General features: G+C 46.1%; 4 protein-coding genes across 8 annotated transcripts; all 4 read left to right on the top strand.

Annotated features, from left to right (window-relative positions):
- The first annotated feature begins 8717 nt into the window (after window positions 1–8717).
- Window positions 8718–16300, top strand: EIF3D (eukaryotic translation initiation factor 3 subunit D). Of its 3 annotated transcripts, none has more exons than XM_062012004.1 (15): window positions 8718–8833; window positions 9225–9358; window positions 9678–9723; window positions 10110–10246; window positions 10345–10430; window positions 10928–11000; window positions 11122–11237; window positions 11452–11584; window positions 12203–12350; window positions 12586–12716; window positions 13164–13249; window positions 13485–13614; window positions 14066–14208; window positions 14852–15132; window positions 15235–15909. In XM_062012004.1, the coding sequence occupies exons 2-15, from the start codon at window positions 9236–9238 to the stop codon at window positions 15240–15242; spliced, it is 1641 nt and encodes a 546-aa protein (XP_061867988.1). In that variant the 5' UTR covers window positions 8718–8833; window positions 9225–9235; the 3' UTR covers window positions 15243–15909. The 3 variants fall into 3 exon arrangements, with proteins under 3 accessions (XP_061867988.1, XP_061867987.1, XP_061867982.1); XM_062012003.1 differs by lacking the exon at window positions 15235–15909 and adding an exon at window positions 16115–16300 and having other exon boundaries at window positions 8719–8833; window positions 11125–11237; XM_062011998.1 differs by lacking the exon at window positions 15235–15909 and adding an exon at window positions 16115–16300 and having other exon boundaries at window positions 8719–8833.
- Window positions 16301–16494: 194 nt separating this feature from the next.
- Window positions 16495–25488, top strand: FOXRED2 (FAD dependent oxidoreductase domain containing 2). The gene is made up of 9 exons (XM_061988928.1): window positions 16495–16665; window positions 17133–17682; window positions 19373–19624; window positions 20026–20295; window positions 20915–21081; window positions 21735–21900; window positions 22409–22650; window positions 23484–23654; window positions 24442–25488. The coding sequence occupies exons 2-9, from the start codon at window positions 17159–17161 to the stop codon at window positions 24705–24707; spliced, it is 2058 nt and encodes a 685-aa protein (XP_061844912.1). The 5' UTR covers window positions 16495–16665; window positions 17133–17158; the 3' UTR covers window positions 24708–25488.
- A 2987-nt stretch (window positions 25489–28475) lies between these two features.
- On the top strand, window positions 28476–37268 carry TXN2 (thioredoxin 2). Of its 2 annotated transcripts, none has more exons than XM_061988927.1 (4): window positions 28476–28526; window positions 29225–29442; window positions 31039–31162; window positions 36512–37268. In XM_061988927.1, exons 2-4 carry the CDS (start codon window positions 29225–29227, stop codon window positions 36626–36628), a joined length of 459 nt encoding a protein of 152 aa, XP_061844911.1. In that variant the 5' UTR covers window positions 28476–28526; the 3' UTR covers window positions 36629–37268. The 2 variants fall into 2 exon arrangements, with proteins under 2 accessions (XP_061844911.1, XP_061844910.1); XM_061988926.1 differs by lacking the exon at window positions 28476–28526 and adding an exon at window positions 28540–28687.
- A 23598-nt stretch (window positions 37269–60866) lies between these two features.
- On the top strand, window positions 60867–134567 carry MYH9 (myosin heavy chain 9). 2 transcript variants are annotated; one of them, XM_062011982.1, is made up of 41 exons: window positions 60867–61039; window positions 76257–76609; window positions 83158–83314; window positions 93418–93445; window positions 94239–94332; window positions 99331–99423; window positions 100115–100178; window positions 100720–100818; window positions 101687–101830; window positions 104043–104138; window positions 105206–105324; window positions 106982–107134; window positions 109450–109623; window positions 110372–110545; window positions 111107–111221; window positions 113592–113785; window positions 114082–114203; window positions 114529–114598; window positions 115521–115681; window positions 116383–116491; window positions 117409–117540; window positions 118169–118375; window positions 118848–118985; window positions 119467–119590; window positions 120395–120566; window positions 121152–121364; window positions 123134–123278; window positions 123796–124002; window positions 124913–125017; window positions 126202–126354; window positions 126641–126889; window positions 127387–127599; window positions 128288–128500; window positions 128856–129017; window positions 129726–129854; window positions 130198–130286; window positions 130476–130599; window positions 131677–131885; window positions 132281–132389; window positions 132717–132889; window positions 133020–134567. In XM_062011982.1, exons 2-41 carry the CDS (start codon window positions 76277–76279, stop codon window positions 133135–133137), a joined length of 5883 nt encoding a protein of 1960 aa, XP_061867966.1. In that variant the 5' UTR covers window positions 60867–61039; window positions 76257–76276; the 3' UTR covers window positions 133138–134567. The 2 variants fall into 2 exon arrangements, with proteins under 2 accessions (XP_061867966.1, XP_061867959.1); XM_062011975.1 differs by having other exon boundaries at window positions 60868–61030.
- The last annotated feature ends 5502 nt before the right edge of the window (window positions 134568–140069 follow it).

Below are 140069 nucleotides of genomic sequence, written 5' to 3'. Positions count from 1 at the left end.
TAGTATGGAACACAGCCAGGGCTGGCTGGGCTTTGCTTCTGTGGGAGACACTTTGAGAGCTCCTCATGTAGGGAAACCCAGATACTTGGCTATTAAATTAACGCCGGGCATTTAACAGCATCGTTGAAATGGTTTAAACACCTAGGAGTGGTAATTAGTAATAATGGTTTGTTGAGAGAGGAAATTAACACCCAGGTATGGAGCCCAGTGTTTTTCTCTGCAGATAATTTTTAGTGCCAAATGACTACAGAGAGAGGCCAAATGTCGGACACACAAGCCTACTGTCTTGCTCACGTGTGAAGACTGACACAGAGAAGGAAGACAGCCACATATCTCACCTCTCAAAATCCAGGCACCAAGGCCAAGGATGGGCTCAAATAAGGAGAGCTGATGGAGAGAGGGAGTCTGTGAGGAGGTACACTCAACTTAATGAAAGCTGCTAGGTGAGCAAGGCTGGCAAAGGGCAGGCCAGCTGAACGTCCTGGAGGTCTGTCTGAGGGTAGAGATAGCTCCAGGTGACTTGGCACTCTCCCCCTGAGTGCCTTCCAGTTTCTGGGGGCTTCTCCCCTCTGGACCTTTTTCCCTGGAGAGACACAAAGAAGTGACAACAGTTTTGGTAGGGAAAGGAGAGGGAAGGTAAATTTTAAGACTAGCCAAGGACCTACATACATTAAGGGGATGCGAATGAAATGCCACCAGCCAGAGTTTTCCCTCCAAGAGTGGAGAACAAATCGTCTCTCTCACTAAGCTGAGGCATGAAGCTGGATCCCTCAGAGGCTGCTGCTCAACATGCTGCACCTCACCCAGAAGTCCTGACCAAAACAAGCACACTTGCACCACATTTTGGTGGCTCCACAGAGCTCCAGAGCAGTTGTGCAGTCCAAATGGCCCACGAAGAGGAAAAACTTCCATCCAGCCCAGCAGAGGAGACAGACACCTGGCCTCAGAACACAGGAAAGGTCCTAAAAAGACCTTTTCCTGGAGATCTATGCACACAAGGGTAGGGCAGACATCTGTGATGCCCCAGAGTCCATGTGAATACTTCAACCTAAAGCCATGGACTACTGGCTGGTAGAGGGGTTGATGAGGAGATTCCGAGCATGGAGTTGCAGTGAAGACCCCACCAGAGGAGTCAGGACCTCCTGACAGGCCATGCTGCTCCCCACAGGTGCAGCAGCAAAGGCAGGAGATTGGCAGCTGGGTGCTTGTCCAACCTTCGTCTTCCCTAGCTGCAAATGCCAGCTTTGACCTGGCTCCGGCGGAGCAAACGCAGACGTGAACCGTTCTGGCACAGCGTTGTCATCTGTGCCGGTTTTACACCACGGAGAGGAGTAACGTGCGAATGACGCCAAAGCCTGCTGGCCTCATTTCGCTTGCCCTTTATTGAAACCTCCAGGCCTTGCATCCCGGGCACAGGAGCGCAATGGCTCGTGTGTGTAACGAGGGCTCGGGTGAGGCATCCTTGGCATCCGCAGCAGCAGCAGCAGCGGCAGCAGCAGCAGGCTCTTGACATTGCAGAAAGTGTGCAGTGAAGGAGTCGGTTGGCCCAGCACAGGCAGCTTCTGCAAAGGGGTCAAGATACACGGGTCTGGGCTGAGTCCCAGAAACAGATCCGCAAGGGCAAAGCGCTGCGCTTGGGAAAGGGTTTTCTCTGCTGCTGCTCCTCCTGCTGCTCCTGATCCCCTCGGGGATGGAGAAAACAAGGGACTTTGCTCTCTCTAGGGACCTGTCAATCAGAATCTGTCACCACCGTTTAATTTGCCGAGTTTATTCCTGCCAGGAGCGCCGACCCGGCTGCCCGTTCCTGAGCAGGCAGTGCCATCCCGTGGGACGAGCTCGGCACAGCAGCCGAGTCTCACAGCCGCACTGTGCGGGAGCCGGAGCAACCGCACTGCTCTGCTCCCGCCGGAGCTCCCGCACCCCTGCCTGACGTCCTGCTGGTGCACAGGGGTGGACAAGGGACCATTTTCAGTCTGCCAGGGCTCTTTGCTATCTGCTTCCCTTCATTCCTACTGTTCCTCCAGCAAGAAAGCTTGGAGGGGTTGCAATGACATAATTCACCTGGACATGGGGGTTTGTCTCATTCTCACCTGGGACAGGCTCCAGCCAGCCCAGGGGCAAGCATGATTTTAGGAGGGGAGGCCAGACAACAAAGCTTGTACACTGAGCTTGATGTGGCTATGATGTTCGAGGCAGCAGGTCCCAGCAAGCTGCCTGCCAAGCTCCTCACCTCTCCTACCCTAAATTTTGCCGTTCCACTTCACGGTTGAAGGATCATCCAAGAGTGTTTAGGAGAGAGACACTTTACATGCAGAGAAAAGAGCAATTCCATGGAGCAGTTCCCAGGTCAGGGAGCCTCATGGCTGCCCCACATCTCCTTCTGCTCCTGCTACTCTCCTCCAAGGGCTTGGCACTGCTCAAGGGAGCATTTGGGGAGTGAGCGGTACAGGCAAGGTCCCTTCCCAGTCCCAATCCCAACCCTTTCCCATCCCTTCCTGCAGAAGCCACAGCAAAGCCTGGACCTGACCTTGGCAGTCAGCTGCGACCTTGGGAACTGCCTCATTCAGAGGGACAGACTGCAGACAGGAAGAGGAGAGAAAGAAAGAAAGACAGACCTTGGGTTGCTGCAGTGGGAGCTTTCTGGAGCAAGGCACATCCTTCCCAGCTGCCTGGGGGTGCCTGACACCCGATGGGGGTCACACGCAGCACGGCTTTGCCAGAAGGGACAAAAGCGCCCGGCTGTCTCCTCCAAAGACAGAAGAGAGCAGATGGCACTGAAATCTGCTCAAGAGGAGAGGAAGAAATAGCCCCGAGGCTCCGCACTCCCTGTACCCCGAGAGGCACATTTGTCCCTGGCCAAGCGTGTCGGCCAGCCCCATCTCTGACTTACAAAGTCAGGGGGCAGGGAAGAGAATGGCAACCATGGGCACACTGAGCTGCTACATTGTCCCTTGCCACTGTTCTCTTTTGTGGGGACTTTCTTGAGAGCCCGTGGGAGGGGAACAGCACGTTATAGATAGATAGCATCTGCATTCGACTCCTTACTGCCGTAATAACTAGGTGTTGTGCAAATGGGGTTCGAATCTGCTCCCTGGCAGAAATTGCTTGGACTCTCTTTCTGCCTCCTGATGTCCTGCTCAGAGCTCTTTGCCTGGCTGGCATAAACAGTAAGCTTTCCAGAGGAGGGACCATCCAGGCAGGAGAATTTGCAGAGCATGTTTTGCCTCAGAAGGTTTTGATTTTTCATGAAGGTTACTGTAAACACTGATGCTGTTGAAGGAAATACCTGTGGGTGCCTCTGTGCTGGGCAAGGGCCCTTGTAAAGAAAGCCCATGTTGCCTGCACTTCTGCTGAGGCAATCCAGGATCCTTTTCAGGGCAGTGCTGAATATAACTCAGGCACTGGAGAACCGCAGGGCACAGAGCAGGGCTCCCACAATGGAACAAGCAAATTGCTCAGTGGCAAGAAGGCACGGTGTTCCTTGCTCTCTCCATCTCCCAGGGCCCCATCCTCTTCCCTGCTGTAGGTCCGCCTGGATTTGCCCAGCATTTCCCAGATGCAGCAGCCATGACCTGCTTCTGCCTCTGCTGACACCGTTCCCCATCACCATGATAGCTTGAATCTCTAATGCATTTCTCCTCTGGCATAGCAGGGAAACGCTGTCCGTCCCTGCGCAGCACAGAGGTGCCAAGCTCCCACGGGCTAGGCTTACCAGGGTGACCTGGAGGACATCCACAGAGTGGGAATTTGCAGCTCAGCCTGTGGACTCCCAAGCTCATATCCCAGGCACTGCACTACCCTTCCTTTCCTTCCACAGGCTCAGAGCCAGCGGGGACACTGCTGGTGCCAGCTGCTCTAATTGAGCTTTGTAGAATAAACTTGTGGAATTAGCCTGTTGGCTGCTGGGATAAAATCCAGTGCTGAGCACAGATCAAAGGAGGCAAACTTGCTGACAGTTTGTGGGGAGACAGCTGGACCCAGGTTCCTTCTACAGATCTGGAAAGGGCAGCGTTCAGCAGCCAAGGACAAGGACAGAGAGTGATACACTCTGCCTCTTTGACAATGCGTGGTCCTGATGCTCAAACCTACAGAAGCCATGGGAGAGGTTCAATACTCTTGATAAAAAAAAGTCAAAGCCAGGTGAGAGATGGCACTAATTCAGAGAAAGATAATTTCTGGGTGCACCATAAATCTGTGGCTTTTCCTGGTAGCATGGAGGCAGAAGATAACACTAGGCCAAGCTCTGAGCCCAGCCTACAGAAGCAACATGGTCTAAGAAGGGGAAGCCTGCCCTTGACAGGCTTCTGTCTGAAGGTGAGATGGTCCAGCCCAGTAGCCACAGAGAGAGCTCAGCACAGCAGGAGGAGGATGAGGGGGAAAGCCTCGCAGTGAAAGCACTCTGTGCTACCAAGAATAACAAACTCAGCACATTCCCTGAGTGGACTTTACTGCGTGCACAATGGCTGGTCTGAACACACGTAGCAAATCTGCCAGGTGCCACCTGCTCCCAGCTCTGCTAGATCGCACAGGCAGCAAATTAAAAATCAGATTTGCAGCACGTGCACAGCAAAGTTGCTTTATGGCCATTTTTCCGGGGTTCCTGAAAATCCAGTCAAGCATTTCCCTCTGACAGCTACACGAGGAGGGCAGGTTTATAGTTCAGCCTTCAGGGCACGCAGGAGAGGGATAAGATGCTGGGAAGGAGGCCACACATCACAGCAAAGAACCTGGCGTGGGGGAACAGTAGACTGAGAAGGTGGATAAAAGCACAACAGGAAAGATGGGATGGAAACAAGAAGGCCAGGGGGTTTCCCAGCCTGTGAACGCTGGCCTCTGGCATAAGGCAGTTCATATACAGGCAAGGCTGGCTGCAACAAGTCCTCAGGAGTAAGCAGTGAGTTTTGCTGCTTTAAAGACCATGACAGTGACTTTGGGAGAAGAGTCTGACCTGAAGAGGTAGGTAAACATCAGACTTCTCCACAGAGGGAAGGCATAAAGGCTGAAGACTATTTCCCCTGGCTTCTGGGTTTGTCAAGAAGTGTAGGGCAGTGGAGAGCAAGCATATGGTACAGGCACGCAGTGTATTTGTTGTTCAGGGAGGAAAAAGATCCCAACTGGCTATTTTTGATGTACTTGTTATAAGAATGAGAACAGGAACTACTGGGAAATAGTGTTTTAATGTGAACATTAGTCTTCCAATCCTCAGCTGCCTCTTTGAGTGGAAGTACAGCCACGCAAGCTGAAAAGCAACGCCGTCTTGGCTTGCCAAAGCCTCTTCAGTCAAGGCAGAGGTCATCTTTTTTCTAGGAAAGGCCTCTAGCAGGTTGGGCCCTTGGACTTGCTTTCTTTCATTTAAACCTGACGAGCCTCTGGTAATGCTGCCTGAGCTGCATATTGTCCTCGCTCAGCAGGAGGAAGCTGCTGCACAATGCAGAGCCAGCTCACAGAACAACAGCTCTCCAACAAGCCCTAAACCGTGTCAGAAGCTGATGGTAGTGAAAGTTTTGGACTGGAACAGCCTCGGTGCTGGAATGAGCCCTTCTTTTATGGCTCTGCTAACACCAGCCCAGAACCCAAAAATGGAGAAGTAAGAGACAAGAACAGAAAACCAAATGGGAGCAATTAATCCTGGCTGATCTCATGAGCATCTTCCAGGGAAGAGTGATTAGCCCTATTAACTGATTAAGTGATTAATTAACTGATGAACTGAAATTATGGATCAAGGATTAAATGATTGCAAGCAAGTGTATTTTGAGTACTTTTCCAGGAAACTATGTCTCTCACGTGCCTTTAACGAAAGCAAGAGGCCAAGTGACAGGTCAGCAAGGCAGGTCAGGAGGCATAGGCAGCTGTGGGGCACAGGAGATGGGAGGTGCAGTGCCTGCTGTGAAACAGAGACAGACAGCATTCCCTCCCCTCTTCTAGTATATTGGACCCAAATGTGGCAGCAAACCTTACCCTCTTCAAGAGTGCATTTTTTTTTCCTTAGAACCCTTCTTCCTCTTGATAAGAAACTGGAAGGTTATATTTGTGCCCAAAGGAGCTTGTATTTTGTACCAGGCGCTGCCTACGCATCCTCTCTCCTCCAACCCACATCTACACACAGCTCTGTCCCTAGAAAAGGTAGTTTGATGGGCTAAGCCCAGGCTGCACATGGTCTGTCATCTCTGGGGCGTAGCAATAGCATTACATACCCTTGTAAACACCTCACACAGTCTCGGGAGCAGAGAGGAGGCTGTGAAAAGGAAGGGATTTTGGTCCATCAGTCTGTTTCTCACTGTTTCTCTTCATTCATCCCTTAGTCTGGTTTTCTCTTCACAACTTCTTGGTTTTTATATAACCACCTCCTAAGCAGCAATCCAGTCAGTCCCTCTGTGCCCGTTCAGTCCACTGCCCCAGCTCTGGAGGGCAAAGGAAGGGTGCTGTGGGAGCTACCTGGAGCTTGCATCGCACCGAGCCACCACCAGCAACCAGTGAGGCAGTTCCAGCACTAATGATGTTTGTCTCCAAAAAGGCTGTTTAGGTGAGACAGTTACAAATTGTATTTTATAAACTGTATAAGTGGATTTTTTTTTGCTAGCGGGGAAAAGTGCTTTAATAATCCCACTTCTGATTAATGGCTCAGTGTCTTGGCAAAGCAGAGGCTGCTGCGGCTTCGGCTCTTTCTCAAGGAGGAATTATAAGTGGTAAACAAAGCAGAAAATGCACACCTCTCTGCCTGAAGAATATTGATCTAGACTCTTCTTAGGTAAAAGACACCCAGTAAATTTCTCTAAAGAGTTGGATTTTAGTCTGTGAGCTGAAGAGATCTGTAAACTCGATCTTTCTCTTTTTAGGGGTACAGGAAATCACAGGCACTCTGGTATGTGAACAAATGTCTGAGATTTGATGATGATTTATTGCCCTCACCCCTAAGAAGGGAAGAAATGCTATCCTAATTACAGAGACAGGGATCTGAGGCTCATGCTTTATTAAAACACTGGTTCATGGCCTCCTCAAGAAGCTGTAGGGTTCAGTCCTAACTTCCAGCCCTAGGTCTCCCCTCCAGCATGTCAAGGAAGGCCATCGGGGACATTACAAAACCTTTACACACCTTTACCTCTCAAAGTCAAGTGTTTTGTAAAAACCTCTACAACACAGAGTCAGCTCAATGATCATACAATTACAACCTGAAAAGTATCTGCTTTTCTACAGAACTATTGTGTAGTTTGGAATATATTTTTATTTCAAGAGGCTGTTGTGTGTGTGAAAATTAAGAGGAGAGGCATTAAATCATGCTTCCTCTGCTCACACATGGACTTAGGGATATACTTCTTGTCTGGCATCCTGCAAGTCTGTTCTCTATCAAAGTCACAAATCTCTCAACTTCTGTCTTCATTTTCATCTGTGGAAACGGGTATTTACCTATCAGACTTCACAAGAACTCCACCCCATGACTGCAGAACAACCTGGCACAACCAGACATGCAATTGCATGCCAGTAACTGAAGCCTCCAGTTGACTAAGCTGAGGATCAGTATTTCTCCAACACGTGATTTTAGGCCAGATAATTTGAATTCAAGTTCTTCCAAAGGAAAAAAATACATTCTTGAGATTGAGCAGTCCCTCACGTGGTCAATGAATACCGGAGGTGTCTCTGTGAGGGCAGAGGATAAGCAAGAAGGAAGTTTGTTAGACAATCTACCACATCCCACCACTACCAAGCAGGTTGATTACATCAAAACCATTTCCAACAGACATTTCCCTACTGCAGGCTTAAATACTTCTGCTAAGAGAAGTTCCACATTTCTAGGAAGTTTATCATCATGACCACTGGAAACGTTTCCAACAGACCCTCTCTGTGATTAAGGGCACATGCCCAAGGGAGACGGACCCTGTGTAAATAATTTCTGAGGAAGTAAGGATTAGACACACACATTCTGAGAAAACAGATGCATGTGTATGTCAACGGGTAAGAGAAACATGGCCTGATGCCACGTGGGATGTACAACAGGAGGAACTGTCCCACGTGCATCCTGCACCACAAAAAACAAGGACTGCCTTCTAAAGCTCCAAAACTGAGTCTCGGAGTTTTCCTTGGCTGGCTTTTATGCTATCAACACAGTAATAGAGGGTGGAATGTCAGTAAATGACCATCTTTCATACAAGGAAAGGCTGCAGGAACTGGGGCTGTTTAGTCTGGAGGAGACTGAAGGGGGCTCTTATTTACAAGTATCTAAATGGTGGGTACCAGGAGTTTGGGGCATCTTTTTTCTGCGGTATCTAGCAACAGGACAAGGGACAACGGGATGATGCTGTAACACAAAAAGTTCCACTTAAACATAAAAAAAACCTATTTCACTGTGAGGCTAACAGAGCCCTGGCACAGGCTGCCCAGAGGGGTTGTGGAGGCTCCTTCCTTGGAGGTCTTCAAGACCCGCCTGGACATGTTCCTGTGTGACCTGATCTAGGTGAACCTGCTTCTGCAGGGGGGGTCGACTAGATGATCTCTAAAGGTCCCTTCCAACCCCTACCATTCTATGATTCTAAGGTAAAAGTTGAATCCACGGCCTTCGTGACTCCCCGCCCGCCCCGGTGGCACGGACCCTGGCTCCGCTGTGCCGCGGCCTCGTGACGCTTTACGGCAGCCACACTCAACCCCGTCGCGCTGTTGCGGTTTGGGGTGTTGCCTTTTACATTTTACGACAGCGGCGCTTGGCGGCGCGGGTGTCGCGCGGCGCTGACGCGCAAAGGGCGGGCCGGGGCTGTGCGCGGCCTCTTTCCTCGCCCGCCGCTGCCTCCGCCGCAGCTGCCGCCGCATCCGCCGCCATCGGGGCCGTGACGGGGCCGCCCAGGTGAGGGGGCCGCCCTCGGGCCGGCCTCTGGTCGGCTTCTGGTCCTGCCGGCCGGCCGGCCTCTGATCCTACTGGCAACCGCCCGCGGGCTGCGCGACCCCTGGCCCCGCCCCAGTGCTGCCGCCGGTTCCGGTGGGAGCCGCGTTCTTATCCCTCCCCCCACTCACACACGGTGGCAGCGGCGACCGAGATTCCCCGACCCACCACGGCCTCGCCGCTCCATGCGGGTCCGGCTGGCGGACAGGGCCTCCCCGCCCTCCCCTGCACCGTGACACCGTGTGCCCCGGGCAAGGCCGCAGTCCCTGGTGTGCCTCCCGCGGCGTGCGGCGAGGCTCGTCCTGCGGCTTCTGGGAGTTTCGGGCATTTCTTTGCATTTTTTTTTTTCCTCTAGAAGTTTAAAAAATGGCGAAGTTTGTGACGCCCGTGATCCAGGACAACCCCTCCGGCTGGGGCCCATGTGCTGTGCCGGAGCAGTTCAAGGACATGCCTTACCAGCCCTTCAGTAAAGGAGATCGCTTGGGCAAGGTACCTTCATCGTGCCACATCATGTGCTGCTGCTAAACGAGCCCTGTGTGCCATCTGGCATCCCACCTCTGCACACTGCCACCAGTTTTTGCTTCTTAGCACTGGGGCTGCTCTTTTGACACCCATCGTAAAACAAGTGCATCGTAAAACATAACACGGTTGTGGACAATTATCAGAGCTGTCCGGCAGAGGTGGGAGTTGAAAGGATTCATTCTGGAGCGTACAGCATTATTTGCTTCTGCTGCATATATAAAGTTAGAGGTGGTAGGGATTGTCATGTTAATAGTCACTTATTTTGACTGTTTATACTTATCTTTAGGTGGCTGATTGGACTGGAGCCACGTATCAGGATAAAAGATACACAAGTACGTGTTGTCCAGTGGCTACTTCTCTGGTTTGTTTCCTACAGAGACTTCTTCAAGCTCCATTCCTGCTTTCATGCCTCACACGGGCTCAAGTGGTTATTTGTGCACCTCACTGAGACTTCAAGGCTTCTGAAATGAGGAAGTGTGCCTCACCCTTGGGACTCTCCCTGCCCTTAGGGCTTACTCCTGATTTTTGCACTGGGTCTTCTCTGGGAGGCTTGGAGGGGGTAGAAAACATACTGGAGTAAAGCAGGAAGCCCAATTTCTGTATCAGACAGTAGGTGAAGGCAGTCGGAGGGAATTTTCAGGGAGAAAGGGGCATAGTGTCAGAGGTCTTTTTTAATTTCCTAGAAGCTTGGTGTCAAGGTGCTTTGTTCTCTTTCCAGATAAGTACTCGTCACAGTTTGGTGGCGGGAGTCAATATGCCTATTTCCATGAGGAGGATGAGACCAGCTTCCAGCTGGTGGATACGGCGCGGACGCAGAAAACCGCGTACCAGAGGAATCGCATGCGATTTGCACAGGTAATGCGTTCTCACAAACACACTCAGAGCAGAGCTTCGGCGGCAGCTGGAGATGTTCTTCTGTTTCATTTCGGCTTTTCTTTCCTTTGTTTCTGCAGAGGAATCTTCGGAGGGATAAGGACCGCCGGAACATGCTGCAGTTCAGCATGCAGACGCTGCCCAAGAGTGCCAAGCAGAAGGAGAGGTGAGGCTGCAGACACGAGCATGTACTCTGCTTGGGTTGGAGTGCATGAGCATGCTGTTCATAAGTGGATTAAGTTTCTGTAACAGATCCCACTAGAGTCAACAGTCAGCAAAGAAGAATTTCAGGGTGTTTCAAGATGTTCTGCTGGTGTCAGTGGTAGTTCCATGCATGGGTGTTAAACAGCCACCTTAAGACTTTGGGAGAATTTTTGAATGGTGTTTAGAAAGTAAACGTGGTGTTCTGAAGCAGAGTATACCCTTTCTGAAAACCGCATTGCAATCTTAAGAGGTGAAAACATTACAAGAGCTGCTCAGAGTAAAGAACAGAGCTTTTGATGTCTCAGGCATCTTGACGAACAGACAGCTCAGCAAATGTTTCCGTGGCTCAGTGCCTATGAGCATTGCTCCTCTGATGGTAATTTGGAAGCATTGGAATGGTTGTGGCACGTAGGAGTTGAGAACTTCTCTTCATGGCTTTTCTCATATTTGCTGGTTTAGAGATCGTTTGCGTCTACAAAAGAAGTTTCAGAAGCAGTTTGGAGTGAGGCAGAAATGGGACCAAAAATCACAGGTAAACTAACAAGCTTTCTGCCTGCTGAGCAGGTTTGGTTGCTCATGGAGCAGATCCTCTTGGACAAGTCCTGATGTACCGCGTCTCTGTTTCTCTGTCTGTCCTACATCTGACTGCACAGCAGAAGCCTCGTGACTCCTCTGTGGAAGTTCGCAGCGACTGGGAGGTGAAAGAGGAGATGGATTTCCCTCGGCTGATGAAGATGCGCTACCTCGAGGTGTCAGAGCCACAGGACATGTGAGTTTCCAAAGTAGCCATGCACTTGCTTCCTGAATTTTTGAAACGCAGAAAGGCAGGAGTTGGTCTCCTGACCTGAGCCCAGTGTTCTTGCTGAGGTACCCAGAGCAGGGAGGAGGTGATGGAACATCCGTCAAGCTCCTCAGTCCTGTGTGGTTTGTGGATGGCGTTATCCGTAGCGGGGGTGTCAAGGTGGTCCTCTCTACTTCTGCAGAGAGTGCTGTGGAGCCCTAGAATACTATGACAAAGCCTTCGACCGCATTACAACACGGAATGAGAAGCTCCTGAGGAGCATCAAGCGCATCTTCCATACCGTTACAACTACTGATGACCCAGTTATCCGAAAGGTATGGTTGCTGGTTCATAAACTCCAGTATTTAGGTAGATGCTCTTTTTAGAGACCACCTGTCACCATTCAGACCACAGTTAAAAGAAAGACGGAAAAATTCCAGATCTCTAAGCTTTCAAAGGAAAAGAAGCATTAGTTGGTATCGTTAGTCTTCTTATTCCCGAGGCAGAGCTAGATTAATGCACAACTGGAAATACTGGGCAAGGAAAAGCTGTGGTTCTGGAGAGACACACAGATGGGTACTTGAGCTGTGCTGGGAAAGAAACTACTGCGTCAGAGACTTGGTTCTTGAGGTTTCTGCTTCTGGACATGAGGAAGGCTTGGAGATTTCTCCCTGCAAGCCAATGGGCAGTAAGGAGCCATGCCTTTTCCCAACAGCATTAACATTTTGAAAACAGGTTTCTTACTTTTTCCTCGTTTGGGTGAGCATGGTCCTGGATTGCTGGGCAGTACCTCACTCTTTGTCTAGCAACTTGTGGTGTACCTTCCAGTCTAGCTTCCTCAGCATGAGAGAAGAAATTAGTGATCTGGTTTGCTGACACTTCTCTTCCTGGCTGGGGAAGAGATGTCTGTTCTTGTTGTTGAAGCTCGGTTTTCTTCTCTTCTGTATCCATAGCTGGCCAAAACCCAAGGGAATGTGTTTGCCACAGATGCCATCCTGGCCACACTGATGAGCTGTACTCGCTCCGTCTATTCCTGGGACATCATTGTCCAGAGGGTTGGATCCAAGCTTTTCTTTGACAAGAGGGACAACTCAGATTTTGGTGAGGACAAATCCTGAAGAAGTTTATGTGACAGTAGCTAAAGGATCTAATTTTCTTTATGCTTTTTTGGGTTTATTCTGTGTCTCAGTGTCCAGACTGTGACCCCTGGACCAACCTGATTGTTAGCTGTAGGGGTAACTTAGAATGGTACTGATCTGCTCCAGTGTGGAGCTAGAGACTCGCTGAAGCTGGCATAGTTACTCCCCCATCCACTTGTGCCTGGTTTTCTTCCCAGATCTTCTGACTGTCAGTGAAACAGCCAATGAGCCACCACAAGAGGAAGGCAACTCCTTCAATTCTCCACGCAACCTTGCCATGGAAGCTACCTACATCAATCATAACTTCTCCCAGCAGTGTCTGAGGATGGTAAGGTCAAGCAGTGCTGGGGGGTAGGGGGTGTGTTTCAGAGATGCTCAAGAAGAGACTTCACAAAGCTGCTTTAATACAATAAGAAATCGTTTTAATTGACAGTGGTGTGTTACACTGATGTTCTTTCCATTTAGTGAGCAGTGTGGCTTTCTTGTGGAAAGATTTTCACTTTTGTTCTCTAAAGAAGAAATCTTACTCTCCTTGGTGAGTCAGGCAGGGTTCCAAGTACACTTAGTGAAGCTGAAATGCCAGTACAAGTACTGCTGACAGCAAAGTGACTAATGTGAGGATGAGGCTTCTCATCAGCTGTCTTAATATTTTAGCCTTTTTCAGTGTAAGGGAAATCAGCTGCTGCTACTGTAAGAAAATATTTATCCACTAGAGGGGAGCTCCCTTGGGTTTTCTTTTTTTTCTTCTAACACTCCCTTCCGTTTTCTTCTGCAGGGAAAGGAGAAATACAAGTTTCCCAACCCAAACCCCTTTGTGGAGGATGACATGGATAAAAATGAAGTTGCCTCCGTTGCCTACAGGTATGTTGGCCTTTCTATGATGCCCAGGTTTGGCAAGGGGACTGGATGTCAGCATGATACAGGGGTGCAAAACAAGTTAAAGGCTATTATCAATAGAGGCTTGACTATGAGAGAGATTCTTGGACATCCTCACAGTGAACAGAGAGGGAGGGAGAAGGATTTTTCAGGGATCTGGAAGAGAACAAGAGTCAGAAGGTTCTTCTGTGAAGTAACCATCTGGATTCTTTATTGGCAGATACCGAAGGTGGAAGCTCGGGGATGATATAGATCTCATCGTCCGCTGTGAACATGATGGAGTGATGACAGGAGCTAATGGAGAAGTGTCATTCATCAACATCAAAACACTGAACGAGTGGGATTCCAGGGTGAGGAAGAACGAGGTCCCAAAGCTAGCTCTAACTGCTTCACTGCTGCCTGACATGCCAGGTACAGCAGGCAAGATGAGACAAACATCTGTCAGTGTCTCCCGGGTGGTTACTTTCCACCAGAGGAGTCCACCTTTGGTGGATAAACAGTGCTGATGAGATTCTCCCCTAGATGTGAGGTAGCTGGTTTGAAACCTCTTGTTCCCAGGTGTTTTCCCCCACGTCTCTCCTGAACTCTTCCCTCACAAACTTCCCTTCCTAACCAGGGTCATGATTAAATGCCATTGGTGTTTCTCCGTTTCTGGTGCAAAGCTTTCCCTGTAGGTTCATGTTCCCTTCTATGGTATCATTAAGATAGAAGAAGCCTCCCTACATGATGTCGAGGTGGCTGAAGAGATGGCTGCTGCTGGCTCATTAGGTTGACCCTCGTTTTGATTCATTCTCCTCTCAGTATTGCAATGGAGTAGACTGGCGCCAGAAGCTTGACTCTCAGAGAGGAGCCGTGATTGCCACAGAGCTGAAAAACAACAGCTACAAATTAGCCCGCTGGACATGTTGCGCGTTGCTGGCCGGGTCAGAGTATCTTAAACTCGGGTAAGATGGGCTTTGCACACACAGCACCTTTCAGGTGCTTCTTCCACGACTTAAGTTAGTATACGTCAAAGAGAACCACTTGTAGAATGAGTAACCACAAAATCTCCTCACGTTTTGAGCGGCCAAAAGGGACAATGAGGGAAAGAAGTGCCATAATGGTGCTACCTTTCGGGAGTCTGAGATCCTGAGGGTCCCATTGCTGAGAACTTGGATGGGGGGGAGGTGTCATCACAGCTCTTCTTAAACTGTTAGCTTAAAATCAATTGAGTCTGTGCTGTGGATAATGAACAAGAGGTATTTGCTAGTGCAATTCTGGTGGTTCAGCAATCGTAGGATCCATCCTTAGGTATTGGACCGATGTATTTGCATCTGTTTAATTCCAAACTCCCAGCTAATCGTGCTATAGCTTATCCGTGGGACTAATCCTTCTGTATCTTTTGTACCACTCTGGGGTGATGGAAGGATTCCAGGTACGTTACTGATCGACAGCTTGTAGCCAAGAGATCCTCTTAGCATTAGAACATTGAGATTTTTCAGCCCAGAAAACAAAACTGAAGATGATCACACTGCTTATCTTGGTGTAACTCTTCTGCTGATGGGTTTAATCTCCTGATCGTCCTCTGGTTTCTCCTTGCCCCCGCAGGTACGTATCCCGTTACCACGTGAAGGACTCTGCCCGCCACGTGATCCTGGGCACACAGCAGTTCAAGCCCAATGAGTTTGCCAGCCAGATTAACCTGAGCATAGAGAATGCTTGGGGCATCCTGCGGTGCGTCATCGACATCTGCATGAAGCTGGATGAGGGCAAGTACCTCATCCTCAAGGACCCCAACAAGCAGGTGATCCGCATCTACAGCTTGCCTGATGGTACCTTCAGTTCTGATGAAGATGAGGAGGATGAGGAGGAAGAAGAGGAAGAGGAAGGTTCGTAACATACTTGATTCATGCTTTTAAGTGATTTACCAGTCTGGATGAAAAGAAATTACTTTTGGTAAGGACCAGATCTGATGGGTGAGGTCTGACTAGGGCAATGACAGAGAGGAACGAGGCTGCCGAACGTGTGTCCCAGAGGATGGCACTTGGTGGTGAAAAAGGTTTGGGTGACATCGTGAGCGTTCATTGGGAAAGAAGAAGAGCTCTGAGAGTTGGAAGTGCAGATATTGTCCCTCTTAATGAATACTGAACGAGGTATGAATTTGGCAGAGGTGGAGGAGACAACCCAAGTCCGAAGTGCGGACTGGGAGAATGAAGCTGGCCAAAGAGTCCTTCATTCAGCAGCCCTGGGATCTGGGAGGGTGGCTGTGCGCTGATTTCTGTTTATCCTGGGGTTGTTTTTCACTGCAGTTTTAGAAAGGAGGGTGACTAAGGTGACACTAAAAGGCAGGGTGACCTAACTTGGTTTAAGTAACTCAGAGAAGGCTTTTACCAAGTTACTGTTGAAGTTGAGCAGTTGCTGGTTGGTCAGTCTGGGAGTTCAGGAGGAGTGGTGGACAACTGCCGTCTTCACTTTGCCACCTAAAACCATCTGCAGTCCCTGACGCATGATCTGCATCCACTCTGTTGACACTGGGTAACCGCCGACTTGGAGCTCTTGCCCTTCCATACAAAAAATATCTTCCAGCTCCTTATTTTTAGGCTGTGCATTTAGCCTGGCTGCTCTGGGTTTCCTCATGGAAATTTTAGGTCACTGCATAACTTGCTCATGAGTGTAAATTGTGTCATTCCAGATGATGTGTGTGCAGTTGTGGCTGAGGGACTGGTCTGTAGGGCGGGGGGGGGGGGGGGGGGGGAGGAGGCTTCTTTCTTCTTTATGGCATGTCCTTGATGGAAAGGGGTTTTCTTTTAGGTAGTTTTGGGTGTGTTTCTTTCCACAGCTGTAGTGGTTTCATTACCATTTCTCTTTCAGAGGAAGAAAGCTGAACACCACCCCCGTCACCTCGGGAAGCTACAGTGCCTGGACTCTCCTCCCTCTCCCCACCTCTGGATGGACGAGGCGGGGACAGATCATGGTGGCAGCACGTTCTCCCCGCATCTCTGGAAATAAATGATGGGGGTGGGAGGTGGAACGAATAAAGATACTTCTGTTCAGTGACTTGGTGTTCGCGTGCCTGGGGGTGGGGAGCAGCCGGGATGAGGGGGCGGGGGGCCGCTGCCGGAGCCGCGCCTTTTCCCGCCACGGTGCCTTTAAGCGCTCCTCCCCGCGCGCCAGGGACACGTGGTACGCGCGCGCGGCGGCGCCGTGGTGCCGGCGGCGGGAAGCGGCGGCGGCGTCACGTGACCCGGCACGGGCTGCGAGCATCTGCGCGGGGAGCGCGCGCCCCTCAACCCGCTCCCGCTCAGCCCTCGGCGGGAGCGCGCGCGGCCGCGCCGCCCGGTACTTCCCTCCCCTCCCCTCCTCTCCGGGCGCGGCGCGGCGCGGCGCGGGAGGAGGCCACCGGCGTGAGCTCGATGGTGCAGGTGCGGCCGGTGGCGGGAGCGGGTCCGTCCGTCTCGCGGCGGCCCCGCACGCGTGATGCGGGAAGCGGGGGAGGGAGACGGTCGGACACACGACTGCTCCCTATTGGCGGGGCAGTGAGGGCAGCGCGGGGCACCCCATCTCCCATGGGCTGATGGGTTTGCACCTCCCTTTCCCATTGGCTTTGAGGCACGGGGGCACGGTGCGGGGCTTGTGATCATCTGGCTTCACACCTGCTGGCCCCGTGCTGTCTGCTATTGGCTGGGGCAGGGAGCCTTGTGTGCCCACTGGCCGTTAGACCTGCGAGCCCTTTCGCTAATGGCCCCGCCCCAACACCCCCATCCCAGCATGTGGGGTTGTCATGGTGGCTGGGCCTGGCCCTAGGCAGCCTGAGGGTCTTTCGTGGGGAGGTCACCGCTCCCCGGAGCCGCTTCCACCGGGTGACACCTCTTTGTCATCCCCTCTGCAGGGGCAGCTGTCCCTGCCGGCCCTGCCATGGCCCCGGTGCTCTGCGGGATGCTCCTGGAGCTGCTCCTGTACGCCAGCAGCCTGTGTGCAGCGAGCGGCACCCCTTTCCTCTACCACGACTACTGTGTCATCGGGGCTGGCCCCTCAGGCCTGCAGGCGGCCTATTTCCTCCAGCAAGCTGGCCGCGACTACGTTGTCTTCGAGCGGAGCCACGCTCCCGGCAGCTTCTTCGCACTGTACCCTCGCCACCGCAAGCTCATCAGCATCAACAAGCGCTACACGGGCAAGTCCAACAGCGAGTTCAACCTCCGCCACGACTGGAACTCGCTGCTCAGCCACGACCGCCGGCTGCTCTTCCGACGCTACTCCCACGACTTCTTCCCCAATGCCGACACAATGGTGCGTTACCTGGAGGACTTTGCTTCCCTGCTGAAGCTGCGGGTTCAGTACAACACGGCCATCATCCACGTGACTCTGGAGAGGGATGAGCAGGCCTGGAACGGACACTACTTCCTCCTGACTGACCAGGACAGGCAGAACTACAAGTGCAGGTAAGGAGTGAACCTGGGGCTAGCTGCACTGCTCTCCACAGGCATCTTCACAGTCCCCAGATTGCAGAATAAATTGGATTGGAAGAGACTTGTAATTTCGGCCAAGACCCCTGTGCAAAGCACGGCCAGCAATAATGGGTTGCTCAGAGTTTTGGCCTTTTGAGGCATGAGTATCTCCAAGGGGGGAGATTCCACAGTCTCTTAGAGCCTTAACCGCCATCACAGGTGAAAAACACTTTGTAATGACTGGCGGGGTGGGTGGCTGGAGTAGCTAACTGCTCCTGGTAAGACATTGCCTTTTGCAAGCCATGTTATTCCTCGGACAGCTGAGGAGCTGGCAGTGGAAACACAAATTGGCTGCAGTTTCCAGTCACTGCAGGTTCCATCCTTGACAGACAAGCTAGAAATTGCTTTTCTTTTATCGCTAGGTAATTGCTCTTTGCGAAAAAAACTCCATCGTACTTGTTGTAGCCACTGCTGCCTTTATTACAAACTCAGTGGGTTGGTGTGATGACACCTCACTTACGTTATCCTACAGGTGCTTAGAAGCATGCTCCAGTCAACTAAAGCCCTGAGCTAGCACAGAGCTGGCAGGGGAGTACCAGAGAAAAGTGGGGCTGTGGCAGTAGAGGGAGACAACTGTGAGAAATAACCTTCAAAGCTGCTGACCTCTGAATTCTCCTTCCCCTTGTCATACTCCTGCATGTGTGAACTACTTTCCTAAAAACCCAGAAGTCACTCGTGTGAACATACGGAGTGTATTTCTCACTTCTCCCTGAGAACCTCAGCTCTACAACAGCAGGTCGTGCTGGCTGTCACTCGGAGGTGTGCTGGCTGGCAAGCTTGGAGGGGCAGAAGGCAATCCCAGACACCCACTCACCAGAAGCGAGTTGCTCTTGGGAGCTCCCTGAGCAAGGCTGGGACAGCAGGCAGTGCCACCAGCCTCAGCTGCCTGCTGGTCTTGTCGAAGTCATTAAAGATTTCCCTAAGATTGAAGTAAAAGTTCTTAGGGAGACGTATAAAAAGATTACTGTAATTAATTTTTGTGTTAACAATTACTGATGTTGCCAACATGTTTTTATTACTAGGAGTTAAAAATACCAAAACCGTTTTCTATCCCTCTTAAAAACTACTTTCTGTTTTGCTAAGGCAATTTTAGATCAAAGCAATTTTTATGCATCATATAATCAACTTGTAAACTTCAGTATTTTATATATTGTCAGTGAGTACATATGAGCAGTACTTGCACATTCATGAACAACGGAGGGAGACATAAATGTACAGCACTCACACTGACTTTTGCTACATATAACAATGTTGGCCTGAGGATAGGGAAGAGAGGAGCAGGTATTAGAACTGTAGAATGGTAGGGGTTGGAAGGGACCTCTAGAGATCATCCAGTCCCCTGATAAAGCAGTTTCCCCTCGATCAGATCACACAGGAACACATCCAGGTGGGTTTGGAAACCTCCAGAGCATGAGGCTCCACACCCTCCCTGGGCAGCCTGTGCCAGGTGAAGCTGGGGAGAAGTTTATTTTGAAACTGTGACCTGTGCAACTGATCTTGTGTGGCTGCAGGGGGCACATCACAGCCCTCTTCCACAGCAGGAGTAGGAAGGAGGGATAAGACAGAGCAATGGCCCCATTTCTGTATTTCCTGCCTTCCCTTAGTGCCATCCCTCTTTTTGCAGCTTGCTCTTGGTCGCCACTGGGACCTGGGTCCCCAACGTGGTAAATTTTCCTGGCTCGGAGTATGTTGAGGGTTACGAGACTGTGTCCATCAACCCGGAGGATTTTGCTGGCCAAACAGTGTTGATCTTGGGCAGAGGGAACTCGGCCTTCGAGACAGCAGAGAACATTCTGGGCGTCACGAATTTCATCCACATGGTGAGCCGGTCCCGCGTGCGCCTCTCATGGGCCACTCACTACGTCGGAGATCTGAGGTACGAAACCACTCCTCTTCCTAACACAGATGGAGGAGTACAAACAAGGAGAATCACGTCTTGCCTGTGCAACGAGCAAGGCATGCTGCGGTCCTGGAGGCCGCAGAGGAAGCGTGGGGCTCTCAGTCTTTAAGTCTTTAGTCTAAAGCAGGCCGGATTGTGGCTGCTGAACACAGGAGCCTGATGAGAGGTCTTTGGGGTCTGTGTGAAATAGGAAAATGTCCCCTTGGGAACTGAGTTTTTAAAAAATGCCGTCTCCCAAGCTTCTCTCTTGCTTGCTATCACAGAGGAGAGCTGAGAGGCTGACTACATCCTGCAAGGACAGCAAGAGACGGAATCATAGATCCCACCTCTCCCCCCTTTCTTGTAGCCCTTCTCACATTCTCGTGGTTTTGTCCCAGAGCAATTAACAACGGCCTGCTGGATACCTACCAGCTGAAATCTCTGGACGGGCTCCTGGAGGGCGATCTGGAAGACCTGGCTATCATCAAGGACAAGAAGGGGAAGCTGCACATCACGCTGCGGTTCTACCTGGAGGACAGAAACACCAGCGCAGGCATTGACTCCGTCACCCTCCCGCAGGACGAGCTGGACAACTTTGCCACCCGTGCACCTTACGACCGTGTCATCCGCTGCCTGGGCTGGAAGTTTGACTTCTCCATCTACAACAGGTGAGGGACAGCCAGGATCTCCAGGGAAGTAGGTATTTAGAGTGAAGGGCTTGAGTATGGAGGAAAGGGAAGGGCAGATCCTCTCCTGGCAGCATTGCCTGGACCTCTACGTGCTCTGAGTTACCTTGTGCTGCACAGTCCTTTGTTTACACTGCAGCTCCGGCCGTGTCCTGGGCTCTAGGGCTGAGCAAATGGCATTGTTGGGACCTGGGTGACACAGGAAAGCTTTTAGAACTTAACATCCTGACCTGCCAATTCACATGGAGAAGGTAGCAATGTTCTGTGTTTTGAAGTGTTTTTGGAATGAGGATAGTACAGGTTATAGATCTCTACAGAAAGGTTTTGTCTGCTTTTTTTTCCCTGAGGATACAACGTTCACTCCAGCTTGGTTTGCCTCCTTGAAAATTTTACTGCTGACTTCACTGTCTTTAAAAATCCACTGTAAGTGTCTCAGGCTGGAATTCGATCTTGTCCAGATGAGCACCCTTATCTTCTGGAAGATCCTCACTGTAGTAGTAAATCCCACTGAGTGCAGCAGGGGCGTGAAGGGGTGTCCTGCAACAGCTGTAATGTCATGTGTGCCTTGTCAGAAAGCCTGCTTTTCTCTTTTGCATGCCAGATCCCTTAAAATGATGCCAGGAAAAGGGAATATAAAGAAGTATCCTCAGATCAAACCCAACTATGAGTCCAGAAGCACTCCGGGGCTCTTTGTTCTCGGCACTGCTAGCCATTCTGTTGACTTCAGGAAATCTGCTGGGGGCTTTATCCATGGATTTCGGTACACAAGTGAGTGCTGGGGTGTACAGAAAGGGCAGAGGTGGGAATTGTTCCTCCATTTGAAGGAATAATTCATAGCTTGCTACTGGTGCATCCTTAGCCTTGTGTTGGTAGTAAAGAACGACAAAACATAGCCAAGCTGCAGCTGCATTATCTGAAGTGGAGGAGAAGTGACTTGGGGTCATAGCTGAAGTTTTAGTTGTCTGTCTTTGTTTTGTCTGGTGCCCTTCTTGACCGTTGTCTCTTATTTATGTAACACAACAGATTTCTTCCTGCCAGATGCTCTGCCTGGTGACAGGCTGTGGGTGAGAGGTCCGTGCTGTGGAGTTAAAACCCAGCATCTCTGGGCAGTGGAGAGAATTTCCATCTTGATCCATGTGTGCCCATGCTTCTCATTAAAGGGCTGCTCAGAAGGAATGAAATGTCCCCAAGGACCCCCAACCCCATCACCAACTCCTCAGCATCACATCAGCATTCAGAGGGCATCCCCATTACAGTTACCAGTGGCTCGGGGTGGGAGATCCTGGGCAGAGATGAGCTGTAAAGCCTATTTATTGTGTCCTTGCCAGTACCAGCACATGCTGCAGCAGAGCAGTCAGATTTCTTAAATGCATAAGCTTGGGTTTTTAGATAAGCTGTCTTTGTTTCTGTGAATGTCTTAGCTCGTGCAGTCCACCGCCTACTGGAAAACCGTCACCATGGTGTCCCCTGGCCATCCACAGTCTACCCTATTACACAGCTGACCAATTCCATCATCAAGCGGGTGAACGAGGCCTCGGGCCTCTACCAGATGTTCAGTGTCCTGGCTGACATCATACTGCTGAGAGAGTGAGTGAGTAATTATTCCCAGCACCACGCTCCTTTTGTTTCATCCCTCTTTCTTTACCGTTGCTTCCCCTGGTGCCACCTCACAAATTGCTCCGTTGCTGCCCAAGGACATGACTGTCACGGACGCAGCCACCTCTAAACCTGTACCACGCTGAAACTGGTGCCAGCCTGCCCAATCCTGACAATTACTTCTCTCTTTTAAATGGCCCAAATGGTCCAGGCCTTTGAGGTGCATAACCCTTTTACTGTCCCCAGGGAAAAGCTTTCCTTGAGCAGTGTTAGTGTAGAGGTGAATCTCATCATCCAGGAAAGTAATGGAGTCTACAAGACTCCATAATAGCTACAGCCTTCATAAACTCTTCAGCAAGTCCAGCTCACATCTCTAATGACAAAAAATAATTACTATCTGATAGTTCTTTGGCCTTAGCCTTGACCAGCTGAGGAGGTGTTGGATCCCAGCTGGCTTTTCTCTGGTGGAAAACCTGATGGTTGTGGTTGCAATTCACAGAAACGCCACAGCATTTGAATACCTGGAAGAGTACCCGGTTGGAATCCTGGCAGAGCTAGAAACACAGACAGGGAGAAAGGCTCCCAATGGGCTGTTTGTCATCATGATGGAGTACGGCAGGAACTTTTCTGGGGCTGACAAGGATGTCTTCTACTACAACCGAGCCGTGGGAGAGGCACAGCATGCCTGGCAGTCCAACTTTCTGCACCCTGTTATTTATTACTACAAACACCTCCCAACAGGTAAGCTTTCCCCACCTCTCCCTGCTAATTACCTGATAATGAGCACAATGGAGAGGGATGAAGATACTTTAGAGCCCAAGAGGCAGGAGGACCTGAAGGCTCCGCATACCCTTCTTCTTCACTTCCTTCATGTCCATCCTCTGGGGCACCTGCCACAGCTGTGCGAGCTGAAAAGAAAATGCTGGGAGTTGGCAAGAGGTTTCCATTGCTCAAACTGATGCTGGGTAGGGGAAGGGAGGTTCCAAGCATGCTGGAAATTTCCCCATTCCTAAAAAGAGGAACGTTCCTTCCCTTTGGCTGGCACCTTGCATGGATTCTGCAAATAAGGCTGGGGCTGTTGAGTGTTACCACCAAAAGACAGCTGCTCTCTGTGGCCAGCCCAGGTCTGGGAGGTCACACAGCGATAGAGGCAGCCAAAGGCAAGGATTTGCAGATGAGTGTTATATCCAGCAAACTAACACATTCAGAATAGATTTCCTTGGGAAATGAGTGTGCTGAATCTTCATCTCCAGAAACCTCGGGTCAGGGTCCGGCCTGCCTTGCACAGAAAGAAGCGTGGTGGGTGACAGCATCAGCTCAGCCTGTGTGGCAGTCCCTGCCTGGGAGAAGAGGAATGAAATGACAGGAAGTAGTGCAGGCAGGGACAAGGGGCAGCTATGCAGTGGCAGGGCTGTTGAGGACAGAGCTAGCAGAGGGGATTGCAAATGAAAGTAAAGTAGGGATTAGAAGGTCAGGACCAATGCTGAAACAGCTGCCAGAGCCGCTTTCCGCTCCCCAGCCTCTTTTTAATGCCATTTTGATGGCGAGACATTCCCTTAACGTTCTGTTGGCAGAGCGTGAGATGAAGCTTCGCCCCCCTGACTGGGCCCTCCCCCGGCCAGCTGCCGTCCACCACATTGTGGAGGATTTCCTGACAGACTGGACGGCCCCCAACGCCCACGTCCTGCCGCTGCGGCGCTTCCTGGAGAACTGCCTCAGCACTGACCTGCGACGCTTCTTTGCAGGTAAATGGAGCAGAGAGTCCAGGTGAAAAGGAGAAGGAGGGATGTGAGGGAGAAGCCATCAGGAGCCATCTCTTTTGCAAACAGTCAGGATCTCCCTGTGGGGAGCTGGTGGTCTCACCCTCAGTCACACCTCTTTGATGCGTCCCCCAGAGGGTGAAAAGTGATGGCGCTCTTGGTGTGCTCCCAAATAGCTTTTGCTCTTGCTCACCAGCAGAAAGAGGCTGCCCCAGGCACACACAGTTTTAGGGAAAGGTGTGTGAGGTTGGGTTCAGTCCCTTTCCTAGCTGCAGCTTTCATTCCTCCTCTGTTATCTAAATGATCCTTTGTGCCATCGGGCACCAGATCTCTTCTCATGTACTAGCAATGGGATTGTTTTCCTGTGGGAAATGGGAGTGCTGGGACATGAGAGCTGGAGGGAAAGCCTCTGCTTCCTCCCTTCCTGCTCTGAAGACTGGTTCAGGAAGCTCCCTCAGGAACCCCATGTGCTACAGAGAGGGAAGCAATCCTGTGGTATGGAGAGGATGCTAGAAGGCTGCAAGCTCAAATCCAGCTCCTTTCCCTCTCAGAGTGCAGGGTGGGATCTCCAGTCTGCGTCTGTCTCCTGGACTCTGCAGAATTTAGTTGACTACTCTGCTGTCACCTAGGGCAGAGTGCTGGGTGGGAACCTGTAGTCATCTTCCCTTATCCTCTGTTCCTTTTGTTTTGAATGAAACCCCAAGAGTTTCTGGGGATTTTTCTCCACAGGGTCTCTCTTCTGAGTCTTAATTTCTGACCCTTTTCCCCGCAGAGTCCTGTTTCCTCTTTGCCTTCACCCGTCAGAAGCTGCCTCCCTTCTGCCAGCAGGGCTATGTGAGGATGCAGGGGCTGCTGGGGACACAGGGGCTCCGGCGCCGTGCCACAGAAGCTGGCCTCATGGAAGATTACACTCTCACAGACTTTTTGGGAGACAGGCACCCCAGCAGCCACGAAGGGCCTCAAGAGCAGCTGCTGAGAGATCCCATGGTACCGGTTCCTCCACTGCAGCATCTTGTGAATGCCAAGGATGAGCTTTAACCTTTCTCGCTCCATGCTGAAACCCACAGGTGCTATTGTGACAATGCTGTAACAAGAGATCCACAGCAGGACCCTGCCCTTTCCATTGCACCTTTGCCATCCCCATGCCTTCCACTCATCATGAGTTTGCCAAAGACCTGCTCGGATCTTGTTGTTACAAAGAGGACCAACGTGCTATGAAGGAGAAGCCAGGGGCCAAAATCCAGCGGTGCTGAGGCTCAAACGTTGCTCTTGCAGAGCTCGGAGATGCCCGAAGATGGTGTTTGTGTTTTATCTCGCAGACCGGTAGCTGCAGCGGCCTCCAGGGGTCACAGAAGAGAGTGCAGGAACATCAGAGTGACTCAAAATGTCTGGTCCCTCTTGGAAGGGGACCTGCTCGCCCACAGCGGCAGCCGGGTGCCGGCTCTGTCGTCACGTAGACCTAAAGAACTATTTGTGTGCAGAATCTCGACGCGGTACTACTTCCAATCACACTTCTCTGTATTTTTTCTGCATTTGAGTTAGGGCAGTTGTGTAGCTTGAGTAGGTTTTTCGTTACTGGATCATTTGTAATTTCATGGAGATCACTACAAGGGACCCTTCCTCTCCCCCTCCAAAGGATGAGTTGCCTGGAGTACCTGGGACACAGAGACTAACGCTGGGTTCAGCTCCACTGGCCTCACATTTTCCTTCTCCTGCACCAGGCAGCCTGAAAGGTTAGCCCCTGTCTTTTATAAAGCATGACTAGTGTTTCTCCTATTTGCACTTGATGTTCCATCAAGAAAGTTTTGGGTGGACCTTGTTGTTAAAATGTTTGTTCTCTGTTTTATTCCCCTCTGGGCACCATGAGATCTTCCCAGCAGTGCCAGGCAGGCTGCCTGTACTTCACTGCTCCTTCTCTCAGTGTGGTGGTTTCACCCCAGACAGCAGCCAAGCCAGCAGCTGCTGGCTCATTCCTCTCCCATGGGGTGGGCGAGAGAATCAGAAGAGTAAAAGTGAGAAAAGTCATGGGTTGAAATGAAGACGGTCCGATAAAGACAGTAAAGCACAAGCCATGTGTGCAAGCAAAGCAAAGCAAGGAATGTATTCCCTGCTTCCCATGGGCAGGCAAGTGCTCAGACACCTCCAGGAAGGCAGGGCTCCATCACACGTAGTGGTGACTTGGGAAAACAAACACCATCACTCCAAATATCCCCTGTTTCCTCCTTCTTCTTCCCCCAGCTTTATATGCTGAGCACGACGCCACATGGTCTGGGATATCCCTCTGGTCAGTTGGGGTCAGCCATCCCAGCTGTATCCCCTCACAGCTTCTTGTGCACCCTCAGCCCACTCGTGGGTGGGGTGAGAGGCAGAAAAGGTCTTGATTTTGTGCAAGTGCTGCTCAGCAGTAACCAAATCATCCCAGTGCTATCAACGTTATTCTCATCCTAAATCCCAAACACAGCCCTACACCAGCTCTTAGGAAGACAGTTAATTTGATCCCAGCTGAAACCAGGACACTCAGCTGTGTAGGTCAACAGCTGGCTGAACATGAGCGAGCAGCGTACCCAAGGCCAGTGGCATCCTGGCTTGTGCCAAAAATAGTGTGGCCAGCAGGGAAGTGATTTTCCCCCTGTACTGGACACTAGCGAGGCCACATCTCAAGTACTGTGTTCAGTTTTGGGCCGCTCACTACAACAAAGACACAGAGCTGCTGAAGCATGTCCAGAGATGGGCAACAAAGGTAGTGAAGAGTCTAGATAACAAATCTGATGAGGAGCAGCTGGGGGTGTTTAGCCTGGAGAAGGGGAGGTCTTATGTGTTGGGTTTGTGTGGAACTATTTTTTGGTAATCGGAGAGGGGCTGCAGTAGTGGCTCCTGGAAGAAGTTGCTTGAAACTTTTTCCAGCTCTAAGTCAGACCCACTTCTGGGGCTGAGCCAGTTGGGCACCTCTGTGATCACTTTAGGAAGGCAGAAGAGTATGGTTTTTTTTTTTTTTCTGTGAGGTGGTGGAAGGAGTTGAATAAGAGGGAAATGATCATGCAGCCCCTAAGGTTGGTAAGGGAAAAGAGATGTGCTGGAGCAGAGACCCTCCTGCATCCCATGGTGAAATAGCTCTCTACAACTACCTGAAAGGAGGTTGTAGCGAGGTAGGGGTCAGTCTCTTCTCCCAATTAACAAGTCCTAGGATAAGAGGAGATAGCCTCAAGTTGCACCAGGGGAGGTTTAAATTAAAAATTAGGAAAATCTGTTAACCAAAAGTGAAGTGGTTGAGCCACCCACCATCCCTGGAGATACTCAAAACATGTGTAGATGTGCTGAGGGACATGGTTTAGTGGTGGATGTGGCAGTGCTGGGTTAATAGTTGGACTTTAAGACCTTAGAGGTGTTTTCCAAGCAGAACAATTTTTGTCATCTTTCATCTCCCTGTGGGCTCCTTCCACAGCCCTGGCACTGCAGAGCAAGAGCAGTTTTAGGCTTGCCCTTACAATGTCCCTATGATTCCTAGGAAGCAGAGGCAGGGTGAGAAGGAGCAGGCTTATTCCCCCCACACACAATTTCCAGCCCCTCAGCATCCAGAAATACACCCCTCTGCACTTGTGCTTCCCCATACCCCAGCCTAGGGTGGGGGGCTGCGCCTCCAAATACCTAAAAGTCCCCCAGTCCTCCTCCCAATTCACCCTTAAATTCCCAAAGGAGACACACAGACTGTGCCTTCACAGTATATGTGCTGCCTTAAGCTGTGATTCTGTAAAAGTCAGCCCAGGAAAACTCTCTGGCACTCAAGTTTTGGAGCTTTAGAAGGCAGCCATTGTTTGTTGTGGTGCAGGATGCACATGGGACAGTTCCTCCTGTTGTACATCCCACATGTGGCATCAGGCAACGTTTCTCTTACCCTGTGACATACACATGCATCTGTTTTCTCAGAATGTGTGTGTCTAATCCTTATTTTCTCAGAAATTATTTACATAGGATCCATCCCTCTTGGACATGTGCTCTTAACCACAGAGAGCGTTTCTGGGGGTCTTCAGGACCCTCTGATGGTTGTTGTCTTGATGTTCCCTCAGCCCAGAGTCTGTGCATTATCACTTAAACAACTCGTTTCTTCTTTCTCACAGTCAGTGGTCCTTGACCACAAAGTTCTGGTATCTTAGTTTGTGTCTTAGTCTGCATCTACATCTACATCTGTATCTACATCTACATCTACAGCTACATCTACAGCTACATCTACAGCTACATCTACATCTACATCCTGGATGTCTCAGGGTAGCTGACATCTGTATCATGGATGTCTCCAGATAGCCGAAGCTGAAGCAAGAACAAGTTAAGCCCGTGAAGTTATGGCAAGAACTACACTCTCCACTTTAAGCCCATCCGCATCAGCTGCGATTCCCTTTGAGAAACTGACAATCCCACCACAGCAGCGCCCGCTGACCCTTCCCGAGGCCCCGTGCCCCTCTCCCCGGACCGGGCCTGGCGCCTCCCCCCGCCCCGTTGTGTGGGAGGGCGCCACTGGCCGCCGCGCGCCGCGGGGCTCTCTGCGCTGCACACGGGCCGGGGCCGCGCACGTGCCGGAGCCGTGGCACGCCCCGCGCCCCGCTCCTCACGCCCATTGGAGGGCGCCGCCGCCAATCAGCAGCCGGGATTGGGCTCGCCTGATGCAGCCCGCGGGCCCTTTACGGGGCGGGGCTAGAGCGGAAGGACGGCGACGGCGGCCAATCACCGAGAGGGGGCGCCTAGGGCGGGGGCCAATCGGTTGGGAGGGGAGGGCGGCCGGTCCGCCAACCGCGGCTCTCCTGCGGCGGGCGGGGCAGTGACCGGAAGTGCGGTTGGGCACGGGTCACCTCCGGGCCCGGGAAGGTGCGGGTGGGGGCCGCGGCCGCGGCGCGGGGAGGAGGGGCGGGACCCTGACCGTGACCCCGACCGCGGCTCCAGGGCCGTGCAGGAGTGTCCCAGCTCGGGCGGCTCCCGCTCTGGGGCTGAAAGATGGGGATCGGGCCGCCGTGGCCGAGGAGGGGGAGGTGACCGCCCTCCGGGGCCGGCGGAGTAGTGGAGCCTCTTGTGGCCTGGGGGGGAGAAGTGTCCTTCACGAGGGGGTTGGGGGCTGAGGAGGGACCCCTGTGGCTAGGGAGACTTTGTCCTGTGGGGCCGCAGGAGACGTGCCCCAGGGTGTGCAGGGGTTGGGGATGTCGTGGCTGGGGACTGCGCTGTGGGGGGATAGGAGAGGCCGGGGTGAGGGGGGCTCTGCTCTAGGGGTGGGGGAAACGGGCACCATGTTCCTGGGGCCCTGCCCATGGAAATGGGGAGGGAGTTGGGGGCTGTAGCTGGGGCTCCGTGGCAGGTGAGCCCCAGGGCTGTGGGGCTGGAAATGCAGTGCAAGGTTCGGGCACAGGGGCAGGAAGCACTCCCACGTGATGTTTCTGTCTAGGGCAGTTGCTGGCTTGGGGGCTGCCTTGCCAGGCTGCCCTGCTCTCCAGGTGTGCAGGGGCCCTGCTGCAGTGAGACCCAACTGTGGGGTGCACCCGCATACACACAGACACACACTCCTCTCCCCACAGATGGCCCAGAGGCTGGCGCTCCGGCGGCTGCTGTCACTCCCCACCAGGACGCTGTGCCCCCAGGGCCCCCTGGCACCATGTGGCCCCACAGCCGCCCATGGCAGGGCCTTTGGCACCTCAGCACGCTGCAGGAGCACCTTCAACGTGCAGGACGGCAGTGACTTCCAGGACCGGGTGGTGAACAACCCCAAGCCCATTGTGGTGGACTTCCACGCACAGTAAGTTCCACCACCCCTGTAGCTCTCGCTCCCCCCTCTGCCACCCCACGGGCAGGTGTGTGCCAGCTGCTTTGCCAATGTGGTGGCACCCTGGGCACACCAGAGATGTGAGTACATCCGAGGGCTTCCTAAGCTGTGGAGCTGCTGCCTGCCCTGACAGGTCCCTGCTGCTCAAAGGTGCTCCTGCCCTCACGGCACAGCGTGTAGAGGTTTCACTCACCCGGTTGCAGCGCCAGAGGTGTAGCCACTCCCTGCAGGAACACAAAGCACAGGGGCCTGGAAAGCCTTCCCCAGGGCGGCATAGCTGCAGGTCCCCGGCGCTTGGGTGTCACCCTGGGCCAAGCATTGCATCATCCTGCAAAAGATACCTCAAGAACAAGCTCTGTTTTCTCCCTTTTCTATCTTTGGGGATTAAATGTCCTCTTAAAAACACAAAGTGAAGCTAACAGCTGTGGCAGAACACTGCACTTGCTGTACCCCCACATCATCATGCTGTGTCTTTCCAGTTTTCTTACATAGACAGTTCTTGAGATGTGGCTTTTGCCAGCAAATGCCTTTACAGAATCACAGAATCATTTTGTCTGGAAAAGACCTTTAAATCATCAAGTCCAACCACTCACCTTACACTGCCAAGCCCACCACGGAATCATGTCCCTCAGCACCTCATCCTTTAGATACCTCCAGGGATGGGGACTCCACCACCTTCCTGGGCAGCCTGAACCAGAGTCTGACAACTCTCTCAGTGGAAAAAGTCCTTCCTAATGTCCAACCTAAACCTCCCCTGGAGCAACTTAAGGTCATGTATTAATGGCAGCCACGTGATGCCAACAGCAGCATTGGTCATCAATAAAAACCTTGTCATCCTCCTGCCAGTACAAATACTCCTAGATGGTATCTGCTGGGTTAACGATGCTGATTATCTTTGTTTTCTCTCAGTCCTGCGGTGCTGTCACATGAGCCTGTTGTGGCTGCTTCTGAGCAAACAGTATGAAACAACCCAAAAATTTCTGTGCTGAACAGACCAAACTGACAAAGCAAAATGAATGTTAAGTGGGATAATCCAGGAGGGAGTGAACAAATAATTGACAAGCCTGAAACCTGATATGAGGGAAGGCTGAGGAGGAACAAAGTTTACCAGAGCTTCAGTTTTAAAAGAAAAGGGCAGATGGAGCTTTAACTCTTGTTTTCCTTGATCTGAATAAGTTTAAAACTGGTGCAGTTAGAGGTAGCAGGGGTTGAGTGTGCAGGCCCTCACAAGGTCTGCTCTTGCTGCAGGTGGTCTCTCTTTAAACAGACCGAAACCCTCTGTGAGCTTTTCAGTGAAAGGGGAGTTTCTCTAAACCCTGTGATGAGGGCAGAAGGGAAGCCTATGGTTGAAATGACATCAGAAGCACCACAAATGCTGAATATTGACCTCTCTGACAGCTCCTTTGTGAAACAAATGTTTTTCCAAGCCGTGGTTCAGGAATCTTGTTTTCCAGGCTGGCTCTCAAATGAACCAGTGATGGTGGTAAAGGCACTGGTGTAGCAGCAAGCCTTCTGCAGCCGTTGCTCCACTTATCTCCTCTAACGTCCCCTCTCCTCTTTCTCCATCAGGTGGTGTGGCCCTTGCAAGATCCTAGGCCCCAGGTTGGAGAAGATGGTGGCCAAGCAGGAGGGAAAGGTGCTGATGGCCAAAGTGGACATTGACGATCACACAGACCTTGCTATTGAGTATGAGGTAGGAGCTGGAAGGGCACAGACTTTCTTTTGCTGATGGTGCAAATAAAGTGTCTGCGCTGGGGAGAGGTGTGCCCACATGGCACACATTGGTGGGAAGGAGAAGCCTGGTGCCTGCAGGTTCCTGATCCCTCAGGTCACGTGTTAGTAGGTGACTACTAAGTAGGTACCTACTTGTTAGTAGGTGGATTTTGCTGCTTGACTTTCCTCCAGCTCTGCTGCTCGTGCTAAACATCCCCACCTCTAATTCTGCAGAAAGATGGCCTCTAAGCCTTGCAGGCAGCTGTCAACATAAGTGCTCGCCTGGCCTGGAGCAGCCTGCAGCAGATGCAGAGATTTACTCTGTATGTGGGGGCTGCTCAGGTGCAGGACAGGAGAGTGAAGTCGTGAGCCTCAGTCTGCTCTTAAACCTGCTTGTTTGTTCAGCCAGCCCATTCCCTCCTGCCATTCCTTGGTCAAGATTTCTTGCTGGGTAATAATGTCCTGTCCTTAAGCTGCAGCACTGTGAGTTTTGTTTGGACAGGTAGAAGCCAGGTCAGAGAACAAACATGAGCAACAGGAGCACGTGTCCTGCTCTAAGAACCATGGACCTTGGTGCTTTTTGGGTCTGTTCCATCGCCTGTGGGGGTGTTGACTGGAGAAGGCCATGGCTTCAATTTACATGATTTATTTCTTTATTTTCCCTGTGTCAGTGATTGGGTCGTTTAAGAAACACAAAAACTCCTCTTGACAACCGTGCTCAGTTCTGCTGTTTTCCTTGTAAGCAACACTCAGCCTACAGAGCCGGGGCATCCTGCTGCTGTGCTTCACAGGGAAGAAAGTGCTTAATTTTCACTCACATATTAGGCAGATGGGGCTGCTCCCCTTCTGCAAATGAAGTGCTGCTCCCAGGGCAGAGTCTACCACAGGAAACTCCTCAAGTAGCCCAGCAAAGTGTGAAACATCTCCCGAGCAAGCTGTCACTCTGTTGAGCCTGGAGAGAGTGCTCTGCATCATCCCCACACCCTGCTGAGCTGGAAGGAGAAGGCAGTGCAAACAGCTTGTTGCCTCCTACTCTTTCCCAAGGAGACCTTTCTGCCTGTGCTGTGGTGGTGTGTCCACCCAGCTGGCGCCTGCAAGCGTGACGTGCAGCTTCCACAGGCTGAGCACAACAGCCTCTGGGGCAGATATACCCCAGGGCAAGGCAGATGGATGGTTGTGGGCTCCTCAACAGGGCTGTGTGTCACAAGCCCAAAGGCTGTGTAGCTTGAGGATGCTGGTGAGAACTTGAAGAGAGTGAGGTGGTTTCGGTTGTGGTTAGTAAGTGTGTAAATCCTAACAGATGCAGACAAGGCTCTGATAAGAACCACTCTAAGAGGAAAAGAATAGAGATTATTAGCTTGACTCTTGTATTGTAGCTGGGATTATAGGAGGATAAATTCAGGTGACTGTAAAACAGCAGAGTGTGTGCAGGTGAAGAAAGATCTTTAAAAAGAGGCTGAAAGTTCCCAAGTCGTGCAGGGTCCATGACAGGCAGCGTGTGCTCTCCCACCGATGGTGAGTGAGCAGCTGTGCAGCCTGCTGTGTACACACACTTGTCTGCAGGGCCCGAGTGCCCTGCAACCCTGCTGGCATAGGTGCAAGCAGGACTGAGGCTGCAGGTGAGGGCCAGCTTTCAGCAATTCATTCTGGAGCCTTATAGACAAACATGACAACGTTTTTGTTCTGCAGGAGGGCCTGGGGATCTTCACTGTAACCTCTCCTCTCAGAATGATGTTTGTATCTGGCCTTAACCATTAGCCCCATGGTTAAAACCCCATCCCTGGGCAATGTCTGTGAGTAGGATAGCTGTAAACAGGTAGAATCATATTGTCAGTGAGTACATATGACTAGTATTTGCACATTCATGAACAAAAGAGGAAGATGTAAATGTACAGCACTTACACTGACTTTTGTTACATGTAACAATGTTCCAGGTAGTCTTTGTTGGCCTGAGGATAGGTGGAGCAGGTATTAGAATCATAGCATGGTAGGGGCTGGAAGGAACCTCTAGAGATCAGCCAGTCCATTACCTTGCTAAAGCAGGTTCCCCTCGATCAGGTCACACAGGAATGTGCCCAGGAGGGTTTGGAAACTTCCAGAGCAGGAGACTCCACACCCTTCCTGGGCAGCCTGAGCCAGGGCTCCCTCACCTGAACACCAAAGGAGTTTTTGTGTTTCAGTGGAACGTTTTGTGTTCCAGCTTATGTCCATTGCCCCTTATCCTGTCACTGGGCACCAAAGTAGTGTCACCCCATCCTCCTAACACCCACCCTTTAGGTACTTAAAAGTATTACTGAGGTCCTCTTTCAGTCTTCTCCAGGCTGAACAGCCCCAGGTCCTGGCAGCTTTTCCTCATAAGGGAGATGTTCCAGTCCCCTGATCATTTTGGTGGCCCTGCACTGGAGTCTCTCCAGCAGTTCCCTGTGTCTCTTGAGCTGGGGATAAAGGAGAAATTTTTGCTTTGATTTTGATAGTTTGGGGCATCCTTTTCAGGGTGGAAGTTTGGGTTGTGTGCTGAACACGTGCTTAGTTTTGCTTCATCTTGTGGGAAGTTGCCAATTCAGGCAATGTGAGCGTGAAGGCTGACAGGAAGACACCAAGTCACAATCAAACAGGGACCAAAGGTAGCGTTTGGGAGAGATCAGGAGAACCCAAGGTGGTATTTGCGAAGGATCAGGAAAGATTTCTTTGTTTTAAAGCCACTCCATTTGGGCTGAGACAGTTTCTGTTTCAGCCGTTTTCAGCATCTATGTCCCCCCCACCCCCAACTCCTCCACTAGCCGCCAGGAAGTCTCCTTCCAACCCTGTTTATTCCCTGCCCACGCACACAGCCCCCGGCTTGTCTCCTAGTTCATTGCACAATGTCCTCCTCTGCAGCCTCCTTGGCCAGAGGGAGGGGAGGGGGAGAGCTCCCCCACCCCACCCCCAGCAGAGCCGCAGAGGCTGGTGCGTTCCTGGTTGGTGCCCAGCCCTCCCGGCGTTTTCGCTGCCCCAGCCTGCTCCCAACCTCAGCCCCGAGGGCAGAAAGAGAGGAGGAATACTTTTGTTTAGTCGGCCATCTCTTAAAATTCCTGAGATTCATCTCTTGCTTTGGCCTGTTGCCTGTGGCCGCTGGGAAGGGGCAGCCCCTTCTCTGGCAGCTGCAGCTGGGCAGCTCAGGAGAGCTGCTGCATACAGAGGTGGTTATTCTTTATCTGAGCCTCAGCCCTGTTGTGTTACACCTCGATCTGAAATCTGAGTGAAATCCTTTCCCCCGTCCCATTGTGTAGCATCCAGGCTTGTATGAAATCCCTAGTTTCAGATGGGAGAACATTTTCCCCCGCACGGGTGCTGCCAGGAGCTGCCTGGAGGTCCACGTTTATTTATCTGTGTGGTCAGTGCTGATCAAAAGCAGCCTGACTTTTTCTCTAGAACTGCTCTTGAGGGAGGAGGAGGGTTTGTTTAGGTTCAGTGCAGATGGGACCTAAAAAACAAAAGAGGGGGAGCAGGAGTGGGAGGAAAAAAAGGCCTAACGTTGCATTCTAGAAACTGCCATGACATTTGCCTCTGGAGCAGCAAGACAAAGTATGTGCTGTGTTAAGGGGCTGCTGTTGTTCAGTGAGCAGGAAGGAAGCTGTAAAGAGTGTGGTGTTTCCTGGGCAGAGGCTGCTTCCCACCCACCTCCACAGGACCAGCCCCAAACTGCCCTCTGCCACCCGTGGGTTTGCTCCCCAGCACAAGAAGGGGGAGAGGTAGAGGGATGGAGGCTGTGTGATGCCTGTGGGCACTGCTCAGCGTGCAGAGCCCTGTACCTCGGTGTCAGCTGCCGCTCTGCAGCGCTCCAGAGTGGTCCATTCTCACCAGCCAGGCCCTAAGGGCCTGATGCTCGCCATTCCTGGGTGGACGTGCTGGGGTTTTGCATGGAGCTGGGGCAGCTCTGCTCATTATTAACCCGCTTTGCAAACCAGAGGGAGGCTCACTGGAGATTTGCCCATCTCAGGGAGGGAGAAGCCAGTGCTGCTACCGCCCTTTCTCTCCCCTAAAGCCAAGAGGGGAGCACATTGGCAGCACCACGGCCCGTGCTGGGCCCGAGCCGTCCGCGTGGGCTCCTGCCCGTCAGTCACTAGGAGGAGCCGAAGATCGCGCCTTGCCGCTCCCAGCGCTGAAGATGAGCCCGCAGGACTGCCCGCGGGGAGCCACGCCAGGCTGGCCGGCTGCAAGGGGAAGCACAGAATGTCCCTTTCATCTCGGGCTGCCGGTGGGAGAAGAGCCAGCTCTCTGGTGGGTTTCCCGAGGAAGGATTTGCAGGTCCCCGCTGGCAGCGGCGCTGGCAGCGCGCACAGGAAGGCCCCGCGGGCTGGCAGGGACGCCCCGGGCAAGATAAGGACAGGATGTGTTTTAGGGGGGAGGCTTTGCAGAGATAAGGGCACCAAAGCTGTGGGGTCAGGAACATGACCAGAGCTCTCTGCTGCCACGGCTCTCCAAGCTCCAGTCGCTCCTTCTCTCCATCGTCTCCCCAGGGTCTCCTCTGTCGCTGGCAAGGCCCTGGGGAGCATTGTCATTTCCACCACCGTCCTCTTGGATAATTCCCAGAAAACTTTGTTCTGGACTGAAAAAATAACAACAACAAAAAAACAGTGCCTGGAGCAGCACAGCTGCCTGCTGGCTGTGGTCAGAGGGACTTGTTCCGTTCCTACCTAATCGTCGGGCATCTGCAGTGGACAGCGCTGGTGTGTGACCAGCTACACCACTGAAAACAGGAGCAGAAAAGGAAAGATGAGTTGGAGGGGGCTGTTGTCACAGTGATAAGATGGAGTGGGAAAGCTGCTTTCCAGTGATGGGGGTGGGGCACACTCTCTTCCAGCTCCAGTCCTGTCTGGAAAAGAACATGGATCCAGTCTGATACCACCCTGACCATAAAATGTCCAAAGGTCAGCACGTCTGAGAGGCATCCCGGTAAAAGCCTGGGTTTATTTGCTTATGATGGGACAGAATGGAAGGAGCAGAGGAATTTGTACTGGAGAGGGAGGGAACAGCTTTGCCTTGTTGTGTTTATATTGGCTTTGGTTTTGTCTTTATAGTTTTGGGTCTCATTACATCTCAAAAAGCTGCTCAGCCTCGGACTCAGCAGCGCAATGTGAGTCGATGCAGAGATGAGGCCACAGGCAGAGAAGGAACACTGAGCTCAGCTGGCCTGTGCTTCAGGAGTGGACGCCTTACCCTTGAGCACTGCATGCTCAGCTCACTCGGAGCCACCACTTCTTCTGTGGAGGTCCATTTGGGGCCCAGGTGCAGCTGGGCTCCCCACAGCCCCTGCTCACCTGTGTCTCCCTGTTTCCCTTGCCCCCAGGTGTCAGCAGTGCCCACTGTGCTGGCCATGAAGAATGGAGACGTCGTGGACAAGTTTGTGGGGTTAAAGGATGAGGATCAGCTGGAGGCATTCCTCAAGAAGCTCATCGGAGCCTGAAGGAAAAGGGTGGCTGAACCTCTGCCTCTGGACACGTCCACGTTGTGCATTCCTTGCCTGGGAGAGTCAAGGAGCATGTGAATTGCCAGCCTTGTACAACCTGGGGGGGTTCTTCTGGTTTAGGGTTTTTAGGAGATGGACAGCTTTGTAGTCCTTCCCTCCCACTCCCCCTTCTCTGGAGCAGCAGTAGCTGTAAAGGGCACTGAGGAGCAGGGCTGCTTTCTCTCAAAATGGGGAATGCAGCTGGAATTAGGAGCCTGTGTTTATCAGCAAACAGCTGACAAGTGGAGCTGCTGCTGCTGCTGAGTTAAGAGGAGGAATGTTTTTCTCTTTGCTTAGCATCTGATAGCCCAGAGCAGAGGGCAGCTGCTCCCTGCAAGATGTACACACATACCTGCCCTGGGTGGGTTTGTTTAAAGCTGAGAACGCCTCTGCCTTGTCTGTGAAACCTGTCTCTTTGTCCCTCTGTCCTCCTGTCACTGGGACAGGTATAACTCTTCCACAAACCCCTGGGCTCCTGTCGTAATTTTGTAAGAGAAAATAGAAGTATTTTATGGAGATCTCCTTTTGTAGGTCTGTAATAAGAGAACTTTATCGGTTGCTGCTCTGTAGCTGGAGAATAAAACCTGGTCCTCAGAAACCCCAGGGAAGTCCCTTGTCTGTCCAGAGAGGTGAGAGGGAGCAGCAGCAGCACAGGGGCTGGTTTCTAATGACGGGCTGGGAGAGTGCATGTTATTACTTGATCCCCACTAAAAGGTGATGTGCTGTAAAGCAAACAAGGGGTTACTTTCACAGGGCTTTCAGTCCTGCTTCTGAGACAGCCTTGGGGTGCTGCTACCTCCCAGGTGTCATAAGAAGGACTCTCCTGCATAGCAGAGGAGCAGCTCATTGCGCACAGGAACCTGGGCTGTGTTTGCTCCACCCACACTCCCCTCTTGTGCTTTTCTCACTCCTCTCCTGCCTGAGGAGCCTGAGAGCCTCCCTCTCCCTCCCAAGAGTGATTAAAGCTGCTCAGGCAGGTGAGCCCTGCCAGTCTTCTGACTTTTAATCACCCTGACCTTTAGAACTAAGGGAGGCAGTTGTGTGCTTGTATGGTGAGCAGCCTTCAGCCTTTCCCATCTCTTCCTCCTCCTCCCCATATACACCTGTTTCCAGTCAGCCTGGCTTCTAAGTGCTCTCAGCCTCCCTGGCTGCTTGTCAGCAGTTCACAGCACCAGGGCTGATGCCTACTGTAATGCTTAATTCCAGTTTGCTTATCTAAGCTGCATGAGAACATTGTAAGTGTTTAATAACCATGTACAAGCTGCTTGCTTGCTTTTTTTTCCCTTTTTCTTTATCCCAGCTTCTGTTTCCTTCAGTCACTCTTAATTTAGCTTTGCTCCATTTCACCTCCCTGGCCTAGGTTGTTACGAGCAGCGAGGCAATTTTCTCCTGCGCCTTTGCAGTTGTGATTTATGACCTTTGAAGGAAAAAGGGAGTAGTAACCCAAGTCCTGCATGTCCTACTGTAACTGCAGTCCCACAGGCATCGCTGGCTCCGTCACCCCTGCGGCTTGGGGAGCAGCAGAAGGTGCTGCTGGTCCCCTGAGATGGGTACCTGCCTGCCTGGGCTGGGCTGATCTCACCCCCAGTGTGCTGCTAGAGGTGATGTCACGTGGACATAATTTAGTGAAGAGCTGCTGGTCAGTTACAATCAGTAAGAATTTTATTGGCCTGTATTTTACTTGGAGGCCACAGCAGCTGTGCTGCTCATGTTTCAGGCCGGGCAGTTTGCCCTGCAGCTTCGGTGTTCCTGCTCTGTAAACATTTCTGGTAAAGACCGTCTCCATTTTCCTGCACGAGCAGGAACAGTTAGGGGAACAGCGTCATCGAGCCAACAATGGCCAGCTTCCACACTTCACCATCCTACAGAACAGGAAAAAACACAGTGACTTTGCATTGTGTAATTAAGGGGCAATATAAATTGGCTATTTGATCACTTCCCTCGAAGGAAGAGGGTAGCCAAGGTGCCATTCAGCTATTAAAGCGCCAGCAAGATTCAGGGAGCGTGGTGTGAAAACCCACAGAGAAATGCTGAAGACCCAGACACGAGGCACCCTGAGGAAGACTTCAGAAACAGTAGTGGGTGGAGAGGGGAAGGAGGGGTTTGGGGGCAGCTTGAGGTTCCCCATGTGCTCCGTGCAGCTCTCACCGCAGCTCTCCAAAGTGTGAGGATGTTTTCTGTGGCAGAATCTTAATCCGACTCCCTGTTTGCTGGCTGCTGGGGGAGCCTTCAGGGATTCCCACAGCTGCTGTTAATAACAGAGGAGGGAAGCACTACCAGCAGTTTATTTATGTAGTGGTTAAAAGTGAGGTTGCACTGCAATTTTCATGCCACCTGAAAGTGATGTTGGTCTTCCCTGAGAGAAGAGAGCCGAAGCAATAGGTAACTCCTCAGCACTAGCTGCTTTTTTTCCCCATGTTGGTTGGCAGAATGCTTCCTCTCTGCTCACCCCAGCAAGGATGCAGTTGGTTTTCTCTTTCGGAGTCAAACACATCGAGTGCTTCTCTGACCTGTTAAGCATTTGCTCTCCCCTACCCAAGCCTGTCTGTATTACAGCAGCTTTCTCAACTTCTGATGTTCTGGGGTGCTATTTTAAGAGGACAGGGCGGTCAGTGCCTCCCCAAGGGGAGCAAAGCTCACATTCTGAACCCAGTGCTGAGGTGACAAAGTGCCTCTGTCCTCGCAGTCTCACCCAAGGCGCCCAGTTCTGGGCAAGAGGAATTTTTCCATTCCTTACTCTTGGCTTTACACTTGTATCAAACCCTAAGGCAGCTGCTCCCTTTCTTCAGGGTGTTTATGCCTGCTTGCTGAACACTGAGTTAACCTTAGGTGCTCAGGGCCATGGCGAATGCCTGCAAGGAGGGAGAGCTGAGCTACCTGCCCTGGTAGGGGGTGCTCCACCAAGGCCAGCTTCAAGTGCCGGTAGAGGATGGAAAATTGAGGCTGCAGGGCTGGCAACGCAGAGGCAGAGGGAGGGGGCTGGGTAGATGTGGTCCTCTGCAGCTTTGAAGGGGATGGTTTTGGCCACGTCTGACACCAGTGAGGTCTTGCCTTGGCAGCCCAGCCACCCAGCATTGATAGTAAATCCTTTGCTTTAGCAACATATGATTCTTCCTGTGCAAAGAACAAAACAAAGACCAGCTCCATGTGGACCGGGAAACGGCTGCCCTGGGCAGGGCCTTTTACCAGCCAGGCCAGGCTGTTTTGCCCTAACAATCATTTTGAGCTTTGGTTCAGCCCCCCCACCCCCATTTTTCTCAACTAAGTAATAATAAGTAATTATAGGATTCAGACAGAATCGACAATTATATCCTCCAGCCCTGCAAGGCTGTTTGCAGCAGCTCAGTGTTGTTAGAACCGTTGCTGCATTGTGTTAAGTGCTCCCGGTGAGTTTCGGTTTCCTACAAGTTAAAGAGTAACAGCTTGCCTGGCTGCAATATCCTAAGCAACACAAAGATAAGGTAAAATTGCCACAGGCTTGACTTGCAGACCCAAAGCTAAGCCAGATCACCTGTTAACACAGCCCCATCCTCACTTACCTGCCCCTTCCTACCCACCCAGGCTCAAGTGCCTTCCTGCGCTTGCCTGGAGGGTGCAGGGTGCGAATGGGAGCTTCGTGGTTTCTCTGCCTTTGCAGCTTTCCAACTTCAGCAACACTTTCCCTCTTACCCTTTTTCCCTCTTCAAACGTCTCTCAAGCAGAAATACCAGAGGCTGCAACCGACAGTGAGTGTGGCAGCCTCAGGCAATGGGTGTGATGCCTGAGGGGGCTGCTGTGCTGAGCCATGCCTGGCTGTGTTTGTCCTGAATGTGCTTTCTGCCATCCAGGGAAGGATGGAGGTGGGAGCAGCAGGAAAAACCCTTGTTTCTTACACCCAGAGGAGCCAAATGGGTGAAAACCAGACACCTCCAGGGAGAGCCTGAAACTGTGGCACCTCACATCACGGCAGGGATGGAGTGAGGAGAAACCCTGTGGCTGCCTTCCTGGTGGTGAGAGGTCCCTGCTGGGCAATGAGATGGGGGAACCAGTCCCCTGAGGAGAGGCTGGAGGGGGACTTTGGAGCTGTTCCTGCCCTGGGGGTGGAGGACTGCTGGCAGCTATGGGCCATAGTGCAGCACCCAACCTCCCTTCTGCCCACATCCACTGCAAGGCCATCATAATCCAAACAGTTGCGGTCAAAATGCACTACCTAAAATTGTCTGGGTTTTCTCCATGGCCTGCAGATTCAGTGAAGTAACATCTCTGCACATACATATATGTGTTTATCTGCTCACATACTGTTGTTCTCTGTTGTGGAGAGTGCCAGGAGCTTCTGGGGCTCACAGATGTCCCCAGCAGCTGCAGCTGCTGACAGAAGAGGACAGGAGCCAGCCCGCTTCCTCTCCCACTCAGCGGAAGACTGAGCTCCCAGTACCCTTCTCAGCACAGACCACTCATCCTTCTGCTGCTGAAGACACCCCTGCTCCATCTCTCCTACAAGCAGAGGAGAGGTTGAGTAATACTGAAACCCAGGAAATGTGTGTAGCAAGAGTCCTTAGAAACATCCACTTCAAGTTGTCCAGAGGGTACAAAATGCACCAGAGATTCTGGTGTTTTCCAGAGATGATGCTGACCTCTGTCCCCCGTGTGACTGCAGCTCCCCCATGCCGGCCCCCCACCCCGAGGCAGCTGCTGCATCCCCCCCAGGTCCACCATGAGGCCATGAGATTTCCCAGCACAGCTCCTCTCCTCGCAGGTGTCTGTCACGGCAGGCAGGAGGTGAGGAGAGCCCCGGGTCCGGCCGGCACGGCGGCTGCGGCAGAGATGAGGCCGTGCTGCGTGCAGTGCAAGCTCCAGCACGCCGCCCCTGTTTATGTAACAGCGCTTTGCTTTCATCTGCCCTCTTAAGTGAATCGGCAAAGACCTTTCTGTTCACTCTGAGCCTTTTTATTTGACTGCAGGTTTCATCTTTCAAAGCCCGTCTGGTTTTGCACGATGCTGAAAAGCCCCATCTGCAGTGGCTTTTTTTTGTACTGCGCTGGTATTGAGGTGCAAGTGGTTGTTTTTGTCCTGGCATAGCTCAGGAGTGACTGCATGCTCTGAGCTCAAACTTTCTAAAAATACTCACCCGTGAGGAGAGATCCAGCATGGCAGCATTCAGACCCAGAGATTAATGCCTTGGAAAGGCGTGGTGGTGTGAAAGAGAAGCTGGTGGCAGTGCCGTGCCAACTCTGGGCACCGCACGCCCTGGAGATGGAACACGTGGCGGGCTGAGAGGACCTGCAGAGTGCTGCAGGTCTCTCTGGGGTGGCGGGACCCAGGGAGCCAACACTGTGCCTGCAGAACCATCCCAGGGAAATACTGTCTGTGAGGACACTATTAGGTGACTCAGAAGTTGTGGAGAAAAGCATTTCTGCCTGGAGAAACAAAGCCGAACGATGAGCCCGCTCCTCACCAAAGTCTGGCCTTTGTAACCACATCCTCTTGTCAGAGTATGAGACAGGAGGCTCTGGGGGAAGGGAGGATGGCAAGGACTGAGCAGAGCAGAGATCAGGCATATGTCAAATTGCAGGAAAGCATGTGGGAGCTCCTTTTTGTCCTTCCACTGGCTGATTGCAGGAAGCTCCCCAGGTGACGAGGTTAGCAGCTGCTGGGACAGGAGACCTTATTGTTCTGCTCCCCTGTTTACAGCTGTGCCAGTTTTTGTCAGGAAGCTACAAGACAAAACCCTCGCATTCTTCTTTCTCCCTCGCCCACTTTGCTCTCGAGGGACTGATACTTCAGCTCAGCTCTTTCAGCTTAGCTCCCCACCTGAGGAGGTCCAGCTTCCCCTTCCCAGCCAGGCTGGCTCTTGTGGGCTTCACCCCAAGATCCTGGTAGGCACATGGAGACTTTTCTTTGAGCTCAGGCAATATTAAAGACTGCTGCTGTCACACCTGCCACTGCATTTCTAATGCTGAACTATGCGGTCGCCTAGCACACCAACCCCCTCATACCTGTCTGGGCCCTGTTTAGTTCCTGTTCCCTTTTCCCTGGCCTTGGGCTCAAGTTCTGTTCTCGGTTTGGGTTTCCTTGGTGACACACAGAGGAAGCACATTTGAGGTTTTCTTAATCTGTCTGGCATTGCACAGGAAGGCAGAAGCTGGCAGCACCCTTGAGATGAAAGGATGTGGGAAAATGAGGGACTTGTCATTGCTGGTCTTGCTGGAGTCTGCAGCACAGAAACTGGCAGCACGTGGCCGTGGCCGCCAGCCTCAGGTTGCTGTCAGCTCCCTGTTCTGCTGCTCGCCTGCGGTGCCGTGCCTCTGTGACACTGTGCCCAGCCCGTGGTGGCTGGCACCACACGACTGACCCAAGATGGGGTTTCCAGTCTCATCTTCTCCAGCCTGCAGCAAGGGCCATGGCACCTGAGCTCTGCCACTTTTGAATCCTGAGTGTCGTTCCCCTGTCTCCTTTTTCCTTCCCTCCGTAGGGTTTTATTACTGAGGCCAGGAATGATGGTCACATCCCCTCAGAGGAACCAACAGCCTGTGTCTTTTCCAGCGAGGGCAGCCACTGTGGGTCAGAGGGTGTGGGCAGCAGCACCCCTGCCACGGGGCAGCCGGGGAGATCAAGCTGCTGTGTCACCAGCTCTGAGGCCAAGGGGTGCCAGACGGGCTTTTACAGGAAGCAAACGCGCCAGGTGTTGCAATTCCCCCTGGAGAGCACCTGGCTGTGGTTCAGCCTCGCCACGCTCACCTGCGCCTGTGATCTCATGGGGCTTTGTAGGCATTGGCTGGGCACAGCCGGCCCATGGTGGGGAGGACACAGAGCCCAGGGGGCTCAGCCGGGGAGCCTCTGGCCAGTGGCAAAGGGTCTGGAGCACAAGTCTGAAAAGTCGTGGTTGAGCGAGCTGGGGGTGTTTAGCCTGGAGAAGAGGAGGCTGAGAGAATACACCATCATTCTCTACAGCTACCTGAAAGGAGGTTGTAGCAAGGTGAGGGCTGGTCTCTTCTCCCCAGTAATGAATGTTAAGACAAGACAAAATGGGCTCAAGTGTCACCAGGGGAGGTTTAGATTGGACACTAGGAAGAACTTTTTCACTGAGAGGGTTGTCAGACACTGGCCCAGGCTGCCCAGGGAGATGGTGGAGATCTCATCCCTGGAGATATTTAAAAGCTGTGTAGATGAGATGCTGAGAGACATGGTTAAGTGTTGGGCTTGGCAGTGTGAGGTGGTTGGACTGGATGACTTTAAAGGTCTCTTCCAACTGAAATGATTCTGTGATTCTCCCAGCTGAGTCAGGCTTTACTCCAGCACCTCCGTGCCCTGCTTGCAAGGGGGATATGTCTGCAAATTGCCTTCACAAGCTGTCTCTCTCCAACACTGCTGCCCCTTTGCTCCCCTCAGCCCGGTGTCCTGGCCAAAACTGTCTCCCGCTGTGGCTGCTCCCTCTCTGCAGTGCTGCTGTGCACAAACAGCTGCATTCCATCACCCCGGCGGGACACGAGCCCAATGAACGCCCCCAGCCCCGGGAGTGGCACGGAGGGACGAGGTACAGCTCCCTAAGTAGAAGGGAGGATGGAGAGGGGAAGTGCTGAGGTACAGCTCCCTAAGTGGGCTGGAGGGCAGCAGGCAGCCCAGCCATGTGCTAGGGACCTCGCTGTGTGCATCTCATCTGTGTCCTACCAACATCATTCTCCCGCTGTCCTCTCTTGCCACACATAGAGCAGCACAGGGTGTTTAAATCCATAAGCCCTCCTTTGCAGAAAGGGCCAAGGGGCTCTCCCTGGGTTTGAGGGGTGACAGGCAGCACCATTGGCACTTCAGAAAGCTGTGGACAATTTCTTGGGGATAAAAAAGTCAGCAGAGGCTGAGCACCTGCAAATCGTGGCCACACGAAGATGAAGGAGGGGCAGCCTTCAGCCACTGCCCACGGGCATCCATCAGCAGCCCCTGGAGCTTGGTCTGGGGGCACTAGGAAACAAGATGCTGCCTAACGGTAGCTCTGCCCCATTTCTGCCCCAGCCTCTGCTGGCTCTGCCCTCTCCTGCATTGGGGCAGGGGGATGGGACAGGAAGGCCCTCATTATTCAGGGCTTCCTAATTAGACAGGAATGTTATCTCCAGCCCAGATGTCAGCTCTGACCTCTCTCTAACCTTCTTCTGGAAATGAAAACAGACACAACTGTGTTTCTTTTAAAATAATAAAAATAAGCTTTTGGGGTGAAGCAGGAAAACCTGGCCCTAGGGGTATGGCTGGGAAAGGAGGAGGGCACACGACCAGATAAGCCTGGTGAGATATGCCAGGCTGCAGAGCTGGGAGGGATGGGCCACCCTGCCCTGGGCAGAGGACAAAGTCCTGTGGCTTACAGTTGCCGTGCATGTGTTTTGGGCCCTCTAACCTATATCCAATCGTGGTGATGGTGCGCAGACACAGCTTCCCATCCTTTCCCATCCCATCCCATCCCATCCCATCCCATCCCATCCCATCCCATCCCATCCCATCTGGGATCAGTAGGTCCAGAGGTGAAACTGATGGGGAAGGTCAGCTGAATGTGTATTTTAGCATCTTGCCTTGCTTTGGGATTTACCAAAGGATCCCAAAGGAGATATTTATCCCTGGAAGGAGCTCTGCCTTTCAAACTTGACCTGACCACCTTTTGCCTGCACCACCTAAAGCAGTTCCCAAATTGTTTCAGACTAAAGGGAGCTGGGTGGTATGAACAGTCAGTCATTCCTGTCCTTGGCTTGTAGTAAAAACCTCCTTTATTGCATTTCTGTAACAATCTGCTACAGCTGGGGAGCAAACTTTGTCTAGCTCTGAGTGGGCCAGGCCTTTGAGTACCTCACCCTATGATAAGCCAGATTTACACCTCTGTTCCCCATAGCAGGCTCGGTTGCTTTTCTTCCTCTTCTTTGTAAGCACACAGCTCTGGCCTGGAGCTGACACCAAGTCTTTACCCAGCACCCCCCATGCCCTCCTTCTGTGTTGGACACTCAGGCACCCTGGGCTGCAGCACCAGGGCTGCTCAAGACAGAAGGCTGGGGACAGCCCTTGCTGCAAAACGAGGAGCAAATGTGACCAGCTGAGAACTGACACTCTCAAGCTTCCTCTTTCTGCTGCAGCCTCTGTAGCTCAGGGTAGATGTTGGTCCAGCTTTGGCTCTACCCTGCTCAGTCCATCTACACCACAGGAACAAGAGTGTGGCCTGCATAGAACTACCTTACACTGCCCCCTCTCCAGGGTCTCCTGCTGATGGGGCTTTCAGCTGTGTACGGTGGGCTGGGGGAGCTGAGCTGCACACCGGGCTAGCAGTGCAAAGCTGCCCTGTCCCTGTCTCCCTCCTTCTTCCCTGCCTGCAGATCACGTCCATGACCTATTTGTCAGCCTCGTACCTGATGCCTCATACCCTTGCAGTACATTTCCCCCACCCCCAGCCTGGAGCTCATCTCATCTTTCCCAATTTCTCATCTTCTGTGAAGACTTCAGGGGGATTGCTCATCACGCTGCCACCCTGATATTGCAAAAGGCACCGCTGATGTGCACTCACACATCACTTTGCCTACCATAATCCCCATGACAGCAAGCAGGTAAAGGTGTTGAGATCTCTCTTCTCTCTTGCTTCCTTTGAAATCACCTGCTGGCTCACTTGAGGAATGAGTGTTCTTTTTTATCCTCTGAAGATCGTGCTTCACGGTTATGACATCACATCAGTGATTGCCCTTAGGCAAGATCACTGGGGCAGAAGATGATTTCTGTTGTCTCGCAGCCCTAGCTACTGCTTGGTACACCCTGTCTCCTGAGCTTCAGGGTTACTGAGGCGGAGTAATAGCTGAGAGGTGAGTAACTGAGAAGCTACCTGACCAGATTTGCACCTGACTGTAAACATCTTCTCCGATAACAATGGGAAGGAGCAGGGCTGCTGCAGGAGGAGGCCGGTGCACGGATGTTCCTGGGTACGCATCCGGACAGCATTCACACGGTGTGCCTGCAGTGCAGCTCTGCTCACAGAAACCAGCACAGCTCCCTGGCCTTGAGAGAATTTGTATTCACTTTTATGACATAAACTTCTGAGCCAATATTTACAGGCCAGGCAGATGCGCCGACTCCCTGTGTGACGCTGTGCAGACACAGCAGCCTGTGCTGATGCTGTGTGTGCACACCCTTGCAGACACAGCAGCCTGTGCTGGTGCTGTGTGTGCACATCCTTGCAGACACACTCACAAACACTCAACCTTTTCCAAATAGGCAGAGGCATCTGCTCTCCCCTGGGAGCTGAGACAGAGTTCCTCAGGCTGCTTCAGGACGGTCATGCAATCACAGAATCATTTTGGTTGGAGCTTTAAGATCATTGAGTCCAACCACTCACCTCACACTGCCAAACCCACCACTAAACCATGTCCCTCCACTTCATCTTTTAAATATCTCCAGGAATGAGGACTCCACCATCTCCCTGGGCAGCCCATTGCAGTGTTTAACCACCTTCTCAGTGAAAAAGTTCTTCCTGATCTCCAATCAAAACCTCCCCTGGTGCAACTTGAGCCCATTTCCTCTTGTCCAATCATTTATTACCAGAGAGAAGAGACCAACACCCACCTCACTACAACCTCCTTTCAGATAGCTGTAACAGAGTGATCATGTCTCCCCTTAGCCTCCTCCAGGCTAAACACCCTCAGCTCCCTCAGCCATGTCGCATCAGACTTGTTCTCCAGACCCTTCACCAGCTTCATTGCCTGTCTCTGGACACGCTCCAGCACCTCAACGTCCCTCTTGTAGTGAGGGGCCCAAAACTGAACACAGCACTCAAGGTGCAGCCTCACCAGCGCTGAGTGCAGGGTCCTTTACATTTGCAAGAGGGATGTTAACAAACTAGAGCAACTCCAGTGGAGGAGCACAAAGCTGGATCATTGGACATGTCAGCAAGGGCTGAGGGACTGAGTTGGTTTGCAAAGAGAGGAGAAAGCTTGTGAGGGGAATCCATCTAACCGCTGCCCTCTGCTACGCAAATGGGGGTTATGGGGAAGGTGGAGCCAGACTGCCAACAGTGCTCAGTGAAAGGGCAAGAGGCAAGAACAGAGACTGGGGATTTGTCATCCTCAGACATATTTTAAAACTCAGCTGGATATGGCCCTGAGCACCCTGAGCTAACCTTAAGGCTGGTCCTGCTCTGATCAGAGGGTTGGACTGGAGACCTCCAAAGTTACCTTCTACACTAAATGATGCTGCGATTTTGGTAATTTTATATGTTTGGCAAAGGACATTCCTTAATACAGATACTGATTGCCATCACTTGCTGGGATGCTGTAACAACCCCTGTGACCAGCCACATGGCTGGAGTAAATTCATTCATGGGAAAACAGGCTTTCTGTCCACTCCTGGGCTGCCATTCCCTCGTAGCTTCTGAACAGCTTATGCCTGGCTGCCCATGACCATGCACTTACAGTGACTCTCTAGCACCCAGGTAGTCAAATGGCCTGAGGAAATGAGCAAGCTGCAAATGTCTTTCTTTTGGTCAGTTTTGTGTCCAGCTGGATCAGCTGCCTGTGTCATCTGGGAACTGGCAGTGGAAGTGTGAAGATCAGAGGAGGGAAGGGAACAAGCCTCCTCTGGGAGCTGCTCAGGCTTGGGTTGGCTTCATGCAGTCATCAAGCCCCAACTCTGGCCTTTGTCAGGCTGAGGAGGAACATGATGTTCCATGCTGGCAGGTTAACCTAAGCCATGTCTCTCATCCCAGGAGAAATGGCAGACAGCTTCTATTTGTTAAGCTTGTAAGTAATTAAAGGGTGGCTGCTGTGGCAAGCCCAGGAGAGGGGGAGATCACCTGAAATCACTCCCATCCATGAACCTGTACCACGGCTCCTGTCTCCCTTGGCTCTTTAAAAAGGTTGCTTTAGAACTATAAAAATTCAGTATGTGGTAGGGAAGGTTGTTCCATCTGGCTGGTTGTGTAGCTCTGTGCAAACCTGGGGGCCTGAGAAGGGGTAAGCCCCTGCACTGGCATCTGCCTCACTCCATCCTGTGGGGCTTCTGTGACTTGAACGTAGCTGTGATTGCAAGCCGTGTGCTATAGGGGAAGTTCTCAGTGCCTGGTTCCTCTTATACAGCAGAGACAGCTGCCTCCTGGAGTGGTAAACGTGACTGGTTTTGGTAAAGATTGCCGAGGGCTGGTGGTCAGTGTGTGCCAGGCCCTCGGCAAGGCCTTTCTGCCACAGCTCCCTGCCTCCTGCCCCGCTCCTTCCCCAAACACACTGGTGTTCACAGGAGGAGGTGGGTGCTGGGACATCTTTTTCTTTTCTCTTTTTTTTTAATTCTCTCCTCTGGGTAGAAATTGAGTCATAGTGGAGTGATGTCCTACGGGCTGGCAGCAGGCCCAAAACCAGAGCCACAGCCTGAGTGTCTGCTCACCATACCCCCCTCCCCATCCCAGCTGCCATGTGCATGTGGCTTAACTTTTCATGTCCTTGGTTTAATGAACTCGTGTCAGGAATTTTATGTGCATAGCAGCCTTATCTGATGACAGCGACATTTTTAGCATGTTTATGTTTGGTTTTATTTGTTTCCAGGGTAGTTCAGCTGGGTGGACTGGACGGGGTTGAAACGTGTAAGAACCCAATGTACACACTGCAGCACATCCAGAGGCAAAAGGATCTGCAATGCAATTTGTGCACCAGATTTGCCAGCTGCAGCCTTTCACACACTCACCAGTGTCTGACATACAACTTGGGGGCTGGGGAGGGGCAGGCCGAGTGTTGTTTGTTTCTTCCTTTTTCCCCTCCTTCCTGTTCTCAGTACTGTCCCAACCAGAGGGGAATAGGTTTCCCACGTGGGATGTGGGGGACTCTCCAACCCAGCGTTCCCAGATACTCACAACACTACAAATGCAGACATTTCAGCTTCACCACAGCCCCAGCTAGCAGGAGGTATGGGGGAGAAGGGGAGGGCAGCCGGGTCGTTTTGTAGTTTGAAATTTAAACAGCTGGATTCAGTGAGGGTTCCCAGGGTTTTTCCCGGGCAGGAGGTCAGGGGCTGTGCAGGCAGCAAGCCTGGGAGCATGATCAGGGGTGCCCCTTGAGGCTCCACCTCCGCAGCTCTCTGCTGCCTGGAGCGCAGTGCTCATGTCCATATAAGGCTGTGGTTGTCGCAAGGAAAAAGAGCCATAAATAGTTGTGTGATTGTTACCTGCCTCGCTCTGCACCAGATTGGGCACCTTCCCAAGCCAGACTCTTCCTCTGCTTGCTCCAGCTCTACAAGGGCAGTGTTTCTCTGTTCAACAATGTGCAAGCCCAGACCACGAAGTCCAGTTTCTCGAAATGCTCTGCTTCCCCAGACTGTTGAAAGTGTAGAAGACCTCCTGCCTGGAGTATTGACCCACTTTACTAAGGGCTGCTGGGATGGGGGGACTGCAGCTCACGTGTCTATGTGCCTTTCTTCAGCAGCTGGTGGGCCAAAAGCTTCCTTAGTTTGAAAGGTGGCACTTTCATTCTTCAGTTAATTGAGAGTGTGTGTACAGGGGAAGGTGGAGGAGGAAGGAAAACAGTACACCAGGACAAAACAAGACACTGGTAGAGACGGTGAGCAGCTCTACGCAAGATGTTTGTGCTTACTGCTTTTCCAGGGTGTGAGCTCCCCCAGGAGAGGATGCACCCAGGCAGGGGGCTGGAGGACAGGGAAGGAACTGTGCTGGCCAGCACGTAGGCAGGGATCACAACATCTTGTTGAGCTTAGCCCTGCACCTCTCTCACAGGGTCCTTTTAGTGCTGCACAGGCCCTGGGGACCCGAGCCAGGTGGGAGGGGACTCAGCTGTGCTGTGCTGCCCCTGCTGTTGGTGTGGCATGTAAGCCTTCAAATGGCCACCTTCCCCCACCTCTCCTCCCTAGAAAAATGAGCTTCTGGGTGCATTCCCATGGGGAACAACAGGTCTCTCCTGGAAAGAGAAGCTTCTGATGAGGAAGATGCTGTGGGCTGAGCAGCAGCAGAGTCCTAGACCAATCAGGAGACGTGGTGTATCTGTCAATTATTTGCCCGTTTCCTGATGTGGCTGAGTTTTACTCCTTCCCCTTCTCAATTTTTCTCTAAGTAATGAAGCAATTCATTGTCAGTGCATATTTTAAACAGTGACTCTCTTGGTTCCTGTCTTAGACCCGGCACATACTTCCCAAAAGTTTCCTGTGGGCCCCAGCTACAGCAATTTCAACATTTTCCACCATACATGAAGCAGCCCTGTGCTGCTGTGAGGTCCTTGGTTCCCTGATTTGGCCCATCAGCTGGGGTAGTCTCCTGTTCCCAGCTCCTGCCTGGGAGCTACTGGGCCTGCCTCAGCCTTTCTTCACTTCTGATTGGTCTCTCATGTTGAGTTTGTCCGGTCTGTTTGAGCTTGAAAGCTCTTTGGGGAAAGCAACATGGGGAAAGCAACAAGGGCCGATCTTGGCTTGAGAATCTGTGCTATGGCAATGCAGTGAGAAAGGAGGACTGTGGTTTGATGTGCAGCAATAAAGGAGGGGGATGCCTATCTTCACTAGATATTTTTACAAGACTATCCTCAGTCTCTTCCAGAGAGGAAAGGCAAGGTTGTTCCCAATGAGAACTGCTATGCTTGGGAAGCTGCCACTGAGAATTACGAGTTTTCCCCTAGACAAATCTTTTCCAGGTCTGCTGGCAGGCCAGGACACACAGACCCTGTTGGGACTGTAGCTTGAGCTACTCTTCCCCAGTCCCACATAAATGCTACTTCCCTGCTTTCTGAGCAGCTCCTTGGATGCAAAGGGACGTGGCTCCTCATCTGTGCTCGAATACCTGGGCACATTGTACGTTGTAAAAGTCTTGGGCAAACAGCACTATCACAGGCAGCGAGAGAAATGTGACGCTGACTGGAGACTGAATCATAACGTGCTTCTCCCAGCGCTGTGGGTTAAAGTGCCTCGCTCGACCCGTCTCCAGAAAAGCCAACGGAAAACAAGATTAGAGAGCAGCGGCGTGAAAGGCTTCATGCCAATGCAGGGTGGAAAACATTTAGCGTTAGGATGGCAGTGGTCCTTAGTACTACAGGGATTGCCACTTTTGAGGCAGAAGGACTGCCCCAGGCCCTTGGGTTTCTTCCCTTTCTTGCTGGGAGTCAGAGGGAGGAGGGGTATCAGTGCCTGGGTGGCTGTCACTCTCCAGTGGGACGGCAGGGTGATGTGAGGTGAGGTCACTGCCACCGGGACCAAGCCTGGTGTTGGCAGGAAGGAGGGAAGAGCTGTTGCATGTCTTTGGATCTGAGCAAACGCTGAGCAGCAGCCAGCCAGGACACCGGAGGGCAGAAAGATGGCCTGTGGGCCAAGCAGGGCCCTTTCCTGAAAGCAAACTTTGCTTTGCAAACGCAATGGGTGGAGGGGGCCTGGAGGAATTGCTGCTCAGAGCCCCTCAGAGTTTTCTTGTGCTTGCCCCTCCTGTGGGGCGAGGGCAGCTCTCATTTTAGGCCACACAACCCCTGAACAGATTCTTTCTCATCCCCAGGCATCTACACCCAGAGTCACTAACCAGGGGACCACAAGCTAGATTTTCACTTTCAAAGGTGACTGTATGGAGATCTGAAAAGACCTTGGGCTCCTGTATCCTGAAGAAGCACTAAAAAAGGCACCTTTAAGTGCTTCTAATTATACCTTTTTTTCCCTCCTGCTTTACATATTTTCCTGCTTGTTTTTTTTTTTTTCTTCCTTTTCTTTGCTAATGAGAAGACTAATTTTAGAAATTAGTCTTGTCCACTCTGGAAAACTAATAGAAAATTAGTGAAAATGTGGTAGCATGAAAATGAAAGTGAGCCTGGGGAAAGGTAATTGTTTATAACTGAGGGGTTTTGTTAACTCCTGTGTCTAATTAACACACTACAAAGGGAAGCCTTTGTTGAAACTTCCACACCCTGCTTTCTCAATTAAGGTACAAGAGAGATCATAATAAAAAGAGCTTGGAGACTGCTGGTATGTCCCCTAGCAAAGCCAAACCTGATTTAGCATTCCTTAAATTAAAAAAAATAACCCTGAAACCTAAACATACACATACCTTTTTTTTTCCCCCTTGCACAGGATCCTTTTTTTTCCCCACTCCATGTAATGCCAAGCTCTTTATCATGGATTCCCAGTAGCAACAAAAAAATTATGATCCTCATCACTGGTGTGCTTTTAGGTAAGAGGAAAAAGGGGCTGGGGTGATTATTTTCAGGGGATAGCTGTTAGAAGCTTTGCAGGAAAGCTGAATCATCGGGTGAGCATCTTGTTTTCATCTTTTTGTGTTTTGCTCTCCCACATCTAAGGGGCGGCTTAGGAACAACATTCAAAAGGCTTTTATACACGTACATTCCTCTCTTAAGGCTCAAAGAATTATAGGCCTCTGTGCTGTCTCACAATTAGCCACAAACTTATGTATAGGTGTGTGTTTCAAGTTCAATGTTAGGTGTAGTTGTAATCAGGAGAATGGCAGAGCAGCAAGAGGTTTAAAGGATGCTTTTACACCATGTGTAAACAGAAAAGACAAGGAGGGAGAGGACAGGATTTACTATGGGTTGAATGCCTTGATCCACTTTGGTAGCAGAGAACAGAGCTATTTGCTTATTTCGTGCTTTAGATTTGTATCACGCTTGAGTCTGTAACTCCAAGTCCAAGTATTCCACAAAAACAAAAAAACCCCAAACCTTTTAACCTCTGTTTTGGCTTTTTTCTTCTTCTGAGCCAGTGCTGAAGGCAGCTGTGCTTGCAGGACTTCTTACACTCCAACCTAACAAAAGGTGCTACCTCATGTAGAGGAATCTCAGAAGACGTTCCCGGGCACCTCTGTTCTATGCGTTTGATTCCTCTGACACTTTCCTATCTCTTGGTAGCTGAAAAATACTGCAGAGCCAGTGCTAGCCTGCAGTTGGGCAGCTCAGTAGCCTGCTACACCTCAGTGAGATACCAATTTTTGACAGGAATTGTGTGTTATGCAAACACACTGGATGCTCAGTAAGTTGCTTTCTTCGTTCCAGAATAATCCCAGGTAACAATGCTCTGATAAAGGGGAAAGAAGATGACTGTGTTAAATGGAGCTCATCCACACCTTGGCTAAAAGGTGGTTCCCCACAGTGATGGCACCTCCTGTATCTCTGTTGGTATTTTCCCACATCCTACAAAGCTAACACCTCAGTAAATCCCCGTGAATCTTCTGCCTTCTGTGCCAGCACTGTCAGTTCAGTCTTCTGGTTCGTCCACCTGACTCAAACGTGGGGCTGAGAATAAGGGCAACACATGCCTCTTCTTTGTGGCCAGCTCCCTGCACTGCCTCATATGCTTCTGAAGGCAGAGCAGACTGCCAAAGCTGTATAGAACAGTCCATGCTGACAGTGGGAGGCCGGAGGAGCTGGTAGAATTGAGGAGGCTCTCAAGGGATCGAGGAGGAAAAAAAGACCCAAATGTGGGAGGGAATCTTGGCAGAAATGAAAGGGGGGTTGTTGAGCAAAGCATGCGCTGGCTCGAGATGCACAGAGCTTGCAATATGTTATGCTGAGAATCTGTGGGTGTGTTTATAAGACCTGCCGCTGACTTGCAAGCACAAAGGATGAAGCCTCCTCTTATCAGCAGAATGAGAGCTTGGGTCTGGCAGAAGAGGGAGAAGGAACGTTCAAGTAACTTCACTTTGAGTCTTCTTTCTAGTTGTAGCCCAACAGAATGGTCCCAAGGTTTGGCTTTGACTGGACTAACTTTGGTTTCTGGCAGACAAGAGTGGTGTCTTTGTGGCAGGCTACAAACGAGTTAGTTCCCCTGCAGTTCCCACAATAAAGGTCCAATGAGAATCTGGATCACTTTCCACAGCACTGGAAAAAAAATCCCTTCTTCCTACCATCTCTTGGGCATACTAGAATATTTCAAGCTAGTTTCACTTTGTCCTCAGCCAGCTCCCTGGAATGAGAACCACAAAGCCACTTCATTTGAGCAAATATTTGGCCTTGATTACTATTGCAGGCTGAGCCCAAAAACAAACAGCAAACATGAGGTAAGCTGAGAGGCAACATTACTGCAGCAAAAGCTCATACAGTAACCTCAGGAAAGGCAGCAAGCTGAAAGTTGGGGTGCTGTCATGTAATTTTTGGGTGGGAAGGAGACTATCTTCTTACGGGGAGTGGAAGAGGGAACAGTTAGATGCCTTTTGTTCAGAGGTGCATTAAAGGTGACTGAAGCTGAAAAGCAATGAAAACAATGACAAAACTGAAGTAGTTAAAACACTCTCACCTTTATGCCTTCTCCGAAATTAGTCCTGTCTTCCAAATAGCACAGTCACTCTGCTCCTGGATTCTTGGTTCTGTGAAAAAAGGGCCCAGCCTAAGACTTACGGAAGGAAAAGAGAAAGAAGCAAAGGTGGCATAAAGCTCTCCACAGCCCTACCTTACCAGGATGAATTAAATGGTGTTTAGGTGGATTTGTCAACCTCTTTAAAGTATATTTTCCCCATCGATATCTGACTGAAGCCTGTCAAGTGTGTTTGCTACCTGAGCCTCACAAGCAGGACAGGTGCAGGGGGACAGAGAGGCTGGGGAGGAGCTTTCAGCTTTCCTCTGCAGAGTAAAAAGAATGCCCCCAAGCCCTTCTCAGCTCAGGAATCTGAAGCATTTCTACCCTCTCTGAGAAAGGAAGAAGAAAAAAAGAAGTATTTGAGATGTTAATAAAGGGCCCTTAGCACTGCTTGAGCTAGGAATCTGTGAGGCCAGGACAGAGAAGCCTAAAATTACATGCCCGGTACTGGCTGAATTATCCATGGAGGAGCTGAATTGTGACAGATTGTATGAAAATGTTTGTTTTCTGCAGCAAAGTGTCACTGTGCTTATTTAAGGCAGGTAAGTGGATGAGTTCTGCATTTTGGACAAGTCTGGTTAGGCCCAAGGCAGAAAACTCCAGATGTCAAATCACAGGTTTAGGGCTAAGGTACTTTTGCTGGATGTTTTGTATTCCTGTTGGTCCTTTTGTATAATGATGTTGGACACCAGCTTTCTACAAATGTAAAGCTGCAAGAGAACAGGGCTAGAGGAAGCCAGGTTAGGAAGGGGATATACTGAACTAAAAAAATATGTCTGTTGCTTAGGGTTGTGCTGGCATTTGGACGGTAGAGATGATTGTACCATTCCTTGGAGGTAAAGAGCTCTGGGCCATTATTCTTAGTATGTCATATCAGGAATGTAGTGTCTCTAACCATGCCTAATGGAGTTGTAACCTCATCTCAGGGTCTGGAGGAACTTCCAAGCTCCAAGAAGAGTTTTCCACTGCCTAAAACAGAAGTCTTCATTTAGGTGTGTTTCTCAGGATACTTCCATGACTTCTGCCACAGCACGGCTGTTTGATAACCTGCTTCCCTAATAAAGGTCCCTTTCACAAGACAGTGTCACTCCCATTTTATTGAAAGAAGGGACAAGATAAATGGCACATTTCTGGCACAAGATAAAGATACTTACTGCACTACACAAACCAAAGGGTAGAGATTTATGCCTCAGTATCCCAAAAGAACAGAGATGCTGTATGTAAACGCTTCCTTTTTCAGATGCAGATCTTGTCGTTAGGGTAAAACACATTCCTTTTATTAAAACTGAAGGAAGAACCACAATAAGGGAGCAGGAGTTCAGCGGGTTGCTCACACAGGACTGTGTGGGTGGAGGGTTGGGGAGAGGTGAAAAGTAGAATAACTGTTTTAAATGCTAGAGTGTGCCAGGTATGGCCCCTCCCCTCCTCCCTGGTCCTGGGGTGCAGGTATAGTTTCCTCTTCAATCTTCTTCATCAGCAAAGTCAATTTGAAAGACTCCTGTCACAGTGCCTCAGTTTAATCCCTTCACTTGTGCTGGTAACATCTCTCTGTGGGCCTATAAACTAGATCAGTTAACTGATCTTTTTTTTTCCTTAACCTTCTTTTTTTACCTCTACTTCAGTGATCCAGTTTACAATATGGCTTTTGAAACATCTGCATCAGCACCGCTGGAGCTGTGCTAAGCTGTGACACAGCACTAGGAATGCATGGCTAGCAGGAGAATAGACAACATCTTAAACCAGCTTTGCTCATGAAGAAGGCACGATGGAATCACCCCAACGTACAAAACCAAGCCAATTAAGCTGAACTTTTTTCACAGCCATGCCAGAAGTTGGGTAGTTATGCTAAAGGGTAACATCATTCTGTGAGAAAAGGGCTATTTTCTTCCTAACATTTGCTACTGGCTGCTTCTGAGACAGGTTACAGGGCCATGTTTCCTTTACTGTCCAGTGCAGCTCTTTTATGTCAGCTGCTCCTGGTGTAGGATTTGGATGAACAGTGATAGAATTTGGCCTTAAAATGGTTAGTCACTAAATTTGTAAGCTCTGATCCCCCCAGTGGAAACATCACTTGCCTTCGCTCTGTCCACATCTTAAGTTCATGCTTTTCCACCTTCTGCATTCTCCCAGTTAAAATTTGACTTTTGTTATGGGAGCAGAACAATGAAGAATTGGCGTAAGAGGAAAAGGAACTTATGTGGTAAGAGATGGTGCCTAAATTGCAGTCAAATTTAGAAGTCCACAGGTATAAGTGGCTTTCTTCTACCCACTCACCTCCAAAGAGACATTTCCTTTCCTTGCAGTACATGAAAGCCCTTCTGCATTTATAGCCGCTGCTCTGTGTGGGTTGTACGTATTAAAGCCACTCCACAACTGCTTTTTTGGAAAACTGCTAATTATAAATGTGCACTGAAAGTACTTGATGTTTCAGGCTTTTGAAGAAGCAGAGCTCAGGCTTCTTAGCAATACCAGATTGTGACATTCTCCAGAAGTGTACGTGTGCGGTTTCTGTCTAAAGCCACTGTGGTTAAAACATTTAGCAACGTGACTTCTCCGACAAAGTAAACACCTTTTGTCTCTCTCACTCTTCCTGTCTCACTCACTCAAGTTTGTCAGTAAGAAAGGAGTTTTGGAAGAGATTTCTTCTGCCTCGCAAAGCATTAGAATTTATTCACCACAACGATGTGGCCATTTTACCTGTTTGTCAGGTACAGAAATAAAACGTCCCTGCATTTATGGATGATCACTGAAGTGCAGGCTTCTCTGCCAACAAGCCCAACTGTCTTGGATTAGACCATTGTAGGGGAAAACATTTGTGCAGCAAAGAGGGCATGTTTAGTCTGCAGTTAAAGCTGGCAAATTGAAGAGCTATCTCTGGATGCTCGCTGCTTAGTAGATTTCTTTTTCTCCACTAGAAATACTACAGTACCATTAATTTATTCCTACCAAACAGATAAATGTCTCTGCTGTTGAGACTGCAGTATCTTTCTTATGAGGCAAGGCTGCAGAATCTGGGACTGTTCAGCCTGGAGGAGACTGAGGGGAGAACCTCATTAACACAAGTGGATGTAAAGGGGATGGGGCAACACTTTTTTCTATAGTGGCCTGTGATAGGACCAGTGGTAATGGACAAAAGCTGGAACACAAACACTTCCACTTAAACATGAGGAAAAACTTCTTTACTGTTCAGGTGAGGGAGCCCTGGCACAGGCTGCCCAGTGAAGCTGTGAAATCTCCTTCTCTGGAGATTTTCAAAACCCGCTTGGATGTGTTCCTGTGCAACTTGATCTAGGTGAACCTGCTTACCATTCTGTAACCCTCTGATTCTGTGTGAGGTGGTATTTTTCAGAATTCAATGACCATTACAGGTTTGCTCTTCCAAAGGATGCTGGCTCGCAAGCATTAATGCAAACTGTGAGTGAAGTTGATCAGAAGGATGCAAGTAAACATCCTGTGAATGTGTAGAAAGTGAAAGATGTATAACACAATAGCTTTTTTTGGTTATACTTGCTTCTCTCAGAGGTGTGTCTTCTTTCCTGGGCAACTTCCTGCCACCAGGTCAACACAAAAACCTGTTGCACTTATTCTCAAACTAATGAAGCTACAGAAAACAAACATTTCAGATCTGACTTGCCTCAGCTACCACACACCTACAAATCTTGACTGTGAGGGAAATACAAAGAGTTTTCAAAAGAGGTGGGATACGCTGTCTTGTTAAAGGATGATGTAAACCTGCAGCAATCTTTGTTCTGAACTTGGTGTTGATGCCTTACGGATGAAGTAATCAAGAAAATTTTGATACTGACTAAACAGGAGTGAGACCAAGTTCTCAAATTTAAAAAAAAAAAAAAAACAAAGGAAGGAAAATAAAAGAGTGAAACCTTAAGAAGACCTTGGGCTTTAATCTGCTCTTCCTGATGCTGAGATCTCATATGAGAGCCATAAAATAAAATTTTAAATGTCCAGTGTCAAACATTCTTCAAAACCAACTTTGTGGCAGCCTTTTTATGTCTGCATTCCATGCTTGAAGTCACTATCTTTTAATTCCCACATTTCTACTGCTGTCAGTTCATTCTGCCTTTTGTATTTGCTTTCTCAGATATGATCCGGTATTTTTCTCCTTCAAAAGCTTTGGTTAGACTTAACACTGCCTTCCTTCCCTGACTTTTCCTTACACGGCCACTTGGGTGAAGAGACAGCCTGTCCTGTTCTAAAAACAGCTTTCAATACATTTAGTTACTTCCACTATTTCCACTCTGCTTCATTTTCATGGAAGAATTTAAAGCCCTGTTGTTCATCCAGTAAATATCCTTTTGATATGTTGGTCATTTTTTTTCCCTTGGATCAAACTAGGTCACTGCATATTACAGATTGTTTCACCATCTAAGGTGTCTCGTTATGTAGGTAGCTCTGGTTGTCACAATTCTAGCTTCCTTTCATTTCTCTGCCTTGATGTACTGGTAAACACCTATCCTGTGTGTTGTCCTCTCACTACCACATTAAATTCTCATTTTGGTTTTGTACCTGTATTTACATTTCTCATTTCTGCTTTTAACCAGGACACCTCTGTATACCTGATACTCAGGTATATAAACCTTTCAATGATTCCTCCCACTGCCTTTTGTTTCTTCTACAAAGGTCTAGCGCTGTTTCCAAACTGCCACGGTGAATCTTTCTAACCCTGAAGCGCTTCACTGGGATGAGAGATGCTTACTGGAGACACTTCTCAGGCAACTTGTCTTTATTCAAGCCTCTTTCACTTCCATTTGCCTCTTCCAGCTGTTAACACTGTCATTGGTAAAGTTCACTTTGCATATTCTGTCACTGGCACCTTCACCTGCACAATCTGCCCTCCTTGCATAAAGCAGGAAGCCCCAAAGTGAGGGAGCCTGGTACTTCTGCCCGCTTGTAAAATGTGCAGTAAACCTCATTTGCATAGCTGGGTCTGACCTATGGACCCATATATGCTGTAGTCTTTCCAGAAGGACTTTTGTTTTGCCTGCGGCTTCCTTTTACAGGGTCCTGAGGTTCTGCCTTGAAGAGCGCTGTAGTGAATGCAAAGAGGTGCAACTGCACCACCTCAGCCTTTTTCCATCTCCACTGTTCTGGCACGCCTTTAACGCATGTGCTTGGCTGCTCAAGCGCCTCGGCAGCATCAGGGGCCGCTCACACCGATGCTTCTGCTTGCCCTGGTTCTGTGCCTTTATCGGATGAAACCCAATTCTCTCTCTCGTTTCCCTATCGCGGTCAGCTCGCACTAGATGACAAGAGAGCTGGGTGGGGACTTCCTGACAGCCTGGGGATTCCCCTCCCCCCAATCTCCGAGGCCGGGGCCACAACCCGTCGCCCCGGTAGCGGAGGCTGAGGTCGCCCTCGTCGCTGCGACCCCCATGGCCGGGCAGAGGCCCTGCGCAGTGCCAGCGAGGCAGCGCTTCCGGAGGGGCCGAGGCCGCCCGCGGGCCGCCGCTGCCCGCCCGACGCGGGGCATTGTGGGGCGGGGCTGGCCTGGCACGGCCTGGCGCGGGGGGTTGTGGGAGCGGCTTGGCACGGCTCGACCCGGGGGGGTTGAAAAAGGGGCACGGGGGGGGGGGGGGGGGGGGCAGTGAGGAGCGGCCAGTCCCGGGGCCAGCGGGTGGAGGCCGGGGCGTGCCGCCCGTGCCCTCGGTATGAGCCGCCGCTACCGCGTCGTTCCGCGCCCCGCCCGAGCAGCAGCAGGAGCGGAGCGGGGCCGGCGGGGGGCGGAGCTCCGCGCGCGCCCGGGCGTTGCTAACGGCAGAGGGCGCGAGGCACCGCCCCCTTCCTCAACTTCCTCAAGCCCTCGCCTCCGCCCCGCGGGCGGCTTCTATTGGCGGCGGCGGCCGTCAGCGCTCCGCAGCCGGCGCCGCCATTGGCCGGCGGGGGCAGCGGGGGGCGTGCCGGCGGCGCTGCTGGGCCGCGGCGGCTCCTCCCGGCCGGGCGCCTCGCAGTGCCGGTGCGCGAGAGGCGGTCGCGGTGCCTGCGGTGGAGCCGGCAGCGTGAGGACGACACTCTTGCGCCGTGAGGAGAGCAGCAGCAGCCGCCTCGGCCGCGGCGTTTCCCTTCCTCCGCCGTTGCCGGGCTCAGGTGAAGCCGGTAGGGTGGGGCGGTGGGCGCGAGTGGCCCCGGGTTACGTCCCCGCTCCCTGGCGCCGCGCTTTCCTTCTCGAGGGTTTCGCGCCTCTTTTGTCCGGCCGGGGCGACAGGGTACCGCTCCCTCGCTGCTCTCCTTTGCGTTACCCGGCGGGAGGCAGGCGGTGAGCAGCCCGCCTGGGCTCCGACCTGCTGTGCCTGGGGTGCTCCACGCCCTCCCCCTCTCCTCCGGGGGCGTTTGTGCCGCCGCGCCGTGCGCCGCACCGGTTGCATTATGCTCAGGGAGTTGCCTCCCTCCTCCCTCCCCGCCCTGCTAACTGGCCTTCTCGGAGGTGAGGAGGCGTTTATTCGCGCTCTTTTTTGCGGACCGACCTCGCTTCCCTTCCCTCCGGTGCGTCGTGTCCATGTCCTCCCCCTCGCCCCTTCCCATTCCCCTCTCGCGTTCAAGTGTCCATCCTTTGAAAGTAACGGGTAGGGGAGAATAGGACCGTTTGGCAGCTGTCAGGGCTGCAGCCTGAGTCACAGGCTGACAATCCTCCTGCAGACATTGCAATGGGCTTGGCTTCCGCCCTCAGATCTCGACTTCCTCGTTCGGTTTGGTCTGTACAGTGAAGCCAGGAGAGAGGGAGGAGGGAGTGACAGGGCAAGATGAAGCTTGCAGTAAAAACTCCTGTAGATAGCTTATGCTTTCAGTCATCACCTCCAACCGAGTAGGAAAAGTTCTCCGGCTTTTAGTGATATCGTTACCAACCTGTCTGCAGTAGGTGTGGAAAGTAACAAGTTTCATAGCCCCTGAGGATGGTGTGTGCCCAATGGGCTTAATAAGAATTGCATCTCATTTGCTTAAACACAGGGTGAAGTGAATTTTAAAGTGATAACGTGCTTCTGGTGGGTTGTTTCAGAAGTAAACTGCATTGGTTGGGAAGCTCTTCACAGCTCCTTTTCCTTCCTCCTTTTTCTTCCCTCTTGAAACACTATTTGTGCTCTTCATCTTTCTTTTCCCATAGGTTTTTCTTCTCTATCCTGTGTGATGATGTCCTGAGTCACACTCAGTCAGAGTGGACTAAGAACCCAAGTGTTGTTTGTTACTTTTTTTTTTTAGTTGGGCAGGTCTGTCTTAAAAAGAGTAATCTCTCAAGAAATGTTGAAGAAATTTCCGTGTCAGACTTGAAGAGATATTGTAGGTGGACTTTGGCCAGCAGACTATGATTTCTGTGCCTCTGCCCAACACTATAAAGAAATATAAGTTAATTTGCATGGACACTGTTGAACCATGGCTCGAAAGATTAAATTACACATCTTTGACTCTTGTATACATCTCCCGTTTTAACACTAGAGTAACAGCACTTTAATCAGTTACTGCTTGTGTAAAGATGCTTTTGAAATTAGTCACTAGGTAACAATGTGACTAAGTTCAGTTCTCCGTGGCATTCCACTAAAAATGGCAAATCATGGTGCAGATAGGTATTGACTCATAGGTGCACTGTCTGCAACCCTAGTGCTCTCTCCCAAAGTTTAAATGAGATAAGCAAATGTTTTTGTTAACTAGAAAGTGGTAATGAGGGGAAAGCAATTGATAAATGTAAGTGGAGTTGCCTTTAGCACAAAAGAGTTTTGAAGTTGTTAATCACAATTGCCAAAACTGTATAAACACAAGATTGTGCTGCTAATCTGACCTTGTAAAAATAACTAGAGTGAAATCATGCAGCAGTTCTGTGATACTCCATGTCAGGTGGAACTGTTTAAATTGACCCGTTCTCCTTCTCGATAGCTTTATTTGTTGCATTTCTTCGTAGTGTGTGCACTGCCTTTCCGGAGGTGGACAGGTAAAATCTTCTATAACTCTTGAGGTAGCTGCAGAATTGCTAGTAGTTCATACAAATGGGGGTCTGAACTTCCCACATTTACTGACCTGGAACCTCGAAGTGAGTATGACCAGCACCAAGCTGGTGAGTTCTGTGGTTCTTTTAGAAATGTGGTGTCATCTCTTGGCTGTTTGACTTGTATAGGCAAGATCTGATTTGGGAAGAGACTTCGACCTCAGAGTTTGCACTGCTGTGTAGCATGTGGCTGTTCCTGCATAAACAGGAAGACTAAATTGTCAGGTTCAGTCTGTCCTAGAAGAATGGGTGTAGAAACTGAAAGCCTTTTATTGGACTTTGTTAGCATGGACTGTTAGGATCTTTCTAGCACAGTTCTGAGGTTATTTTTTTGTCTTTCAAGTTATTCTCATAAGACAAAAAGTTGCCAGAGTGGTATCTTCGTCTGAAGAAAAAAATAAAGAATATGCTTTTTTCATTATTTCCTTTAGGTGGACTTTGATATGCTTCAAAATGTTTTAAGATGACAAATAGGTGGTGAGAGTTACACCATAATCTTTTAAGTGAATCAATAATGAATGAGTAATAATAATACTTTTTTAAAAAAAGAAAATTACTTGCCCATCAAAGCTGTAGGAAGGAGATCAGAAGAATTTCTCAGGTAGGATGCTGAAATAAACTGTTATCCAAAACACTATTTTGATATTATGAAAACTTTTCAAGACTGTGTAGCAGGTGTTAGCTCTAATGCTCCTCTTTTGAGTTGAAAACTGTAGTGGAGTCAAATGCCACAGGTGCTTCAGTCTCTTTGCCACAGTACTTGGCACTGCAAACATTTCTACTACAGATGTGGAGACATTTATCACTGCAATAAACTGTCTTGAAAACTTCAACATCTTGGCAGGTCTTTGAAAATAGAGTACTAAATGTTTATAATTAATAATTCACAGGTTAGTCCCCTGTCAGACAATGTGAATCAACGTGGCTACTAACTACATGAATATATACTTCAGTTGTACTGGGAGATTGAAGTAGTCTGTCTACACCCAAAAAATCAGGTTTTGTTCTGTTAATCTCCAGGACACTGAACAGATGGGACGGGACACATGTCATAGGTATTGTGATTTCTGTGCTGATTCTTCTGAATCTTCTGCTTCTGCCACCATCCCTAGGCCTGTGTCTTGCCCAGATTTACATCACTTATGAATTGATGTGGCTACAGGAGGGTGAGGTTATAAGTGGGCCCACTGGAGGTACAGGAACCCATCTGGTTAAGGCAAGGTTTACTGAAAGGGGAAGTCAAAGTGAGGGTTGTCTTGTCCCCCACCCCATCCACTTTCTTGCATGGTAACTTCAGGTTATTGGGTAACATGCTGAAGCTAAAGTGCATTTTAGAGGCTCATAGTTAGTGTGCACATCTACTAAAAGATGTCCAAAATTTTAATCCTAAGCATATGATTTAATATGTTGGGGGTTTTTGTTCTTTTGGCTCAGTGATGCAATTGGTGCCCTCTAACATCCATTTTTGCCTTTGATTTCTCACACAAATATTAGTCTTTCTTTTTTTCTTAGTTTATAATTGAGGCACAGCTGTTTGCATGTTAAGTAGAGAAATTGTGTGCCTGATGTTAAGTCTTCTGTGGGTTGGAACAAAACTATAATAGCACAGGATTGCCTACAGCGGCATTGTTTTTGCTGGCAATTGCTTTAGCTTAATGGTGGCTTCGTGACCTTGTACCTTAAATTTCTTTTCAGTTTAAGCACACCGTAGTTCTAATTGAGTTTCCTAGTGTAGAAAGAGATGGAAACTAGCAACCTGATTTAAATAGAGTATGATGAGGCAAAAACACAAATGCAACTTCAGCCCTGGAAGCTAATGCAAATGGGTGTTGTCCAACTAAATGAAACGCATCAATTTACAAGTTCATCTTAATTATGGTTTATTCGCTTCACTTTTTTTTCTTTAGCGGCTGTGAGAACTTGTTCTGAGTACTTGAAGTAATAATCTCAACACTGATTTGTCTTGCAATTGTAGGGTCCTGTGGTGGCTTAATGCCTTCTGACCTCATTCCAGGCCAGTCGTGTTCAGTGTAATGGACTATTCCTTGTTTTCTGTTAATTGGCCCTTTGGCCTGTTACTGTTCAGCACAATACGTTGCGTTTCTGAGCATCGTCCAGAGTCTAAATGAATAGTAGTGCCGACAATTTCCAGTGATGGAAATGTGTTTGATTTTATTGTAGGATACTTATAAGTCATGTCCTCTTTAAACATAGCGAAGTGAAATTGTAAAATTGATCAAGGATACTTGTCTGCTGCAAATTATTTCTTATGGAAGTATTACAAGTGTATTGGTGGTGCATGCAGAGAAGTATAATGAAGTATAGCTCTGCATACTGTGGTTTGACTCCATGACCTCTTTATGCCTTCTACAGTTTTGTACCTAGGATTTGGATTCTGCTTATCTTCATGACTAGAAATTTCAATTTCTTCTAATGTATGTATTCTGACTCTACTGAGAGCGGTAAATAAAACCATATGGATGAGTGATTTCGGCAAATTCAAGCTAATAATTAATAAATGTTAACTGTATCATGAAGTCTCCTTAACTGATGAATGCTTCTATTCATCAAGAACTACCATTTTAATGAGTCTTAGCAGGAAATCCATTGTGATATATGCCTCAACACAGAACTGGAGTTCTGATTTGAATGAAAGCAGAGTAGGCGTTCAGACTTGTAAGAAAAGAGGTTTAGGGAAGTTTTACAACTCAACTTTAACAGTCCTTTGCAGTTAGACTTTTCGTTTTCCCTGTTGGACAGCTTCCTGTTTAAAATCTAAGATATAAAGCATGTTCTTGTAATAGTTTACTTCCCTTTTTATTGTTTGTAGTGATGATGAGAGCACATTCATCAGTGTTTTTCTTTTAAGGTCAAGACTTCACCAGTTCACTTGAATTTAGTCTCTTAGTCAACTTTGGAAGTGCAGTAGATTTGACTTTAACCAGTCAATTGTGGCTAACACTCAATCCAGCAAGTTTTACTGACATACTGAGACTTTATTTAAATACCCAAGGGAAAAAAAAGGAGAAACCTACAGCAAAATTTCAATTAAAAATGAGTTACAGTTGCTCCTATCTTCTTCTCCAAATATGAGCAAATAAAACAACTGTTGTATCAGTTTGTAGGTAAATTTTTAGTCAGTAAGCTCTTCTTGTCAGGGATTGATACACTGTATGTCTGCTTGCCAATTAATGCAAGTTAATGCAGTCTTGCTATGCTCATAATTGATTTCTTTTTCTTAAATTGGTAGTCTGTCTTGGGACTTAGACATATTTGAACAAATACAAGATGCTTAAATGTAAAAACTTGGCAACAGATACTGAACGTAAATCTGAAGTCAAACCAAACCAGTGAACTGGATGAGACAGTTCCTGGCTAAGCACTTGGAACTAGTTAGTTGATGAGGTCAATTGAACTTTGACAGATTTTCTTTTAATACAGACGAAGAAAAATACTCTCTGGCTTCTTTTTTGGCTATGTCATTCAGAGCTTCAAACAGAGAGAAAGGTATTGACATTTTTCTTTGGTCTGTTTTTCTTCCTTTTTTCGGGCGGTTGCAAGGGTGGGTAGCTGTGTTTTTCACAATTAGTGGAACGGATGAGAAGGGATGGATTGGACGTGAAGGTTTCTAGAGATAGGCAATTTAATTAATATGTTGCTGATAGCTGGCAACCATCTAGAAAATAATTTATGTATATAAAATATGTATAATATCTTTTTAGTTGTTTTTTCTTGTAAATATGTCAGGAGTAGTCCAAGAAAGAAATATTTTGTGATAATGGAATTTACTTTTTTTAGCAGACTATTACTTAATATATTCTCATACACATTGTTCAGATGTCTTTCTGTTGCTCAGAGTTAGAGATGTTTTATCTCTTTTTGTTATCAAGTGAAACGTATTCAGACTTCACGGAATTTTTATAATAAATAGATATGGAAATATGGATACAGGTATATGGTGACTATGTACAATAATTAAGTAATTGTCTGCTAGAATCTGTTACTCTATATGGTGACTGTGTACACTAAGTAATTGGTTACTTGGAACTGTTGTGTTCCAAATGGACGTGTGTCTGCTTACTGACAAAGGAAATTTCCTTTCTGAGAGCAGAATAAGTACAGAGTAAGATTTCTCCACAGGCACAAAACTCATCATGACTTAAGCTTGGTGACTTAAACCATTTCATTTGTTTTTTATCATCTGAGTTATATTGCGGTATGAATGTTTATAACAGATACTAAGGTCTTTGACCTTTTGTTACGCAGTAAATTATTCTGAATTGTTTTAATGGCCCTTCCCAAGTCAAAGTTTTCTGTAGGTGAACTTGAACTTGCAGTTTAATGCAGTATGTGATGGCAAACATAAAATGGGAACTCGGTTGTGATGAGGAAGATAAATTAGGACTAATATTTCTTTAAGAAGGGTATTGCTAATTTATTGGACAAACTGATGTAACTTCTAAAAATTACCAACACACTGTCTGGGTGGTGCTGGCATATATATGTGCACAGACAGTTTAACTTCCACTATGTAGAGGAAGATGATAGTCTTTTTACACAGCAAATTTTAAGGTGTTTTCCTAATGAGCAGAACTATATAGGTAACTTTTAGTTCTTTATTATTCCAAATACTTGATGTAGATTTAACTGATAAATATTGCCATGCTATATTATACCAATCCTATCAGGAAAAAGTATAACTGTAGTAATGGTTCAGCTCTCCATGTAGAGAAGGAGAAGAATATAATGGAATCATAGGATGTTTGGGGTTGGAAGGGCCTTTAAAGATCATCTTAAAGATCATCTGCCCCTCTGTCATGGGCAGGGACACCTTCCACCAGACCAGGTTGCTAAGAGGCCCATCCAGCCTGGCCTTGAACACTGCCAGGGATGAGGCATCCACAGTCTCTCTGGGCAGCATCTTAATTGTTTCACCACCACAGCACTGTAGTGTCTGTGGTTGTGGAAGGTGTTGTTAACTATGGTGGAAATGCTTGAAACAGTTCTGGTACTTCATAGTCAGTGTTTCTGCATGTTGTTTTTTACCCTGCTATTCTGGAAAGCAAAACTTTTGTTGGAAACTTCCACATGATATTTCCCTTCTCTTACTGGGACTGTGGAATGTCATTGTATGGCAGTCTCCTGTCTGAAAGGGATAGTTTTCTCTATTCCAGCATTATAGGAAAATAACTTTTTTAGAATAAAAAGAAAACTTTATATCGCATATAGCCATGACCGTAACAGTTCAGTCTAGTTTTGTACTTCAAGTGCCCTTGCTTTCACTCGTTTCAAATTGAAAGATGACTCCTTTCTTCTCCTTTAATACAAAAATCAGCACTTCAGGAGATGCAGACAGGATGGTATGGTTGGGTGAATTCTAAAATAAGAGATGCCTAATGCTGTTCCTTTTTAAAGACTGATATATTTGACATTTAGAGAAGAAAGTACAGGTCAAGAGAAGAACAAGCTAACCAGAAAACAAGCATGAGATGGAGGTGAACAGGTGAGGCAAGTGTTCCTTGTGCCCTCGGCTGCACTGGGGGCTTTCTCTAAAATTGGTTGTAGTGGGTAGCTAAGTTAGGAGCCGTGGAGCTCTGCAAGACCTGTACAGGGTAGTGTTGCATTCAGAATGTATCAAAGTTTTTCAGACCATCTTTAACTTGAAATTTATGCTTTGTGAGGTTGTTTTCAACCCAGCGTCCTGGAGCTTAAGGTTACATAGCTTTTCCTTCAGTGTAGGAGTTGCCGTTGTTCTCATTGTCCAGAAAGAGGATGTGTTTCTTCCTGCCCCTTACCTCTGAGTTCCTTCACAAACAGAGGTAGGTCCTCTCAATGAGTCCCTGTGTTATACCTGGAAGAATCGAGCGTCAAACCTAGACCCTGTAAAAGTAGTTGACTTTTCTGTGCCAGAGAAATTTTTGCCTGCCATTAATGGTGGAGAAGAACCTTTTGAAATAATAACAGGAGACAGAGCAGAAGGCTGACTGTACACAGATACAGTTTGACACAGTAGGTTGAGTGTCTAGAGAAACTTGTTTCCCTGATGCAATGTAGAAATAATCTTTTCGGAAAAGGTTTGCCAGATGTATTCCTACTGATTCTTGGTACTTTCTCTAATAGCTGCAAGAAAGTATCATCAATGCTGAGATAAAAGCAATTTCTCCGTTAACATAAGCAAAAATACTTGCTTATATAAGATAACTTTAGCCACATATATGCTAAATATTTTATCTATAAAAGAGGGAGCCGGAAACATATTTTTCTTCTCTGTATTTAGGTGTAATTGTTTTATTCCTTGTTCCCTGTTGCGATGAAATGAAACCTGGAGTTGACAGAGGTGATAGGAAGTGCTAACTGATTGAGAACCTTTTATTGGAAGAGCTACCTTATGCTTCAGTGTCCCAGAGACTTCTTGGCAGATACCTTTTTAGATTTAAATGAGAATATTAGGGAAGGGATGAAAAGTGACCCTGAGATAATAAGGACAGACTAAAACTTTGCATGCTCTTCCTCCCTCTCTCATGCAGTGTCCTTAGGGAATTCTACATGCCTGATCAGAACTTTTGCAGACCATTATGCCTTCTGAAAACAAGTTTTCCAGCAAAACAGCTTGAACAGCAGGGATGGGCTGCAGTTTTCTGAACTACAGCTGTCTCCTTAAGTGGGATTACTTTGCTGAGTGGTCACGAAGAATGTGTTTCCCCCCTGCCCCCCCCCACCCCTCCCGGAATGTTTTCCTTGTGGGCACACTGTCTCTAGAAAAGGAATTCTCTCCTCTGCTGAGAAGGCATGTGCTGTACCCGCACTAATGAGAAACAACAGTTGCAGAAAGTGCATTATGCAGGATTGTAAACTTTGAATATTTATTCAAAGTGAATGGGGTTGGGTGGCAGCCAGCCTAGCTTTGTCATGCTAAAGACCGGACTTGAAATCAACAGAAGGCTACCCTCCCCCTCCCTAAACTAGGGTTTGGTGTGTTTAAACAATGTGCACAGGCTTCATAGAACTGATTAACTTTACCGGGGCCATGTACATAGTAATGTGTCTTTGTGTCTCACTGAACTAGGAAGGTGCAATTAAAATAGGGGCAAGCACACCCTCCCTAGCATTAACTTAGGGAAGTTAATGGGCTGGCCATATTTGCCCATAACCTACAGTGGTTAATTTCTTTACAGTATGCAGTGTGGTTGCCCAAGATCATTTCTGTCCATGTATAGCCTGTGGTGAGGCCTTCGTTATCCCATTTTCCCGTGCTGATACCCAAAGCTAACCTCTTCAGATTGGCATTAATGTGTGTCACATCTACATGTGCTGAGCTTGTAGCTTCTCCCAGTCTTTCCATTCATGTGAACCCAGTGGAGAGAAATCGTGACTGTTAAGTGGCATCTAAGGACAGTGTCTTACTTGTATATATCTTTGTGACCTTTGTAATTTGCCATGGAAAGTCCCAGCTTCACAGAGCAAACCTCCTATGTCAGCTGTTACAGCAGAATATGAAAGTGCTGTTTCACACATACCGGAAAGTGGTGCTTGACAGCTGGTGAAGAAAGCTGGACATGCAGAAAGTGAGAAACATTTATTTCGTGCTCGCTGTTCTGAGAATGCATGCCACGTACTTTTAGGCCACCTGGAAGATGCAGAATACCATTCAGGTTCCTTCTGCTGTTTTATGTGTAGTCTGGTTGGTAATACAGGTATCATTTATACATTAGATAATTAGATTCCTCCTTCTTGATTCTTGGAGCCCTGTGAATACAGAGAAGGCACTTCAGTGCTCTACCTTGAGTTTAACTTACAGCAATAAACATGGTAACTGGCAAGTCTGGGCAGCACTACAGTCAAACTGAATATGCAACAATAATTGCCAGCAATCTGCATTCCAGTTGTGAAATAAATCTTTCAACAATGTCTTGTGTGCGTCAGACTGTGACTGGAGAGGAAAGCAGTGAACTACAGCAAGCCTAATAGTAGTCATTATGAATCCCAAATAAAGCTGAACTAGAAGAAGTGAGTCTTCTTTGGCATTCTGAACAAAAAGAGTAAGAGTAACTGCCTTCAGCCTGGTGGGGAGCTGCCTGTGAGGGAGTATGAATTGCCAACTTGTGTACTTGCCTGATGTTATATTTTATTTTCTAGCTGGGTAACTGAAATTCATGACTCGTGAGTTGACTGAAGCATCAAGAACTGGTGTGTCACAATATACTGAACTTGAGAAACAAGCAGATAGAACCAGTCCATCAGTTCAGCTTCCTGCCAGCTTTTCCCCTTCTCTTCCTCTCTTCCTCCCCTCCTAGCGAATTCAGACTTCAGTTTTTAGTTTCAAATTGGAACAGTTTGTGCTAACAAAGTTAGCAACTTTCTTTCCCATAAGCACCCTGGCACCTGAAGTGTCAGCCTAATGTGTCCTAAACCAATGAGATATGAAGAGTTTCTTGGTGAATAGTGTATGAATAGTTTCTTAGGGGAGTTGTAAGGAAGTTTTTTTGGTGGGTTAGGGTTTTTTATTTAAAATGTTGCTGGTTCACGCTCACTAGGCAGCCTGGCCACTAAAGTCTGCTTACTGTGTTTTCTAGCTGCACTTAATGCAACTGTTTCTGTTGATTTGATGAATTCAGCTGGCTGGGAAAGGTGAAATAGTTGAGTTTGCAAAAATAATGCGAGTATTAGCAGTTCAGATTGTATGCTTAATAAGGATTCCTGTCATATGAATGTTACTGAGCAAACTTGGCTTAAACCATTAGCTTCTTCTCAAAGTCAGATTTTTTTTTTTTAACAGGGAATCAAGTTGTCACCATGGACAATTTAGTTGTAACTGAAATGGGACTCTAAGTGACCGTTAGTGCTGTAATTTGCTGGTGTAAAAGTCTTGTCTTGTCTGTAGAAATGGTGTAGGTTCCTTTTGCTTTGTGAAAGAGTCCTGTCTTGTATGCTGTTTTCTAACAACCTGTTAAAGGTAAGCCAGATTGAATCAGCAAGTACACGTATCTGGCTATTTTATGATCTCTGTAGCCCAATATTTCACAAACTTCTCATAATTCATTAAAGTAGGAATGTAATTTGATTAAAGCTGTCTATTGCAATGTAACAATGCATCTTTGCTATTAATGAGACTAAAAAGAACAGTGTGGGAATCCCTACTGTAATGGTGGTTTGGATAATTCAAACTGGAAGTGCTTTCCTTACCTACCTAGTGCACCAATACTTGTTAGTAAGTGTGATGCTTTACCTGTTACCATTAATGCTCTTCTGAACATATTAATTCCATTTCTACTTCAGCTCTTACCTTGGTAGTTTAGCATAGCCCAAGCTCATCTTATTGGGCAGTGCCTCAGTCCCTGGAACAGTTCTGTGGCTGCGGACAGAGTAAACATTGCAGGGGGAAGGGGACAAATAGTTCTGACAAATAGTTCTGGCAAATTAAATTGCAAACAGACAGTGTTCTCTGCTTTCAGCAGTTGAAAAACACTGTAATCGAAGGAAGGGACCTTGTATCAGAAGCAGCTTTTAGACCTTTCCAAGCCAGACAAGGTGTTTGTTTCCAGGTTCTCGGGAATCACTTGATGCTTGAAGTGCCAAGAGGAGTGTATGGAGCGTCTCATAATCCAAGCCTTCAGGCTATGAAATTGTAGGAGGCTGAGGCAAACTTCTGTCCATATGATTGTATTCAAATGAAGGGTTTGGGTAATGCTGCCTCTGTTCAAAGGGAATGCATAGCATCTTAACTTAAAGCCAGTGTTCAGTTGGTTAATCTCAAAAGAATCTACAGGGAAGTATGTACATAAAGTGTTATTGACATTTTTTAAGGTTTTACTAGATATTTTTAACGTCTTGATCCCATCCTTTTTATGAGTGTATAAATTACTTTGCTTCCATCTGTCACTAACTGTATGGCATCTTTGTGGATACTATGTAGTTAGTTAAATGGCAAAAGAATGTCTTCTTGAACCTAAAATAATGGAAAACGAGCAACATTTGACTAGCCTGTTCCTCAGAGTGCTGTGAACCGCAATAATGGAGCATACTGAGTTAACAGGGAAGTGACTGTAGTATTTAATTTTTGGAAACAATACTAGGAAGGAGGTATTTAAACTCAAGGATTGTCTGTCTTCCTTCTGCATTTCTTGGTCGTCTTACCTATAGACTGGTGTTGCATCAAAAAGAATATTGTTAGCGGTATTCTCATCTGACAGTTGCACAATAGCCATGCAAAGATAAATGTCCTTACCCTACATAATTATCTACACCCAAAATGCAAACTACTAGACAAACAAATTGCTTCCTAATTTGTTCCTAAAGTGGTAACAGCTTGCCATTGGTTTGGAGTTGATGGGCTTACTTCCTTCACCACTTACAGGGTTTTTAGTAAAGTCCAGTGAAATGCAGCATAAGGTAGGACGATAAATACTGAGTCCATTAGATGGAACTCAGTGAATCTGATTCCTCTGGTACCGTTCTTGTGGAGAAGGCAAATTAACGGTTGGTTTGTGGCATTGCTGGTTTAGAGGCACTGTAGGTTAGAAGTCAGCCTTAAGTATAACACTAACACCACATTATCTTAGCATGATCCTGTGGGTTTTTAGTTCTACTACTTGATGATTCTGTTCTGGATCATATGAAGGCTAGTTTGAGATGGTGATTAACAAGATAGTTGATGCTGTAGTGCAATCAAGTAATTTTTCAAGTCTGTTTAAAGTTTGAGGTGCAGGCCATCTTTGAATCTCGTCACTAATCGGTAGTACTTCCATAAAACACCTTACTGTTTGAGATTTTAGAACAGTCATGTTAGGCTATTTCTCTTCTTAGTGCGGAAGTTGTTTTCAGTCCTGGGAATAAAAAGGGATAGATGCTATTGAGTGGTCCCCTTGCTGACTGAAGAATGCAGTCTTACTCTATATGACATAATTTGGGGTTCTCCTGTGAGGGGTTTGATTAACCTCTCAGTAGCTATCTCCTTAGTTCTCTTCAGATCTAGAGCTTGCTAGGCATACCCCTTGAAAGATTTCTTGTATCTTACATGTTTCTTTATCCAAAAAGAATTAAGTCCTTATCCTAGAATAAATCTCCAAGGTGTATTGAACACATACACCCTTAACAGTAGGGAGGTGAGGAATATGTTTCAGTGTAATGTAGGACGCTTCAGATGGCTGGTTACTTAGGATTCCTCAGGAAATGATGAAACTGAATTTAGCTGAAGCATACTGCCTCTGTGTCCTGCCTGATTATAGCCAAAAAAGGCAACTCGGTTAGATTCTGGGAGTTGCATAGGCAGGAAACTGTGTAATGGAGGGTAGAGACAGCTGTTGCCTTGCCAAACCTGATACAACTCTGAACACAATTGAATATTTCTTTCTTTTTTTTTTTTTTCTCTTTTCCCCTCCTTCCCTCCACTCCCTTTTTTTTAACCCTCTGACCACAATCTGCAGATGATACTCTGCCATGTCATGCACTCTTTATATTTCGTTGAATTGTCTTCTCTATTTTCTATATACTCTTGTCAAGCTAGATGTTGTAGAGTGGTCTTCTGGCTTTCTGTCAGCTCAGATTTTTCATGACAGCCTCCTGATTGGTGCATCTTATCTCTGCAACAAATCTTTTAATCGTGTAACCATTAAAATCTGTATTTTCGATAAAAATATGAAAAGTCAGAGGGGAGTAGGAGTTACTCTGAGAATTACCATAGTGGTGATTGAGTTGCAAGTGTCAGTGACCCTGTGGGGAAGGAAGGATGAAGTAAAGTGTGGGATAGCTGCTTGGCATATCCTGTAAAGCTTAAGACAGATTTTAAACTTAAGCTAAAGGAAGCGATTATTTATAGAGTAATTTTCTCTTTGTTTGCTAAAGAATTTTTGACTGTGACTGTACAGCTATCCATACAGTCTCTGGCACAAAGTTGCATACCACCTACAGTGATACATTTGTTGAAAGGAATTTCCCTACATGCTTACAAATGACTCGTGTGGGCATTTATGCCCATCATTATTGTAGCCGATGTTTTTCTGACTTCATTCACTGTTTGCTAATGCTGGGACTCAACATCTTTTGTTACCCTCGTGCACATTTTGGGAGTTGAACCGCTTCTGTCCAGCTTCCAGTACTTTTTTTTTTGTCTGCATTATCTATAGTCAGTCTCCACTTACTTGATTTGCAGACCAGTTTGTAGACATGGCTATGTTCTGTAGGAAAGTTAGCCCTGTAGATCCTGATGGCCTTCCATGACATGAATATTGATATTTTAATTTCCTGTTCTTTTGGTGATAAAGAGCCCTAGCTTCTGTCCAAGTTACGAAAAACATATATTCAGGACACTGGTATCTTTGTGAGGAAGAATCCAAGAAATAATGTTTATGGGACCTTGTAAAGAGGCTGCTGTTACATGGTTAATGAGCCTTGACGCATGCAGTCCTTTCTTCTGATTGAAAGGATTTCTGAGTGGCACCAATAAAACTGCTGCCTTATAAACTGGAAAATCCTTGGCGGTAGTGTTCTGGTTTTGATGGAACACTAAATCTAGGGTGCCATTTTCTGAGCATGCAGACTAACTCTCCCTATTGTAGGGATAGTACTCTCTCCTCTACTCGACTACAGCTTCATAGAAAGATCCCAGTAGAGGATTTTTGGCTGTAACATTTCCTGACCACAGGTTTATTCTGTTACTGTCTGAGAGGTATTTTACTACTGAACATTATCTCGAACAAGTTTAGTGGACGGGTGTTGCTACTAAGCTAGTAATGGAAAGTATTTAATATTGGTCTTAACTACTGCATCTCGTATTGTCTAGACTGGTATATGGCATTTCTAAGAAACTGTGATATTTTATTTGTAGCTTATCTGAACAAGAACATAGGACATTAAAGTATTGATTGAACATTTATGATTATATTTCTGAGCTAATATCTTACTAAGTAGAGCAGTGAAGGGCTAATCTTGACCTGAAAATTACTGCCATAGTATCTGATGCAATGAATATTGGCACATGTTACAAATTGTTTGGTGCTTGTCTCTTTAATGCACTTTCTCTTTTCTCCCAAAGAATGTCTTCCAAATGCTTAACGGTCAGTGTTTTGTTGTAGGGTTTTTTTAACTGCTTGGTAGTTTTTTGGGGTTTTGTTTTTTGTGTTTTGTTTTGGTTTTTTTTCATCTTGGCAAGCAAATGCTTGACCTTATTGGAAGCTTGACAACTTACCAGTGCTTACTAACATGAAATAGAGGAGGGGAAGGCATGCTTTGATGATCATGGACTCGGAGTACTTAGCATGTGCCTGTCTGCCTCTAGGAATGTGCAAGGCAACTATAGGCTTTAAAAAGATCTTTTTCTCCCCCTGCCCCCTTCTCTTTTCACAGGTCCCCAATTCTAAGCCACAATGTCGCAAAGAGATGCAGATAAGTACCTTTATGTGGACAAAAACATCATTAATAACCCTCTAACTCAGGCTGACTGGGCTGCCAAGAAGCTGGTATGGGTTCCTTCAGAAAAGAATGGGTTTGAGGCAGCCAGCCTCAAGGAAGAAGTAGGAGATGAGGCCATTGTGGAACTGGCAGAGAATGGGAAGAAAGTGAAAGTAAACAAGGATGACATCCAGAAGATGAATCCCCCCAAATTCTCTAAAGTGGAAGATATGGCAGAGCTGACGTGCCTGAATGAGGCTTCTGTGCTTCACAACCTGAAGGAGAGGTACTACTCAGGACTGATCTATGTAAGTAATCTTTTTCTATTGGGGTAAGGATTCTTGATGACACAGTATCTGAACTTACTGTAATCATGTTGCTTCTAAAATATGTATGTTAACCTTTCATTGTCCCTATTTGCAACTCATGTGATTTAGCTTCTTCGCTCTACTTAGAATTTTTTCACTAAACTATGCCAATCCCTCTCTAGTTAATGTTGAAGCTTTCAAGGAATGCTGTGGTAAATCTGCCTGTAACATTTTAATGTCTTCGTTTGCAGGATGTTTTGAATGCCATTTAACTTTCTTTTAGCAAGAAGTGACAGCGTTTAGAAAGTAGTAAACAGGGAGTCTGGTCTGAACTGAACCAAGTTATAATAAAACCAGTCCTAATATACCTAACATCTGACTTGCATTTTCCCATGTCTGGAGCTTCAGTGGGAAAGAATGCTAAAGCGAAGCTTTTTGTGTCACAAGAATTTTGGATCTCAGTGTCCTACTAGAGACATATGTGCCTGCATGTGCTTACAGATAGGAAATATTTTCTTTTCTTTCCACCCCAAAATGGACAAGAGCAGAGATTCCTGCTTCTTATTGCTGTGGAAATGACAAAGATACCATTTATGGGACCAACGGTCATATCCAGTGACGCATGCAGCAACTGCTTCATGGAACACCAAAAGCAATACATAGGGAGGAGAACTCGATCTGGTTCTTCAGTTCTCTTCTGTATTTTGCTTTTCATGTGGCCTCTGTTTAGCCAGCAGATGTTGGTCATGATAGCCTCTACTTTTTTTAATACTCTGCAGGCACAGAATGAATTATTAAATTCAGTGGTAATGTGAAATTTGGGTGCGGTGACTGGTTAAAACATGAACTAGTGTTTCTTGGTTTATTTATTCTCTTGCTAGCCTCTGCTTACAGAATTAAAATGGGATTTGCTGAAATGGAATCCTCAGGGATGTAGGAATGGTGGGTGTTCAGTATTTTCATGTACTATGAAACCTTCACAGTAAATTGGAAGATCTATTAAAATAAAATGTAATAAAGAATAAATTTCATATATAAATGTATATATGTTGTGGTTTAAGCCCAGATGGCAATAAAGCACTGCAGCCTGTTTCGTCACTCCTCTGCCTTTCTCTCAGCTGGGATGAGGAGCAGAAAATACAACGAAAGGCTCTTGGGTCAAGACAAGGACAGGGAGGGATCACACCAATTTGTGGTCACAGGCAAAACAGACTCAATTTTGTGGGGAATAAACAAAAATCAGTTTAATCTGTTACCAATACAATCAAAGTAGGATGGTGTGAGACAACCCAATCTTTAAAATGCATTCCCCCCAGCGCACCCCTCCCTTCTTCCCCGGCTCAGCTTTACTCCCCCTGGCAGCCATACAGGAGGATGAGGAATGAGAGTTGCAGTCAGTTTGTCATAATTGTCTCAGCTGCTCCTTCCTTGGGGGAGGAGGGCTCATTACATTCTTCTTGTGCTCAAGCATGAGATCCTTTCCATGGCAGGTAGTCCTCCACAAATTTCCTTGCCTTGAGCCTTTCCTATGGGCTGCAGTCCTTTCCTAAGAGGCTGCGTGTGCTTCTAGCAGTTGTGATCTCCTTTGGGTGCAGCGAACTGCTCTGGCATGAGGTCCTCTGCTGGCTGCAGGTGGAGCTTGGCTCCACTATTAACCTCCATGGGTTGCAGGAGAACAGCCTGACATCTCACCAGGGGATGCTGGCAGCCTCTCCTCTAGGCCACTCCTCCTCTTTCTTCACCCTCTTCTTGCTGTCTGAATGCTTATTTCTCTGACATCCCACTCCTCCCTCCACTGCAGTTTTTCCCTTAAGTATATTCTCACAGATACACTACCACTATCCCTGATTGATTGGCTCAGGCTTGGCCAGAGGTGGGTCTGACTTGGAGCTGGAGAAGCTTCTAGCAGCTTCTCCCAGAAGCTACCCCTCTCCTCTGCTACAAAAACCCCACCACACAAACCCAATACAGTATATTAATACAGACCTTGAAGAAAATCTGTCTAGAATTCCTACCTCCCCTGCACACACCCTTTTTTGTGCTGCCAAAATCCAAAAGCTGCCTGTCATCTCAGATGGAGGAGCAACACCAGTAAAAACTCGATGCAATTATCTATCTGTATGTTTTGGGTTTGTTGTTTGTTTTGGTTTTTTTTTAAAGGTTGCTACTTTGCCATGCTTCTCTCCTAGGCATATAGTCTTTTATGCAGTCATGTGACAAGGCAAGCTATAGATGGTCTCTTCTGCCCTAATAGGGACTGGTGGTATCTGACACAACATATCAGGAATTAACCCCGACTGTCCGTCTTGGGTGGAAATCTATGTTGGACCGTCACCTTCTAAGTTAAGGAGCATGAGCACAAGCTAGAAGCTCTGGCTAATGCTGCAACCACTACCACTGCTCTTCTGCAGTGACACTAGGGTATATGGACAACTGTTGCAGAAATTATCAGAGGCCATCTGAAGGGGGCAAAGCTGATATAAATGTAGCCTGACTCCCACACCATGATGTCAAAGTTTCAAGCACTAATGTGGCTGGAGATTGGTGCAGTTAATTATCCTGTACAGCCATTAACTCCTTTGCCTGTCGGTCAACATTTATTCTCAGAAGGGAGAATGTTGGTGCTGAGATGAAATAGGATGTGCAAGATCATGTGTAACACTTTTAGAACAGGAAACATTGCTAGCTTATGTAGTAAGTTGTTGAAAATAATTCACTATTTCAAAGACTGTTGCACACTGTGCAATGGACTGTTTCACATCTCTTGCAAGATATCCTCTGAAATTTCAGACATAGTCTGTGACTGTAATACACTGAGTTCTTCTAATTGGATTGTAAGAAGTATTAAAAAATCTCCACACCCTTCACCTAAGTAAACCTGGCATAGTAATTCTCTGTTATAGAATCTCAAGTCTTGCCAAAACTGTTCCTGTGCACTTGTGAAATGCAGTGATCTCACCTGTCAGCAGTTCTCAGCAAGTCAGGAGATTAACACAAAGGCTTAAAATACTTTAATTGGGGTAGCTGTTAGTTGGTCATTAATCCTCTTGAAGAAAGAGAATACATGCAATGTATCTCTAGAGTAAATATCTCTGGAAAGATCATAAGTATAATTTGCTTCTGCTCTTGTCCTTTCTCTCTACGAGTAGAGCTGTGTATTTTCGTGGCTTTTTGCTTTTCTTTCTTTTTAACTTTTTTGTCTACCTGTCCTGTGAAAGGAAGTCATGGCTCATGCAGACAAATTTTGAGCAGGGAGTGTCAAATATTTCAAGAACTAAGAGTCTGTCACCAATTACTTGTTTCTATGTGGTGGCTGTTTCTTCACTGAGATGACTCGCTAAAAGAGTGGCTTTCATGTTAACCTTATTTCTAATCAGAATGCTTTATCAGAAGATCATTTTCAGCTACTGTGTTGTTTACCTGAACTGCATTGTTTGTATTCAGTGTGAAAGTCAAAATTCAGCTTCATATCTTCCAGTTATTTCATTGAAGTTAACAGTTCTGGAAAATGAGCTCTCTGATGCTGTCAGCTTTGTGCCATGCTACAGATGGTCCTTTCAGCTCTTCAGAGACGAGTTAGAAAAATAAAAGTAGTTCCAGTTTGGCCTGTGTGTCAGTTGAAATAGTTAGCAAAAGGTAATGCCAGAATTCTATTTTGAGATAGTAATGTCTGAAACAAAGTACAGATTTCCAAGCCAGCTAGGCTTATAATAGATTAGCCTTTCAGTTGGAGCCTTGGGTTCAACTCAAGGATTTATGCATATAAGTCTTTACTTGTGCTCTAATAAGACAAAGATGGCTTATGGCTTCTCTGTGGTAGGGCTGGCAGCTTCTGCTTAGTATAATTCAACTTGCTGCCTACCGAAAACGCTGTCAGTGTGCTTGACCAGCAGTCCTGTTGTGGCTTGGTGGTCTCGCTGAGTTGCATATCCTAGCCATGATTAGTTGTTCTCTTTATTAGACAAAAATATCACCTCTCACATCTGTCTGAGATCATTATACTGCAAGGAAACTTCCCTTAGGTATTTCTCCTGGCAACCAGAATACTGGAAGGAGGTGATGGCTCCTTCCTGCATACCTACTTCATGGCTTCATCACTCTAATTGAAATTAATGTCTTCCGTTTTCTAAACTGCTGCTCTCATCTGTAAGATTGCTTCAGACCATTAAACTATTCTTACTTGAAAAGTTACAATTCTAATTTGTCAGCAAACGTGACCATAAAAAGTCACACAAATACAAACAAAAAGCCCTTTACATTCCTTGTGGAACAGCCACAGTACTTGCTACTACTTTTCTTTTGCTCTCACTTCTGATTCTCCCAGAGCAGTGAACATGCATTTAGTTTTATTAATGTCTTCAAAGGAGAGGCAGGCTTGTTCTGTGGCGTGAGTTACAGTTTTATTGGGAGGAGGCAGATCAGGGACTATATAGGGCATCTTCTTCTGATTACTACATGCACATGGGATTTGAGGCAAGATGGCTGCTAATGCAGACAGCTCAAACTGTCAGTCTAGGGAGTTTTTGATTACTTGTTTCTAAAACTCTGGAATGACAGCTTTTCTTGTAACAGTTCAGTTGATTCCAGTGTCCATTCTTTTCATTATTTTTTTTCAGTATAAGAAAAAGATGTATGGCATTTACAGTGAACATGCTACTCTTGAGTTGACTGCTTTCTACTTCTTGGTCCTACTCTGTCTTCCACTAATGTAGTCAAAGGACAGGAAAGCATGACCCAGTCAGCTGCTTTTCTGTGCTATCCAAGTACTACCTGACATGATGGAGAAACTACTGCTGAGACAAAAGCAACTAGCATTGCCAAGTTGGTTTCTGCAAACTCAATCTGTTCCTTTCATGCACTACTTCAAACCTAGCCTGACTAGAATATCTTACTGAAGCTTAGCTTCCTGGAACTTTAAAAGTCCTACATTAAAAGGTTTTTAGCCACCTTTCATCCTTTCCCAATTTAGAAATGGATTTAATGGTTTTTGTAAGCTATTGAAATATTCCTCAAATTACAACAACAAAAAAGTAGGTGTACAAACATATCCCAGTAGTGCATACCAAGGTATGGAAAAAGAACCTTAAATACCTATAAAAATGTTGCTCTCTAGGGAACATAAGGTGAGAGCTGTATCTGAATCTGCTACCTATAAAAGTGGGCTGATGACTTAATGTTTAGCCAGCACAGAGAATATTTGGATATGACTATCCAAATAGTAGATGCCATTTCCACCCTTCTGATCACTGTAGTCTAATCCTTACCTTTATCTAGCTAAAGAGACTAAATCTGATTAAGTACTCTCTGTGCTCCTTGTGGAGAACTCTTTACTACTAGGAAGCACTCTTCATTGAGCAAACAACAGAAGAGATAGTAGCAATAGAAGTAAAATGTACTCTCTTCTGGTAGCATTGCAAGATGTTGTAGAAAGCTGCTCCTCTCCAGATGTTTCAAACATCTGCCTCTAAAATTGACAAGGAACTAGGGTATCTTTAAATCCCATGAGCAAGGCTTAAAATGCTATTCTTAGAATATTTAGGAAACGTCTTAAGAAGCCTACTATTCCCTTTGCAAGTAAAATATTTGTTACAGGGTTTTTTTTAGGTATTCAAATCTCAATGGGTTTGGGTTTTTTTTTAAAAGAAGTTTATGTTTTCACTAGAAGTATTTTGACAGTTGTTTTCCTTTAGAACTGTAGAATTTTTTCTAGTGGTTGGGCAAAGGCTGGACTCCATGATCGTAAAGGTCTCTTCCAGCCAAAACAATTCTATGATTGTAATTTAAGCCAGTGGAAACCAATTGATAAATTGAGGTGCACTCTCACGAATGAATGAATTAACAGTTTAAGATAAATTAGAAGTAAACTTTGTCAATAAATGTACTACATAAATAATCTTACAGTTTTGAGTCTAGCTCTAGTTGTTATAATGAGTATTATTATATGCCTTATAAGTCATTGAAGTGTTCAGGCTGGAAGGGTCATTAAGAGCCATCTAATCCAGCTCCCTGCTCTGAACAGGATTAACACTGAATTCAGCCTAGTCCAGTGGCCTTGAAAACCTCTAAGGAGTACAGTAGTCTTATTTTTCTTTTAGTGACTATTGTGGCTTGTATTTTTATTATGTTGTAGTTGAGCAATTATGGATAATTCCACAGCAAGCATGAGACAGAACATAATAAAATGTATGCTTCTAGGAGCAGATCCCCTACCTTATATAATTAAATGGGTGCTTGAATATAAGGACTTTCAAAGGAGGAAAAGTGCACTGTTAGCCAGAGAGCAGGTCAGTTTGATATTGATGTGACTAATGTATCAGTTGATGCTCTGTGTGTACTTGGAAAGGTTGAGTATTGGCCAAGTTGATATGATTTCACCTGTTGTCCAGATTCTAATATTGCTCAGTGGGACGCATTTCAGACGGTATCACTGGAAGAACATACTTAAAAAAGGACTGGTTGAATTGTTTGTTTTTCCAAGTAATATGCTGTTACTAAGTGTACAACACTTTTAATTTCTGTCTTTGTTTGCTGGTGTGTTTTCTTTCCAGACCTACTCAGGCCTGTTCTGTGTGGTAATTAATCCTTACAAGAACCTGCCCATATACTCAGAAGAGATAGTGGAAATGTACAAAGGGAAGAAGAGACATGAGATGCCACCCCATATCTATGCTATCACAGATACAGCCTACAGGAGTATGATGCAAGGTGAGTGGTGACTGAGATCTCATTGAAAACACAAATCAATGTTGCAGACAAAACACTGGGAGATCAAAAACTTGCTGTTCTCCAAGGCACTGTTGCCCCCTCTGTCCTTGCTTATGGTCACCTGACATCTTCGTGGTACCAGCTTTTGTGTTCAGGTGAATACCTTTCTCCTGCTTTCATGGAGGGAAGGACCTTACAAAGAGTCTAAATATGGCTAAACTTGACATTAAGGACAGACTGATTCAGAAAAGCAGGCAAGGAGAACTGAGGTAGTCAACTTTCCCTCTCAGTGATGAGCCTCTAGAATAACAGCTGTAGGTGGGCAAGTATGTGCATTGATTGATAAGAGGCTTTTAACAAAAGTATTTAAAATCCAGTCATACGGTCTGGTAGGGTGAAACAAGCTTAGGGTAACATGTGTTTTGAAGTGTGATGATCAGCCATAATTTTACTGATCAGGAGTTTTTAGTTGCATTTTTATTCTGTTAAGTATAATACTTATTATCACACAATATTAAAGACATCTTTTGGCTTTTCAAGTAGATTGACCTATTTTTTCCCCCTCTGTATACAAATTAGAAAAACCATATATATTACCTGCTGCTTGTTTTTCACTGGAGGACTTTTAAACATGGAGCTCTCAATGTCCTTTGCATATCTCTCGATCTGAGAAGAGATCTTTCACAGAGTCAGTGCTTGTGTTTGGGATGTTTGGAGAGTGTTCAGCTATGGAGGCGTTTTGTGCTTTTCTTCCTGCTTGTAGCTGGGTTATATAAAGAGTCATGCTTTCTAAGGTTCAAAGGATATAATGGACAGTTTGATTTGGCATGGCTTGTATGAATGTGATTACTCCTTTATTTTCTGTTGACTAGCAATGATTAAGGTGTCTGTCTCTCCCAGGTCATGTCACTTTTTTTGAACAAAGGCCAAATACAATAAAAACATGCTTTAAAATTCTAATTAGACTCAGTTTTAAACAATTCTGCTTTTCCTCTGCCCTTGCTAGCACTTACACCTCCAAGCATAGGAGGACTGTAACAATATGACTTCCTAGAGTGGGAAGGGAACAAGAAAAACTCTTGCTGCTTACCTGCATTAGTGGCTTTAAACAAATTTTACACATGGAGAATGCTGAGAGAGGTTGCTGAAGTGTGGTGCCATGCAGAGCAGAGCACACGGGAGAGCTAATGTGATGGATTGATTAAGCTGTACTTGTAAAAGCCTTGAGTGAGGAGGGGTGAGCCATACAAATACGCTGCAGTGGACTGGTGGCAGGCTACTGATGGCAATTTGTTGAAGATGTGGTGGCCCTTGAAGAATTACAGCTACACTACTGATGTGTAACTTTGAAAGGAATACTGTGTCCAGAGGAAAAAACTTCTAAGCCTGGACCTATATAGGGCCTCACTACCCTCAGACAAAGACAGAATGTGCCATGAAGGACAAGGATAGATGTGCTGCCTATAATACACATGGCAGCACGTAAATTTGCTATCACTATTTGACTTCCTTTATTACTTTATTCTCTCCCTTGCCCACTCCTTGTCAGCTCAAGTACCAATATATATTTTTCTTAAACAAGCCATTGACTTAACCTTACTAAAGTTACTGTTCCCTAAAAAGAAATCTTTTTTTTTTTAATGTAGACTCAGAAACACTTCTTTTGTCATTGTTGCAAGGTAACTGAAGAAGTCCTTTTCCCTTTTCAGACATCTATGCATTTGGAACTGCATGTGCGTACATCTTGTCCTTAATCCCTGCCAGATATATCAGTATGGGGCAGTGGATATCCAGACAGCTGCAGTTCTGCAACAAAGGACAGGTGACCTTCACTGGTCTCATGGTGGTTCAGAACTAGTGATTAATCTACATGGACATTTTCTTTACTTTTGTAAAGAAAAGTTGTTTCTGTTAGACCACTGCTTGAGTAATGAATAAAACTCAGAAATCCCAGACTTGAATCACTTCAGTGTACAAAGCTGCATAATGGCAGCTCCGCCTCTGTTTTCCTAGCATGGGAAAGTGGCTATGAGCTCTGCTGGAGCATTTACCTTTCCCAGAACAATTCTAGCTACACAATATTCTCAGTAATATTGGTAGTCTAGAGATTTACCCCAGCTCTTCTTTGCCTGCTTTGAGATATCTTGTCACTGACTTTTTGGAAGACTTGTTGGATGTGAATATCATTCCCAGTTAGCGTTTGAATTGCCCTGCTTTGACCTCTAACTAGGTTTGAAAGATGTGTGTGTGTGTGTTACTTATGTGTATGTGTGCTAGCAAGAATGCTAGAGATTGTTTTAGGGTTATTTGCTGGCTTATTTCCTTTTTGCAAAGAGCAATAGTAGCATTCCAACGTGTGCTGGTGGGAGTGAAGGTGAGTAGATTTTTGCAGTGTTTCTGGTCCTGGCTAGCCTCTTGGACACGGAAAGCAACATTCCTCTTCCACTTTCTCAGTTTTGCTTAGCTGTGGGGGAGGCTTGGTGCAGCAGCCAGTGGTATGGCAGGAATCTCTGCAGAGAATAGAAGATGAAAGGGTCCGTTGCTCCAAGTGAGCCAGAGGCATTTAGGATTAGGCTGCCTTCCCTAGGTTACTTTCAGAGCCCCTAAGAACTGGAATCCTTCATGGTCTGGAGAAGGATAGCAAGCTGTTGACTCTGACTTCTGTCAGCAGGGGATATGGTTATCTCTGAAGCTGGCAGAGTGGAAAAGCCTTGGCGTGTTAATTGATTTGGACTCTGAGATGTTCATCAGAAAAGGAATTGGGAAGGAAGAGAAAGATGAGAGTTTTATTCTAACTTCTGCTAATCCAGAAACCGTTTAACCCTTTTCAGGCATCTGTGCTGATGCGCTAAGGGTGAACTTGATCCTCTTTTTGTGTCTACTCTGGTTACTCCATTCACAAAAGTATCATGTGGCATTTCTATAGTCCAAGAGGTTAAATAGTTTTCTGTTAAATTTCACCAGAAGTATTTCATTGAAGCAATGACATGATGGAGAACATGTTCAAAGTGGTTTTCTTTTTTCTTTTTTCCTCCTTTCTCTGACCTGAGACATTAAGACTAAGAAACGAGGTGAAAACGTTATTTTGCTGCATGATATTTGGTAGGCGTTCTGTACATCAAGAGCGGAACTCTGACATTTTTGGGTTTTGGAGAAAACCATTTATTTTAATGCTTCTGTTCCCTGGGTAACCTGGATGCCAGAAGCCTCAGGTCTGACTGCTTTCAGAGGTATTATTCTTCTGGTGCTGATGACTGAAGCGCAGTGCCTTCAAGTAGAGCGGGTGTCTTGAGCAAACAAATCATTATTCTAATGCAGTAGATGTATGCTGAAAGGGTATGTTCTTTAACTCGTGGTCTCCAGAGTATCTATTTAGAAAAACATATTATAAAGCTATAAAACATCACCTGTTTGTCTATTTGGAACACATACAGGAAATTTTCTATGTCAAGTACTGATAGAAGCTAGAAGTTTCATTGGTGTCTGGAGTGTGATAGCTGTTTTAATGCCAGTATCTGAAACGTCTATGGTAGGTTTAGATAAGTATGGTCTCCAGGACTCAACGTGCTCAACTAGGAGGTAGGTAGGAGAGGAAATAACACATTGCTAATGAATGTGCTCCTATCTCCTTTCTCATCCAAGTTTCTCCACGTATTAGTGTAGGACTCCTAATGGTTGACTGAAAAAAACTCTTAAAATCCTTATGTGGTGATTAAACCCTCCTTGACCTTGATGGGTTAGTCTGCAAATGAGCCTGTGTAGGCAGCACATCGCTGGTATTCACTCAAGGAGGTAGGTAGTCTCTGGGTTTGGTATTTAAAAGAAAATATTCTGAAACATAATAACTTGTGATGTTATTTGCCTTTTTACATTAAGGGAGGAAACGGTGTTGGCTGCAGTAGGACAGACCACTTGGTGTTGTAAATCTTCATATGAACCTTGGGCCCAGTTGTCATTTTTCACAAGAAACAGTCCTCTAGATCTGCTTCTATAGGACATGGCCTTGAAGTAATTTATTTGTAATTCTTAGATGTCTACATATTTCTTAAGTTTCTGAGCTAGTAGAATGCTTCTCTTTTAACTTCCTTGGTCTCAAATCTTCTTTCTCAACTTACTTCCTAGCAGTGGTCTGCTGTATACTGCAATATCCAATTTGGGGGTACTTGATTGAGAGAGATGTTCAGGTTATGTAGATGCACAGTTCTCTCAAGTTGCATGTAAAGGTCAAGTTCTGTTTCCACTAACCCTCAAAAATATATATAGCCTGTAGTTTCACTGGTTTGTTTCCCAGATTTGTCCAAATTTCTGATGCAGAGGGCAAGTTTTGATACTTGTAGAGGATGTTCATTTTGATGGTGTTTGTGTACAAATGACATGAAAAGATGTGTGTAGTTTCTGATTTTCTTACCAAATGTTTCACATGCTTTGAATTACTCGAGATTTCTAAATGCAGCTCTTAAAATCTGTGTCTCGAAATGTGGTTTTCAGTAGAACAAGAAGCTAAAAAAGAGTCTGTTGCCCACTTGTTTTTTAGTTACCACACCCTTTTTGCTTCATTCCTGTAAACCAGAGTGGAGCTCTGTGGCAGTCACTTATGTAAGGGTTCAGCCCTTGCTGTCAGTCTCCCTACAGTTCACTGTTTTAGTATCATGAGCTGCCTGAGCTTCTGCAGACTGTATACCAGTTTTTCTTTCCTGTCAGAACTTCATAAACATTTGTGTAACCTAAAACTACAGCCTAACTTGTTTTCTTCTTTTCGTATCTCCAGATTCAGTTAAGGAATGCTAGAAAAAAGGGGGTATAGGTTCTAGTCCAAAAATTTCTTGGGGAAATAATTATTTGTATTTGACCCAGTAGGATATATTTCTTTTAAATGAATTTTACTTTTTTTCCTCATGACTGTTCTCAAACTTCAGATAATGCAAAGCTCAGTCTTGGCACTGCAGCATTCTTTGCCAACTCAAGTGATTTTTCTCCTTCTTTTACATCATAAAGTTCTATTGTTGAGAGCTGCCTTGACTACACTATGTTGTCCTTCATTTGATTTCTTTCTCTTTTTTTCCCCTTTTTTTCCTCTTTTTGTACTTGATAGGTTATTAGCATTTTGAAACTTCTCTATAATACGTTCCTTAAATGATTATGCAAAACCAGGCTCTCAGGCTGTGTTCTGGTGTTCCCCTGGAGTGTTTTTGATCCTACTCAAACCAGCATGTAGCTTAAAACACCCCAGTGTGCATATTTAATTAGATTTAATGCCAGTGGGGTTGTTCCAAGTTAGAACAGCATGTCAAGTGCCTGGGGCTCCTCTTGTGTTAGAGCCCTGAGGGAAGGACATGGGTTGGAAGATGATGTTGAGGTCAGAAGTTTGAGGAGGGACTGAAGAACTGAAATTACTGCATGGTTGAAGCACTTACATGCATTTAAGACTAGTTCTTGCTTTAGGTCAACTCCCTAACTTGGTCACCCAGCCAGTTGCCAAAGCTGGGCTGTAGGCACTGACTGCAGCACAGGAGGAGCAGAGTAGTAACGGGATCGGAGAGGGCCGGGCTGCTCAGTGCTGCCAGACGCTGGTGGTTAGGAGGTGGGTGGTACCATCTAGCTATGGTTAAGCTTTTAGCCTTAATGAGTCAGCTATAGGCAGGGGACTGCAAGCCAAGCCTTTGCCTTTCAGCTACACTTCCTCTTAGCTGGAGAGATGATGTCACCGTTGTGTGAATGCTATATTACTTCTCCTTTTATGGAGATGAACAGGCTTGAAACTGGAGTCACTCATGCAGAGGAAGTGGGTGATAAAGGCCTGCTAGGATGTTCTGTAACTGAGATGTGAAGCTAAAATTGCACATTCTCTTCTGTCCTCCCAACCTTTTTCTTCTCCCTTTCCCAAAACATCTAAAAACAAAATTCAAGAGTGTGAAGCTCTATTAATTTATCAGTTATGCCAATATATACGACCATAGTCCATTCAGCATTCATTCAGATGTGTTTTGCAGTAGAATATTTAGCTGAGGACATTTTATGTATAAGATACTTCTCTTGTGAAAACAAATTTGGGGCTAATTATATTTTCTATGTATGCTGAAGGTTCTGGAATCAGTCAAAATGCCATATTTTAATTTTGGGCTGAAGAAAATCAAGAATGAATTAGATATTATGGATTTTTTAATATAGCAAAATTAATTTACTGATCTTATTATACCATACTGCTGTATAGCTTAAATTTGAAGGATGTTTTACTTCCTGAATTTCTGGATGCTCGAGGCTGCTGCTTCTTATGATGACTGGAATACTATGATGATGAGAGAGCTAAAGAAGAGCCTTAGATAAAAAGCTTTCCTTTCCAGCTGGTCTGAAATACAGAACTGTTGCTATAATTAACTAATGACTTGTTATCCTGGTTTGTTTTAAATAAGCAAGTCTGTTTAGGATTGAAAAGCAGATGCAGATTTCTTTTAATCAGACATTTCTTGATTATGTTATTATAAGCAACAGAGTTTATGGTACCCAGCACATTCTCTTTTGCTGAGTAGGTTGCTTGCACAACTGACAATGGGGTAAAGGCAAGTGCTGACTGAAGTTGTGCAGTACGCCCATGTTGTATGAGCCTTTAAAAAAAAGAAAAGGGTGGAGGTGGCCTCTTGTCTGGGCAGCTGAATTCTGATTCGTGATGGCACAAGTCAGTGTTGTATAGAGAATGAATATTGGCATTTAAAGCAATTCTTAACTAGAAGCGTATCTGAGAGTTATGCTTTTGTATGCGTTAGCTCTTTGGCCCTTTGGTCGGCTCCAGTTTCCTGTTGCTCAACACATTATTCGAGTTGTCTGTCTGTACACAATTAGAAGAATTCCAGCTATCCCAATGACTGCTGCTTTGCAGTCCTGGGAAAGAATTTCCCCCGATTGCAAACAGGAATGTTGCCTTTTATGGCAGTGTCTGCATGCTGCCGGTGACTTGACTTGCCTGCACTCGCAGGTACGTTCCTGCTGGCTTAAAGCAGAGGTGACTAATGCAGCTGCAGTGGGCCACCAGGAAAATGTGTTGGGGGAGGAAAACGTGGTGCTGAGAGGATTTTGAAATCCGTCTGTGACTTTTCCTGCCTGAGCAACTTTGAACACCTTGATTTGTGTTAAGAGGTAGAAAAATGCTGTACATGCCTCTTTGAGACTTCCTTGGGTCACTCCAGGGTGCTGTTGCTACCTTGACTTGTTGGAATAAGAGCTTCTCATATAAGTATGACAAAACTTATTATTATCAAAAAGCATTCAGAGCCAGAGAGCTGCTTAGTATTACCTAATGTTAGTTATCTCTTTTTCTGTTGGGCAGTCAGTTTATCTGTCTGCTTACCATTGTTTTTTGACTGGAATAAGGATCTTCTTATGGAGGATGGAATGGGAAGGCATGTGTTATTTTCAAGTGCTTGAGGCTTTATTGCCCATTTGATTTGTCCCAGCTCATAATTCCAAGACCACAAGACCAGAGCTGGCTACCAGGAATAAAAAGCACCTTCCCCAGGGCTGGAGTTATTTTGCTGTTGTGGGGTTTTTAATTTTATTTCTTTCAAATTGTTTTGTGGGAACAGCCTCCGTAGTACCTGAATGCGAAAATAACCTTTTCTAGGACAAGCAGACTGCTTGTTTATACTCAAGCTTTCAAAAGTCAGAGACACAATCTTAGCCTTTAACATAGCTGCTTTGTGATAGAGAACTGCACTCAGGTGTCGAGCTACCAAAGAATATATTTCCTTAGGCAATCAATAAATGAGTCATAAGTTATTGCCCTGATCCACCCTCCAAGTGTCCAGTCCTCCAGAGTGCTAGCATGTGCCTGCTGAGCCCTTGGCCCACTGGGAACCTCGAATAGGTGAGGCCTTTGGAGCTGGCTAACATCTACCTGTAGCCTGTTCCTCAGCCAAATGGGTGCATAACTTAAAGGCAAGGAATAAAGTTCAGCAACTGGGAAAATAAATACACAGTGCTAGTAAAGCTGCAATGTCTTGTTCTGAACATGTAGGAAATTTGCTGGCCAAAGCCATCTGAATGATAATTTTCTTCTACTTGTTTTCTTTCAGTCTTAGGGGTGGTCAGCTCTTTCTGAGAACTGTATTAATAAAAATAAGGCAAATTATTTTCCTCTTAAGTTTTTGTATTCGTATACCTACAGTCAGTTTCCAGTAAAGAAGCTTAAGAGCAGAAGTTACATATCTGTAGCTTGTGAACCTAATGTTTCCATTATTGGTTTCAGAATGATTTAAAAAAAGATAGAATCTCAAATTTGATAATTTGCTTTCTTTATTCCTTGAAAATGTGTCCAACGACTAAGTATACTTCTCTCTTTATAAACTAAATTTATAGAAGATTTTTCTTGATAAATACGACATTTATGACTTTAGGACTGAAATGCTAAGTTCACTTGCAGCAGCATTTTTTAAGGATATAGAAAGTCAGGTACTTGAACTTCATCTGACTATAAAGTCTTCCCTAATTACAGCCCAATCTCTTTTATCTTGCACAAAACAGCTTGAATGGTGACTTAATTATATGGTTTAAGAACTCTTTGGTGAGGAGAATACGGAGTGCACTTGCTTTCACTAAGCTCAGGAGAAAGAAATAGAAAGAACCAGTACATCCATACATGTCCTGATGAAGATTACCAACCACTGAATTTATTTATTTAGAGCAATGCAGTTAATTGTGTACTCATGGATGTTTGAGGCTTGCTTTTTCTTTAGAGATTAGTCGTGAGTCCAACACAAAACTGGAGCTCAGCATGAAAAAAAGAGAGAATGGCAATAACTGGATGAAACCTAACTGCTGTGTGTTCTTTCTGTGTGTTTCTCAGACTAAATGATCTCATAGTCCTTTGGTCTTTTTCTTAAAAAAGAAATCCTAAAATCAAACAAAACAAAAAAAGCAGATAACTTACAAGTTAATGGAGATTTTGAGTTTGCTGGCACAGCATGTTCTGTGAGTGGCCCAGTAGTTCTTGTGGACTGTCTGTGAATGACATGCTGTGCCCAGATTCTGTTCCATGTCCAAGCAGGTCTCAGTGCCCTTGTGATGACTACAAGCTGCTAAGGCTGTTGTGGTGTAGGCACAGACACTCCTCAGTCTGTCCAGTGCTCCCAGCAGTGACATGGGGAAGGAATGGGATACAGACTGGGGGTGGAATGTTGGGGCATAGGGTGGAAAGGTGGATTAAAGGTGAAACCAAGGCAGAAGCAGGCAAGCATGTTCACAGAGAAGTGGTAGAGGAGTGGAGGGATGAATGAATGGTGGAAGGACTAGTCAGGGCTGCATATGAGGAAGTGGAATCATAGGTGAAAGCTGAAAGGAGGTTAAAGATGTGGGAGATGATAGTGGTGGATAGGCTGGGTGAAGTACTTTCTGTAACTGGAAAGATCTTATCATCCACAGCTGGGAACTCAACACCGGAATTAGTGTGTCTGCTGATATGTCAACATGAAAGAGAAAAGGTTTCTGCTGTTACCAGCTACAGTCTTAATACAATAGAGGATGATGCCACAAACAAATCGACTGTATATAGGACTTAGAATGCTATTTAGTGTTGTAGTTTTCAAGTCCATTTAAAACAAAATAAGTAATAAAAAATTCTCAGTGAGCTTCCAGTGTTTGTTTTGGGGGTGAAAGACTCTGATGTGAGTTTTTGGCACTTTGAGGTTTGTAATGGTTGCTTACCCCACTTTCCACCTCCCCCTTCCATTTCCACTGCACTGCTGATAAGTTTTTAAAGACAGTATGGATCCAGTATAATAAGAGGGAGAGGGATGAAGAACAAGTAGATATACTTAAAAATGTAGCTCAAAGGTAAAGAAACATTCAGTGAGAGACTTCTGTCTGGTTTATAGAAAATTGCAATGTAAACAAATACTTTTTCTGCATGAAGAAAACTAAATTGCTGTGGTGCCAATATATACTTTGGCATATGGTGGCAGATTTGGGTCTGTTTACAGAGAAGGGGTTACCTGGCCATATTTCTAAAGACAATTGTCAGTTTACTAGTTCCTGATTTTGTCTTTGGTGTACATTTCATTCTGTCACAGAAATGTAAATTTAGTCTGACTGCTTTTTACTTTTTGTTTTCCTAGATCGAGAGGATCAGTCCATCCTTTGCACGTGAGTATTTACAGTTGTCATCTTGTCTGTATGTCAAAGTTTGTGGTTTTAAATTCTCAGTTGAAGGACCCTCTTAATAGTAATTACGTGCAGGGGGTAGGTTCAGTACATCAGGTAATAAAGGAGAATTAAGGAATATCCAACAACAATTCCTCCAGTATAGATTTTATCTTTTCTGCAAAATAATTCTCCTAAGTGAAGAAGGGAGGTTTTAAAACAGCCCCTGTGCTCAAACTCCTAAAGAAATACAGCTTTGTCAATAGAATAGCCTTGGAAAAGTCCTTCAGATTTGATACAGCTGTTTTGTTTAAGTACATTCATACTGATGAGAGTGATACAGTAACAGATACTCTTGATAAAGCAATTTCTCTTCTAGACACAGCAAAATTGATTTGCCCTCAATTAAGCAATTGATACGTTTCTTCTTGCAGTCAAGAGGCTTCCTAATGAAAGATTCACTTCATTACCTTTCACCCCTCCGTCTACATCAGCCCCCAAGTTATTCCTCAGCCATTTGGCAATCTTCGTATCCAAGAAATCATAGTTATTTATCACCTTCCCTCCTCTGTGCATGCATCTGGAACTTGCACCCAGTGGCGAACTAGCTGGGGACTAGTTCTGAAGCCCAGCTACGCATCTATCACTTGCCAGTACCAATTGTTTTTTCTTAGTTTTGAGGGAGGTCCTGCAATGCCCAGAGTGCAGTTGAGGTCTGTAGCCGTTTTGGGGTTAGAAGTATGAGTATGTCCCCCAACATCTTGTTTGTGGATGAACTGCAGATTTTTCTTTACAGAGGTGAATCAGGAGCTGGTAAAACAGAGAACACCAAGAAGGTCATTCAGTATCTGGCTCATGTTGCTTCCTCGCACAAGTCTAAAAAAGACCAGGTAAGATCTAAGTTTAATGATGCTTTATCACTGTGCTGACTTCAAACAATAACTATGAATTGTCTGATGCTGGTAAAAGCCATATTGCTCAATAAAAGCCTAGATACTAACATCTGTCAGGGGACTGAGGAGGACAGTGAACTGTGAAACAATGAAAGTTTGTAAAAAATTGCAAGCCATGAAACAAAGTCAGAACTCCTTTGAATTCGGTGGAGCTGCAGTGGGGATAAACTCATCTACAACCTCTTGGATTCATGAGCAAGTGCATGGACAAGAGACACTATAAATGAAGCATCACCCATACTGATCTTTTCACACAGCTGTGTTGTTTGTAACCAGTCTAGGTAGTTTAAAACTTGATTCTTCTGTAGAGTAGTTGCCTCCCCTATTCAATTACTGTATAGATTAGGTCTGGCTATTGTATGTACTGTCTCAAAACTAGAGAATACAGTGATAGGACAATAGCTAAAAACTTCGGAATTGCAGGAAAACGTTAAAAGGGTGGAAAATGAACAAGTTGTTGGCAGCGTATGAAAGGAGGGTGGTGGTGATGGTGGGAGGACTTTCAAGATGTCTCACTTATATTTTTTTCCCCCTCCCTCTCCCCCGATGGACTATTGCCGAATTCGTCAGTTGTATCCTCGTAGGTGAGCTGCACGTTTACTGCACGTTCTGCACCAGGAATGCGTTTTCTGTCCCATTGTGTGATTTTTTTGAGCAGCTTTTCACTCCACACCAATATCACTTTCTGCAGCTAAACCAAATCCATAGACAATTCACAATTTTATTTTTTTTTGTGTGTGGTGCACAGTAATCTTTTTGTGAGGATGTTCAATTGGAGACTAAAGTAATACCAAGAATACTTGTGTTCTCTGCTCAATGCTAGTTTGCATTTAAGGTTTTTCTTGCAGGATTTTCCCAGGTATACCATTTGAGAAGTATTCCTCCAGGGCAATATGACTGGACCAGACTCTCCTAGGACCATAAGTGTCTAGTGTGTGTGGCATTCCTAGTACAATAAATGTAGTTAGGTGTTTAACTCTCTATTCCCTGCAGTGAGATGTGGCTACAGGTTGTAAAAAAGGTCAAGGGGAAGGCTGCCCTGTAGACATTGTGTTCCAGGACTGTGAGCTTGTTAGCCAGAGCTGAACACATTAGAAATGTTCATCGGTGAGCTGTGTAATGAAACCCAGATGCCAAGTGTGTCCACTGTCTCTCTATATAAGATTTTGCCTCGGTAGCTGAATGTGTAGGCACATCTTGTGCATGTAGAGTCGTATATGAATAAGAAGGCATCTCTGCATGCAGGCATAATGTGTGTGTGCACACACATAGTAATAAGTAACTTCTGGAATCCAACCAGAAAGAAAAAAAACAACCAACTTCCAATGTGCCAAACTTTCAGACATATGAAGGCTTTTTCCATGGTCTGTCAGTAGCTGTATTTAGAAACATTCTCCTTTTTATTTTTCTTTTTTTAAGTATGGAAAACAGAATCATGGGGTTGGGTTAAGTATTCTTCCACTGCTTATCCTTGAGTGAAATTTCAACCACCAAAGCAGGATAGGGACTGTACTTAGGAGAATAGAACACTGTTAGGTTGGACTGGTTGGTGATTTTCCCAAGTTTGACATTTCTTTTTTTCCCCTTCCTAAGTTTTGATTTTTCTGAGAAGTCCTCCAGCTCGCATTTTGTTCCAGACTTGTGACTAATCAGTAGCACTGGCCTTACCAGAGAGAAGTCTTTGCCTATTAACTGGCAATGAGTGCTCCATGCAACAGATTTTTATAAACCTTGAGCCTGGAACCAGATTAAAAGCCTGTTTATGAAAATAAGGATATTACAATTTATTCTTTTTAAGATCTCAAGTATACTGGTCATGGCAGATTTGTTTCTTTGGGTAGAATATCATAATGTCGAACCTTTACCTGCAAGACTAGGCATGAAACTTAACCAGTGATAATATAGAAAGCAATGGTGCTTTATCTAACGGGAAAGTTTCTTAACTGCCACATAAGCCCCTGTTTTTCCAAGTATAAGAGCAAAATCAGATTTATAAAGTGTATTCTTCAATTCTAGCTCTCTTGTTTTGGAGGTAGTGGCACATGCTACCAATCCTAGTGCATTAGAATATTCAGCTAAATAGGTTCTAGCTGCATGGTGTGCCTACTAAACATATTAAGGCTGCTTTTGGGGCCTACTGAGTGTAATTATTTAAACACTTGTTTTTGTTTGATGAAACTTTATCTATGGAAATTGATGTTTTCCCATGTTTAGTCTCTACGTCTCTATTGGCTTCTTAAATCACATAGTAGTTTTTTGAAGATGAAAATGTTTGCAGCTAATCAGAAATTCACGGGTAAGAGATACCATTGCTTAAATGTTTGTAATGAAGGTTACTGACTATCTTTTCCCCTTCACCATCCAACCTGCAGTTGTTGGAATTTGATTACTTGAGAGTCTTTCACACCACTTCAGTGAAGAATATAAAAGCAAATGTCTACAATGTAAAAAGAGTAAGACACAAACACCCCCACCAAAGCAAGCAAACAAACTCAAAACACTCTCCTCCGTTTTTTAGGTTTTTTAATGACACGCTGTTAAAGCTAGCTGTGATTTCTAGATTCTTTTCTCCATACTTCCTGAAGAATAAATAACTGTCAAATCTTCTACCTTGCAAAGAAATAATTCCAAAAAGTGTATGAGATGCAAAGACTTCCGAGTACAAGGTAGAGGTCAAGGATAGTAGTTGTTTTAAGTTGACATAACTTCAGAGCTGTAGAAAGAGAGCATGCTGAAGAGCGTGTGCTGCCCAGCCACAGGCTTAACAGATACAGTGGCTGTTACTGCTTCAGTTTTCATGAGGAGCATTGTACATAGTTCAAATGCATGCAAGTGTTAAATCTGTTTCAGGTCAAGGAATGGCAATTACAGGTGTCAGAAAATTGGCAGCGTCTTAATGATAGGAACCGTAGAATTTCTAGAAAGCTTGTGATGGACAGTTCTGTGTTGGACTCGTTTTGCTTTGCAGTATAATAATAGTGATGAAGTTTTTCCTTCAATGCAAAGTAGCCATCAAAACTTAAGGTTAAAAAACCCAACAAACTCCACCAAAAAAACTTCTTTAAAATGTTGAATATAGTGGGATTTTCTTTATAAGCCAAGACAGCGTACAGTGAGGAATGGATATGTTACAGTAATTGCAGAAGCTTATATGTGCCATTGCCATGGCATACTGAGAACTTGATCTTCCCACTGTATCATGGTACTAAGGCATGTCATGAGAGTTAACTAACCTGACCGCCTCTTTAGCATTTTCCTTTCACCACTGCTTTATATTACTGTAAGCCTAAGCTGATGTGTTCTCTATACATATTGCTACCTTGGTGGTTGAAGAGACATAATTACCTCTCAACTATAGTTTACCAATACCTGCTTGTCTCTGACGACGCTTTCTCCTGAGGTACCAAATAACAAGAGAGTCTGTAGTATAGACTTCTAGAAACTTTTGGTCTTTGTGTAGCTAAGCATGACTGTAGCTTTATTTTTAGCCAAATAATTAATAAAAATAGATTTTATGTCAAAGCTTTGACCTATGTTTAGAGGGAAAAATGAGCTTTTTTGATCTCTTCCTTCCTTGTTCATAGTTGGATTGAAATGCTGTGTTGCTGGCATGCTGACTCTGCTGTGAGAGAGCAGATGTCCCAGCTCAGTTTCCCTTCCCAGGGCTAACTCCCTTGTTACATGTACTTGACAGTGAATTAAAATGTTTGCAGCAGCTGCCCCTTCTGCCTACACACAGTTCCACAGGGACTGAGGGTCTTGTCTGGCCTTGCATCTTTGCAAGCATGAAATGAGGTGATTGTGCAAGTAGGAAATAAAGACTTGAAGTTCTCTGTATGGTTTCATGTGTATCTTCCTTTTTTTTTATTGCATACATTTTTAGAGGGACTGTATAAGGACTAATCTGTTTTATAATGCACTTTGGGAATGGATGAGAACTGTTTCCTTTTAGAAATACCCTTAATTAATTTGCCCATAAACCAGTTCTCATGAATCAAACTTCATTTCCAACTGTTACAGACAGAAAGTCTTAAGTACTTACTGATAACACTGAGAAGAGAAACGTTAGTCTAAACTCTCATTTTCCTTCTCTAGAAGCATTTTAGGTAATCTGGAAATATATAGAACTCCATGCTTTTAGCACAGAGGACAAGTACTTCTTAAAACCAGACAAGGATATATCTAGATCCTGTAGGGAAAGGAGCTTGTGCTCCAATGGTCTCGTACTTGGGAAGGATAAAGGTTTTGTATTTTCTTTTTCTGCAACTCCAGCATTTTGTGTTCCTTGAGGGAAGGAGTGTGCTAAATGGCAGCACACAAGTGATCATGCAGTTTGTGGGATACCACTAATTCTCCTCTTTTGTATGTGTGCCTCCTTATAAAGGAGGTTTTTGCTTGTTTGTATTTTGGAAGATGTAGATGCTTAGTGCAAGGTTTTTGGTTTGGTTTTGTTGTCTTGGGGTTTTATTTTTTAAACTTTAGATCTTTTCAGACTAACTTCTTAACCTACTACTAGCAGAGTTCAGGGCTGTCTTGAGAAGCAAGACAGGATTTTCCTCACTCATCCAGTCTAGATGACAAGACACTTCTGGGATGAGGTCCTGAGTTTGGATGGTTCCGTCTTTGGCTTTGATCCTGGGGAGTCTGCGGGATGTTATGGCCAAGTGGCTTTGAAGGACTTCTTGTTAACAAAAAGACAGGACTGGGATGCTCTTCTGTTCAGGAAAGGAATAAGGCATATTTGTGAATGTTTCTGTTTCACCCAGATAACTAACAAGTCTCCTTTGAAGGTTTAAGGGATCATCTCCTAAGGCTTAATATGGCTTCTCTACAACAGATGCCAAACCAGTGTGAATTGTACCGTCAGCGCTGGTTTGACCCAAAGTTAATACAATAAACTTCTACCTACTTTATTAATTTCTGATTTCTCTCTAGGGAGAACTGGAGAGACAGTTGCTCCAGGCTAATCCCATTCTGGAGGCCTTTGGAAATGCAAAGACAGTAAAAAATGACAACTCCTCAAGATTTGTGAGTATTACTATCTGATATGGGTGCTAGTATTCTACACTTTCCGGAGGGATGAATTGGTCTGCTTTTGGGGGGATTTCTGTCAGGGATAGGATAATTGTCTGTGAGTGGCTTCCTTCAAGTTAATCTGGGAAGTGAATTTAAGTCTGTGAATTATCCAGAATAGACCTGATGGGTCTCTGGAATGAAGGAACCTCACCCTATGTGAGGATCACTTATGCCAGTTTTTATTTTAAGTTTATTATAGTCAGGTTTATCCTGAAAAACGAACACTGGTCCTTATTTTGCTCACTCTGGAAAGCAGTGGACAGCACCTGAGAGGCTGATGAGAGAGCTGGAGCTGAAACAGAATTCAGATGGTTGAAGCTAACATTGAGGGAGATGGAACTGTCTAGATCATGTAACACATGAAAGTGAAGGGTCCCTAGTTGTTGGAAATCTAGGCTGAAACTAATTTGTGTTGTTTGCTCTCTGAATGTCAGAAATGTGGGAAAGTGTTTGGTGTCTAACAAACAGTTAAATCGCTGTTGCGATCAGCAGGCATTGCCTATTGGCTGACCTTATGTTCTGCCTAAAACCTGCCTGACCTGTTCTGAATTTCCTTTCCCGGATTAAAAAGAGAAGGTTTACCTTCACTGTTTAGTGCTGATGCCAGATAGAATGAATATTAATAATATTGTATTCCTCTTAGGGCAAGTTCATCAGAATCAACTTTGATGTGAACGGCTACATTGTTGGAGCCAATATCGAGACCTGTATCCTTTCTGTAACCACTTAAAAGGAGAAGTTAGACTACAAAGGTGACAGTAATAGCAGTCTTTTCACAACAGAATTTTTTATTTGTCAGGTCAAGAAAGTGGTAGGAAGCACTTACATTTATATTAGCAAGAATACTGTTGTAGTCTCCTGTTTCTTCATATAGTGTCTTGTGATTTTTGTGATCATGATGGAAGTCTTTTCTGAAAGAATGAATTCTAATCTTTGGAGGCTGAAATGGAAGATGAGATATGATGAGATGAATAGCTTTGGAGTTTCATAAGCCATTTTCACTTCTATCCAAGTCAAGTGAGGATGGATGGCCACTGTTCTGATTTTTATCAGCTAAGTCTCTATTATCATAGCCATTATTCAGAGGCTGACAGAACTGAGACTAGAAGCTCAGTGGATTGTTGACTGATAGTGATTGCTAAATCAATGTACTTGTTGATTGGCATGTGGAGAACATCAGGTAGTATTCTTCTGCCAGAGAATAGGAAGTGATTTGTATATTCTGACATATACCTTGACTCTCTGAAGATCTACTGGAGAAGTCACGTGCAATTCGTCAAGCCAAAGAGGAGAGAACCTTCCATATCTTTTACTACCTGCTGTCTGGGGCAGGGGAGCATTTGAAGAGTAAGTATGATTTTGTTCTAGTTACGAAGTTCCCTCATCACAACAACAGAGGGTCCAAAACCCTTGTAGGCTAGGATCTGTTCCTTCATAGTTTCTTGGCTCCGCCTTTTAGATATGGACACCCCTCCTCTGCTTCTTCCATACACTCATACATCCCATTGCCCTCCCCCTGCACTTCTCAGTTCCTGAAAACGTGCTTCTCTGGTTCATTCTTGCACTTGTCTTCTTGCCAGCAATGACTCTACGCCCTTCCTTGTCTAAATCACCGTCCTTTGTTTAGTCTGGTCTCACAATGATGTAAACCCTTCTAGTGCAGGAATGGTCCTACTGTGATGTACACAGCATTTAACTGAATAGGACAAAGCTGTTAGCACCTAAGCAGCTCTAGAAGTCAAGGATCCTAACACAACTAGCTTTAATACCTCAGCCTAGTAATCAGTGTCTGTGTTGTGCGTAGACCACAAATTGGTCTGGAGAAAGGACAGGACAGGACTTTTCTCATAGTTGCTACTGCTTCAAGAGCTGTATATTAACTTTCACCTGGCTTGAAACAAATGAGTTGTCTGAAATGAAAGGCAAATTTCCTCTCAAGTTAATCCCTACTTCTTATAGAATTAGGGCATAATGGTGATTGACACTGCTTTTCTGAAGTAGTCCAGAGGAGGGAACAGAAAGGAATAAGAAAGAAACCCTTGAATTTTGTGTGAAATGAGTTAAATGTTGATCCTGCAGTAAAATTTGGCTTAATCTCTGATTCATCCAACACCTGCTAGCATATGCAAGTCAGAAATTTGATCTCAGTGGTAACTTGTCTATTTAAAAAGAAGAGAAAAAGCTATGGTAACTTCTTTCTCAATTCTTTCCTAAGCTGATCTGCTGCTGGAACCTTACAACAAATATCGCTTCCTTTCCAACGGACATGTTACCATCCCGGGTCAGCAAGACAAAGATATGTTTCTGGAGACCATGGAGGCAATGAAGATCATGGGCATCCCAGACGAGGAGCAGATAGGTATGAAACTTCAGAAGGGCTAGGAAAAAAGCTTGTGAAATGCTAGGAAATGAAAGAGGGAACAGATCATATCTCTCTCCTTTTTTGTTCTTGGTTTCTTTTTTGATTTGTTTGGTTTGGGTTTTTTGTTGGTTTTATCTGTTATCTACTCCCCTCCTCAAGTGAGTAGTGTGCAAGTAATAAACTTAGTGGCATTGGAATCACCCACCTTGGTGTCTACCCTTTGTACAGTTTCACTTTGTACAGTTAAGGTTAGAAGTCAAGCACATAATGAAAACATGCTTCTGCTTGCTGTTTTTGTCCCCAATCTGAGGCATGTATATCCAGTTTATGAATAACTTATCCAAGATACATGAGATTCTTGTGTCCTCTCATTCTCTTGTGCAGTGCACGGCTTGTGTGCTCCCTCTATCCCTGAACAGTGGCTTTAAAGTATCTAATCCAGCCAGTGCTGGATTAGTATTTTGAGAATGGCCTGGTTATAGTGCCTTTCTTCCCAGCTTAATGCTGAACTGCTGATCAGAAATTAATATTGTCTGATTCTGGGAGCACAGTACCATGACAGTGAAGCTAGAATTGCACACAGCCAGCACAAAGTACAGTGATAACGTCTTCACCAGAGCTCTGTGCTGTCACATGCATGATCTGCCTCGCAGACTGGGAACCAACGTCCTGCAAAATCTCAGTTTCTAAATGAGGAAGGTCTAAAACTAGAACTGTTTTTTCTCTACATTGAAGCAAGCATCTGTGGTGGTTTGAGGTCACCACCTCCTCTGCTGGAGGCTTCAGCTCTTGTGGCTGGAGGAAATATGCCTGTGCCTTAACTATTGGTCATCACAGTCCAGCCTGCCATAAATCCATGCTGTTGTTATCCACAGTTTAATACACTTTTTGATATCCTGAATTATCTGAGATTGAAACTGTTCTATGGAGGCAAAGAGAAATTTGCTTAAACAAAGTGAAAGAATTGGCAGCCTAATTTATTGTCAGGATGTGTTGCTGTGCTTGTTTTTTTGAGTTGGGTTATTAATGTATGCTCTAGGGCATGTCTTTGCTGTCACATAGATGAGGCATTGGTTCCAGCCACCACAGCAAAGATGCTGTTAGTGGTTTTTGCATTTACTGTTCAAAGTGTGAAGTGCATTAATGTTCCATAAAAGCTGAGGAGAATAATGTATACAGTAGCTGGCTGGATGGCAGACTTACTTAATTTTAGTGTAACATCTAAATACTAACAACCTTCATTAATGAAACACCATCAAAATAAGCTGTCTGTCCCTCTGCCAGACTCCAGATTCATCTGTCAAACCACTGAAATTCACACATCACTGGGAACATAGATACATAGATGTTTCTTTTTTGTTTACGCTGATGTAGCATATGTAGAGCCTTTGTTTGCTCTGCTATCAAAAGGATATTGTTTTAAAACAAATGCTCTGTAACAGGTAGAAATTAGGAGGCAAAAAAATCTTTGGTGCCAGATCCCCTTTGCAAATGACTGGCAGTTTATCTTGCTCAAGGCAGCTTAGAAGCTGTTACACAATGAGGTTTTTTGATTGATACACGGTGAGAATTGAACTGGTGCTATGTCATTGAAAAATGTTTTTCCTGTCCTCAAATCGATCTTTTGTGACACTCACCATTCAAAGAGTATGAATATATCAGTAATAATGGTGCTTCAGCATGTTATTAGCAATAGTTACGGTACAGACACTTTTGCCCACATCCTGCTGCCTTTCATATGTCTGTATAGACTGCAGGCCTCAGTCAGGAATCTGAAAGTGATACAGGGTTAAAGAACAAAATCTTCCTTCTCTTAATTGATTCATATTCTTAATAACAGCCTCTTTCCTGTGGCCATTCAGGGAAACAGTGACTTTTGGCCCTCTAACAGAGAACAAGTGTTTTATCAAAAATTACAGATGTTGTGGGGTGGTGCATTATCTTGAGTCTCTTCTCTCACTTCACTATAGTGATGTTGAGAATAGGTAAATTTCCAGGCTGCGTAGCCTTGCATAGGAGGAACAGGAAAAGTCCTGGGTTCTGAATCGGACTCATATAGAGAAATATCTGTGTTGTTTTTTCCCAAATTCCAGAAGGATCTTTGGAGTGTTGAGAAGGGCCTCTTAACTGTGTCAGGAAAGGTAACTGGGTCATATCAGGGCTTTTGGTGATGTCTGACACTAAGCTATGACTATTATTATTTCAAAAGGTCTGCTGAAGGTTATCTCAGGTGTTCTTCAACTTGGCAACATAGTCTTCAAGAAGGAGCGTAATACGGACCAAGCCTCTATGCCAGACAATACAGGTAACTAATCTCCTTCCTTCCCAAACAAAGAAAAACACAGAAAAAAGCCTACAGGAAGCTCTTGCAAGTAGAAGGATATGTTACAGTATGTAGGGAATGCTGGAGTCCTGTTTTTCTATCAAGTGAATTGTTTGTCAAAGGAGCTGACATGCTCCTTGGTACAAAGAGACGCTGTTTTGTCAGACATGAGTTTGCAGCCACCCATGGGCAGGAATGTGGCTCTCTTGTTGTGACAAGGCTAAGCAGGAAGTGCACATGATGAGCAGATGAAAAGAATTACTCTCCTGGAATACGTACTGTGTGTTTTAACCAAACTAGGAATGATTGCTCCTAGAAAACTGTATTATCAGACTTTAAAGAATGTTGTTTGCTGACTTTGTAGATAGACTTGTAACTGTAAGAGTACGGTGGATAGTTATGTGGTAGGTATAAAGCATGTGTATGTACTTTAACTGTGCTGGCCATTGTTGCGTGTGTAAGAGGTACCACGTTTCACGTGATAGAAGGTTATCTGTTGGAAGATTGAACTCTTAGACATTCATTGTAGAGGTACTGCAGAAATATAAAAGGTTGCTAATTTAAGTGTTTATGGTTTTGGCTGTTATTATGGAAAATATTCTCTAAATGTCATTTTGGCAAGGAGAGTAAACCGTTTGGGTTTTGAATCTTGAATCTGAAATACAGAGTTGCCTCAAAGACTAATCAGTAAATGGAGACAGGACAATTAGCTTGATTAAGAAATCCGTTACTTGATAGATCTTTAAATTGATGACTATGGACTTTCTAAAGCTTCCATGACAAAGTAGTATGAGAGTATTGCTTCAAATTTGCTCTTATGGCTCTGGAGAAGCACAGTAACCCATAATTATTAGATTGCAAGAGGTGTTTTGGGAAATTTTGATTTTGAAGATACTTTTGTCTCATCAACTTGGGTTTTATTTAACATTTTTTATAAGCTGTTTCGTGACCCTCTTGGGAAAGCAATTGCAGGAAAGTTTTTCTCTTGCTTTTTGTGAGAATAACAAAAGAATGTTAATCTCTTTGTTGTTTCCTTTTACTATCTTTAGCTGCTCAGAAAGTGTCTCACCTTTTGGGTATCAATGTGACGGATTTCACCAGAGGTATCCTGACTCCTCGCATCAAGGTTGGGCGAGATTATGTGCAAAAAGCTCAGACCAAAGAGCAGGTATGCATTCCCTAAGTATGAATGACTGCTTCAGTCTTTAATCCTACTGCCACAAAGCTAACAAAGGTGTTAGAGGTTTCTGTAGTATTTAATAACAGCCTTTGAGTGCAATGTGTGGCAACCACACCTGGATAATGTAGCATACATAGTGCTTCTAGTATTTGCTCACTTGATCTGTATAAAGATGGAAATCACCTTGCCCCTGTAACACTTTTTGTCAGCTAAAATTAAAAAGAAAAAAGAGAGAACACAACTCCCCTAATTTTGATGGCTGACTGTCCCAAGGGAGTATGTTACTTCTTACTTGCTGTATGCAAGAATGACATTTTCAAGTTGCTGTAATAGGGAAAGCATCATTTTTGAGTGTATCAGCTACTAGGGTGGAAGAATTCGTTGCTCATCCCTGAAACTATAGATTTTGTAGCATTCTTGAATCAGGTTGTGCTATAAATGAAATCTGACCTAGGAGCTAGTGACCTCCTGAATGGTGGAAAGCATTTAGCACTGGAACAGGGTTGTTGCCCAGATGAGTTGTTGTCTCCTTCTCTGGAGACCTTCAAAACTCACCTGGATGAGTTCTTGTGTGACATGCTATAGGAGGTCCTGCTCTGGCACGGGGATTGAATGAGGTGATCTCTGGAGGTCCCTTCCAGCCCTTGAGCTTTTGTGATTCTGTGAAAGCTGCCTGTGCTTACTTGCTGCATGGCTTCTTTATGAACACATCCTTATTCTCAGTGTTAATAAACATGCCCCCATAACATGGAAGCGATTAGGAAGAGAGTGAAGTCTAGAAATAGTCACAGGCCGCCTTTCCATTTTCATTCCTAGTTTCTTACTATACATAGCAATTTTGTGGCAATCACAGGTAAGGTGGAACACAAGAAGTTCCATTTAAACATAAGGAAAAACTATTTCACTGTTCAGGTTAGGGAGCCCTGGCACAGACTGCCCAGGGAGGCTGTGGAGTCTCCTTCCTTGGAGGTCTTCAAAACCTGCCTGGATGCATTCCTGTGCGACCTGATCTAGGTGAACCTGCGTCTGCAGGGGGGGTTGGACTGGATGATCTCTAAAGGTCCCTTCCAACCCCTACCATTCTATGATTCTATGAAGATAGTGGTGTTGGAGGGAGAGATGGGGCTTCTCAAAAGAATTACAAAATAGTTTAAAAGCCTATGAAACACACTATGTTACTGTGACGGTGACGGGGCACTGGAACAGGCTGCCCACATGGATTGTGGAGTCTCCTTCTCTGGAGTCATTCAAAACCCACCTTGACGAGTTCCTGTGTGACCTACTTTAGGTGATTCTACTCTGGCAGGGAGGTTGGACTAGATGGCCTTTCAGAGTCCCTTCCAGCCCTTAACATTCTGTGATTCTGTGACTCTCGTCTTTGGAGGTGACTGAGCATAGTTTTTCTTTCTTGAATACCAGATATTGGTTTCTTCAACAGTTAATTCCACTAACTGTTGTTAATCATGTATCACTGTGATATCCTCTTTTCATTAGGAATGACATCTGAAAGGAGCCTTGTTCAGCGAGTTTGGTGGTGGAGAGAAACTTCACACGCCACTTGGGCCGTTAGATGCCAAAACAGTGTAATCTGTGCCTTCCTTTGGATTGTATTGTAACTCCTGATCTTGGTCTCTTTACTCTACAGGCTGACTTTGCCATTGAGGCACTGGCCAAAGCCACTTATGAGCGCATGTTCCGGTGGCTGGTCATGCGCATCAACAAGGCGCTGGATAAGACCAAGCGACAGGGTGCATCCTTCATTGGGATCCTTGACATTGCTGGCTTTGAGATTTTCGAGGTAAGCACTCAGCACAGTTTACCACGGAAGGAAATCTCTTTAAAACAGGAAAAGAACAGTCTAGTTTTAGAAAGAATGTGTATTCTGTTTTTGTTATTTGAGACCTTTGCTGATGGGAACTGTCAGATAATTTCTCAACTAAACTAAGTGGTTTGTTCTTTAGTGTTTTATGTATTCTGAAAATGTTTTCTCTCATTTCTGTATATTCTAATGTACATCCTTTTTGGAATCTGCGTGATAATTACTTAAATTTCACATTTCCAGGTGTTCTTGATTCTTTATAGCTCACAAGGTTTGCTAACCTACAAAAAAGACTTCTAAAAATGTCATGGAGAGCTGTGGGTCACAGCTGGACATAAAGTTTTATGTCCTATTACTCTGTCCCAAAATAGTTAAGAGATGACCCTCTGGAACATATTAGCATCATTAAAAACCGTTAGAAATGTTTTCTTGTTCCTGCTAAGTTTTTGAAATGACAAAGACAGGGTAGACCAAATCAGATCCAACATAAATTCTTACCTATGTATGCTCCTCTGTGCAAGAAGCCTGAAAATTGGGGATCAGAGTGTGGGGTCACGTACAACTAAATGGATTTAATAGCAACTCTCTGATGCAGAAAAGAGAGTGAACTCTTTCCCCTCTGCTGCTCCTGACTGCAGCTACTTGTACTGTTCAACTCACTAGCCCTGTGGAAAGTATTTTCTTATGTTGTTTTATAATTGAAATAGTTTGCAAAGGGGAATCTGGCCATAAAAACTGATGCAAGATAAATTGTCGGAGAGGGTATCCTGGGATGTATTAGAAAGGGTGTGAGCAGTAGGTCGAGAGAGGTTCTCCTCCCCTTCTACTCTTCCCTCCTGAAACCACATCTGGAATATTGTGTCCAGTTCTGAGCCCCTCAGTTCAAGAAGGACAGGGAGCTGCTGGAGACAGTTCAGCACAAGGCCACAAAGATGAAGGGAGTGGAGCATCTCCCTTATGATGAAAGGCTGAGGGAGCTGGGACTCTTCAGCTTGGAGAAGAGAACACTGAGAGATGACCTCATTAATGCTTACAAATATGTAAAGGTTGAGTGTCAGGACGATGGAGCCAGGCTCTTCTCGATGATATCCAGTGGTAGGACAAGAGGTAATGGGTACAAGCTGGAGCATGAGATTCCAAAGAAATACAAAGAAGAATTTCTTCACTGTGAGGGTGATGGGGCACTGGAACAGGCTGCCCAGATGGGTTGTGGAGTCTCTTTCTCTGAGGATCCACCTGGAAGAGTTCCTGTGTGACCTACTCTAGGAAGTCCTGCTCTGGCAGGGGGATTAGATTAGGTGATCTTTTGAGGTCCCTTCCAGCCCTTGAGATTCTGTGATGGAAAGTAGAGGGAGAGATGGAAATGAAAGGAAGTGAGAGCTCCCTCTTTAGGTGGCAGTGACCTGTTAGGTCAAATGATTGTGTTTATGAAACAACAATTTTAGAATGTGGCTTTGCATTATACTTAGTCTGAAACAACCACAGGCTGCCATCAGAAAAGAACTATGTCTCATGCTGGATCTAGCTCATAGAATCATGTGCAGCTGCAAGGGGAATGGGACTGATTTAGTCATAAAATAGAAAACTAAAATACAGAAAAGTTCATTTTAAAAAATCATATTTTTTTCTCATTTTTTTCTTATCTCTCAGTCTTCCTTCAGTGTCATGGTTGCTGGGTCTTATGAAGAGGAAGGGAGTGGAAATACATGGTTAGGAATTACTGAAACATGGAGGAAGTTGAACAGGACCATTCTCTTTAGCAGCTGCATTATATTAGTGTGATATGACATGAAGAAGCACTGTGGGTTATTAACCTTGTCCTTAAGAGTTTGAAGAAATTCCCCTCACTTCACTTAGCTCTGATTTAATATATGAGGATTAAAAAGGTACTTTCCAGCCCACATGCTGTTAGCAGTTTCTCTCCAGGCTTCTGTTGCTTCCTCTTCCTATGAAGAGGACTTTCCAGCTCTGAGTTTGTGAGAAAACCAGAGTCTCTTCTGTTCATGGGTTAAGTAGCTGCAGTAATTCTTCTGCTGTTTACAGCTAAACATTCTTTTGCAAAATCCAAGGAACAGTTTATCTGAACTTCCCTGGGGATTGCAGCAATGATGCAGTGGCATGTGACAGGAAAGGCAGTTCATAAGCAAATGGGGTTATTGACAAAGGGCTGTAACCCCACATAGAACACTACTTCAAATTCCTAAACTATAGATGTGATTTTTCTTGCTAAGGGAATTACAGGTGTGTCTTCCAAAGCAGCTGTTCAAACATCTTTCTGTCTTTGTCTTTACAAGCTGAACTCCTTTGAGCAATTGTGTATTAACTACACAAACGAGAAGTTGCAACAGCTCTTCAACCATACCATGTTCATTTTGGAGCAAGAGGAGTACCAGAGAGAGGGCATCGAGTGGAACTTCATTGACTTTGGCCTGGATCTGCAGCCCTGCATTGACCTCATAGAGAAGCCGGTGAGCTGCTTGTTCCCCTGTCAAGCAGCAAAAAACAGCTGCACTAATTTTGTTACTGAGGACATAACCTGTAGGCTGAAAACTAGCTTTCCAGCTTTTGTAAGCCTCTACTGCCACTGTGGTACGCTGAGAAACAGAAGTGAACAGATTTCCACTTTATCTGAAAGTGTGTCGCTGTTAGTATCAGTTCCATATGAAATGCTGCATGAAGAGAGGTGCCACTTCTGTCACAAAATTGTCTTTGTGTAGGTCTGCGTGGTGCTGGATACATGCGTGGCTTGCCATAAGTAGTGTGAACTTCCTTACTTAGCTGGAGCATGATGAGAAACTGTGACTTTCTGTTGCTTTCATTTTGGGCTAAAAAAACTTGGAAATTTATACATTTTGTAGTAGATGTTCCAGTAATAAGGTCTAGTTTGTGGAATGTTCTGCTGTGGTCTTCTGCATTTAGACACCTGGACATTTGGAGAACAGTGTGATAGGCTTTTTCTATTATGAAGATTTTTTTTTTCCATGTAAAACAACTTAGACAAATGTCATGGATGAGACCTTCTCATAAAAATGTTCAGCTGAGGACTTTGAAGAATTATTAACAATTTCTATTAGTATGGAAATAGTTGAACTAATAACACAACAAGTGAATGTGATGGGGATCAGGCTTAGGTAGCTTTTAAAAATTTTTATAGCCATCTAAAGGTGTTAATTATTGGCCTAGTCACATGTTTAATGATGTTTTCATGTCTGTAAGGCTGGGCCTCCTGGTATCCTGGCTCTGCTGGACGAAGAGTGCTGGTTCCCAAAAGCAACAGACAAAAGCTTTGTGGAAAAAGTTGTACAGGAACAAGGCACCCACCCCAAATTTCAGAAGCCAAAACAACTGAAAGACAAAGCTGACTTCTGTATCATACATTATGCTGGCAAGGTAAAGAACGAGTAGCTAAAATGTGAACATTGGAATGTCTGCTGTATTTTTTTTTTAATGCATAACCACTGTTGATTAGAAATGACAGCCTATGGGAAACTAGTGAAAGATTTTAGCAAGTTGTTCCGTTGCTGTGGACCTTACAGGACCTAAGGGGATTTGCCTGCAAGTTCTATATGTATAGTTCAAGACGTGTCAAACTGATACCAATTTAAGTTTTTCTCTGTGACTTGTTGAGATTGGAGGTACTTTTCAGAAGCCTTGCATCGAGACTTCGTGGTCAAAAATGATGATGCAGTAGGTTTTGGTGTCACTCTCTGGGTGGTGCAAAGTAGCATTGTAAATCCATTCCCTTTACTGACAGAACAGAACAAGCAGCTGTTTGTTAGGGTTTGAAATTTGTAGGTATGCTTGCTTAGATGGCAAATCCAAGAATGATTAGGTAATCTGTTGTTGGTTTTGCAAACCTCAGTGCTACTTGTATAGCCCTTGAAGGATCCTGTTGCATCTTGTGTGGCAGAAAATCCCCCACAAGTTTCTTGACATGTTTGTCTTCTCCAGGTGGATTATAAAGCAGATGAATGGCTGATGAAGAACATGGATCCACTGAATGATAACATTGCTACTCTTCTCCACCAGTCGTCGGATAAGTTTGTGTCTGAGCTGTGGAAAGATGGTATGTAATTAAACTTAATCTCATTTATTTCCTCTTGTTTTATATGGAAGAGTTTGTTTGATCATCAGAAGTCTGTGATGAGCTGTGTTGCTTTTTGCCCTGAAGACTTAAGCCACCAAAATGAGAATTATCTGGAACATACCTTGCTTAGATCATGGTATTTTATTAAGAGTTCACTGTAATGCAAGAGAAGGATTTGCTTGCATCAACTGAGGTTAAGATTGCTGCACACAAAGCAATTATTTTTGGAAATAAATGCCAGGATAAAATAGGAATGCATCATTATATCCCAGCAGCTTGCATAGCTGCAACGCTCAAACACAGGACCTGAGGTTGAATCTGTTTTCAGTCCTGCAACTCGCGTGCTCTTTCTGCAGTGTTGTTAAGTTCTTTACTCTGCCTTCTCAGGGTTTATCTGCTTTTCAGTCTTACTGTTGCTGTCACTTTCTGTGGTGGGTTTTCTTTGACGTCTCTGTCTGTTGCAGAGATGCAGAACGTTCAGAGAGCCTATTTCTATCAACACTTTCCTATTCTTCATCTAGAACCAGGTGACTGAGAAACTCAGCTGTCGTGTCATGTGTGTAATGCATCCTAGAGCCATGCAAGGAATGCTTCCGTCAACTTCTCTTTGTCCCTTTGTCATACCTGCTTGTCTTTCTTGTTCATTTCCTCTGCTTTGTGCTAGTAGCTCCTCATGGACTTTTAAGACAAAAGCAGAACTTGCCTTGCAAGTGGATACAAGAAATATATGGACGTATTAAGGTGCTAAAGGTTGCTCTTGCAAGACTTGCATAGGAACAGCTAAAATCAAATCCCTGTCAACTGTTTGAATGTAGAGCTGACAGGCTCTTGCAAGAGATGGAAGATTTCTGAGACTGTTGTTTAAACTGAAAACCAGTTTAACATTGGTTCTAGTATTTGACTAGAATTCTAGGATTTGACTTCAGCTGCTGATCATTTAAAAGAAAGTTAGTTGGGCAAAGGAACTTGTACTGCATGAAAAATGACCATCAGCAACTTGTGCCAAACAAGGTCTTTGCTGTGCAGTACTGTGTTTGGACTCGAAATGTCAACTGAACCACAGCTTAGCAGTTCTCATTTATTGTTCTTAGCTGAATCTTCTGTTGCAAGTGACTGTCCTGTCCTTTTCGTTATCTTGATGTAGATTGGCAGGGCTCAAGATTTTTAAGAGGATTGTTCCAGATGCAATCTGGGACACTCTTCTGTGGATTCCCCTGTGATGTTATTTAGTAATGTAACCTTCTTTTCTTTCTGACAACCTTGACTCTGTTTTAACAGCTGCTCTAGAAGTGAGCAGTTATAAGCTAATGTAATCTGTAAATCAGAGTATCCTTTCTTGTTTCTTCTTTTTAGGGGTTTCTGATAGCATTTTTTTTTAAATCAGAAACCAGTTGAGCAAAAGCTGATGTGTTTTCTGAAGTGAACACTGGGAGCCTCAGTGTAGAAATTAGCAAACCACTAAAGTAAAGTAGCAGCTTGAGCCTTTAATAAAAATGTACTGGGGGCATGGAAAGTTAACAGCGGTACAGTTGGTTTTGGTTGGGTGGGTGAATTTTTATCTCCATATAGAAGAGCAATGGGAAAAAGTAATGCTCTGCTTTCTTCTTGCCTCTGCTGCTCTCAGATCTAGCTGGCTTCTGTTGGAAAAAAGTGTCTGTGTAGTCCACTTGTCAAGGTGATAGCTTCATCAGTGCTTGGATGTCACTGTGGCATAGTGAAGAAACTGTTGGGGCAGGGGGTTCTGACTGTCTCCTAGTGGTATTTTTCATGTCTCTGTCAGGGAGTACTTGTACTGCAGAAATAACTAAAGCAGTGGTATCCTGAGGTTTGTTTTTTATCATACCTTTTACCATATTTGCTCATTTGGCAAGTAGCTATGGCTTTTCTGATCGGCGGTCATGGCAGTTCTGTCTGTAATGCAAGAGTGAAGCTGGGCTTTTTCTCTGTGGCTCCTTCTGGGTCAGAGTTATCTAACAGTTGACTTTGCTGAGCTAGCAGCTACAACTCTTGGTTTGTTGTTTTTCGTTGTAACCCAAGCAAGTAGAAACATCTGAAACTCATTTCTAGATTGCTTTTCCAGAGCTGCCATCCAGAGCATCAGTAGAATATGTTTGGGAGTAAGTTTGACTCTATCACTCAAACTTCCTGTAGTGAGCTGTTGCTTTTTTTCCTTCCTGCTCCCATCCCTGCACAAATTCTCTACAGGAGTCGACATCTGTGTAGAGATGAAGCAAAAAGGATCCTGCAGGTCCTCTCGTTTATCCTGTTCTACCCAGATGTTCTTTGTGCGTTCCGATGCTCCATTTGTTTGTGGCAGAATCATGACACTCTTTCTTGTGCTCTCTCTAGTTGACCGTATTGTTGGGCTGGATCAAGTAGCTGGTATGTCAGATACAGCTTTGCCAGGAGCCTTTAAAACCAGGAAGGGTATGTTCCGAACAGTGGGACAGCTCTATAAAGAACAGCTGGCTAAACTGATGGCTACCTTGAGGAACACCAACCCCAACTTTGTCCGTTGCATTATCCCCAACCATGAGAAGAAGGTAAAGGCACTTATAATGCTACAGCCCGTGCAGTCTTACATGGGTTCGCTGGGGCATGTGGCTGGGTTACTATCTTTTGTCACCTATTGCAAGAGATCTTCAAGAGGTCTTGTTTTCTCAACATAACTTTTAAGGTCATCCTAAGCAACTGTATACTTACCAAAACATTTTCAACTGTTTTTAACTGGAAAAGAGAGAACTAGCTGCTTTATGTAAAAGAGAGGTGAAGACAAGAGAGTAAAACCCCTTTTGTAAAAACTTTGTTGAATTTATAAAATATGCTTTTTCTTCACTAGGCTGGAAAACTAGATCCCCACTTGGTCCTTGACCAGCTTCGCTGTAATGGAGTGCTGGAGGGAATCCGCATTTGCCGTCAGGGTTTCCCCAACAGAGTTGTGTTCCAGGAATTCAGACAAAGGTAAGGCCTAGAAAAGAATTTGAAGGAATCTACACTGGTAAAGTTAAGACATAAGGGCAAAAATTGGCAATTAGATTGCTACTCTTTTCAAAGGCAGCACATCTGTCCCTTGGTATTCCCTGACACAAAGCCTACCAAAAACCATCTTTGACTTCCCTTAGTAAGTGTGTAGTTAAGGTGAAGAGGACCTCATCTAAGACTGCTGCTTCATGTTCTCTTGTCTGGAGATGCATTACTTTTCTTCTAACCTTACTGGGGTTTTTTTTTGTTTTTTATTGTTTTCAAATATACTTTTGCAACTCATCTAATGCTTTCTTCTTTTCAGATATGAAATTTTAACTCCAAATGCAATTCCCAAAGGATTTATGGATGGAAAGCAGGCTTGTGTGCTGATGGTAAGGCATCCCAGAAACTCTACTTCAATAGAAGAAACTTTATGGGTGTGGTTTGGAAATGAGAGTTGTGCATGTTAAATATATCTCGTCCTCTCAGACCAAAATTCTGAAGTCAAATGTTTTCTCTGAGAGAAGGAGAATGCAAAAAAGCTTTTTCTTGGCTTTGCTGATGGAGGCTTTTGACCAGGATGAGGTTAAATAATCCTAGGCAAAGAGGATTTTTCTGTTTCTACAGACATATACACTTTGAGATGCCAGCAGAATTCATGGAATCAAAATGCTAAGGAACATTAATGCTGTCTTTAGCACATGCTTAAAAGTATGAGCCTCAACAAACTTTTTGTAATGACCTGCTGATGACAAATGCTTTTAGTGAAGGCTCCAGTTAATTTCTGCAGAATGGCTTTCTTCAAAGGGAAAGCTTTGGCTCTATAGCTTGAAGACTAGGGGAGACTGAACTGTCTTTGGTTGAAAGGGATTCTTTTTTTTCAGTCTTAAGAGAGTATGCCTTATCCCTCTTAACTAGTGGAAGTGTTGACAGCAAATCCTTTAAAGTATGGGAGAGATGATTGGGGTGCCTTTTTCTGGAAAAGATTAGGACTGGGAAAATATAAATAGGAAGGATCAACAGATGTGTTTCCTGTAAGGAAGGAAGAGGTCTCTTGGGACTAGGCATATGTTCCTCAGCATCCTTGTGGTTCTGGGTGCTTGATGTAGTGTTGTATTAAACAATACTTTCTGTCATATTTTCTGTTTCCATTTCATGCTGTGCTTGGCTGAGCTCCAGCTCCTCAAGTTAAGACAGGACTTCATTGGAGCTAGCAACTTTGGTTAGCCTGAGTGGCACAGTGTAGGAAAAGGGGTATCTTACAGCCATGAAGCAATGTTTGCAGGAGCTGAATTCTTCTCTTTCTTGTTTTAGATCAAAGCATTGGAGCTGGATTCCAACCTTTACAGAATTGGACAGAGTAAAGTGTTTTTCAGAGCTGGAGTCCTTGCTCATCTTGAAGAAGAAAGAGACCTGAAGATCACAGATGTCATTATTGGCTTCCAAGCATGCTGCAGAGGCTACCTGGCCAGAAAGTAAGGACCATATTTTGTGTAGTACATTATAAATGTGTGTTTCTCCCATTCAGATACAAGTTTCTCTTGAAAAAAAATGTCTAGAAGAGATATTTTCTATCATAAAGGTCACGATTTATTTGCTCTCTATTAAACAGCTGATGTTTTATTTTTTTCCGATCTCTGTAATACCAGACTTCTGGCACCTGCAGGAGCTCTGTCTGCTGCTATCCTACATGCTACCAGAGCAATATACTCCTCTCTGTAGGAATACAATACAGCAGGCAAAGTTTTTGACAGAAGTGTTGCAAACTGCAAATGTGAAAATGAAAAGTTTTTGCTGCGGTGCTGGTTTGGGAGTTGTAGTATTTCCCTTAAGCTATTGGGTAAACTGTACAGCACTAAAACCAAAAGTACTGTCTGTCAGATTGGCAGGAAAACACACCTCTGTTTCAAACAGCTCTTTTTTGAAGTGAAAATAGTGAGGCTTTGCAGATTAGAAGGCATTAGGGAAAAGTTTTACTAAATATGAAATTTGAAAAGGAAACAATAACCTGAGCAGAAAAAAACTTGAAAGAACAGAGGAAGTTCACTGGAAGTTTTGTTGAGTCTTTTAGGAGGAACTTTCTAAAGCAAAAATGTAGAGATGTCTAAGAAAGAGTTTGATGGAGACAGTTGCATTCCATTGTGATTTTCTTGTCTGACCCTCACTTATCTTGCAGAGCCTTTGCCAAGCGCCAACAGCAGCTGACAGCCATGAAAGTGCTCCAAAGGAACTGTGCTGCCTATTTGAAACTGCGGAACTGGCAATGGTGGAGGTTGTTCACCAAGGTAATATATTTTTTCCCCATTGCAGTTTTGAGTTTGGGTGTAATTTCAGCTTTTCAGCTTGAACTAGAGCACAAAACCCACTTCCTCAACAGTTGAGTTGGCTTGCAACCACACCTTGATTGATTTAGGAGGAGAATGTCATAGCATATTTTATTGCTGTGCAGTATGCCTGCATAAACCCAAGTGCAAGGCTATATCCAAGTAATACTGTGGAAAACCAGAAGTCATCTTTTAATGCTTTATGATTAAGAAGAGCAAGAGGATCCCTTGCTCTGGTGATATGGCACTTGAAAGAGTCCCTTATTATGTGGCTAGTCAATTTAGTTAGACAAAAATTGTGCCATCTTTTGCAAGAGAAAAGGAAAACACTGAGGTCTGACCTTGCTGTTAGACTTGTAGGATACTTTACATTTTTATAAAGACGATGAACGAATGAAGAAATGGTACTTTTCTAAATGGATGGGCTTTTCTTGCTTCTTAGAGAGTTGAGAGCAGAGTTTAAACTTTTCTTCTGTTTCCTATGAAATAACTTCTCAGAGATTTTGATGGAGGAGCTGGGTGTGTTTGTGTTCTGTTTACATTGAGCTACCTGTAACTTGCCCCGCTGTATGGCTTTTTTTTAATTCTTGTGCTATTACTACTTAACCCTTGAGGATTTGGAATTTACCCAACCCTTTTCTGATGCATCCCATCCTGGAAGAAAAGTTGGGGAGGCAGAAAGCGTGTTATTGGCAGAGTGGATAAAATCTAATCCTCTATGATCCTCCCAGTGTTCACAACAAAACAGTTGGTCAGTTCTTCAAATATGACGCTTGTCTAAAATGTTGCTTTAATCAGTACTTATCAAATACAAGAGCATTCCTTCATTATTTTCTTTGTTCCTTGTACACATCTCATTGCCTTGGTTTCCCTTTCAGGTGAAGCCCCTTCTGCAAGTAAGCAGACAAGAAGAGGAGATGATGGCCAAGGAGGAAGAACTCATAAAAGTTAAGGAGAAGCAGCTAGCTGCAGAAAATAGACTGAGTGAGATGGAGACCTTCCAGGCTCAGGTGAGTTTGCAAATCTCATGTGTAAAAGTCATCTTCTCTCTACTTGGCCAGCTGCTTGAGACCACCTCTTTTGCATTATTGCTTTGATAGCCAAGCTGTAGGATTCCAGCTTGAAATATGTGACTTCACTGTCATCTTGTTCATTTTTCTTTACCCTTCTTCCTAGCTCAATTCTTCCAGCAGGTCATTTTGTGCAGTGGCTACCTATTGCCCTTCTATAGCCTTTTTATGAAGAAAAGTCTCCTTTGGCTGTATATTAGAGCAAGCTAGTTGAATTCAACTTCATCATTAATGTCATCGTTTTTGTTTGGTACACAGAAGGTGGCAGCAGGATTGTTTTTCCATGGGGCTGACAATTACTTGTGTTACTTATTTCAAATGGATATGGCCTTGAGAAATATCTTAGGGCTAATGGAATATGTTGTTGCAGTGCATGGTTGGTAAAAGAGAACAAACACCTGAAAACTGTGTTTTGATGTTTGGCTTTTTAGTAGCAGCAGGACACTGCTACAGTGATGGAAGGCTGTAACTATGGCACACAGGAGCACAAAACTTCACCTAACAGAGATTGCTAAGGACTTTGGTAAATTGGAGCTTGTCTTTTTTTATGCCTTTGTGTCCAATGTAGCTAATGGCAGAGAAGATGCAGCTGCAGGAACAGTTGCAAGCAGAAACTGAACTCTGTGCGGAAGCTGAGGAAATAAGAGCCCGCCTGACAGCCAAGAAACAAGAACTGGAGGAGATATGTCATGACCTGGAAGCAAGGGTGGAAGAAGAGGAAGAACGGTGTCAACATCTGCAGGCTGAAAAGAAGAAAATGCAGCAGAACATCCAGGTAATACCTTAGGAATGCTGTCTCCTGTCAGTAAAGAGGATAGTAAGGGTTTAGAGTGGTTCTTATGACTCAGCTTGGAGGGCAACAGGAGAAGAGAGAAATAGCAATAGGACAGTGAGTCTTGTGCTGAGCCTGAGGCATTCATTCAGTCATCTGGATTGAGCTTTTCTGTTCTTGAAGATAACGGCTGCTTGCTGATTAATTAGACAAGTCTTTGCTTAAGCCAGGTGTGCTGGGAATGGTGGCATTCTCCTTTGCAAAATGGCATTGTTTATTCTGCTAGAAAACATGTTTGTTAAGAGTACAGTATGATGCATTAAGTCATGCTAGAGATGCCACTTCTGGAAAGTACCAACAATACCTTGAAGGAAGGGTAAAGAAACCTTCCAAGCTGCAGGATTGCTATGGGGCTGTTACATTTGTTAGCGACCAGCACTGACAAATGCCTTACTTTCCTGTGGGTGTTGTGAAGGAACTAGAGGAGCAGCTTGAAGAAGAGGAAAGCGCGAGGCAGAAGTTGCAGCTAGAAAAAGTGACCACAGAGGCCAAATTGAAGAAGCTAGAAGAAGATGTGATACTTCTGGAAGATCAGAATCTCAAATTGTCTAAGGTAAGACTCCTGCAGTTTCTTATGCAGGCTAAAGGTGCAGAGGTGTTTCTCCTGGAGCCACCAGCAAAGGCTGACCTTTCCCATATTACAGGGGAACTTATGAGTTATTTCAGTGTTGTCCTTGACAACTCTGACTTGAATTTCTTGAAAATTAGCTACATGTCTGTATTCTTTACCAAGTCAGTATTGTATATTTAAGTAGTCTTATCTAAATAATGATCCATGAGCAAGCATTTTCTGGCACATTGTTATACCAAACAGTATCAGTTATTTAATAAACAGCTTCCCTTTCAGCTCTGAAAGGGATATCAAATGCAAATCTTTTAAGTAGCGTTGGTTTGAATACTGACTGTAATCCTGAAAGGTTTTCTTTCTTTCCAAGTTTCCTTGTAGCAGGAGTAGGCACTCAGGACATTGACAGTCATCTCTGGAAAAATCTCTGTTTCCACTCAGTTTTGACACTACCTTCTTAATTCTGCAGGAAAAGAAAATATTGGAAGACAGAATGTCTGAATTTACAACAAACCTGACAGAGGAAGAGGAGAAATCTAAGAGTTTAGCCAAACTCAAGAATAAGCATGAGGCCATGATTACAGACCTTGAAGGTAGTTTGGAGTCTGTTTCTTTCTTTGTTTTTTAAAGACAAATCTTGCAAAGGACTTGCTTATTTAGTTTTAGGTGGTTTCTTGTTAAAATGTGTTACACTTCAGTTTCATTTCCAGAGTTTTAGTCCCCTCTAGTTTCTGAAGGGTTAAAAATTAGTCTATAGCATGTATGCCATTGATTGGTTTGATAGAGCTGTTGAGTGGCTGGCTGAAGGTTATGTGCCTTGTCAGCTGAGCCCTTGCTCTAAATAAAAATCCTCTCCAAAGCAGCAGGCCAATGGAGAAGAGAGGCTGGTTCTCTTTCTTCTCCTGCTGTGGAAGTGTCTCCCCTTTTCTACTCCCAGCAGCATCAATCTGTCAGGGTTAGTGCTGTTTCTGATATCCTGTTTGCGCGAGTTCTTCAGAGTTCAAGCTAGAGGCACTTCAGCTGGAACCTTCCCAGGTTAACACAGCAGGAGACAGCCTGCTTAGTTTCAGTAAAGGGAAAGCAGACCTTGTGTTCAGCATCACTTAACAAGTGCTTATGCCTGTGTGGTGTGGGTGTTGGGAGAGACTGGTGGTGTGCTGGTGTTGTTTATTACAGTGGAAGCGGGGAAGGAGGTTTAACTGTAAGATGAAGGAAAAGAGAAATTGCCCAGATATATTTTGAGGGCAAAATATGAGCATGGTTGCATATATGGGTTCTGACAGGATAATGCACTCCAGCTAGACTTTGGACAGTTTTCTTAAGTAGCTTTATTTTCTGTGCCCATACCACCGAGTATGTGTTGTTTGTCTAACTTAATGTGTCCCCATCTCCATCAGAACGTCTGCGGCGTGAAGAAAAGCAGAGGCAAGAATTGGAAAAGACTCGTCGAAAGCTTGAAGGGGACTCCGGTGATCTGCATGACCAGATTGCTGAGCTGCAGGCTCAGATTGCAGAACTCAAGATGCAACTGGCCAAGAAGGAAGAGGAGCTGCAAGCAGCCTTAGCCAGGTGAGAATCTGAGCTGCAGGGTTCAGAGATCCCCAGGTTGGGCAGTATTTCTTGTCTTGTCTTGCTTTGGAATAGGGACTGAATGGAATCTGTGGCTGGTGTATTTCAGCCTGTGGACTGTTAGGATCCACGACCTTGACTTCAGAGTTCTTTGACTTGCTCACTACCACATTCTCTGTACAGAACTAGACTATGAATGTGATGTGCACCACATATATTTCAGTGGAACAGTAAGATTTCAGAGGGAGGTAAAAAGTAGTGGCAACCCCTTATCTATCTAGTAGTTGCTATATTCATCTATTCAGTGAACTGTCCAATTTCCAATGTAAAATGGTGCTTTCTCTTCTGCTTCCTTGTGTTGTCAGTCTCTCTCTGTCCCCTTCTTTAAGGTAAGTAGTTGTGCTCTCTCAAGTATTGGGGAATAGAACTTAGAATTTGTAGATGGTACATGGATCAAAGTTTTAATGTAATATTGTAGCTCTGACCAATACCAGGTTTTTTCTTGATTATTCTTAGTAGGACAGGTGGCTTTAATTTACATGTGGTTTAAATCTGACTCTGACCAGAACCCTATGTTGAACACAGGGTGGAAGAAGAAGCAGCTCAGAAGAACATGGCCTTGAAAAAGATCAGGGAACTGGAATCCCAGATCACCGAGCTTCAGGAAGACTTGGAGTCAGAGAGAGCATTCAGGAATAAAGCTGAGAAACAGAAGCGAGATCTGGGAGAAGAGCTGGAAGCATTGAAAACAGAGCTAGAAGACACACTAGATTCTACAGCTGCTCAGCAAGAGCTCAGGTAACTCCAACATGTAGCTGTGTTGTCTTATTTGGTTGTAGTTTTGGCTTTTTAAATAAAAGCTGCCGCATCCAGTCTCTTACCAAAGCAAGTCTGCCTTTACTGGAGTGGACTGATTATCAGCCTCAGTGACTGCAGAAAGAGGAGGTAGTGTGCAAGATGTAGTCAAGACTGCATGTGAGAAAGTTAATCTGCTCCCTAACCATGATGTTAGCAATACACCTTAAATATTCATACTTTCAGGCTGTTACTTCTGAGACATATACTTCTATGCCTCTACTCAATTCTGAGGCCATCATGAGCCACATACAGGACAACCAAGGGTTCAGACCCAGTCACCATGGCTTTATGTAAGCCAACTCCTTCTTGACTGACCAGGTCTCCTTCTGTGACAAGGTGACCAGCTTAGTGGATGAGGCAAGGGGTGTGGATGCAATCTACATGGACTTTGGTAAAGCCTTCAACACCATTCCCCACAGCATCCTCCTGGAGAAACTGGCTACCCATAGCTTAGATGGGTGTGCTCTTTGTTGAGTGGAACACTGGATTGATGGCTGGGCCCAGAGAGTGGAGGGGTATAGAGTTAAGTCCAGTTGGTGGCTGGTTATCAGTGGTGTTCCCCAGGGCTCAGTGTAGGGGCTTGTTCTGCTTAACATCTATATCAGTGATCTGGATGAGGGGATTGAGTGCACCCTCGGTAAATTTGCAGATGATGTGAAGATGGACAGGAGCATAGATCTGCTTAGTAACAGGAAGGCTCTACAGAGGAACCTGGCCAGGCTGGAGCGATATTCCGAGGCCAATTGTGTGAGGTTCAGTGAGGCTAAGTTCCAGGTCCTGCACTTGGGCCACAACAACCCCAGGCAACCCTACAGGCTTGGGGCAGAGTGGCTGGAAAGGTGCCAGACAGAAAAGAACCTGGGGGTGTTAATCAACAGCTGCCTGAACATGAGCCAACAGTGTGCCCGGGTGGCCAAGAAGGCCAGTGGCATCCTGGTTTGGGTCAGAAATAGTGTGGCCAGCAGGACCAGGGATTGTCTCCTATACTCGGTGCTGGTGATGCTGCACCTCCAATACTGTGTTCAGTTTTGGGCCCCTCACTACAAGAAAGACACTGAGGTGCTGGAGAGTGTCCAGAGATGGGCAATGGAGCTGGTGAAAGATCTGGAGCACAAACCTGATGAGGAGTATCTGAGGGAGCTGGAGGTGTTTAGTCTGGAGAAGAAGAGGCTGAGGGAAGACATGATCACTGTCTACAGCTACCTGAAAGGGAGTTGTAGTGAGGTGGGAGTCAGTCTCTTTTCCCAAGTAACAAGTGATAAGACAAGAGGAAATGGCCACCATGTGCCAGGGGAGATTTAGATTGGACTAGGAAGAACTTTTTCACTGAGAAGGTTGTTAGACACTGGCACAGGCTGCCCAGGAAGGTGATGGAGTCCCCATCCCTGGAGATAAAAAGGGGAAAAGCCATGTAGCTGTGGTGCTGAGGGACATGGTTTATTGTTGGGCTTGTCAGTGTGAGGTGAGTGGTTGGACTTTATGATCCTTTGAACCAAGATGATTCTGTGATTCTTAGGCTGAAGATAATGGTGCCAGCTTGCACTTCAGAAGGGTGCAGTGCTGCAAAGATCTAACTTCGAAAGATGTCATTATAGCTTGTAAGACCAAACAGACCTTGGCATTTATCTGCATTAGAGATGCTGCTGGGGGACGTACACACGTGTTTCGTTCTCTCCTTGGCATCTAAATGGAATTTGTGAATTTTGCAGGTCAAAGAGAGAACAAGAAGTGACAGTTTTGAAGAAGACCCTTGAAGATGAAGCGAAGGCTCATGAAGCTCAAATCCAAGAGATGAGGCAGAAACATTCACAAGCTATTGAAGAGCTGGCAGAGCAGTTAGAACAAACCAAACGGGTATGTGGAACAGAAAACACAAGGCCAAAGCCGTCAGTTTCCTGAAATAGTAGTTGCTCTGTGACCATGTCTTAAAGCTGTGGAAGAACATGAAGTGTTCATGATACTATGCTTCTGATACATGTGCTTTTCTTCCCTTGATAGATCATTTTTCACTATGAAGCATGTATGAAGTTGTTTTATTTAGTTGCATTCCTTCTTTTCGCTCATCAGGCGTGTTATACCGCATAACCAAGACTGTCTTTTAACTACTAGCACTTGTTGACTTGCACAACCTTCAGTTTGGAAATCTGGTGCAAGACTGTCTCCTGTATTGTGTTCCCTGATTGTTAATTTGTCTCCTGCTTGTCAGTGAAAGACTGTTCACATGACTTTTTCAGAGTAAGGAGTCTACAACTTAGCTGCTAAGTTTGCAACATTAGCTTGCTTGTTGGAGAAAAAAGTACTCAGGAGAAGAATCCTGCCACATATAAAATCTGAGGGGATTTTTGATGATTTTTCTTTTTGCTCTCTTCAGGTGAAAGCAAATCTTGAAAAAGCAAAACAAGCTCTGGAGGGTGAGAGGGCTGAATTGTCCAACGAGGTGAAGGTTCTTCTGCAAGGCAAAGGGGATGCTGAGAACAAGCGGAAAAAAGTTGATGCTCAGCTCCAAGAACTGCAGGTGAAATTTACAGAAGGTGAAAGAGTGAAGACTGAACTGGCTGAGAGGGTTAACAAATTGCAGGTGAGTGGCATAAGGGTTTTCCTTAGCTTCTGATTCAGCCCAGGGCTAGAGAGAAAAGGTTGCAGGATGGTGCCTACTCATAACTAGCTCAAAAATCTTGTTCCTCCTGAGGATAAAGTTCCCCCAAAGGGCAGATCTGTAGTTTGTTTCACAAGGATCGTGTAAACTCCTTCACTCATTGCCAGGGCACGACATTTGGGTCTATGTCACTTATCATGGGCAGGCCTGAGAAGATGAAGTAACCAGTTGCCATTTGAGTTTTGTAAGCCTTTAAGTGTCAGCCTCTCTGCTCCTCTTCAGAACGCAACAGTTCATGCAGTACAGCTCTGTAAACATTCATCTGCTTGTCAACCTGGAGTGGCACAAACAGCCTGATTGTGTAACTAATCTGAAAGACAGAGTCTTGAAGGTCTGTAATGTAGTTGACGATGATGAGAGGTGGCTCAAGGATGATGTGGAAATTTAGGAGTTTCTCCTTTCTCAAAGGAACTGATCCCTCATTGTCTTCTACCACCCTCTTCATGGAGGGTTGTCATTAAAAGTTGAGCATTGCCTGTGTGTGAAAATGTAGTTTGGAGACTCTAAATACATAGTCTGAAGCAGATAGTATAAAATAGAAGATAGTTTAATAGAGGCTTTCAAAATTCTTGCCAGGCTGTGTAAAATCTCGTATAGGCCTTAAAACCCCAAATCACCAAACCCAGCAGACTGCTCCAACAAAGTTGATCCCAGGTAAAAATCTTTCTGTGTCATCCCTAGGACTTAGGAGCCAATGCATTCATTTCCCTGGGAAATAATACACTGTTGAGAGATGCCTCATTTTCATTTCTGGGTCTCATAGCTGCTTATCTGTTCCTAGCTTTGGTTTTACTGATGCATCTAATCACTGGTACTTTGATCTCTCCTTCAGGTCGAATTGGACAATGTCACAGGTCTTTTGAACCAGTCTGACAGCAAATCAATCAAATTGGCAAAGGACTTCTCTGCTCTGGAGTCACAGCTTCAGGATGCACAGGTGAGAGCTTTGGAAGCCCAGGTATCTGTGTGTCCTGCAGCCACAGTCTGAAAGTGAGAAATCACTCCAGACACTGTTAAACACTCGATATACAACACTTCAAAGGAACAGGTCTGGGTTCTTGTTAAGAGGTTGTATTGGGTGGTATTAAGAGCATTTCTGCAGAAACATGCTGTTTATCTTTATTCTGCTCCCTCAGTATGTAGAATATACATAACTTTTTCCTTGTCTTAGATTTAGAAGTCCTCCTCTATCACCTTTCTGCTTGAGAGCTCTTTAATGCCTGAACTGTGTTGGAATGCTAAATTCTTGTTTGAGGTCTTCATAGCTGGTATTTGATAGGGTTTGTGTGTGTTTGTGATTTCTGGTAAACTTGTAAAGCTAAGCAGAAAGTTTTATTTCCCAGTGGATGTTAGGGAAGTAATAACTTCAAACAAGTTAGTGTTTTTTCAGGAAAAAGATTATTCTTAGTCTTATACTTTGGGATAAAACAACCATTTACAATTAACAGAAGATGTTTCTTTTGCTAAAGCATGGAGTACCAAGCAGAGGGTTGGAAGGCAAAACACCATGCCAAGCCTCAGACACTAAGCAGCCTTTAACAGTCTTTGATGTTCTGTCTACTTATCTTTTAAGAAAAAAAGATTGTGCAATACAAAAAATATTGCAGGAGTTTGAAGACTGGTCTTATGGGCCTCTACAGATCCTCGAGCTCAAGCACTGGCAGCATAAGTTAATAAATGTTGTCAGCAAATGACCAGTGTCTTACAAATCTGCTAAGACCAAGGTTGTTTCTAACCTTAGCCTGTTGTCTCTTTCTTTGATACTTGGATATGAGAAAGTCATGTACCAGGGTACAGTCACACTATTGTCAAGAGAGGTTTTAATGCTTTGTATGCTACTTGGGACACTCCAGAAAGGACTGTGGATGGCTTGTGTAGTGAGGTAGTATACTGTAATCTTTAGAGGGTATGGCAGAATAGGACTTTCTGCATATTTTGTTTCTGTGCTGGCTTAGTAGAAGACAGTTACTTAAATTCTGTCTTTGGTTGTCTTATCTGTGAAATTTGTTGCATACTTAAACTCAACTTCAAAAGTACTCATTCTGGAAAGAGTGGGTGAGGATTGTGAGCCTTTAAAGCCAAGGAGCAGTGCTGAATTCCACTGGGATGTTTGCTTTATAGGAGCTGCTGCAGGAGGAGACTCGCCTAAAACTGAGCCTCAGCACTAAGCTGAAGCAAATGGAGGACGAGAAGAACAGTTTCAAAGAGCAACTGGAAGAAGAAGAGGAGGCAAAGAGAAACCTAGAGAAACAAATCTCTATTCTTCAGCAACAGGTACAGGGTCTGCATCCTATAAACCTTCTGAGAGGAAGCATGAGTGGAGGTCTGTGATCCTGCTGATTTGGGCAAAAGAGGAAATGAAGTGGTCTGTAATGACCATATGAACTGCTTGTAGATTTTTATCCAGATATTCCTTTGGGAATTCAGTCACGTAGTATTATCTGAGGGGGAAGCAGTACCTTCAGAAACGAACATGTAGTGCCTTAGATTCTGGTATCAGTAAACTCCATATGGTGTTGTGGGTGGCACAGCTTCACGTGTGACCTTTGCTCTCCTCTAGGCAATAGATGCAAAGAAGAAGATGGATGATGGTCTGGGCTGCCTTGAGTCAGCGGAGGAAGCCAGGAAGAAGCTGCAGAAGGACTTGGAGGGCTTGAGCCAACGTTATGAAGAGAAGACAGCTGCCTATGACAAGCTGGAAAAAACAAAGACCCGCCTGCAGCAAGAGCTGGATGACCTTGCCGTGGACCTCGATCATCAACGGCAGATCGTTTCCAACCTAGAGAAGAAGCAGAAGAAGTTTGATCAGGTATGACTTCAGTCACTGGGCATCCAGTAGGTGCATTGTATTGACAAATCTGCCTTAAGACTACTTAAGCAATGCTGCTTGGACAAGCGGGTATTTATTTCTGAACCAAGCCATAACATGTAGAGTGGAGAAATAAGCTTTCAGAGAAGTAAATTATTTCTGTTCCATGCATAAGAAGTTTACTGATGCTGCTTTTCCCAAAGAGATTGTATTTATCTCAAGACCAAGATCAAGTTCAAAGTGCTGTTTGCGGATTGTTCTTGAGAGGAAGCTGGAAATAACAGGTTGGAAGGCCTAGGATGTCAGAAGTTTGTTCATTTGGTATCAGCACAGTTGTTAAAGCTGGGATGGCATGTTTCCTTCTTTGAAGCTGCAGAATCTTGGTTCCTTCTATCCATAGCAGGCGTTACTAAGAAGGGAGTAATGAAAAGATGTATGTTCAACTTGTTAGGAAGTTGTCAGTAATTTTTCAGAATACTGATGCTGTGCTCTTGTAGCTCTTGGCAGAGGAGAAGAACATCTCTGCCAAGTATGCAGAGGAACGGGACCGTGCTGAAGCAGAAGCCCGTGAGAAGGAGACTAAGGCCCTTTCCTTGGCCAGAGACCTGGAAGAAGCCATAGAGCAGAAAGCTGAGCTGGAGCGAATCAATAAGCAGTTCCGTGCAGAGATGGAAGATCTGATGAGTTCAAAGGATGATGTTGGGAAAAGTGTAAGTATGAAGTTTGAGTGTCTAGGCAGGAAACGTCACACAGGTGAATGCCGTTAATTTAAGGCTGCAAAAACCTTATGCTGATGTGAGCACAGAGGAGTGTCGTAGAGGATACTGGGCACCTTGTGAGCTTGTGGCTGTTAACATTTGTATTACGGTAGTAAGCGAGACAGATGTGTGTGTGGAAGAGCCTGACAGTTGCCTGGTATCACTGTGGCAGAGATCAAGGTGTGATGCAAGCCTGGTATGTAAAACACAGGAATTAGCCAGGGAATGGAAGACAGAAACCTCAATATTTCAAGACAAAAATGTTCTGACAAACAGGAAGGAAAATAAAAAAACCCAGAAACTAAAAAGCATTTTCTTGAATTCTGTTTAGAACCAGAGGTGTCCAGCTCTGGTGAGTCTGCAGTAGGTCAGGACTGGGCTAACAAAGGCTTTTCTCTTTCTCCCCACCACCACACATACGTGACCAGAACTCTAACGAGTAGTCGTGGTTCACACTGGCAGCTTGCAGGCGTGCAAGCAGCTGGCTTTGAGGGGTACCTCTGCCCTAACAGAGGGGATAGATGCAGTGTTCTTGTGTCCTGTCTTACGTGAGTGGCTGTTCATAGAGTTTTTTGCTCTTAGGGTAGGTGAAATTGTCTGTACCCTTTGAGGAAGCCTCACATGTGGTACTGTGCTGTAGGTCCATGAACTGGAGAAGGCTAAGCGAGCCTTGGAGCAGCAGGTGGAGGAGATGAAGACACAGCTGGAAGAGCTGGAGGATGAACTGCAGGCCACAGAGGATGCCAAACTGCGGCTAGAAGTGAACCAACAGGCCATGAAGGCACAGTTTGACCGGGACCTCCAGGGGCGTGATGAACAGAACGAAGAGAAGAGGAAACAGCTGATTAGACAAGTAAGAGTTGCTCTGTAAATCCTGAAAGTGTTCCCCACACAAAGGCACTTGTGTCCAAAGGTGGTTACACAGGCACTGCTAACCTACAGGTCCTTGTTAATGGTAACTCTCCAAGCAGCACTGCAAAGCTGTGAGAGATGTTTTCCGTTGTGTGCAGGATTGTTCAAACAGCCTTTGTCTACCAAAGGAACCCATGTAGCTTTATTAGTGAGGAATGCTAGCCCCGTCCCCCTGCCAGGAAGAGTGAAAACAAGTCACATGCCTGCACTTATGTACAGTTTGAAAGGGGGATGTGAGAAGTGGCTGTTGGGAAACGAGGGAGCTGGAATGCTGATGCCTCTGTTTGTCCCTCCAGGTACGGGAGATGGAGGTGGAACTGGAAGATGAACGAAAACAGCGTTCCATCGCTGTCGCTGCCAGGAAGAAGCTGGAGTTGGACCTGAAGGATTTGGAAAGCCACATAGACACTGCTAACAAGAACCGTGAAGAAGCCATCAAGCAGCTCCGCAAACTGCAGGTGAGGCCCTGCAGCTGTTTCAGCTGCCTGTAGAGCATTTACCCAGGGAAATGGGGTACAAACCTTCACCCCGTCAGCCCCGTGCATCAGTGTCACAAGAGCAGCAGAACCTTGTAACCCTCATCTACCTGTTTGACTCCCTGGGAGACAAGCTGTAGGGAAGGTTCACTCCAGTGCTTGCCTCGTGTCAGTGGTTTTGGAAAGAATTATGGAGCTGCAAAGCTAGAGGGACTTTATCACTTGAGCCTTCTCCTGCCACAAGACAGCCTTTGTAATTCCTACAGGTATTTGTCTGATCTGTTCTTAGGAAAAACTCCAGATCCTCCCTAGGCTGTCTGTTCTATCTAGCTGTATCTGCTTTGGAAGGGGGGTTGGACTTAGATGATCTCTTAACGTCCCTTCTAACCCCTACCATTCTATGAGTCACTAGAAAGCTTCACGTGCCCTCCCTTCCCCCTCCCTGCATCTGACAAGACTTTCTTTTTTCCTGTGATTCACACACCCTGGTTTGCTTCCATTACTATTTCTCCTTGTCGCTTGTGAAATGGGAAAAAGGATGGTTCCTTTCCTTTCTACAGCAACCTTTTCAATGGCTGAAGATTAATGGATCCCAGTTTCCATTTTCCCTCTCCTTGCTTCCTGTAAGATAAACAAACCCTATTTGTTAATGTAGATACTCTGAAATTCATCCATTTTTCTTGGTTCCAGGCACAAATGAAGGATTACATGCGGGAACTGGAGGACACACGTACTTCCAGAGAAGAAATCTTGGCACAGGCCAAAGAAAACGAGAAGAAGTTGAAGAGCATGGAGGCAGAGATGATCCAGTTGCAGGAGGTAATGGAATACTCATGCAAGTCAAGGGCTTGTTGGTTTTCTTTGGCTGAGAGCTAAGTGTGGCAGTCTGAGCCAGAGTGGTTATTTCCCTTCTTTTATACTTTTTGCTCTGCTCAAATAAAAAGTCCACTTCAAAATGCAGACTTTAGCCCTTTCTAGAGAGCTGTGATAGGAGTGTGCAAAACAAAGGAAGCTGTGGGGTGGGAGTGGAACAGACTCTGTCTTATAATTAAGTCTGGATCTAGCTAGAGACCATACCACCCCTTACCAGTAACTACTTTTTCCTATGCTGCATTAATTGGTACTTCCCATTGGATCACCGACCGTCTCGTTTTCATTCCAGGAACTTGCAGCTGCCGAGCGTGCCAAGCGCCAGGCCCAGCAAGAAAGGGATGAGCTGGCTGATGAGATTGCCAACAACAGTGGTAAAGGGTGAGTAATGTTCCTTCTTTAAGGGTGGAGGAGCCCATAGGAGAAAAATACTTTGCAGGCTGTTATTTTTATGTAGACTGCAGCATGCTCTGTATCCCGTTTCCTCGTGGAAGATTGAGCTTGTTCTGTAAAAGGAATGCCTCTCCATTAACACCACCAACGCTGCTTTAACCCTTCTGTGTCCTACAGAGCACTGGCCATGGAGGAGAAAAGACGTCTGGAGGCCCGGATAGCTCAGCTGGAGGAGGAGTTAGAAGAAGAACAGGGCAACACAGAGATAATCAATGACCGGCTGAAGAAAGCAAATCTGCAGGTACCTGTTGAGGCTGCCTGTGCCAGCAGAGCCCCTCTAGTCTGTAAATTGTCGGAGTGCACCCTGAGTGATGCCAGCTGCTGCTCTGGGTACAATATAGACCCTCAGAAGTTGCGAGCAAGATGAAACATGTGAATGTCTCAATAGAGAAAGGAGGATGGGCAATCAGAGCTCATGTTAACTCACTGGTTTTGATCATGTAAACCATTGGGTAGCTGGAACAATCTCCCAAGCTATTAAAAAAAAAAAGAGGGAGGTTTGGTGGGGTTTTTTTTCCTGTATTAAGTGATTATGAGAAAGATGATCTGTGGCATGCTGCTCCAACTTGGCACGCTCAACAGTGCCACAGTGTGCTTGGAAAATGACTGTTCTGCCAGTGCTACGCTTCTTCAAATGGACTAACCATATGGAATTTGTTAGGCTGCTATAGAAATCATGATCTTAGTCTGCCAGTTCTCTGCCGTATTTTATCTGCCTGAAGTCTGAGAGTCAGGCTGTTGCTTTTTTAGTGCTCCAAAGCCGAGGAGCTGGGCTGATGGCTTTCCAAACACCTTCTCGCTCTGGTGCCTGAGAGCACAGTTCTCTACTTGGCTGACCATCAGCGAGAGCCTTGGCTTGGAAGTGGGCTGAGTTCTTGCCTTTCCACCTTTGAAAGTCAATATTTTTAAGCTGCTCCTCCGTAGTGGAAATGGGCGGACAGCAAATAAATGATAAATTAGAAGAGCACATGTATTGGATCCCTTTGCCTCTGGGTTTTTGTAATTCAGTATGACTGGTAATAAATATGTTAAGTGCTAAGCTGTGGCCTTCCCCCTTAAAAGCACCATATGTGACTGGCAAATTTAGCCCTGAGAGGAGGTTGATAAACCTGTTGTTGAAGGAATTACTTTGAAAGTCTGGGTAAAGTAAGATATTTTGAGGAATGCTCTACAGACAGCTCCCTCTGCATCGCAGTTACTCCAGGCATTCAGCTCACTCTGCGGGTCCCCCTTCTTTGCATGTCAGCACGTGTCCAAGAAATAAATGTGCCTTGAGGCTGGAGGGCTCAATGGGCTGAGTTCCTTCTTCTTTCTGCAGATTGACCAGATGAACGCCGACCTGAACGCTGAGCGCAGCAACGCGCAGAAGAACGAGAACGCTCGCCAGCAGATGGAGCGCCAGAACAAGGAGCTGAAGCTTAAGCTGCAGGAGATGGAGAGCGCAGTCAAGTCCAAGTACAAGGCTACCATCACGGCCCTGGAAGCAAAGATAGCACAGCTGGAAGAGCAGCTGGACATGGAGACAAAGTATGTCCTGGTAGAAACTCCCTCTGTTCTACAAGTCTCTACCTGCTCTGGAGCTTTAAGCTCTTCTCTACAAATTGTGATTTGTGCGGGTTTCATCCTAGGTACGCTGGGTAACACACAAGTAAGGTCTTGGCAAGCCTCCCTTGTTTTTCACTGTAGAAACTTCCAGTTTCTTCCAGACTTAACTGCTCCAAAACCGCAGCTGTGGCACACTTGCTGCCCCTCTGTAGCTTCGAGAAGCTGTCTGTGTGACATCGGTGCCTTTTGGTTGTTTCTGGGAAACACCGCTTCCCACCCCCCTCTTTCCCCTAAGCTGGGAGTCCTATTGCTGTCTGCCTCCCTTCTTGGTAAGCTGCCCGAGCCGGGCGTTGTGACGCCGCTGTGTTTCTGCGCAGGGAGCGGCAGGCTGCCAGCAAGCAGGTGCGCCGCGCCGAGAAGAAGCTGAAGGACATCCTGCTGCAGGTGGATGACGAGAGGCGCAACGCCGAGCAGTTCAAAGATCAGGTGTGTATGGTTACCTGCAGCACGGGACGCTCTGCTGCTCGGAGGATTGCCCTTCTATGACCAAGGCATCAGCTGCTCTATTGTTAGCCTTCCTTGGGATTTCTCCCCTTTGCCCTTGCTGTGACGGTGACAAGGTGATACAAGTGAAAACATAGTGCTGTTAAGGAAAAGCTTGAGGCTGTGAAGTCCTGGGCAGCAACCTTCAGAAAGGGAAGAGGGGAGGGCTTGGGAAACTCTGCCTTTTGCTGCTGTAACTGCTGTGCTGCAACTCTGGAGAAACGTTGCCCTTTTATTTCATTCTTTGCCCACCCCCCTCTCCACGCTCAGGCGGACAAGGCAAACATGCGCCTGAAGCAGCTGAAGCGCCAGCTCGAGGAAGCCGAGGAGGAAGCCCAGCGAGCCAACGCATCCCGAAGGAAGCTGCAGCGTGAGCTGGAGGATGCCACTGAGACAGCCGATGCCATGAACAGAGAAGTCAGCTCCCTGAAGAGCAAACTCAGGTAAGGAGGAGCGCTTGGTGCTGTGCCGTGGCAGCCAGCCCAGCCAATAGTGCTGTGCAGCAGGCAGCAGGGTCGGGCACCTCCTGGGCTCTCCCCAGAGCGTGGCTGACTGCTGCCCGTCCCTCCCCAGGCGCGGGGACCTGCCCTTCGTCGTGACACGTCGAATCGTCAGGAAGGGTGCGGGAGAGTGCTCCGATGAGGAAGTGGACGGCAAGGCAGAAGCTGGTGATGCCAAAGCTACTGAATAAGTCCTCCCGTTTGACCCAGGTTACACGTGATGGAGTGTCCCATCCACCCTCCCTTCTTCCATTGGACTTTCAGCAAACCCTCTCCTCCTAAATTGGCTGGGGCTCTACAGAGCAAGCCCAGCTCTGTGTTTCTGGAGCCACTGGGCATCTGTGTGTTCCCAGTTTCCTCCTCTTTCCGGTTTCCTAATCCTCTTTGTATTTAATGCCAAAGAGTCGGGGCTCTAAAATCTGACCAGCAGTTTGGCCGCTACAAAGGCCTGTAGAACTGTTCTGTGCCATGCCTGCTGGTGAATCCTTACACAGTTTGGAGGGAATGGGGTTAGGGAAAGATTATTTTTGCTGTAAATCTCCTTTTGTCTTTGATTCTAGCTGCAGGGAAGCTCCTTCCTGTATTCTTTCCCCCCTCCCTCTTTGTTTGCTTTCGGCAATCATGTTCAGTGACCTCAGACTTCTGCCTTTTTTAATCTGCCCACCCACGTGGTTCGGGAGCGGTTTCAGGAAAAACGGTGTGCTTTGGCCATGGCAATTTGCCCTTCCTTCTCTCCGTGTTCCCAGGGAGGGCTGAAGAGGGAAGCCCCTCTCGGGACCAGTTACCTGGAGGACTTGCCAAAGTTGTCTCTGTGGTTTCTTTTTTCCCCCCCTCCTCCTTGTTTTTACTGTCTGGACAGATCTCTGAAGTGCAATGATGTCTTGTTAGTATCTGCCTCTGAGCGGTTTCATCTAAGGTAGCGTGGACCAGTAGCTGATGACAGGCTGGGGAAGCAGAACAATGGCTTTGTGCTTGTCTGAGGATCTCTGGGGGACCAAATATATTTAATGGCAATAGACAGAATCTAGAGGCATTTAACAGGGTAGTGAGCAGAGGGGTGGGGATAAGGGGAGGGAAATCCCTCTTTTATTGACATGTCCAAGCCTCTCGCACCTGCTCTGTAACCAGGGGTTGGGATTAGTTATTGTGCACCATTGACTTAAGAGTATATTAAAAACCCTTTAATCTGCACAGATCTATGTAAGGCCTTTGTATCTCTCCTAATAAGTAATTAAGAAAAAAAAATAAAGGTCTTTATCACTGCCTTTCTATTGGGACCATGGTTATATAGAGATAGTCTTTACTTTTCTACACCATACACTGGTTGCTGGATTTACCTGTATTCTTAACCATATTGTATATGCTGCATTTAGACCTACTTAAGAGCAAAGTAAAACCAATTAAATATGAAGCACCATACTGTATGCCTGAAGCTCTGAGTGCAGGAGCCTCGTGTCCCAGTTGCTGTCACACACAAAAAAACACCTAATTTTTTTTTATATATATATATATATAATAAAAGTGCCTTAGCATGTGCCTCAGCTGTGTGTCACCACTACAGTCAGTAATGGTTTCCTGGTGCTCCACTGATGTTACCAATAAAGATTATCCATGTGCTGCAGTCGGTGTGTGCCTGTGTTGCCGTTCCATCCTTCCTGAGGTGCAGTGGGGACCGGCCCCTGACCCCAAAGGTGGCAGATGTGGTGGTGCCAAGCAGCAGCCTGTCCCTCAGCTGCCCTGTGGGACCTCCCCTGATGCCAAGTAACTCTGTAGCAGAAGTCTGGGTGTCACCCGACCCTCAGCCAGTCACCAGGGGGTTGGGAGGAAGATAATGCTCCTCCTTTGTGTGCTTCCAGAGGGTTTATCTCTTCAAAACATGGAGCTCTGAATTTGAGCCGAGCTCCTTCTGTCCTTGGCCTGAAGATGGGATTTCTGAGTCTGTAACCAACAACTGTGCAAACAAACTCTCTGCTTTGCTTTCCTTTCCAGTCTCTGGAGTCACTGGAAGGTGAGGGTAGCAGAGGGGGTGATAGGTAAGTCTAGAAGTCTGTTTTATCAGTGGCTTGGCAAAACGGCCTTTCACTCATCTTCCAGCTTGTCTAAAAATAAGATCTGCTTTTTGTAACAGTTCTGCTAGAAATGGGGTAAAGAACTTGGGGCTGCATTCATCTTCTGGCCCCTTAAACTGCTCCAGGTGCAGGGCAAGTCAGAATTTGGGACTGGGTCAGCACCTGATGGGAGGGAAGGAAGCGCTGGTGTTTTCCAGGAGAATGGTGCTGCTGCCAAGGTCAGAGCTGGACAGCACAGGGCAGTGAGGAGCACCCTGCAGTGTCCACTGCTCCCAAAGCTGGGATTGCTGCCAAGCAAAGGTTGAGAGGAGGCAGAGTCTTCTCATTAAGAAAATTAAGTATAGGTAGAAGTTAAAGAGGGAGATGTGTGTAGAAGGAGGAGATGTGAAGGTTCACCCTGCGCTGCTACACGGGTGGGAGCAGACACATCACAGGTCAGTGTGAGCACAAAGAGCCTCTGGTGGTGTGAGAGACACGGTTTGAAAGCCTGGATGGGGATTAAGGTGCAAAGAGCTGGAGGAGCATTTGTGGTGAGTGGAGCGCAGGTGCTGCTGTCTCGTGGATACTCTGAGTTCCCTGCTTCCGATACTTTGATCTTTTTCCAGAGCTGTTTTGCAGAAACCTGTAGGGGTATCTCTGTGAACAGCAGGCCCTTTAAGTTACCCTGAAATTGCTTCCCCATCATAGGATCATCCTGCAGCAGTGAGGCCAGCGGGGCAGGCACTGCTGTGGCACAGAGCGGAGCCGCCCTGGCAGCCAGCTGCTGGCGGCACGCTCACACGTTGAAGCTCCAGATGCTGTTTGTGCCCTTGGCCTTGCTGCACGTGAGCCACTGTATAGTTTGGGTGCTGTTCTGTCCTGTGCAGCAGGGAACCAGACTTGGGTCTTTTTTCCCACTGGCACAGTAGTTTCCTTCAGCTTCCCACCCCTCTGTGAATCCCTGTGGAAGGGTCAAAATTGTTGTCCCACAACGTTTTCCACTTTGCACGGTGCAACCTTGAGCCAGCAAGTTCTTGTGGCTCCAGGTTAGTTGCTCTGTGGCTCTGCAGAGCTGTGTAATGCCTCACACAGGATTCCTTGAGATTTCAATGATGTGGGTAGGTGAGTGGTTACAAATGATGTAATAAGAAAAAGCAGAGAAGAGATTGAACTGGGACCTGATCTGTGGGCATGGTGTGGTTTAAGCTCACTCAGCAACTGAACACCACACGGCTGCTCGCTCACAGCCCCTGCACAGTGGGATGAGGGGCAGAGGCAGAAAGATAAAAGGTAAAGTGGTGGGTTGAGATAACAGTTTAATAACTAAAATGAAATAAAGTGTAATAACAGCAGTATCACGATAATTGCAATGAAAAGGAATAGAACAAGAGAGAGAAATAAAACCCAAGGGAAAAGACAAGTGGTGCCCAAAGCGCTTATTCACTACCCACTGACTGACAGCAGAGCAGCAGCAATCCAACCCTCCCTGCCAGCTGCCCCCAGTTCATATACTGGGCTTGATGGTCTATGGCATGAAAAAGCCCTGTGGACAATTTGGGTCAGCTACTCTGGCCATGCTCCCTCCCAGTTTCTTGTGCACCTACTACTTGCTGGCAGAATGTGGTAAACCGAAAAATCCTTCACTGGGGATTCTCACTACTTAGCAACAACAGAAGCATCACTGCATTATCCACATTATTCCCACACTAAATCCAGAACACAGCCTGGTGTCAGCTACTAGGGAGAAAATTATCCCAGCTTAAACCAGGACTTGTAAGAGAGTTGTTCTTGGAAGTTGGTGCTGGAGCTCTTGTCTGTTTGCTGCAAGATCCAACCTCCGAGCCAATGGCAGTAGGTATCAGAAGGGTCTGAATGAGAGAGGGCACATGGATATAGTTTCAGAAGATGCAAGAGCTGGTGCTAACATTGATTTTAAACATCCTGTCCCTACACCAGACCATTGTGCTGGCACAAAGGATCTGTAAACCAGATCACTAAATATGATCTGAAAAATAGTCATAGTGATTGATGCAGGTTATAGCATGGCCCTCACAGGCTGTTTCCAGATCAGAACGCAGGGGCAGAGCAATCAGCCCTCACAGCTTCAGAGTGGAGGCAAAGTGCTAGACCCACAGCATCCAGTCCTGCTGCAAAGAGCTTTCAAGCACGGAGAGCAGCTGAGCTGGTTGGTGCTACAGCTTCCCCCAGGGCAGAGTGAAGACAGTGGCCATTACCCGGGTTCTGGCTGGGTTCCCAGCACGGACCTGCCAGCTTTAGGATTTAGCCCTCTTCCATTTCCTCCCCAAATTGTCTCCAAGTACCACTTAATGTAAACAGAGAATCACTTTGTCAAAGCCAAGGATGCCCCAGGGGCATTTAAAGCACTAATGGTTGGCCTGTGCTGGCCAGGAGCATCCATCCATGCGGGTGCACAGCCTGCTTTATGGTGCTTGGTGTGGGAAGGAAGCTGTGAAGCTCAGCCCAGCCTCTTCTGGAGAGGCTTTTATCCCAACGCTGCTGGCACGATCCCAGCTGCTTTGCCTTCCCTGAAGAACCCAGATCTGAATTATGCTGGGGGCACATCCTTCTGAACTTTGTCTCCACAGCCAAAGAAAAACTTCCCAGTTCCTGGACAGATAGCTAATACTAGTAGATAACTGTTTGCTACCTGTTTGAACCCAGTTTTTCCTTCCCCTGATACAGTGGGAGTGAAAGCAGAAGGAAAAAGGGAAGAAAACAGCAAAAAAAACTCCTCTCCGGTCCTAAATTAGTGACTCTCCAGTCCTTGCTGCTGTTATGAGCCAGCGTGGCTGAGCAAAACAAACAGCTGAGCAGTGGTAAAGCAAGAGGAAAGAAAAAATGTGAAACATCTTGAGCGATGATGGTCTGGCAGGCGAGAGGAGAGGTGCTGGAGTCCCTTCTCTAGCCAGCTCCCTGTGGTGGGACAGCCTCTCTCGCTAAGGCTGGGGACGGCTGGCCTAACGGTGCTTTCAACTCGGGTAAAATGCAGAGAGAAAGGCACTGAAAAGGTGATGAGGTAAAAGCAGGGTCACACTCTGAGCTGGGTGATCACTGGGTTGTACAGGAGGAGTGTTTAAGGCCGTCTGCCTTCTCTGCAGGCCCGTGGCATGTGCAGGCTCCAGCAGCCGGCGGGATGCAGTGCTCCCCCCAGGCACACGTGCCCCCGAGAGAGCTCTGCCCAGGTACTGAGGTAATGCTCAGCCCTAAGGAAGAACAAGGGGGGAAATGGGGAAGCTCTGATGATGGTGTGGCCAGCCTTGTGCTGCTGTGTTACTCATAACGTGCTGGTGTGCTGCTAATCAATCTGGAATTGTCATTCCCTGCAGCCTTAATGGGCTCCTGATGGAAATGGTGTGGAACCCCGTGGAAGACAGTGTCACGGCAGGGTGTATTGCTCAGGATAAACGCGTTGCTTCCTTAGAGGAGAAGCGCTCACTCAAATCCCTGACCTCGTGCAAGACCGATGCCAAGTCGGGGGCTCTGTGGCCAGGAAAAGTCTCCCTGAAGCTGAAGTGCTACTCGAGGGGACTGGTGGTGATCAGCTGAGAGGTTTGCTTAGAAGCAGCGAGATGCTGAACCAAACAGGCAAGAGATGTGCTGACCGGCCGGCCCCATAGCCCACCGGCAGCCCAGCCCAGCTTTGTGGGAGACATCATGACTTGATGGAGAAAAAAAAAGGGACACCTCATCCCCACCCCCCTCTCCCCAATCCTTTGGAGTTGTGATCAAAGTGATTTGCTTCCTGCTCTTCATTCCTGCTGTATCCAGGGAAACATTTCCCTGTGTTGCCATATAAAGAAACAGCACTGCACCAGAGCAGAGCCCAGCTTTCACTTTTCCTCCCCCAAACTCCTGGCGCTGAGCACTCCTGGTGCGGTAGCGAGGGAAGCATCCTCCCGCCTAGCCCAGGCTCTTCTCGCTCTTCTCTCAGTCCTGGGCTGTCCCTGGGATCCCTGGCAAAGCTTCCCACCCCTGCAGGCTGCTGGCTGGCTGGATGAATGGATGGATGCAGCCCCCTCAGGCTGCCCCCATGGCCAGCAGACACATGTTGAAAGCTTGTTTCGTTTCCTTCTCAGCACTTCCCCACTGAGGGCTGAGAGGGTGCATGGGGGCTGCGTGCACCATGCCAGCACTGCCAAACTCGACCTGGGTTGGAGCCAACTATTTCAGACCTTGTTTCTGCCTCCCAAAGCCTCCCCAGCAGCTGATGCAGGCATGAGGAGCTCACCTCTGTAGGAGAGGCCAGCTCCAGTCTCAGGCAAGGCTCTCAGCTTGCATAAGAAGTGCTAATGTTGTCTCTAGGAACTGCAGCAGGCTTTGAAGCAGAGGTATCAGCACAGCTGAAACAGACTGTAACGAGGTACCACACAGCCCAATTTGCTGTGCAGGCTTTTGATCCTTTCTGCTGTGCAGCTTGCAGCTCGCCAGCTCATCGTTTTTGGAAGCACGAGGTACCCAGCTGTCTCATCCTGATGTGCCCTTTTGGGTAAGGCACAGATAAAGCTCTTGATCAGCTTTTGCTTGAAGCCCAGCTCACCATTTCCCTCTCACCTGGGAAGTTTCTAGGAGGCAACTTCAAGGACATGACTCCAGCGAGGATCTGCAGTTAAGAAAAGGCGGTGAGACCCCACACGTATTTATCTGGGGCCTCGCTGTGAAGGTGAAGGGAGTTTATCTGCACCACAACCCTTCTCCTTTGCTAAGAGCTCACCTCTGCTGCAGCCAGGGAGTTTGGTTCAGAGTAGGGGCAGCCAGAGCAGCCAGTTCAGCTGGCTGGAGGGTAACGTACCCTATCTCTACAGAGTAGGAGGAACTCTACACCAAGAGTAAAACCTCACCTGCCGCAGAGGTCATTTGCCTACACTGCTTCCCTGGGCAGAAGGTGGGACAATCACAGCTGTTTGAATGGAAAAGCTGATGGAGGGGCTGGGGACAAGCCCTGGGGTTTGTGGGGCTGAATGGCTGATGGATGAATGAGGGTTAGGGAGAAAATCATGGAGGGAGATGGGATCACAGCTTCTCTCTGGCTTCTTTCTTGTAACCTGGGAGCAAAG

This window comes from Colius striatus, chromosome 1 (assembly GCF_028858725.1).
Source record: "Colius striatus isolate bColStr4 chromosome 1, bColStr4.1.hap1, whole genome shotgun sequence".
Taxonomy (NCBI): Eukaryota; Metazoa; Chordata; class Aves; order Coliiformes; family Coliidae; genus Colius; species Colius striatus.
The sequence above is the reverse complement of the archived record's forward strand: the minus strand, read 5'-3'. Positions and strand labels throughout refer to the sequence as shown.

What these genes read in the sequence shown, in the direction of transcription:
- TXN2 (XM_061988927.1), top strand. Translation starts at nt 29,225, where the DNA reads ATGGCCCAGAGGCTGGCGCTCCGGCGGCTGCTGTCACTCCCCACCAGG. An exon ending in GTGGTGGACTTCCACGCACA is followed by an intron (nt 29,443 to 31,038) that starts GTAAGTTCCACC and finishes TTTCTCCATCAG; the next exon opens with GTGGTGTGGCCCTTGCAAGA. An exon ending in ACCTTGCTATTGAGTATGAG is followed by an intron (nt 31,163 to 36,511) that starts GTAGGAGCTGGA and finishes CCTTGCCCCCAG; the next exon opens with GTGTCAGCAGTGCCCACTGT.
- EIF3D (XM_062011998.1), top strand. Translation starts at nt 9,236, where the DNA reads ATGGCGAAGTTTGTGACGCCCGTGATCCAGGACAACCCCTCCGGCTGG. An exon ending in AAGGAGATCGCTTGGGCAAG is followed by an intron (nt 9,359 to 9,677) that starts GTACCTTCATCG and finishes ACTTATCTTTAG; the next exon opens with GTGGCTGATTGGACTGGAGC. An exon ending in TCAGGATAAAAGATACACAA is followed by an intron (nt 9,724 to 10,109) that starts GTACGTGTTGTC and finishes TTCTCTTTCCAG; the next exon opens with ATAAGTACTCGTCACAGTTT.
- FOXRED2 (XM_061988928.1), top strand. Translation starts at nt 17,159, where the DNA reads ATGGCCCCGGTGCTCTGCGGGATGCTCCTGGAGCTGCTCCTGTACGCC. An exon ending in GACTTCTCCATCTACAACAG is followed by an intron (nt 20,296 to 20,914) that starts GTGAGGGACAGC and finishes TTTGCATGCCAG; the next exon opens with ATCCCTTAAAATGATGCCAG. An exon ending in GACATCATACTGCTGAGAGA is followed by an intron (nt 21,901 to 22,408) that starts GTGAGTGAGTAA and finishes TGCAATTCACAG; the next exon opens with AAACGCCACAGCATTTGAAT.
- MYH9 (XM_062011982.1), top strand. Translation starts at nt 76,277, where the DNA reads ATGTCGCAAAGAGATGCAGATAAGTACCTTTATGTGGACAAAAACATC. An exon ending in AAATGCAGCAGAACATCCAG is followed by an intron (nt 118,376 to 118,847) that starts GTAATACCTTAG and finishes GGTGTTGTGAAG; the next exon opens with GAACTAGAGGAGCAGCTTGA. An exon ending in CATGATTACAGACCTTGAAG is followed by an intron (nt 119,591 to 120,394) that starts GTAGTTTGGAGT and finishes CATCTCCATCAG; the next exon opens with AACGTCTGCGGCGTGAAGAA.